The sequence below is a fragment of the Triturus cristatus genome, chromosome 4_1 (assembly GCF_964204655.1).
Source record: "Triturus cristatus chromosome 4_1, aTriCri1.1, whole genome shotgun sequence".
In the NCBI taxonomy this organism is placed as follows: domain Eukaryota; kingdom Metazoa; phylum Chordata; class Amphibia; order Caudata; family Salamandridae; genus Triturus; species Triturus cristatus.
In genome coordinates, this window is record NC_140585.1 from 1,054,396,445 (window position 1) to 1,054,540,623 (window position 144,179).

The following is a 144,179-nucleotide window of genomic DNA, read 5'->3' on the forward strand; positions in this document are numbered from 1 at the left end:
GGCAGCCAAAGTGACATGCGCACTTTGAAGCCTCCAGCCAGCCACTGCTCCTGTCCTCTGCTGCAAGACGACAGCAGAGGACACGTCTCTGGGCTTGGGGTCGGCCGGCTGTTGCAGTACGCACGCTGGAAAAATAAAATCTTTTCATTGCCATTTTATTTTTCCTTAAATGGAATTCACTTTTGTACATATTCTGAAAGCATTTGCTGATTTCTTCCTACCTTGGAAAGTGTCATTAATTTTCTCCTGTAAAGGACTGGAGGATATCTGTTTCCAGATTGTGGAGAACCTCTCAAAATTGTTGGTAGTGAATGGTAAGGGTTTTCTAGAAAGGGAGAACCATTTTCTTAGATTGGAAAAAAAATACAAAACATTTCTCAGATTTTATGCTTATTAAAATATGTCAATGAAAGTTTTCCCTCACAAAAGCTGTCACTGCTGCAGGGCTCCAAGCAAAACCTGTATGCTTTTTGTGAATTCCTGAAATGAACAAGTCTACATTCAGGCGCCGAAATATTTCTCCAGGACTAGATTTACTAATCTCCGTAAGAATGAGGCCCCCACGTGCCTATTTTGATCAGTCATGTACTTTCACAGAGCTCACCTGCCATTTTACGAAACATGCAGTTACAAAATGCAAAACCTCTCCTTGTCTGCAGTCCCAAAACTCTATTTAGTGCACTGTCAGCCAGAATATCATTCAAAGCAGGTAGGAGCATGCCCACAACGTCGCATAAATGAGGCATGACATATATATACTGTGCCCCTGAGAGAGCAGGTCACATTTATGAAGGTTGGTAAAGACTAGCACATTGGGGTTAATATAGGGGTAAATTCATGTCACTACCTTCCTCATTCAGGTACCCAGCCATCATTGCACTGCAATCCAAGGTTTGGAAACATGACTCCTCCGGGGCTGGGGATCTTAGGGCCTGATGTATTAAGAGAGGGAGGTCGCAAAAAGTAGCCTCACAGTTCACACGGACATTTGTGACCTGTCTCTGAATTTGCGATGTGATCTATTTACTAATAGGTTGTGCTCCAAAATCTCCAGCTGCATGGGGATTGTAGAACAACCTGCCTAATGATTACTAATTAGTTAGGTCGCTATTTGCGAAGCCCTATGAATGGCTACAAACAGGGGGATGAAGGCCAACAAGGAAAAGAAAACTACCACCCCTGTGTTTGCATTCCCAAATTCTTTTATAAGCAGCCCATATCTGGCCCTTTATTCTTCTGTGTTCCCCTGTACCCCTGTCAAACCTCGTTTTGTGGTAGGGCTGGGGCTGACCTGTCTTGAAACAAATGGAGGTCTATGGCTCTCTGGTATTATGGTGATGATTTGCTCCTCAGGTTTCGCAGGGTATGCCCTGGGGCCTTGTTGACGCAGGTGGTGGAGTGCCATGTAGCAGCAAATGAAATGTCTTTGCTGTTATGTTGCACTGCCTGGATGGATATAGGAAGGGCTCTGGAGGCGGTCTGTAGTATTGTGGCAGATTCTAGACCCTTGAAAGGTGTCTTGAGTCCTCCTCTGTCATCTGCACTTCTCTCCACTCGAAGGAAATCCATTCGGATGAATCAGAGCTTAATTTGTCAAATATTAAGTGCCAGGGCTGTGACCAGGAGGCCACTGCAGCTTGCATCACCCATTGCCCCTGTCATTGCTGTCAAAACAACAACTAACCATCTCTCTCGCATGTAAATGCAACAGTTGTGGAAATATGGATTTTTCTGGTCAGTTATGTCCCCTATCTTGGACCCCAACGGTTCTATGTGCATGTTACAAGTACATGTATGTTCCCTCCAGTTCCAGTTATGAAGACGCAAATACATGTGCGTCCACCGTTAACATGTCCTCTGTTGATCCGCCATGAATGGGCCGGATATTCCATTCCTAAGTACGAAAGGCCACCGCCTTTATATGGTTCACTTATGCCATTTTACAGTCCAGGCAAGTAGGCCCTGATTCTGTCATCAAGCTTTTCTTGCCTTCTGCCTCTGAAAGCTCCAGTCTGAGCCTGCACCTGTGACCATGAACTTTGTCTCATTCTCTGCGCGGCTCACGAAGCCTGACATCAGCCTGCTGCCTGCCAAAAACTGTATTTCACCTTCGAAAATTATCTGCTCCGCTCCCTGCCCAACGCATTCCTGTCTAGTAGCTTAAGTAAACATTCTGCCAGCTACCGAGCTAAGGCCCGGCTTCTCTGTCTTTATGCAAGTAATTCATAGCACTGTTACCATGGAAGATTCCGCCCTCGCATCTAGTATAGACACTTAGACGCTTGTACACGCACTAATAGTCAGTATAGTCAGTATAGAATAAGATTCCACTCGAAGAGACCTCTCTTTTGGATAACTTAGTTCTTTAAACATAGGATGTTAGATATGATTTGGGATTAGGTTGACTTGACCCTCCAGACTTCTGTCGCCACATGTAGAGCTAAATGTCAAGTCCCCTTCACCCCCTAGTTGCACGTCAATTACACGTCATGCTGCTGCGCGCGCATTTCTGCCAAGTATTTCTGCTGACATTGCGAAATTCTTTCATGTAACCACCCTCTTATGACATCACATCTGATGACGTTCTTTAAACACCCCCAGTTACGCCTATCTTTGCCACGTATGAATATATTATCTCCACTATCAATTGTTACGCCTCTTGTATTTGCTTCACTGTAATGCTTATTGTATAAAAGTAATTGATTGTCAATAACGTATGTACTTCACTTCCTGAACCTTCGTGGTGATGGAACCTGGAGCAACCGATTATAATCGACCTCTGGAATAAAGCCCATTCCGAACCTCTAATACCACGGATTCTGCCTCTTATTTACTGAGCTATTTCATTATGTTTCTGTATCAAATTAAGTCCCGGTAATTAAATTATTTACCACATAAATGGCGCCCGAACAGGGACTCTTTCTCATCTCACGCGCCGGCGGTGCGTTGCAGGCCCGGTCTCCTGCCACAGCTGGACGGACAACAACGCGTACCAGCAGGATTTCCTGTATCTCCCTCCGGTCAAGCGGGGGCGACTGAGGCTGCGATCAACACCCAGACGAGGCGGTGAGAAGTGCGAAGTATCCCGACCAGAGCCTAGCTGAGAGAGCAAGATCCGAGGTATACAGAGGCCCACCAGTTTCCGAAGTCCCAAGTCGAGTCCAGTGTCCGAAGTGTTCGAGTCGAGTCCAGTCCGGTTCAAGTTCAGTTCAGTTTCCGAGGCCTTCCGTTCCGAGCTACCCGGTGAGTACCATTACTGGGGAGGCGTTCTGGCGTGCACATAAGTTGTGCCGGTCCAGACGGGTTTGGGTACACAAATCCGGTCTGCACTGTTTCAGCAGTGTATCTGTACTGTTTAGCAGTATATCTAGTATATCAAGTATATAAATTCAGAATAAGTCAGTTAATGTCGAGTATTATGTTTTAGTGATTAAGTTTTTCTTAGATCATCGTCATCATCACCGCTGCTCATTTTAAATGTTAAATGTTAAATGTATTGATACGTCCTGCATATTGTGGTATGAATGACTGTTCATTATTGTGTTTTATTGTATTAAGTTTGTTCAAGATCAAGTAGCAGACCAGTTCTCAATATGCCGCTCTTTTCGAAACTAAGACAGATCACAACTAGAAAAGGGGTACTCGAAGAAGCTGTTCCCATTCCTCCTAGGGACACTCCAGGGTACTTCATGTATCATAAACATGGCCTAGACGCCATATTGTTTCTCGATTTATGGATAGACTACACTAAGGAATTACCAGAAAGTCAGAGGTGGCCCGCAGCTGGGACCTGGGATGCAGAGTGCATCGTGAAAGTAGAGGAAGAATTATGGAAAAAGAAAGCTAGACAATCACAGAAAGACGCCATTGAATTATGGCGTAAAGAATCACATAGACGAACAGAAAAAGCACGTAGACAGGAAGAGAAGAGTAAAGAGAATTCAAATGAAGTCCGAGATAATCTATTAATTAAAGAAGGTGCACGAGTGAAATCAGAACAAGTAGACAGACAAAGAAATGCCCTTATGAATGGTATGTATCCCCTTCTGGCTGAAGGATTACCTAAGGCTACTCCAGGGATACCAAAAGACTTGCCAACCCCATTATTTCCAATAAAGGTACATCCTAAGGGGCATCCTAGAACCGCAGAAGATGTTTTTCTTTCCTCATATTTAGATGACGCAGCTCCCGAGTATGCTAATCCCGCCCCACATAGACCGCCTGCCAGGGAGGTTCAACGCCAAGATCCAGTACCCGTATCCCTACAGCAACAAGTTCTGACTCAAGTTCCGGCAAGCACATCTGTTTCTGCATCTGTCCCTACAGCTACTTCTATAGCTGTATCCACACCTATAGTTGCTGTATCACGTTCAACGAATCCTTTCACACCCGATACCCCAGACGGGGCTACCGGAGGTGCTACCAATATCTTTTCTACGCCACCTAGAATAAATAAACTTACTTTTCAAGAGTCAGCACATCCACGTACCCCCAAACTCATAAATGCCCGCACGCTTAAGGAACTTCTAGTAGATTGTAGATATGACCCTGTGCCCGGCAAGGAGGACGAAATGATCCTGGCATCATTACGTATCAGACGAGCCGCGGTGTATTTAGGGAAGTTACCAGGAATGACTATGCATCTAGATAATATATATCATTATGTCCAAACAGGGCGAGATTCTGAATGTATTAACAGAGCTATGGAATACCAGAAAGTGGAAATACAGGGGGAACTGTTACGTTTCCTCATAAATTGCGTAATCAGAAATCAAGACCGACCGGGGGTAGATCCGGAAATAATGCAAACTCTTACCAGATGGAGCCAGAATATATCAGAAGGGAGACATGATAGGCAAAAATGTATAATAGCCATGTGCAGAAAGATCCGTAAAGAAATAGAACGCCTACACGAAGAAAGATTAACGGTAGACCAGTTTGAACAAAACGAGGAGGAAGAAGGATCAGGACTGCCCACAGGACAGTCAGAAACCATAGCCTATGTAGGTAGAGGAAAATCTTGTAATAGTACTAGATGTCTTACTGATCCGATACGTCCGATATGTCTAGAAAATAACAGGAATTTTCAAACACCAATAATAAATATAAGGTCTAACGAGCATTCATTCCAAGCCGCTGACAAATTACTGCGAGAACGAAGGGGTTATCATTTTCTTGATTCTATGGATGAACAAGAATTAGCTAGGTCAGCCGTTCATTGGATTGACAGTCCCGGAATGTATGGTGATAATACAGTAGCACACACATTTTTGAATCTCACCCCAGATGAACAGCGTTTAGCTGGGATTTATATGATTCAACAACTTCTTATACTATATAAAAGCCAACATTCAGATCCTGGTCCCTTACCTGATATATTGACTGAATTACTCACGAATAAATGGAGAGGTCAAGGTACTAAGCTAATTAAAGAAATACTACAGGTACTGCCACGTTTATTAACCACGAAAAAGGAAGACTGGGGTGCAATTTCAGCCTGTAAACAAAAGCAAGATGAAGACACTAGTGATTTCTATGCACGATTTGAAAAATGTTTTGGTATAAATAGTGGTATAAAAGCAAGTAGCGAGTCATACCCACATCTGTTTGTGACAAAATTAGTTGAAAATTCCTTGCCCCAAGTGAAGAATAGAGTATTAAAATTCGAGAGTACCTGGCAAGGTAACACTCCATCACAAATGTTACAAATGTTACAGTATCATCACAATAGAATTAGAGAGGAACAAGATCATGAACAAAGACGCATGAAAGACACGAAAATGAAAATGCTAGTCTCCCAGACAGTTCCAGCTGAAGGACATAAAAAGGGTACGACACATTCTGGCGATTTAGCAGGACCTGTAAAAGGGACATGCAACTATTGTAAACAACTAGGTCATCATGTACACGATTGTCCAGCCCTGAAGCGTAATATCGCCACGGGTATTACAAAAGAAAGACCACGGCCACCCAGACAGGATCAGAATGAACAAGGAGCCTTGCAGCATGCACAGTCCATGCCAGCTCCACCACAGACTATACAGTTTGTGCCAGCTGCACCAGCGCTGCCTGTTGCTGCCACGCAAACCACGACACGACAACTGTACCAGACCGCACAGTATGATTATCCTGATTATCAACGATATGCATGAACCAGCCTAGAGAGGGAAGTTGACTTACCCCTTATCGAGATCCCTGTAGATCAAGAAGGACCTTATGTTGATAGTGAATTATTAGGCCAAGACAGAAAATTTTTACTCGATACAGGGGCAAGTCGAACAACTATAAAACGTAGTGAAGTTCCAGGGGCACCCCTCTCAGGCTCACAGAATATTTCCCTTGGTTTTTCAGGAAAACCTATTGTTAATGAAGTGTCACAACCTCTTCCACTTACGATAGGACCTTTGACCCGAACTACAGATTTGTTGCTTACTAAATCATGTCCAGAAAACCTGTTAGGAATAAAGACATTGAAAGCTCTAGGAGCTATAATATGTTGTTCTCCGGAAGGAGTAAGATTGTTTTTACGTGATTTTAAAGGTCATTATGTATCTAGAGACATGGATCCCCGATTGCAGACTTTACCTACACATCTATGGGCACAAGGCCCTACTGATGTTGGTTGCATGAATATTACACCATATCGAGTTACACTAAAGGCAGGAGTGGTACTACCACGAATGCGACAATACAAGTTACCACCAGATGCTGTAGTGGCTTTACTACAAATCATTGACGAGCTCATTGCCCAAGGAGTGGTTGTAGAAACAGACTCCAATGTATGTAATTCACCGATAATTCCGATTCTCAAACGAACAGATCCGAAGGCCCCGCCAGTATATCGATTGATTATTGATCTGCGCGAATTAAACAAGTGTATTGTGCCACAATTCCCTGTGGTCCCCGATATCTCATCATTACTGACAGCTATTGATTCCGAAGCAACATTCTTTACTGTAATTGATCTCAAAAATGCCTTTTTCAGCGTCCCAATAGATCCGGAAAGCCAATATTTGTTCGGATTTAGTTTAAATGGACGTAGCTTCAAATTCTCACGCGCACCTCAAGGATTTACAGAAAGCCCCAGCATCTATAGCCAAGCACTGAAACGAGAACTCGACAGTATCCACATGCCAGTTAACACTGCTTTGCTTCAATATGTCGATGATCTGCTGATCACCGCCCGAAGCGAACCTGAATGTGAAAAAGCATCACTGACGGTTTTACAATTTCTAGCCGAAAAGGGGCACAAGGTGTCCCCTTCTAAGCTGCAATTCTGTGTCCAGCGAGTTATTTACCTTGGTCACTCGCTGTCCAAGGAGGGAAGGCAGCTTACACCCGACCGCATTCAGTTAATAGCTAACATGCCAATACCCAAGACACAAAAGGAGGTGCGGGCTTTCATAGGCCTCACTTCATATTGTAGGCAGTGGATCCCTCAGTATGCATTTCTAGCAAAACCACTCATTCAGTTGACAACACAGGAGGCAGCCACATCGACTGTTCTCCCTTGGACTCAGGAACATACACAAGCTTTTGAAAGCTTAAAGAAAGCTCTATGTCAAGCACCTGTTTTAGCAACACCATGTTACAGAAAACATTTTACACTCTTTGTTACAGAACGAGAAGGTACTGCCTTGTCAGTACTCACACAGGAACAAGCAGGAGCACACAAACCATGTGCTTATTTTTCTAGTACATTAGATCCCGTAGCTCAGGCTCTGCCTGCGTGCCTGAAATCAGTGGCAGCGACAGCTTTAGCAATCAGACAAAGCGATGCCATAGTGTTAGGACATCCATTGACAGTACAAGTACCACACGCCGTAGAGGTTCTTGTGAATCGAACGCAAACACAACACTTGACTATAGCACGACTTACAGGGTATGAACTAACATTGTTTCAGCCACATATAGAAATCAGACGTTGTAACACATTGAATCCTGCCACACTTTTACCTGTAAATGGAACAGACCCATTAGCCCACGATTGTATTGATGTTATTACAATCACGACGAAACCCAGACAAGACTTGACAGATGTTCCATTGTCAGATCCAGACCTGACGTTCTATGTAGATGGTTCATGTATGAGAACAAGTACAGGAGAGTTAGTGGCCGCTTACGCAGTCACAACAGACACTGAAATTATTGAAACCAAGTGTATAAATACCTTGTCCGCTCAAGCAGCAGAGCTTGTCGCTCTGACACAAGCCTGTATTCAAGCCACAAATAAAAAAGTCAACATATACACTGATTCACGTTATGCATTCGGAGTTGTACATGACTTCGGCGTGCTGTGGCGAGAGAGAGGTTATTTAACTTCTCACGGTGCCCACATTCAGCACGGACCCCTCATTCATGCCTTATTAGATGCAATACATTTGCCCATTGCAATATCGATTATGAAATGTAAAGCTCATACGAAAATCACTGATATCATTTCTCAAGGCAATGATCTAGCTGACAGAACAGCTAAACAGACTGCTCAAACTCAAACATCCGACATGACAAAGACAATAGTCCAGACACCACCACATTGTATGATGGTTAAGGATCCCGCTCTTGATGTAATTGACATACAGACATATGCTACACCAGACGAAATAAAGAAATGGACTGAATTAGGAGGGATCCAAACCGATCAAGGATGGATGATGAAGGAAAAATCTGTGTGGTTCCTTCCTGATTCAATGGTCCAAGTTATAATTAACACTGTACATAGTCCTGCACATCTAGGAGAAAAAGCTATGCTAGATAGCATTCAACACATTTGGTTTAATAAACATTTACGAGCTGCAGCCAAACAAAAAGTTCGTACCTGTCTGATCTGTTGCCAGTTCAACCCAGGAAAAAGCGTTCCCGTAGAACAGGGTGGATTTCATCCTCCTGATCATCCTTTTGAAGTCCTCCAGATGGATTATATCCAGATGGAACGATGTAGAGGATTCAAATATGTTCTCGTAGTTGTGTGTGCTCTTTCCCGTTGGACGGAGGCATACCCGGTTTCAGATTACACTGCCCCGACTACTGCCAAACAGTTGGTTCGAGAATTCTTCCCACGATACGGTTTACCACGTGTTGTTCACTCAGATAACAGCCAGCCGTTCTCATCCGAATTAATGAAACACGTTTCACTTTTGTTAGGCTATCAGTGGAAATTCCACTGTGTCCGACACCCCGAAGCAGCAGGTCTCGTAGAAAGACATAATCAGACTCTGAAAATAAGATTATCCAAAATATGCAGAGAGAAAGGTGTCGACTGGGTAGTAGCATTACCAGTTGCACTCTTTTACACAAGAATGGTAGCACACTCTCGAACAGGGCTATCCCCGTATGAAGTGATCTTCGGCAGACCACCAAATATGTGGGGGACGCCTATACCACGCAAAATAACTGATATTGACTGTAACATGCTGACAGATTACTTGGCTTCCTTGATGTCTGCACTACAATCTTGTCGTTCACAGGTAGCTGCAGCTTTTCCTGACAACACTGAGGTGAAACCCCATGACGTGGTTCCGGGAGACTTGGTCCTCGTGAGGAACTTTGATCGAAAGACTCAGCTGGAACCTAGGTGGAGGTCACCTCAGCTGGTGTTGCTCACCACAAGAACAGCCGTGAAGATCGAAGGCAGAAAGGGATGGATTCATTCAAGTCATATCAAGAAATTTCATGGACTAAAATCAGATGTGAATACCTCACCTAGTGTGTCTTCACCCATTGACTCAAAACTTCCTTTTGTGGAAAAAAGTGATTCTGAGCATTATAAATTAAAGCTCAGGCCCAATCAGTCGAGCAATTTGATTGTTTAAGTCCTCTCCAAGGTGAAGCGGTTGAATTGTCTCTGACATGTATCCCTTGGACCTGAATAGAGAAAGCACCCGAAAAATGTTGAAACGACAGGCGTACTGTAAATCACTGCGTAGTCATTGCATAGTGACGTTATTAATTTTATTTTTCTCAAGTCTTTTAATAATTACTGCAAGTATATTGTTGCACATATATTATCCTATTTCTAGACATGTTTACAATGTTACTGCTGAACATTCTTTTAGTAAATTACCTCCGCTTGAGTTGTCTTATAGATTTGCACTGCGCAATAACACGTTTATTAGTATGTTGCATCATTCCCATCAGGTTAGCAATGCTACAAATTGTTGGATATGTGGCCGACTCCCTCCCTATCAGAATTATAAAGGAATTCTACCTCTTTTTCCATACCCGTTCACACACAACGGCTCCTGTGGAGCATGGTTTAGTTTAATTAATTCCCAAGATTCGAACTCTGCAGTTTATCAAGACAATGGGGTATGGGGAAATCTGAACTTAGTTTTACTTAAGGTCTGCCACCCCAACAAGGAGGGACTTCCCAAAGGAACAGGAACTGATCTAGAAAATGAAGTATATGGATTAGGTAACTTTACGCTTAATCTCCTGATCTTGAATGTCGAATCCGAAGCTACTTTAATTTTGCCCGCTATGTCAATACTTCCAGTAAAAGGTGAATTATGTATAAGAAAGAATGGTTCCATACACATGGGCCATAGTAAATGCACCACTATAGTAGAATTTAGTGATCAAGGCAAGTCTACATTTAGAGCTTCCCGCCATTCCTATTTCATATGTGGTCAGACGGCATATGTACGTTTGCCTCTAGATTGGGATGGTACTTGCTACATTGGATTCCTTTTGCCACCTGTTTTTCTAGCTCCTCCTGATTATCACAGAAATATTCATTTCGTATATAATAGAGTAAGGAGAGATCTCCCAATAGTCGACTACACTGAAACAGCATGGGAAAAATACACAGATTTCAATAAAGGTCTCTTTCCCTATATAGGTACCGTTACGAATAGTAAGCTGATACGTAGATTAACTAGAACCCTTGAAGCAGTAGTGAACGAAACTATTTCCGCCTTAGGCAATTTAACAGAAGAGCAGTCTGCTATGCGGATTGTTGTGCTTCAAAATCGTCTTGTCCTTGACGTCATCCTGGCTGATAGGGGCGGAGCTTGTAGGGTCATCGGATCAAGCTGTTGCATTTTCATACCAGAAAATTCGCCATCTGTATATAAAGCCATAACTCGTCTCCATAAGATTGTAAGCCAGATACACCAGAATCCAGGCACCTGGACTTGGTCCGGTTGGTTTTGGAGTGTATTATCTACCTTTGGATGGAGAGTCCTATCCTTCCTAGGTATTGGCCTTCTCATACTATTCAGTTGCTGCTTATGTCTACAATGTGGACCAGCGATTTGTGGTCTGTGTGCCACATCGTGCATTCCACATCAAGATTTTCATTCAAGATCCCGGAAGAAGAAAGAAGAACAAATGATGCTATATGAACAGATCAATGGATTAATGAAGATTGATATCTCTTGACGGGCAAGTAGGGGACAAGGAGGGAATGTGGAAATATGGATTTTTCTGGTCAGTTATGTCCCCTATCTTGGACCCCAACGGTTCTATGTGCATGTTACAAGTACATGTATGTTCCCTCCAGTTCCAGTTATGAAGACGCAAATACATGTGCGTCCACCGTTAACATGTCCTCTGTTGATCCGCCATGAATGGGCCGGATATTCCATTCCTAAGTACGAAAGGCCACCGCCTTTATATGGTTCACTTATGCCATTTTACAGTCCAGGCAAGTAGGCCCTGATTCTGTCATCAAGCTTTTCTTGCCTTCTGCCTCTGAAAGCTCCAGTCTGAGCCTGCACCTGTGACCATGAACTTTGTCTCATTCTCTGCGCGGCTCACGAAGCCTGACATCAGCCTGCTGCCTGCCAAAAACTGTATTTCACCTTCGAAAATTATCTGCTCCGCTCCCTGCCCAACGCATTCCTGTCTAGTAGCTTAAGTAAACATTCTGCCAGCTACCGAGCAAAGGCCCGGCTTCTCTGTCTTTATGCAAGTAATTCATAGCACTGTTACCATGGAAGATTCCGCCCTCGCATCTAGTATAGACACTTAGACGCTTGTACACGCACTAATAGTCAGTATAGTCAGTATAGAATAAGATTCCACTCGAAGAGACCTCTCTTTTGGATAACTTAGTTCTTTAAACATAGGATGTTAGATATGATTTGGGATTAGGTTGACTTGACCCTCCAGACTTCTGTCGCCACATGTAGAGCTAAATGTCAAGTCCCCTTCACCCCCTAGTTGCACGTCAATTACACGTCATGCTGCTGCGCGCGCATTTCTGCCAAGTATTTCTGCTGACATTGCGAAATTCTTTCATGTAACCACCCTCTTATGACATCACATCTGATGACGTTCTTTAAACACCCCCAGTTACGCCTATCTTTGCCACGTATGAATATATTATCTCCACTATCAATTGTTACGCCTCTTGTATTTGCTTCACTGTAATGCTTATTGTATAAAAGTAATTGATTGTCAATAACGTATGTACTTCACTTCCTGAACCTTCGTGGTGATGGAACCTGGAGCAACCGATTATAATCGACCTCTGGAATAAAGCCCATTCCGAACCTCTAATACCACGGATTCTGCCTCTTATTTACTGAGCTATTTCATTATGTTTCTGTATCAAATTAAGTCCCGGTAATTAAATTATTTACCACACAGTAAAGAATATTCCAGGTCCCCAAAGCTAAAGGAATGGCTGGGGAGGCAGGTATTAGTAATTTTAATGTATATTGTATTCCTAAACAACGGTTGTTCTGCTCATCTCTAAATTAGATGAGCAGCGCCCCCATGTGGTAGACTGTTCTAAGTATGATGTTGACAATTAGGTAACTGTGCGGAAACCAATTAAGTGCGGTGCTGAGCACTGGAAAGCACCGGCTCAAATTAAGCACTGGGATGAATACAAGAAACACTTTTACTTACTATGTGGGAAGAACAGTTCAAAATTTTAGTTTTTTCACTTCTTGTTTTCTTCTATTTTCCAGGTTGTGACCCCCGTGCCAATGCAAATTGCTGCACTCGGAGCGTCACTGCTCATTTGCTCCTACTAGTTTTCAGCTCGCTCTGGAAGCTTTTATCTTTGCCAAGTTCTCTAGCTATTCACAGACCTAATGCTCTACTTCTCCTTAGGCCTGTTTGGACCCCAAGAGGCTTTTTGGTCTCCAGTTTTTAGACTCCCAGGTGGCTGGTCTTTTTCTAGTGTGCTTTGGCTTCCACCCTGCCAGAAATATGTCAAGGAAGTTGTAGGAATTTTCTACTTGTAAAGAAGCCTCACAAAAAAAAAGCCTTTAAACTTTGGGTGGAAAGCTGCGGGACAGATTTACAGACCTTTGTAAACCTGGCATTGCGTGAAATCCATGGGTGGATGCATGGGAACGCCCATGTTCCACTCATGGAACACATTACAGATGAGTCCACTGCGTAGCATAACATTTTTTTTTTTAGAAAGCCATGCAAGCCGGCAGGAATTGCCTCTTTTGTGGCTTTGTAAACATCTAGCAACATTTTGCGTGATGGATGCGCCACAGAAGAGGTGCAACCATGACGCAAAATGTTAGGAAATCTGTCCCGAGTGTCCATTTGAAACTGCTTTCCAAACCATCTTAGGAAGGCTAAGATCCGTCTAAAATTCAATAAACGTTTAAAAACTCATCTATTGATGCTATCAATGTGAAATAGAAGTAGCTCAACTCCAACGCTTGCAGGATCCGCTGATCTCCTTGAATTCAAGCGCTTTCATACTATTTCGCTTTAGGTTCTGTGGAAATGAAATGAAAAGTACATTTATTAAGGTTTTATGTAAAGTTGACAGTATGAATTAAAAGCAATCTGTTGTCCAAAGGTAAGGTAATACAATAATGTAATTCTTTATACAGTGCTTCAAATATTTGCACTCTAGTAAATAACAGCTTTTGCGATTACTTAGGGGCGTATTTATAAGAAACTAACGCAGCGCGGTGCCGCAAGTCATTTTGCTGCACCGTGCTTAGTTTTGAAGCACAGGGATGCGACATATTTACAACAGTATGTTGCATCTTTGTGCTTTTCCCAGCGCTGGCGCACAAACTGCTACCATACGCTGGCACAAATACATGCGTCGTTGGGAGATTGTTTTTGTACAGGAAGGAGCACATTCTTGCACAAAAACAATTAACTGAGGTGGTCTCCTCTCTCAATGCGTGCTGTAGAATGCAGCACGTTTTGAAGGAGGAAAAAAACAGGGAGAAATAACATTATTTCTCCTCGTTACACCTTGCTACGCCACCCCTGAGGTGGCGTAGCATTTTGATGCATTTCTAGGTTTGCAATTGCTCGTAAATCTGGAAATGCATCAGTGAACATGGGTGTTGCGTGGCAAAACCCGCAGCAACACCCATGTCACGCCCCTAACACGCAAGTTGTTGGATGAAAAGGGTCTATATTTAAATTGCACATGTTAAGCCATACAGGGTGGCTTTACATGTGCTTGTAAGTATCACATAGCAGGTTGCGCCGCCGGTGCGTCATGCAACCTGACGCAACGGCGGCACATGGGGCTTGTAAATAAGCCCCTTAATGACCTTGGAAGAATGAAAGGCTGAATTGAGTGAAAAGTAAATAAAATACCTCATAATAAAATCGTGATCAACGTTTTAAGAAAGTAGAAAGCAAAAGAAACTTAAAAGATGTCACACAGTAAAGGTCTCCCCAGTTAAAAACACTTTGGGATGCAAGGCTGCCGTTATTCTTTAATACTTTGATGAATCGGTCCTTATACAATTTGGGTGACCAGATAAGAATCAGCACGCGGTGAGAACCGGCATTGGATTCCAAACATTTCCTTGTGATATAAAGTATTCAACTTGTGAATTAAGTTTCCATGTCTTGCACTCCATGCCCTTCTATGGTATTTAATTACAGCACAAGTGCTGTACTGTTCCTTAGACCCCAAAGGAATGTGATGGTACTAACATGTGCTCTGGTGTTTAAAAGTTTCAGACGAACAATAAGTCATGGTGTCCCGAATGTTTCATGCACAGGGCAAAATTCAAAGCACTATATTAATCATCTAGCATGGAATTCTGTCAGGGTCTTTTAGATATTTCTTTGGTGCCTGGCCTTCTTAATCCACTTTTACAGTGACAGTGTTTAGTTTATTACAGCACATCATGTTGAAGCGAGCGCTCGGTGTCATTGAATTGTGGTCGTTAGGAGTTTTCCCACAACGGTATGACATTTTAATCTCTGTACAAAAGGTTGAGTCGGTCTGATCTTTTGTCATTTTGAACATTTGTTTGCCAGCTCTGTTCTACTGATAAGATTTTTCTACTCATCACTTTCAAAGAAATGCATGCATTAACCCATTTTGGAATCCTGTAAACTTTGGCAACTGACAACACGATCTCGTGGTGACAATTAACAAACTTGCGTTGTCAGTATTCTTATATCTTTCACGAAAAAGATTATAATATGTATAATTAAAATGGGGACTATCTGCCTCGGTCTTTCTATTCTTTCTCTATTCCTGTTTGCCTTTCTGTCGTTCGCTCTCTCTTACGCTCTCTCCATGCTCTATTTTCCCACTTTAGTTCTTTCTCTTTAGGGTTTTTTCTTTTTTACTTTCTTTCTTTTCTCTTCTCTTTTTCTCCCTCTTGCTTTCTTTCTCTCTTCATCATTATTTCCATTGCCTTCCCTTTCTTTTCACTATCTTTTACCCGTCCTTCTCTCTTCCTCTCTTTTTCTCTTATTATTTCTCTCTGGATGTTTATTTCTCTCACTTCTCTCATTTTGCTTTACTTTCTCTCTTTTGCGCTTTCATTCTCTCTTTCACATTTTCTCTCTCCATCTCCCATTGTTCAACCTTACTGCAGATCCTCCTCTCTATCCTGCTCTCTTTCTCAAGCGCAGTCTCGCTTTTACTCTTTTATTCTCTGTCCCTCTCGCTTAATCTCGCTTTCTTTCTCTCTCTTGCACTTTCCCCCTGCTCTATTTTGCTGCTTCTGTTCTTTCTCTCAGGATTTTTCTTTTTTTACTTTCTCTTCTTTTTTTCTCTCTCTTGCTTGCTTTCTCTCTTCATGATTCTTTCTCTCTCCTTCCACTTTTTACATTTCTTTTACCCCCTCCTCTACCTTCCCCCCTTCTCTCTGACTCTTTTTCTATGCATCTTTATTTCTTTTACTACTATTTTATATTTATTTTTCTCTTTTGCTGTTTCTTTCCCCTTTTCAAATTTTCTCTCTCTGCCTCTCATTCTGTCTCCTTACTGCGGCACCTCCTCTCTATCTTGCACTCTTTCTCTTGCTCTGTCTTGCATTCACTCTGTATTCTCTGTCCCGCTCTCTTTTTCTTCCTCTCCCTTTCTTCATCTTTCTTGTCAACTCTCTCTCTTCATAAACACAACATGAGGAAGAGACAGGTGTCTAAAAATACCACCCTTCTCTTCCAAAATGTGGAGTTGTTTAAAACTGCCCTTACACACTAAGGGGTCGATTCCGATACCGGGTCGGACAGCTCCCGAGAGCTGTTCGTAGCCTTACCGTAGCCGGTCCGTCCTGTAGAGGAAGTACGATGCGCATAACTGCCAAAAACACGACCGACACGTAGGCTGTGATTCAAGCTTCATTCTCCGTCCGAGCCGTAACTCCTAACACCGAAACGAGTCACCCGGAAGCAGTATCCATAAGCAGTTTCGGGCCTGACAAATACGATGCGTACTTCCTACGCGCCGAACAGATCGCCACGTACAGCACGTCACAGCATCTGGAAAACAAGCGTATCAGCTACGATTCGCGCCACAACTCAATCCACGGCTACGAGATGGACCTGCTTGCAGCGGGTACGAGACGGAGCAACAAGCAGCTTGTACGACACGAACACATCATGAATCCCATCGCGCAGGTCATACCAGTACTCTCCATCTATGACCGGATCAGGAACCGACGCCGACGGCGCAGGTGGAAAGTCAGACACCTACCACACAAACAAACGTCACGTATCCGCAAAATGGCACACACACACTCACACACACAGGGGATCCATATCCTGGCCACTAAAGACAGGCCACCATAGGGGTTGCATGGCCAGCACCACTACCACCCCCACCCATAGGGCTTATGTTACCCATCAACCCTGCCACCCCCACCCATAGGGGACCTGATGCCCATCACCCCTGCCACCCCCACTCATAGGGCTTATGTTGCCCATCACTACTGCCACCCCCACTCATAGGGGACCTGTTGCCCATCACTACTGCCACCCCCACTCATAGGGGACCTGCTGCTCATCACTACTGGCACCCCCACCCATAGGGCTTATGTTGCCCATCACCCCTGCCACCCCCACTCATAGGGGACCTGTTTCCCATCACTACTGCCACCCCCACTCATAGGGGACCTGTTGCCCATCACTACTGCCACCCCCAGCCATAGGGGACCTGTTGCCTATCACCCTTGCCACCCTCAGCCATAGGGCATATGTTGCCCATCACCCCTGCCACCCCCACTCATAGGGCTTATGTTGCACATCACCCCTGCCACCCCCAGTCATAGGGGACCTGTTGCCCATCACCCCTGCCACCCCCAGCCATAGGGCTTATGTTGCACATCACCCCTGCCACCCCCACCCTTAGGGGACCTGGTGCCCATCACCCCTGCCACCCCCACTCATAGGGCTCATGTTGCCCATCACTACTGCCACCCCCACTCATAGGGGACCTGTTGTCCATTACTACTGCCACCCCCACTCATAGGGGACCTGTTGCCCATCACTACTGCCACCCCCACTCATAGGGGACCTGTTGCCCATCACTACTGCCACCCCCAGCCATAGGGGACCTGTTGCCCATCACCCCTGCCACCCCCAGCCATAGGGCATATGTTGCCCATCACCCCTGCCACCCCCACTCATAGCGGACCTGTTGCCCATCACTACTGCCACCCCCAGCCATACGGGACCTGTTGCCCATCACCCCTGCCATCCCCAGCCATAGGGCATATGTTGCCCATCACCCCTGCCACCCCCACTCATAGGGGACCTGTTGCCCATCACCCCTGCCACCCCCACTCATAAGGGATCTGGTGGCCATCACTACTGCCACCCCACTCATAGGGGACCTGTTGCCCATCACTACTGCCACCCCCACTCATAGGGGATCTGTTGCCCATCACCCCTGCCACCCCCAGCCATAGGGCATATGTTGCCCATCACCCCTGCCACCCCCACTCATAGGGCTTATGTTGCACATCACCCCTGCCACCCCCAGCCATAGGTGACCTGTTGCCCATCACCCCTGCCACCCCAAGCCATAGGGACCCTGTTGCCCATCACACCTGCCACCCCCAGCCATAGGGCTTATGCTGCACATCACCCCTGCCACCCCCACCCATAGGGGACCTGGTGCCCATCACCCCTGCCACCCCCACTCATAGGGCTTATGTTGCCCATCACTACTGCCACCCCCACTCATAGGGGACCTGTTGCCCATCACTACTGCCACCCCCACCCATAGGGCTTATGTTGCCCATCACCCCTGCCACCCCCACTCATAGGGGACCTGTTGCCCATCAATCCTGCCCCCCCCCAGCCATAGGGCATATGTTGTCCATCACCCCTGCCACCCCCACTCATAGGGGACCTGGTGCCCATCACCCCTGCCACCCCCATTCATAGGGCTTATGTTGCCCATCACTACTGCCACCCCCACTCATAGGGGACCTGTTGCCCATCACTACCGCCACCCCCACTCATAGGATGGGTGATGTGCCACACATCCATCATACTCCAATATTAGGTATGTCAGCAACATACATCCCCCTAACATCATGACAACAGTTTGTAGTCTGTGACAAATGCCCACAACATTGATCATGACTTCGAACATACAATGTAACTAACAGCACATGTGTGACCAACAAATGAGTGTGCCCTACACAAGGCAAGCATCACCATAGCACTGTGTCAATGTAAATAGAACACCACTTCACTGTGTAGAACAAAAGTTAAGTGTGGGCTTCCAAACTGCAGCAGATGTTGAGCATTGTGATGATGGGGTCTAAACCCTCCCTCATCACAGTGACCAAAAGGTAAGTGACATCATGGTCAAAGCTGCAAATAAGAAACATCATGTATGATCCCTGCTCCCAACACATTAAACACTTCTGGGGCGAAGTATTGGTTCTGTCCCATTCCAACAGAGATGTGGTGAGGCTAACAGTGCTGTGAAAACATAACACACTCTCGGCCATGTGCAGACAGGCACCACACATGGGGGCTGACAATGCATACAGTGTACAATGACACAAGAGCAGAAGTGACCATCACAAAGCATACACACATCTCGAAAATAGACAAACTAATTAAAACAACCTGTGTAGACTGTAGGTGTCAGCTCACAAACTCCAATTCCATGCCAGCAATGGTACCTAACAATCAGGATGAATGTGCACAATGATGTGATATGGCTCACAGGGACAGCAGGGAAAATCACAGAAACAGCATCCAGACAATGGCCCACAACAGCAATACCAATGCACAATCGCCAACAGGCAGCCTCACACTGCACATCTGATACAACATGTGTGTGTGCGTCTCAGTATCCCCAGGCAACTACACAACACATGAGTGGGGTTGAACCACAGTGACACAGATGTGGACACAGTGCCATACAAAAGTAAACCATCATTGGGACACCCTTATTGGGCAATCAGGCATTGTGAGATGAGAGGGAGCACAACAGACACATGTGACACAAGCTGGAATGAACACCAACTAACACAGCAAGAGGCTGACACACAACAGTGGATATGCTATGAGGACCTGCACATCGTAAGGTAAGCGCTGTAATGCAATGGGTTATTATTGACCGTTGTATTGGGTGCTGGCAAATCACCACATACTCATCCACCAAGAGTAATAGTCATCTCAAAGAATACAGAATTCCCAAGATGTTACAATTTGTCAAAAGGCAATGCAGCACACCACAAAAGTAACATACACCCCAAAGCCAATCTTATTTCCGGGTGTAGTCCGTTAATTGTATTTACAATTAACGGACTACACCCGGAAATAAGATTGGCTTTGGGGTGTATGTTACTTTTGTGGTGTGCTGCATTGCCTTTTGACAAGCTGACACACAACAGCACCACCCCCAGTGACCGGACATTGGGGTGACACAAGCATGCATGACACCTCCACTGTGATGGCAAAGGTAGATGTCATACAAACTGGGAAACCCAGACATGTGTCCTGTTCCACAAATGTACATCACACATACACAAACACAAATCACTCAGCATGGCCCCTCATCCATGGGCAAATGGGAGCTAGGTGACCATCCATGCAAACATTTACATCAGTCCACCCTCAACACCACATACCCTGAACTGCAACAATGCGCATCTGTGAAGACCACATGGACAGGTGACATTGCACATGCACCCATGACGAACACAGGAATGTTGGGAGGAACTAAAGTGCACAGACTCATCACACAAGGACAGTTTACAACCCTGGGGAATAACAGACCTACTGCCCAGTATGCGGTACATGGCTATGACATCAAAGCTCACGTAACCTTTAGAATACCTGCCGCAGTCCCAGGACAATGCAGAAGCCAAGGAGAACCAGAAGACACACATGCTGACACCTGCCAACATTGCAGCCCTGAACCCGACAGGTGTGAACAGTCACACACACATACACATTTCTCAATCACTGAAAGGTACATCCTAGGGACAACTACATGACATTGTGAATAAACAAGTGCCTTGGGGAACCCTGATTGTGTCCCATCTGTGTCTGACAACATCATCACCACTCAGAACTGACAAATCCCAAAGATGATACACCAATTAACAGTAGTGTGTCATGCACCCACACATCTGGTAGCCCATGGCAAAGTAGTGGGATGAACACAGTACCACTCAGCAAGCATCAACAACAGGAACATATCAAGGGAACAATGCCTGTGTAAGAAGAGGGATGTGGACACACACACATGCTCACACAACACACACCATGGGCTCCGGCTAGGTCACAACACACTTACTTGAGGGGACCCAACTCCTGTGATAGCCCAGCTGTGCCAAACATATTCACAGCATGTCTCACTCATGTCAGCAGAACACTTGGTCAGTCAGCCATCAGTTACCACACAATAAAGGCTCTGGTCACAACAACCTGGGTACGTGAGTCTCCCCTAAGTCATCTGCACATACTCAATACATATGTACAGCAAGTTGCACAGAGGACCCAGTTGCTCCTATACCAATGATGCCCACACCTGCAGGTCCAGTGGTGATGCGCTCAATGTCTGTGAAATTGACAAATTGGACAATGGGAAGCACATCATATGTGCATGGGTGCAAGCCAGAGATGTGACCATGCAAATTAAATGTTCACAGAGATGTCCACAAATAGTTGTTCATGATACACCCAGGTAGCTGCAAAGGATGACATGGATACCCACCAGAATAGGATACATTTCTCATGGACCACATGGAGTACCTCATATCAACACATCAGTATTCTACGTTGGAAACCAAGCATTACAGGTGCAAGGGCATATTTAAACATCATCAACATTATGTACAGCTAAATCAAGTGCACAGGGATAAAGAAAAAAGCTTTATTCAGCATATTAAAAGTGAAACGTCCGTTCAAACAAAAGGCCAATGGCCAGTCCATGTCCAAATGCCAAGGAGTGAACTAGAGTGACTCAAATACAAATAGAGAGTTTCCCAGGTTTAGCCAGAAGGGACCGGGTACGTAACAACGTTCAAAATTAACAAATTTCCCTCATGGATTCACTCAATAGTCTCCAACTGTAAATTTCAGATCAATATATATTGAACCAAAGACAAGGAGTCCATAAGACTTAAACACAACAAAGATAGAGTATATTGTTATTTTATTTTATTTAAAACTTGTTCTATACCTCAGATTGTATTATAACGATATGTCCACAATTATCAAATACATTAGGGTAAGCATCTTCATAAACAACATACATGTGAAAGAATGATAATCAATAAAATAACTCTCAATAACAATTCAAATCAATATTTACACATAATTAAATCAAACAGATCAAACATTCAATATGAGAATCAAGGATATGTTTCATACATATAAAATTGGTTTAAAAACACAAATATGATTTTGTCTTCTTGTCGACGCGTTTCGGTGTAAAGTGTGATTTGTAACACCTTCTTCAGGACCAATACATTAAAAACAGCTCTCTCTATCAAGTATAATCAATCTATAAAGAGAGAATATATACAATTATAATACATACATGTACTCATAGTGTTCAACCCTATCTTTGGTTCGACATACTTGATTTTGGATGACTGAAAACATTAGAAAAGTTTTCTTGATTTATAAAATGCCAGTTATGAATTAGAAGGTACAGAAAACTGCACCTGAAACAATCAGAGCCTCGCTGTCATATGACCTACATCAGGCCTATCCTCTTGTGGCCCATCAGTCTATTGTCTCAATAGAATTAACTGAGCTTGAATATGAAAAGCTACTTATAACGCTGATGAGCGGTTTCAGAAGAGATACACGCTCAACTAGGGTGAGTGGTACCCACTAACTTTAAAACAATTGATATAACAATCTTGTTAGAGTAAATACCTATGAAGATAAGAGGTAAATAGACAAAATTGAAAAATTTTAAGTCTTGATACAATCTCCATACTATTTTATATTAGATTGGAGTACGATGTACTGAGTTAACACGCCACTCTGGTCACTTAAGGACTACGATTAAAGGTCCTATTCTCATGTGAGTATATGCCTAAAATTTAATATGGGCCAATTACAGTAATGACAGAAGTAACAGCAAAATACTCTTGGAAATAATCGTTGTTGGGGAGGACTTATTTAATGCATGCCTCTTTTAAAATGTAATGAATTTCATGAGGTCCTCAATTGAAGTAAGTAACATTATACCTTGGCGAGTAAATAGACTGATGGGCCACAAGAGGATAGGCCTGATGTAGGTCATATAACAGCGAGGCTCTGATTGTTTCAGGTGCAGTTTTCTGTACCTTTTAATTCATAACTGGCATTTTATAAATCAAGAAAACTTTTCTAATGTTTTCAGTCATCCAAAATCAAGTATGTCGAACCAAAGATAGGGTTGAACACTATGAGTACATGTATGTATTATAATTGTATATATTCTCTCTTTATAGATTGATTATACTTGATAGAGAGAGCTGTTTTTAATGTATTGGTCCTGAAGAAGGTGTTACAAATCACACTTTACACCGAAACGCGTCGACAAGAGGACAAAATCATATTTGTGTTTTTAAACCAATTTTATATGTATGAAATATATCCTTGATTCTCATATTGAATGTTTGATCTGTTTGATTTAATTATGTGTAAATATTGATTTGAATTGTTATTGAGAGTTATTTTATTGATTATCATTCTTTCACATGTATGTTGTTTATGAAGATGCTTACCCTAATGTATTTGATAATTGTGGACATATCGTTATAATACAATCTGAGGTATAGAACAAGTTTTAAATTAAATAAAATAACAATATACTCTATCTTTGTTGTGTTTAAGTCTTATGGACTCCTTGTCTTTGGTTCAATATATATTGATCTGAAATTTACAGTTGGAGTCTATTGAGTGAATCCATGAGGGAAATTTGTTAATTTTGAACGTTGTGAACTAGAGTGACAACTGTCACACGTTGCTTGCCTGTATTGCTAAGGACCGGGGTCATCCCCTCGGAGGGGCATACATGGGGGCAGGCCAGGCACCGCAGGGACAGGATCAGGGCGCAGCAGAAGGAGGCAGTGAAGAGGTGGTGGATGCAGGCGATAAACTTGCAACTGCAGTGGAGCTGACTGAAGTGGTGGGTGCAGTCACAACTGTGGGGCACAAGTCAGATGGGGTGGGTGCCGGCACAACTCCAGTGGGCAGGTCTGATGGAGTGGATTGGGTCCCCACTGCAGTGCCCAAGTCAGACGGGGTGGTTGTGGACTCCACTGCAGTGCCTACATCCATGTGAGCGGAATGTGACGCAGGTGAGGTGGGCCGCACAGGGGGGGGACATGGTCCCCACATCAGTGGCACTAACCGTCTGACCAGGTGTGGAGGAGCAAGTGGTAGGGGGTTGGGCCTTAACATTTTGGGGATGGTGTATCTGTGGGTGGGGGAACCCAGGCCAGGGAGCCAGGGAGTGGTGGGGGAACCTCTGGAGTGGTGGCCTGGGGGATGGAGGACGGAGACTTTGCCTTGGAGCTGCATGGTGGCGGGGGGTCTTGCTCTTCCGGCTCCGGGGGGACTTGTGGGTGGGGGTCTCAGTCAGACTGCACCTGGGGGAGGGTGTCTGGGTGTGAGGGGCACTCCCCTCTGTGTGTGGGGACTTCCTCTTCCCCTTGTAATCAGGATCCGCTGGGTCGGTGGGAAAGAGGCCAAGGTCACAGAGGAAGAGCTTCTGGGGAGATGGGGTTGCAGGTGAGGCAAGGGAAGGGGGCTGGGAGGGAGAGCTTTTGGAGGATTGCGGAGTGGTTGTGGATGACTGTGTGTGTGTCTGCAAACCAGCCCCTGTGAGTGAGGTATCAGTACCCTGCGCTTGCTTGTGTGCAAGACCTTGGTTTGGGTGTTTGTGTGCTGCCCGTGTCTGTGGCTCTGGGAGAATGTGCAGGTGTTTGTGTGCTTGGGACAGGTAGGCTGCTAGGAATCGTGGGTGGTGCAGGGGTAGGAGGGGTGCGGGACTGTTGGAGGAGGGATACTGCTGTCGTCAGGGAGGAGGCCATGGACTGATTGGTCCTCTGTAGGGCAGACATGCCCGATGAAATGCCCTCCATGAACGACACCAGTTGTGTCAACAGACTTGTGTGTGCATGGAGGACCTTCAGCATCGACGTCTGCCCTACATGGATCTGTCTAAGTAAGTCCACAGACTCCTCACTCCGGGCAGCAGGGGACACAGGGGCAGGGGGTGCAGTGCCTTGCCCAAAGGAGACAAGCTCACAAACACGGGAGCCTACAGGGACCTCTGGGATGGGAGCCGATGGGTAAGTGGTGATGGTGGTGGTGGCGGGGACAGCCTGAATAGCTGGGGTTTGGTGGCTGCTGACACCTCCCTCCACAAGGGAGTCATCCTCAGAGCAGCTGTGGCCCTCAGCTGGGGGGATGGTGCTGACGACTCCTCTGTGTGGCTCCACTCGCCCTCCGTGCCACTGAGTCCCCCCGACTCCTCTCCTTCTGTCCCTGTCAGGCTCTGTGGCTCCTCCTGGTCCGTGGAGCTGTCCCCTCCTGTGGCCGTGGATGTATCTGGATAGGAATAGGAAGGAAGAGAACAACATCAGTCACCTGCACCGACTGCACACACCACAGTGAGAACATCATATCACAGGGCAAGCCCTGGCATCATCAGCTGAACACAGCTCAAAGTGCCAACACTGTTTAGAATAAGCCAATTGTCATTCCCAACATCAACCATGGCACACATATCCCTCCTTGACTTGCACACATATGTCTGTTGCATGTTGGAAGCTAATACCCCAATGTGCCGACATGCACCACCCACACATTAGTTGGACATGCAAGTGAACATGTCACTATACACACAGCACATCTCTTGCTACTGACTCAGGACAGGTGTCCGGATGAAGGAATGTGCAGAGACTCATTTCACATGTTTGTGATGCATGCCAGCAACACACACTATGATGTTCTCATGTCCTGATGGGCAATGCTATAATGGGGTGCATGGTGCACACTTGAACACATTGCAGGATCACTCATAGCAAGTTAAATGCCATGGCACTGGGATGCCCTGAAAGTCAGTCAACACTGTCTCCTGTCACAGGGGCAGGGCATTCAGACAACAACAATATGCACTGACTCACAATCCTAGCTCAGGGGTAAAGCTAACTCTGCAGATGACCAGCGCACTTGCCCATCCCCTGCAAACAACATATCCAGGACCCAGAAGACCCCACATCATGCAAATCAGACATATGAGTCTCTGCTAACACAACTCCCTGTACATTAACACATCACAGTCTGCCATGCATGTAACCCAGCTGCATGAAGGGCACAGTTGCATACACCATTGTGTGCTGGCATATGATCAATTGGAACACATCTCATGGGCACACACAGATCACATGTCAGATCTCAGGCCTGGGCAAACAATTGACCCAACCATGAAACACACAACAGAGTCACGGGATCAGATGCTGTCCGGTAGATGAAGCATAGCTGACTGCAGGTTCACAGTGCCCTAGTGACACAAGCAACAGACTGTAGGGGCCACACCTGTGGAACAGATGAGGAGGGTGCATCACACAATTGAGGGACCTGAGTATTGGACTACAAGACCTATGTAAGTGGAAGTGTGACCAGGCCAAAAGACTGCAATTAGCATGTCAGACATAGTACACAGATTAGGCATGGACTTACCCCCTTCCTGCTGTCTGGCCTTCAGCTGCCTATCCCGGTCCGGGAAAACCACCGCCAGTATCCAGAGCATGTGGGGGTCAGGGTCCGGTGTCCGCCCCTCCTACGCGGAGGAGACAGCTTCAGCTGGACTCTAGCTATCCTCCGGGTCTAGCCCCGAAGGTCCTGCCACTTCTTCTGGTAGTTGCGGATCCAGCGCTTGTAGACCCCCACGGAACGAACAGCCTGGGCGATGGTCAGCCATATCTCCTGCTTCTGGTGGGCATCAACCTTTGAGGATGACAAAGTTAAAAGTACATTAACACACATGCCCCAGATTTGTGCTGCACACATTTGGATATACATGTCATCATCACAAAGGGAAATGAGTTACACAGGTAGTGCAACCATGGGGAAGGACAAATCACCTACAGATCTGACATGTTAACAATGCCTGGATAGTTTAAGCTTGCACTAATGCACTTTAGCAGCAGGACACCTGTTCATTACATGTACCTTCACACTTTGGGGGATGAAAGTAGCCAGTGAGAATGCTTTCCACTGGTGCACACACTGCTAGTACTGCTAGTCAGACAACATTTAGTAAGGCAGTGGACTGCACACTCACCTGCTCCCCTGGTTTAACATAGAGCTTGCTGTACTGTGGATGGAGCCCGTCCAGTAGGGCCTGGTTCTCCTCCTCAGTGAAGGCTGGGGCCCTCTCCAGAGTACGTGTCATAGCAGGAGCCAGAGTATGCAGAGACAGCAGCAGTGGTAGCAGGGATGTGGTCCAGTAGCATGTAGTGTAGGCAAGTGAGCTCCCTGGGGTCCAGCCAGCCTTACATCTGTGCTGCAGATGCAGAATCTCTGCCATGTGTCCCAAGTGATAGGTCCTACACGGTTGCATTCTATGAATCTGGCCAATCCATGGAATTGTATGACTCGTACACGCCTTCAAATCTTCACCTTCATGAAACACTTGAAATTGCAACATTGTTGTAGGCATCCAACTGAATTTCCAGTGCACAACTCGCACACGTTTTGAATCCGCATCCGTCTCCATGACAGTCCAGAGGCAATGGGTGCGCCCGGCTCAGTCAACTGACTGTACAATGCGTATTTTGAAAGTACACATGCATCCGTCTCCATACGATTCAATGGCCAAGGCATACACCTTTCTCGGACCATGCCTGCCCGACACGTATGCATGATAGTCATCCGCGTCGGACCTCATTGCATTCAATGGCAAAGCGTTCGCACGGCTCGATCCTGAACCGTGCAATGCATACATATTGTCACCCGCGTCGGACCTCATTGCATTCAATGGCAAAGCGTATGCACGGCTCGGTCCTGAACCGTGCAATGCGTACGCATTGTCAACCGCGTCGGATCTCATTGCATTCAATGGCAAAGCGTATGCACGGCTCGGTCCTGAACCGTGCAATGCGTACGCATTGTCACTTGCGTCGGATCTCATTGGTGTGACTATTCTACGGATTCAACACACAATTAGTAGCCAGGGACACCTGTGCACACCTACCACACTACAGCATTGGCCACACAGTGTCCCATGGCATGTAAGGCTGCATTCCCTGGGTGTTTGGGGGGGGCTACATTTGGTTTGTTGGGTGGCACTTTTGTGCAGCCACTCCCAGGCTGTGCACGTGTACATGGGGGCAGAATCCTTTGTGTGTCGTGCACATTACCACTGTGATGTGCAATTGTACAGTAATGGGCATGAGTCACGGACACAGTTTCATATTGGATATGTTTGGGGCATGTCACATTCACCCTGAGCCCAGGGGGTGATGGCATGTACGTCACAGTGAGACCTGTAGCCACAATACTGATGTGCACCCACAGTCTGTGTGCATGTTGTTTCTCAGATGGGTCTGATCAAATGTGCCCAATGGGTGAAAGTCTCCACATCCATGTGGTATATACATCAACCTTGATGGTGTGTGTGTGTCTAAGAGACGTACATGTAGGGCCTGCAGGAACAACAGTGGCCACTACCTGTGGGACTTACGCTTGCCTTGTGGTGTGTACGTGACACACTATGTCCATGCCAGTGTCGATGTGGCAATACAGGGACCCTGGGTTTCTGCATGGCAAATATCTATGATGCCTGGGAGACATCAGGCCTCACTTGTCACTGTGGTGTGTGTTTGTAACGTCACAGCAGTACATAAGTTGGGTGAAACAGCCAGATGATTGACCATTGCACTACATGGGACTCATGTGGACATGTGGAATTGAGATGTGAGGTGATGGTCATGTAGGTGACATATATGTCCATGCCCAACAGCACACACCTCAGTACATTGCGTAATGTCATGATCTATCATGTGATATTGAGCCTGGTCATGGCCACATGGATGGATGAGCTGACAATCTTCCTTTGTGCATCTCTGTGCTGCAGGGCACCAGCTGTCCGTAGACCATTCCCAGACCTTGCGACCATGCAGGAACGCGACTGCATCAGACGGTACCCTTTCACCAGGCCACTGATTGAGGAGTTGGCAGAGCAGTTGGCGCCACATCTGCTACCTGGCCGGACATACCCTACAGCACTGACCCCAGAGGTGACGGTGATGGCAGCCCTGCACATCTTTGCTACTGGTACCTACCAGTACACTCTGGATACTGCTGGTGGTATGTCACAAACAATGTTTAGTCGGGTGCTCCGCGATGTCTTAGAGGGGATGTTGCATTTTCCTAGACCTGTACATCAAGTTCCCTAGCCCAGCTGAACTCCCTGAAATAAAGGATGCCTTTTATACACTGGGGAGGATGCCGAACGTTATCGGATCTATTGATGGGACACATGTGGCCCTGATACCACCACAGGCACATGAGCAGGCATACCGTAACAGGAAGCACTACCACTCCATCAATGCTCTGGTGGTATGTCTTGCTGACATGTCTATCACACATGTGTGTGCAAGGTTCCCTGGTTCGGCGCACGATGCCTACATCATGAGGAGCATTGCAACGCTGATGTCACAGATGCCAGCTCAGCATGCCTGGCTTGTCGGTGTGTACTGACTGTTTCTCATTGTGTGTGTTTGTCAATGTTGTATTCCGCACTCCTACACAACTCAGCTGCTTGTTCATTTTTGTGCGTGTAGGTGGCTCCGGATACCCCAACATGTTGTGGATGCTGACACCCCTCCGGAACCCTGTGACACCAGCCGAGATGCGCTACAATGAGGCACATGGTCGGAGCAGGAGGGTGATTGAGCGGACATTCGGCCTCCTGAAAAGCCGCTTTTGCTGCCTGGACAAGACCGGAGGGTCCTACCAAATGAGCCTGCAAAGGTGTGCAAAAAAATCCTTGTATGCTGCATGCTACACAACATGGCAGTGCGGAAGCTGGTGCCTCTCATCCAGGATGACGATGACCAACCTCCGGCACCTGGGGAGAATCCCGGCCTGGGCCAAGATGCCAGTGATGATGAGGATGAGGGTGACGTCCGCTCACAGCCCATCAACAACTTCTTCACCTGAATGTGAGTTTCCAGGGTTATGTCAATATATGCAGGTAGCCTGGAATGTGTTGTGGCTGCTCTGTTGCTGTCTGACTGTGTCTTTGTGCCACTTGACTGGATGCGTGCAGTGATGTGTCCATTTAGGTGGTGTGTGCTCCACAATAGGGTAGTACTGCTAACTTGCTTTTGTGTAGGTTACTTGCGACATGTTTTGTGCATGTGTATTGCATTTCTCTCCTGTTCTGCTGTGCTTTTGACTGTGTCTTGTGTCTGTCCTTCCCAGGGTACTTTGCCTGTTGTTTGGTAAACACTGACCCCCAACACCCAGAATCCAACACCAGTGTGCAATTTGTCAATTCCCATCAACTGATGTACCACACATCCCTGGACTTCAATTCTCCAACACTTTGTGAGCGTGTGTCCACTGTTACGTAGAATTACCGTGCAACTATTGTGGAATAAACATGTTGCTGATGTGTGATGAACCTGTGCTACGCTTTGTTATGTGCGCTGTCTGTCTTCCCACATCCAACTGACATCTGCTTACCTCACCTGTGGACTTGTTACCACTGACTGGGGTTGGTGTTGTGTCTGTGCATGCCAATGTGTTTCAGGTCAACATCATTGTGTGGGATGAGTAACATGGCCATGGTAAGCGTTGTGGTGCCATAGTGGTGTGTCTCCCTCACATGTGTCACATCACCATGACTCACGTTACATTGGTCACATTGTTGCAGTATTTGGCATGCACTGTGTTGTGTAGCAGATCGACATCTCCATGACACATGACAAGTTGGAATCACAACAGAGGCAAGTATGGTGTACTGGGGAGTTTATTTTCAAACATGTGTGAGGAAAGTGCACAGGATGGTGGGTGCTGTACATTGATTTTGGAATACAAAGTTCACATTAGAGTTGGATGTGCTGGTAGATTAAATGTCCAGAGTAAAGTCCACAGTGATCTGCTACATTGGCCCAACATGAACCCTCCATGTCATGAGGGCGAGTTGTGTGCGATTGGACAAGGTGAACGGGTTTCGCACAAAGAACATTGTCCAGAACAGGTTTAGAGGCCTGGGACATCTGCCTCTCACATGTCCTTCTTCGGATGACCCCTCTTCTTCCTGGGGGGGGATCCTCAGGTGCAGGCCTCAGCGGTGCAGGGGACTCTCCGCCAGAGTCCTCCCCCCTCCCTGTGGCGCTGGTAGATGGTGTTGCGACAGATGTTGTGGCCACAGAGGGAGGTGTGGACAGGTTTGTGTTTATCTGGCGGAGGCATTGGAGTATGTCCCGATGCACCGAAGTAAGGGAATCCCACTTGGCCTCCATGCGGGCATGGCGGGCAGCCTGCTCCTGTTGCATGTCCTTGAGGATCCCCATTACCTGGCCAAATCCTCCGGTGCTATCATGGTACGCATCTATGATGCGTGCCAGGTGGGAGTCATCATGCAGTCCAGACCCCTCTGCAAGGCGCGCCCTCTGCCTCCCACCCCTCCCAGCACCCCTATCCACACGGGCGGGACCAGCAGCGGGACGCACAGGTGACACTGGGACCCCTTGGATGGTGTTGCAGGCGGTGTTTGCTGTAGCTTCTAGGGGGTCCTGTGTCCCTGTGCTGTGGGTGGTCAGTGGCCTTGGTCTGTCCGTGTTGGCGGGGGTGCCCTGTTGGTTTCCAGATGCTGGAGGCGTGGGTACAGGGGGTACAGATGTTGATGCTGCTGGTGCTGCGTGATGACTCACACCGGCCAGGTTGGTCGTCGTCATCCGAAGAGGACAGAGACAGAGTCAAACCAGAGAGCTCAGTGTCTGCCAGAGTCTGGGCCTGGGAATCCTCTTCATTTGGTGCTGGGTGCCCAGCACCACCTGTGTTTGGAAGAGACACACAATGTGAGTTAGGTTTCTACATGCATCAATGGTTCACAAACATGACATTTTCTAATGCACGAACAGATGTCTGCCTGCACATTGCTTTTTCGCAGCTTGTCACGGACAGAGTTTGATATTGCTGTTGCCCATTTCCCAGCATGGTTTTGTGCTCCCCACAACAGAGCCCAGTATCAGACATTCTGTCAGTCCCTTCCCACTCCCTGTGGGGCGAGTATGGTTCAGTTAGAACTTGCTGGGCCATGTGGGTGGGTGTTGATTGTCTGTGACTGCGACTCCCATCATAATCTTGGCTACACCCCCTTCTCAGCATGCCCATACTTCCTTACTCTTGACTCTGCTTCCCTGTAAGGGGATATGACACCAATGGCAAGATGGCTGACTGTGAAGTCCTGGTGTTTGTTGTAGCCCATTTCCCAGCAGGGCCTTGTGGTCCCCACAACAGAGCCCAGTGTCAGACATCTTGTCAGTCCCTTCTCACTCCCTGTGAGGGGAGCATGGTTCAGTGTATGCTTACTGGGCCATGTGGGTGGGTGTAGATTGTCTGTGACTGCGACTCCCATCATACTCTTGGCTACACCCCCCTTCCCAGCATGCCCATACTTCCTTCCTCTTGACTCTGCGTCCCTGTGACGGGGTGTGACAGCAATGGCAAGATGGCTGACTGTGAAATCCTGGTGTTTGTTTGGCTACAAGTCCAAAGAGAGCCCCTGTGCTTCACACAGCAGCAAGTATGGTGTATCTTTTGCTGACATTTCACAGAGGTGTGGGTCAATGCATTCTACCCGGTGAGTTGTGTGGAGTTTGTGTTGAGGGGTGTGTGTGTCTCCACATGCTGGTAAGTATGGTCAGAGCTGTCAGTCTTCATTCCCACCCGGCCAGACATCCCACCATGAAACGTGGTTCCAATGTGGGGCATGCAAGTTGTCTTTCAGGATGTCAGTCAGTGGTGTCCTGCTTCTGATTTGTGCACAAGCCCTAGCATGGCCTTGTGCTCCCCACAGCAGGACCCAGTGTCAGCCAACTTGTCAGTCATTTTCCACTCCCTGTGATGTGGGCATGTTTCAGAGAGGTCTTGATGGGCCAATCAGGAGGGGGAGCATTATCTGTGACTACAGGCCCCATCATGCTTTTAGATACACTCACTTCACCTGCATCCCCACTATTCCTTCCTGTCAGTCAGCTGCACTGTGAGGTAGTGTGTTTGTGGTGGCAAACAGTCTGGCATTGTCTATTTAGCTTTGTGCCACTGGCTTGCTCTATTTGTTTGTAGGTTGGTGCATGTCATGACACAGTTCCAAGTCACTATGAGATGGCAGATATTGTGTTTGTCTGACTGGCATACATATCTTGGTATGATTACCTATTAGTTAGTGTAGCTTTACTTGCGATGCATGGTTTCACTGTCCCCTTGCCACACAATCTGTGGTATGTTGTCTGTGTACTCACCAGGCTCTAGGATGTCTGTTAGCCCATGGACACTCTCTGGTGGTAGGATGTCCCACACCTTCTCCTCCCAGGTCCTGAAGTAGACTGGTTTGGCAGGAGGGCCACCGCCGGTGCACTGACTCAGGGCGTGGTCTTTTTTGATGAGTTTCTTGACCGTCCTGCACACGTCATACCACCTGTTCTGGATATCGTCCTTTGTGCGCCTTGCTGGTGCTTGAGCGTTCACCTTGTCCACAATCCTCGCCCACATCTTGGTTTTCTGTGACATGGGTTTCCTTTGAACCAATGTACCAAACAAATGTGGCTCTACTCTGATGATCTCGTCTACCAGCACTTCTAACTCACTATCTGTGAACTTTGGATTCTTCTTTGAGGGCATGGTGATGGGTGGTGGTGGTGAGGGATGTGTGTGTGAGGGTGCAAGTGAGGGTGGGTTGGTGTTGGTTTTGCTGGCTGTATGTATGTGTGCTTTTGGATGAGGTGCTGATGGTGTGTGGGTTGTGTGATGGGTGAGTTGTGAGTGTGTCTGTGGTTGCTGTGTAATGGTGTTTGCTGCTGGCTGTGTCTACTGTTTGCAAGGGATGATGGCAGTGATTGTAGTCCTTTATATAGTTGGAGTTGTGGGTGTGTCTTTGTCCCATTTTTTTTGGGATATTTATTGAGTTTGTCATTGCTTGTTTGGTCCTTTTTTTTGTCTTTTTTCCTTTGGGTTTTGTAGGCATGAAGGAGACGTTCATCTGACAGAAACGGACGCTGATGTTGTCTCGTGCAGGCTTCTCCGCCTAGTTCACGCTGCCTATCTTCAGTGTTTCATACGCGTCGGTCGCGAAGGTCTCTATTGCTTGTGGGCCCGGTTGTCTGTGCGTGTCGGTCGTGCGGCTTGGTCTCCGTGCGAGTCAGTCTAGTTTTGCACGCATTACATCGTACTGCGCGGATCGGACATCGTGGGTACGTGTTGGTCAGGTTCATTCAGGGTTTGTGTCGGTCGGTGAAATTTGCGTTGGTTTTCCGGCTGGATCACTATTTTCACGACGGCTCGGTCGTACGGCTTGTATTCCGTACGTGTCAGTTGTAATTCACACGCGTTGCATCGTACTGCACGGGTCGTACGGCGCTGGTTCGTGTCGGTCGGTATCCGGTCCGGGTCTGTGTCAGTCAGTTCATTTTGCGGCCAGAATCGGAATCGGCCCCTAAGTAGTGGCATGTTTCATCAGAGGGCTGCTACAACATCCCTGCACAGACCAATGCCTTGATTGGAGCAGAGGGAAGGGGAAGACAAAACAAACGTAAATGTGCTGGGATCCATGCAGTAAATGACATACAAACAGACAGTGATTATGTGAACATAAAACTAACTCAGAGATACCCTTCCACATTTTTATCCATGGGTTTCCTGAATAGGATACAAAATTTAAAAAACTGAGATTGTCTAGGGGAAGGATAGGACCCCTTATCGCTCCTATACTGCTTCTATGTCGACATGTTCAGGACCAGCAATCCCGTTTTTTGCCAATCCCCCTATCTGGACAATCTCCAAATATTCGAGGAGATACTTGTGTTTGAAAATAAGTGTTTCTATATACAACACTCTTGCTTGTCACTTTCTATGTAGAAACACTCATATATTTCAAGTTTCATCAATAAAGTTGCTCAAGCTGGCGGCTACATGGGGTGGCAAGAGGCACAAATGAGTGGCATCCAACCCTTGATGAAAGTGTGACTACAGGGGGATGCCCCTGCTTGTACTCCAGTTTGAACAACTTTATTGATGAAAATTGAAATTTATGATTGTTTCTACACAAAAAGTGACAAGCATGGTGCTATTTTTGAACACCTGTCTCTTCCTTCTTTTCCTCATTTTGTGTTTATGGTGCGTAATGACAGGGAGAATGGAAAAAGAGCAGTACCTCTCTCCCCTTTTTTTGTGTGTTGATGAACGTTCTCTCTTCCTCAGGATTTTGCTTAAATAGATTCAAACGGGAAATAATATTCAACCACAATCACAATAAATCGACTCAACATCTACTTACCTTGACTGTACGTTAGTATTTGATACTATGAACTCACTAGAAGCGCAGATTGATATTTAAATTTCGCTGTTGTGGTAGAACACCATTAGTGTGGGCTAGAAAGGAATTGCATTAGTTCCCTATTAGTTTTCATGGTCAGAATTTGTTTGTTTACTTATTTAATTGCAGTAAAAGGATTCAACTTGACCATAAAATCTGTAAAATGTACCATCTAGGGGTACACAGAGCACATGGAAAATCTTTGATCGTGAGGAATCCCAATGGAGAGTCAAATGTAGGGTTCAGAGCTTGTCCTAATCATATGGGGGCAGATTAACTTAGAATTCATGCAACGCAGTGCAACACGGCAAGTTGCTGAGCTGCGTTGCGTGAATTTGATTGTGCTGAAAAACACCATATTGACTAAGATTTAATACTGCTTAGCTCTCTACCTGTGCTGGTGCATTTGAGGCTGCCTAGCTCCAACTCAGGCACCTTTGCACCATAGTGCAAGTGTGCCCACATTACGGGAAGGATTGGTTTTGTGCAGAAAGGAATACCTTTATGCTAAAAAACAATCCTTAGAGGTGTACTCCTCTTTCCATGTCTACTGCAGAATGCTGACGACATAAAAAGAGGAAGTAACAAGGAAAAATAAACGTATTTTTACTCAATCCACCTCACTGGGGAAGTCGTACCATTTTGATGCATTCCCAGGTTCACTAGCTTTAGTAAATCTGAAAATGTGCCTCACTTCAGGGACTTGCATTACTTTGTATTAATTAACCATGCAAAGCCACACGAAGTGGCTTTGCGTGGCTTAGTATATGTAAAAAAAAAGAATTTGCATTGTGGCTGCACCACTAAAGTGACGCAACTCTGATGCAAAACCTTAGAAAATCTTCCCCTGGACCTGTAAATTAGGAAGACAGAACAGAGTTGCAGAGATAGAAAGGATGGATGCTATGCTGCACATGGGAGATGGGTACATCACCATTTGCACGCTGGGTAGAAGTCATGAGTCTTCAGTCCCAATCAAAAAAGACAGAAGTTATTCTTGCATTTCCCTTATGCTGGCTTGGTTTCCAAATGGGTAGAACATTGAACATTTAGGGATGTTCCTGAACTTATCTGTAGCTGGCTTTGTGATTGAGAATTTATTCAAGGTGAATTATTGGGCTGTAAATTATTGGAGAGGTATTTAGAAGAGGATCCACACAGTGACCTGGAAAGTAATCTGGCAGACAATGGTATGCAGTCACTATGTGTCAAAATGAACTACTAAATGGGCTGTATGATTCTAGGTTCATGCAGTTTAACCAAGTTCCTTTTTGGTAACCTTATGTAGTGTGGTGCTACAGTTTAGCCGAGGGAAGGCCTACAGTGAAAACAAGGGTGGTTTTCATTAAAGATGCAAGAGAGGGCACATCACTGGTGAGGTTCAACATGTCTAAGTCCAGTTTGTGGTTGTTTGTACTCACATTCAAAGGTGGCATTATCTCGCAATTCTAGCCGGCCTTTTCCTATTGGAGAAGGACCAAGGCTAATATGCATATGCTTGCTCACTGTTTTATTGGCTTAGTGAGCAAAACATGATGGACAGGAATGTAGCCCAGGGCAATTGCCAACGGTTGACATTAATTGAAGCATTCCACCCATTCTGTGATTTTAGAGGGGTTTGCAAAGAGGGGATGGGAGGCACATTAAAAATGGAAGAATTGTTACAGTGCATTCTAGGTATTTGTCATTACATGAATAGTGAAAGAGATGTTGGACAACAGGCCCTGACTGCAAACCTTTGTTCTAGTATCTGGTGTCCAGCTGAACTAATTCAGCAACATTTTGTCAATTTAAAAGAGCCTATGGTCACAGATTCCACCTTCCAACTGGTAATGTAGAGAAAGAGGTGGTTATTTACTCCTTGAAAGGAGGTGGGACAGGAATATCCCCTCAATACTGTATGAGTGTGCCCATCTGCCCTGAGTACTGCATTGCATATGTATCTGGTATCCTAACTTTTATTTTGCCCCTAGTGTCATGCTAATCTAAGCGTGCTCACAGAGGCCTAGGCCTGTCCCTAACTATGTGATATCTTGGACATGCCTTCAGCCCAGCAGGGTACATCGAGAACACCTTCACAATGGACTGAGGATTACAGTCCCTCTCCTCAGTACAGTAAAAGAAGCAGTGGTGACAGAATACTCTATTTTCTGAATTGATAGTGGACCAGATGTTTTTATCTGTGTCACTGTGAGTGCCTCTTATAGGCCCCATTTGTTTAAAGTTTTGCCATTATATGAAGCACTCCAAGCTAGTTTTGGAAGTTGAGACAGTGGATTCACAGCCCCTGTCTAGAAAATGTGTATAAAAGTGGGGCCCTACCCAGCTTCTTTTAGTTCCATATCCTTCATGATGGTGATAGTTTTGATGCTGGTGGTGACTGTGATGACTTGGTTAAAGCATGCAGCTGCTTTGGCACTGACTGACGCCGGCCCAGTAGCTTGGTCAGTGTCAGGCAACACTAACACAATGATAATAGCTAGAGGATAGGGATTTGGGAGAAGGCACACGAGACAACGTTGGTTTGCAGTCACACAGCTCATCTGATGAAGGTTCTCATTGATTTTCTGCTATCTCTCATGAGTGATGAAATTTTTAAACTGAACTCAGCACAAGGCTACTGTTACTCTCTGCGCTTACATCAACTAAAACTCAAGGTCACTTACAGAGATTTTGCATGAATTGTCACTTTCTACTGAAAATAAACAAGATTTACTTTTGTAACAGATGCCCTATAGTCAGTGTTCAACATATCAGTAGCGCAGTAACTTTATCTTGAGACTGGTCTTGATCCTATGCTCTATAGCAGTTGCTATTGCTCAACAACACAATAAACTAATCAAAACCAAAGGTTCACACAGAACCTACATGTAACACTGCTGATGCCCTAGAGACAGTTGTCAAAGCATAACTTTAAGTTGTGACTGAATCTCAGTTCATAAGTGCAGGGGTCAGTACAAGGGCCAAACAGCAATCCTACAACCCCAGCAAGTAATCACTCTCTATATCCCTACCTGAGGCCACCAAAGATAGCACTGGGAGGCTTTGAATAAGTCTAAGGATGCAAGGAAAGTCTTTGATGTGAGGCTACGTCGTTCATAGATAGATGCAGGCATGGGAAGCCTAATAATTGTGTTTTTTGTAATGTTTCCATCATAATAAGCCACACTGCTTTGGGATAGAGGAAATATACATCGCTCGGGTGAAGGATCAGTGTGTAGTCAGGCTACAGAAGGAACTTCATAAAGCATCACAAACAGAAAACGTCTGGAAAGATGTTCTTGATGTGTAACCTGAAGATAATCTTGACTGGAGAGCCAGGAACACAGGTGAAGAGCGGAGCTTAAGTCAGAGGAACACAGGTGAAGAGCAGGAAAGTAAAGCACCTGACTACAGTCAGGCTGTGGCTTTTATAGACCATGGCTTCCTCAAATCTTGCAGTAAATCATTGAATCCTAAAATCTTTGAATCCTGTGATGTAGTATCGAATCCTGCAGTAACCTACCACTCAAATGGGGCATACAGCCATGGTTTTTGTTGGAACTGAATGGGGACTGTATTGGCTTTGCTGGTGATCGGGGATCACAACCCGGCAGTGCACATGTTGCAGCCGCTATTTCAGGCCTCATGACTCCTTTCGTATTAGCGCAGATGATCTCCTGGGTGTCAATGCTCTGAGTAAATGGTCAAAGATGCAACCATTACCCCATTATTGACCAGGACCAGAGTTGGATGGCAGTCGGGAAGGACACTTGTACCAAGCCATGACAGTTGAGGTTAGCTCCATTTCTATGGCCAGATTAGCCATAGCAGCTGGGCCTGCACCTGCACTCAAGCCCCGGGCCACCATTAAACTGTGCCATTTTCCCCAAGACAGAGACCACACCCAGACTCCTCAGAAGCCCATAAGTCTGCATTTCATTGACATGGGTCTCCAAAAGCATGAGCATAACGAGGATGCTGGATACACAATAGTTGAGTATAAGAGACTAACTAATAAGGGTTAGAATTGATATTATGTAGATAGAAAGACAGCAGCCTCTTGAAATTCAATGTAAAATATAGAGCCTACATTTAGAATGCATGGGGATATAAAATGAGGCCATAAACTTGAAATCGAATGCCCTGTTTCATAATATATAAAGTGGCTCAGAGGGAGGTTTGAAGACAAGAGGTTGACAATCAAACACAATAAAGTCTTTGGGCTGATTACACACATCATGATTCATAGCCTTGCAAAACAGAACTTAATCAATAAGTGTTTGTTAAGAGAGACTACTCACCCATGAGGGCCTCATGGAGCTAGGGGGAGAAGCTGCAAGTCCTGATGGGCACTGAGGTTCAGTCGAAGAGCCAGATCTTGATATCCTTCCTGAATTGGGTCAGCGACGAGGATAGCCTGAGGTGGAGAGGCAGGGTGTTCCAGGTTTTGGCAGCGAGGTAGGAGAAGGATCTTCCTCTGTTCCTAGTCATGCGAATCTGAGGGACGGTGTCAAGGGCCAGTCCGGCGGAACAGAGGTGTCTGGTGGGTATGCGGACTGATAGACTATGGTTCAGGTATGCTGGTCTGGCGTCATGGAGGAAATTGTAGGCATGTGTGAGGGGCTTGAACATGACTCCTTTGTTGACTGGAAGCCAGTGGAGTTCTCGCAGTCGTTCGGATATGTGGCTGTGTCGTGGGATCTTGAGGACCAGTCTGGCTGCGGCGTGAGGAGTTTCTGGGTGACGCCTGTGAGGAGTGCTTTGCCGTAGTCGAGTCTTCTGCTGATGAGTGCGTGGGTGACCGTCTTTCAATCCTCAGTGGGGATCCATCTGAAGGTCTTTTAAAGCAGACGTAGAGTGTGGAAGCATGATGAGGAGACAGTGTTGATCTGGTGGTTCATTGTGAGCGAGGAGTCCGGTATGATGCCAAGGTTTTGTTAGTGGTCCGTCTGTGAGGGGGGGTTCCTAATGAAGCAGGCCACCAGATGTCTTCCCAAGCAGAGGTCATGGGCCTCTTATCTAGGTAACAACGGCCTTCTTCCTGTCATGGAAGTTGTTTCTGGCGATTGTGGGCTCATTGGTGACAGAGAGGATCAGCTGAGTGTCGTCGACATAAGAGAATATATTGAGTCCGAGGTTCCTATCTATGGTTGTGAGCGGGGCCATGTAGATGTTGAAGAGGCTGGGGCTCAGGGAGGAGCACTGGGGAACACTGCAACTGATCTCTGTGAGTTCTGAGAGGAAGAGTGGTAGTCTGACTAGCTGTGTTCTACAGGTGAGGAAGGAACGGATCCAGTCCAGTGCTTTGTTGCGGATGCCGACGTTGTGGATTCTCATACTTAGGGTGCGGTGGGAGATGGTGTCAAAGGCGGCCGAGAGGTCCAGAAGGATGAGGGCTGCAGTTTCTCCCTGGTCGAGGAGGGGAGCAGATGGCATTGGTGGCAACAAGGAGGGTGGTCTCTTGCTGTCGTTGCTTGGGAAGACAGATTGAGAGGAGTCCAAGATGTTGTTGGCTTCGATGAACTCAGAGAGTTGGACGCTGATGACCTTCTTGATGACCTCTGCTGGGAAGGGGAGCAGGGAGATGGGTCTGAAATTCTTGAGGTATGTTGGGTCAGCGTACGGTTTCTTTAGCAGGGGGTTAATATTGGTGTATTTCCAGGCATTGGGAAAGGTGACGGTCTCGATGGAGCAGTTGATGGTGCGGCATAATTCGGGGGCAATTGAGTTGGCGGCTCTGTGGAAGATGTGGTGTGGGCAGGTGTCCGAGGGTGCTCCGGAGTGAATGCTCTTCATGGTCTTGAGAGTGTTGTTTCTGTGAACTGAGCCTTACAAAAGAAAGGAGCAACACAGTGCAAAATAGTACATCATTGCAATTCGTTATTTCTAGTTAAATTTTGCCAAGTGCAAAATTAGCACCACTTGGGTAGCCAGTGTAAGCCTTCCTATAGGATTTAAGGAGAAATGATGCTATTAGTACATTTCTACATAACTTAGTTATTACACAACCCTTTCCAGCACAAATAGTATCATAATATAAATAGGAAACAAGGACTCCGACATGTTTTAGGTTGTCTGTGATGGGTTATGATTGCAACCTAATTTGTTTAAAGATATTCAGTGAAATGTCTTTCTATAAATGTTGATTTGACTTCTGAACATATAATCACTGTACAACCCCATTACATGATTAGCTGCATTGAAACAATTGTCCTTAGCGTATACTTTCGAAGCATAATTCAACACATTTATGCTATTGTTTAAATAAGGTGTCAGCATTATACATATTGATTATGGTATTTTTTATTGCTCCTTTTTCAACAGATATGTTCTCTCAAGATGCCCTTCTCCGTTTCCTTGTTCGTGCTGTTTTTTTCCTTTTAGAACCTTTCTCTTACTCTCTTTTTCTAGTACACTTGTTCAAGCACTTCTTAGTTTTATCCGAGTTTTTTGCCTTTTCTGCCCTTTCCCTGCCAACTCCGGTGCTTTCGTATCCTCTCTCTACCATGCCCCTGCAGGTCCCTTCTGATGTGCCCGCTGCACTTACGGCTTCTTCTTTAAATATCCCTTGTTGGCCTAAAAATGTCCTAATTTGTGTCAGAGCTTTTAATTTGATTCCAGGCACAGATTTGTCACTTCATTTTATCTTCTTTGGATTGTTCCCATGGTCAGCTCACAGCGTTTTTCTCACGCTTCTCTTCCTGGCACCAGTTCAACTCCAGGCAGTTTGATAGTGCAGCACACTTACTCACTCCTCAAGGCCCCTACTTCACTGCGAGCCGCCCCTATCCTCGGCGCAATCGTCTACTCCAATCGCCTGAATCAGCGGCACATTCCTTCAGTCAGTGGAGTAATACAATATTATAGTGCCAACCCCTGCAGAAGGTGACCAAGGCCCTCCACCACTCTCACATCAGACCATAGGCTTTAGAATGCATAGGGGCACCCTGAAAGATACCCCCCTGTCCCCCATAAGTCTCAGTGGGTGCAGTGGCATGCATTACGCCCGTACCTACAAAACAGCAGCCCTTCTACTGCAACGTCTTTTAAAGTGACCACTCGGCCGCAGTTGGCTTGCACCCTCTGTACCTCCACACATCCTCTGTATGTCTGCCCTTTCCACCCCGTCATCCCACGACTGCCCCTAGCAGTCACCCCTCCCGATGAGGCCCGATGCAAAGGTCTTTTTACTACCACTACACTATCTCCACATTATACAGGTAGCACCTCGTCCTTACAGACTATAGAAAAATCAGATGTTGGTTATGAAGTGGTGCACACAGAATTAAGCTATCATTGATTTCCACAATTATCAAAGTGAAACCTGAAGTCAGCATGCTGTCTTTTCTATTAAGCCATGCAGAAAATTCATTCAAAAGCAATTCTGTTTATTTCTTTTTGAATTAGCTGAGTAATTCGTAGTCCGTCTTCATTGCTCATAGTTAGTGTTTGCATTTTCATACATACTCTTTGTCAAACCGCCTAATGTTGCTCATAAGGAATATCACTTATCATTCATAATAGCAAACAATCACCTGCTGTGCTAATGAAGGTCTCTGTGTTGCCTCAGTCCATGTTCAAAATGTAATAGTATAGTGTGCTTAGCAACTGAAAACAAAAGGGAAGGACAATACTTGTGCAATTACAACAATTTGGAATAAGCAATCAAGCTGTTTAAGAAAATATTTAGTAAAAAGCCATTCTAGAAATTTTGACCAGAATTTTGAACAAATAATTACGACCTGTTGAAATTTACATTACGCAGGCATAATTTGTTTAGTTTTAGATAATTTCACATTATGCTTGCAAATGGCACTTGTGTTTTTCTTATTATTTGAGTGCGAATTAAAAGTTGACACGAGGATGCTATAGCTCTAAATCGCAAATTCATTCATTTAATTAAGCAAAATAAAATTACAAATTTCTCTCATCCCTTCATAAAACCAATGCGAAGTCCACATGTATGAATATTGGCTGCATTAAAACACTGGTTTCTAGAATAAGTGATGAAAGCTCCATTTGGCAAGTGTCACCATTTTAAAAAGTTGTTTTAGTCAATGCCTTCTCTCAGGCTGCTTGTGCCTTTTATCATTTGAGCTGTTTTCCCCCTCTTGGGGCTTTTCCCCTCGTAGCCTTCTTTTCCCAACGCTTCCTTCTTTTTTTCGCAGGCTTTTTGTCTTTTCTACGCGTTCCCTGCGTACTGTGATGCTTTGCTTCCCACACTGCTTCCTTCCTGTTCAGGTCAATTCTGTTGTGTCTACAGAAAGTAGGCCACTTGCTTTACTCGTTCCTCATTCCCCGTAGCATAGTGGGTGATAACTTTTCCTACTCAAGGGAGCTTGAAATTCGCTCCCTGTAGATGAAACTGAAATGAGAATGCTCTACCATCATTTCAGTCTAGTTTGTAGTGGGGTTGTGGCAGTAAAACAGAAAACACACAGGGATCGGTATGTTTAGGCATTTTCCTTGAAGGAAGAAAGACTCGCTAGTAAAATAGGAGGCTGTATTTCTAAACAATAGGACTTACAATGCATTTGCTATTCCATGGTCAGCCAATGAAAACATGGATATTATGGTGCAGGACAAGTCAGGAAAGGTTATTGTTAGACCTGTCATCATCCTTAGGGCGGTCTTCTCCCAAAGGTTTTGCCTGTTTACCACCTGTTTTTGCTGATTCTTTTTGTTGACTTTAGGACTCTGTATGTTACCACTGCTGGTCAGAGCTAAAGTGCATTTGCTTCTCTCCAAATCATGATAATATTGGTGTATACACAATTGCCATATTTAATTTACTTGTAAGTACCTTCCAAATTGGTATACCATATACCCAGGGTCTGTAAATTAAATGCTACTAATGGCTCTGTAGCGCTGATTTTGTCACCCACACAAGTAGCCTTTCAAGCCTGCTTCAGGCCTGTCACTGCAGGGCCTGTGTGTGCAGTTTACTGCCACTTTTACTTTGGTATTAGAACCCTTTGCCAAGCCTTAAACTCCCCTTTTAGAACACATAATTCACTCCTAAGGCAGGCCCTAGGTAGCCCATAGGGCAGGGTGCTGTGTAAGTAAAAGGTAAGGGTGGGCGTAGTGGGCGTAGTGGGGCTACGTGAAGCAGCACGTAGTGTGCCCAAATCTACGCACACTACGCGCTTCGCGTAGCCCCACTACGCGCCACCCGCCACCCACCCACCCTACTTTTAAAAGATAAAATGAATTTGTAATAAAGCAAATTAAAGGCACTTACCTGACGCGCGGCGTCTCCCGGGGCTCCCGCTTCCTGTTTTTCAATTTTCCTGACAAATGCGCATGCGCGGACGCCCGCGCATGCGCATTTCTTGCAAGAAATGCGCATGCGCGGGCGTCCGCGCATGCGCATTTGTCAGGAAAATTGAAAAACAGGAAGAGGGAGCCCCGGGAGACGCCGCGCGTCAGGTAAGTGCCTAATTTGCTTTTTTACAAATTTATTTGAGCTTTTAAAAGTACGGCGGGCGGGAGGCGGGTGGTGGGCGGCAGGCAGCTACGCTTTGCCCACGTAGTGTACGTAGGCGCTGCCTGCTTCGCCTACTTCGAAAACTGCGAAGCAGGCAGCGCTACGTACACTACGTGGGCGAAGCGTAGTGTCGCGCCCAGGGTTAGTAAAAGGTACCACATGTACTTTGAAGTTTTGAATGTCTTGGTAGTGACAAACATCAAGTTTGTTTTCTCTACTGTGAGGCCTACTCCTCTAATATGTTAACATTGGGAATTCCTTAATACACCTTTAAGCTGCAATTCCTGATTAGAAAGGAGTAGCTGTTATATAATTGAAATGGTAGCAATAACTCCTCTTTACTGGTACAGTTGGATTTAACATTACTATTTTAGAAAAGCCACTTTTCGAAAATTTGCATTTCTCTGCTTTTACTGCTCCGTATGCCTGCAGCCTGTCTCCAATACACATATGGGGTGGATGACAGCTTCAATTTTTGTACTCCCTCTACACCGCCACAAACACAGGAAGTTTAGGCATATCTGAGGAATATGCCTATTTTTCCCGCATACCATTACCCCGCATGTTGTTACAACGCGGTTGTTACAATGACCGCATTGTAACAACGCATACCATTACCCCGCAAGTCGTTGTTATGATGGGGGCGCTGGATGTTGGAATAGTAAAATTTACTATTCCAACTCCAGTCTGTGCTGACTGAAGAGAAGGTGTTGGATTTAAAATCCAACACCTTCTCCCCCCTCCGCAATTCGTTGTAACGACTTGCGGGGTTATGGTATGCGTTGTCACAACGCGGTCGTTGTTACAACCGCACTGTAATAACATACGGGGTTACAGATGCGGGGTGACGGTTGTTTACCATGTCTGAACACTCATCTGCATTCTTATGGCCCTTACTGGGCAGGAAGGGAGGTAGGAGCTAACACTTGCAACTGATTAGGTAGTGCCCTGTCCCCACACAAAGGGCTGATTGCCTCCTACTGATAGTCTGGAGCCAGGGCTTGGAGGAAGGGACCTATGTGGACTTTAAAGACCCTTGTTTGAGGTCACCCCCACTTCAAAGGCATAACTGGGTATGAGTACTGGGTCTCTAACCCCACCAAATCAGACACTTCTGGACCTACAACTGGACTCTGTCAGGCGGACTGCTATGCTGTATCAAGAACTGACACTGATGGACTGCTGACCTTAAAGACTTGCCTTTCTGCTGTGCTGTCCTGCTGACTGCTGCACTTTGACTCTGCTGAGGAGAGCTGGACTCTGCCCTTCAACTGAAGTGATCTCCAAGGGTTTGTTGGCTTGCCTCTTGTTGCTTGAGACTCAGGGCTATCAAAGTCTATACCCCTGCTCCTGTGCCTGGTCCACTGGAAGTGTACCCAGGTATTTGCACAAGAGAAAATGATGCATCTCCAGTCTGTGTGTAGCGGAACTGGTGCATCGACCCTGTTACGGGAGTTGAATGGGCGCATTATACTCAGAACCGCTGCATCGAGTCAGGATCCACCACTTCGGAACCAACGTATCGCCGCCACTGTGTGGAGATCGATGCATCGTCCCTCGACCATGGATTAACCCAGCTCATCATCTTTGGAACCACCGCACTGGGAACCAGTGCTTCACTCAACGGACCCAACACATTTCCACGACTGCATGAAGACAATCGATGCATCAACTCAACTGTGGGTTCGACATAGATGCATCGCTCCTCCGCACTATGCATCTCGCTGTTGCAACCAGTATTAAGGTACTCTATTCACCGGGCCTGCGTGGCCTTTGTCCATGGCTTGCCCTCCATCATGGTCAGCTTAAACCGTTGACTTTGCCCCTGTCCAGAGTGACAACATAATATCCTTAGGGGCTTGTTGCTTCTAAGTGCTAGAACTCTTTTTATTCTTTCAAATTCATAACCTAATTTCTATTCAATGGATTTTTGTCATTACGGTCTTGATTTATTTATAAAATCATTGTCTATTTTTCTAAACCATTGTGAAGTTTTTTGTGATGCTTTAATTGTGTTATTGTATTTGTGTGTTGCACAAATACTTTCCACATTGCCTAACCCTGACTGCTCTGTGCCAAGCTATCAGAGGGTGAGTACAGGTTATATTTTAGTGTGTATCTTACTTACCCTCACTAGGATTGCTGTCCCTGCTTGGACAGGGTGCATACATCTGCCAAACAGAAACCCAATATCTAACCTTTATGATAATAAAAAAGCACAGTTTGTGAGAGATGGCAGAGAATCAGTACTAATATAAGCAAAACATATTTGATCAACAAGTAGGAAGAAGGTGTTTCTTTGTGCCACTTTTGTACAGTTTGACAGAGGGTAGTCACACCCACCTTAGTTTGGATGAAGTTCCAGATTTTGGGGACATTTCCTGAGAAAGCACATTTACCAAGTCAGCTGCCACTATCAGCCTTCCATCCTGACCTACTCAGTTGATAACCTGATTATGCGGTGATGCAGATTCCGCACATATATAGGGTGCCAGTTAGAGCATAGAGTTAAGTCAAATACCAGGATGAATTATGAGCGAAGACGAAGAATCAGAGGCATCTGTCAATACAGGGACTGATTCACAAAAGGTCTCTGCACTCATTGAGGAGACTCTGTAGTCATGGGGGAGCCTCTGCACTCGGTGCAAAATCTCCGCAATGAGAACTCTCATTGAGGAGATTATGCCAGAGTGCGGAGACTCCCCCACGACTGCGGGCCTCCGCCACGAGTGTAGAGGACTTTTGTGAAACAGGCCCTGAGAGTAGACATTTTGTACACTCCATCGCTGAAGTCTAGTTTTACAGAATGTTGGCACCAAAATGAACTGAACATTCAAAATAAATGTAATTTTCTCATCCACTAATAAAATGGCTAAGTGGGTTCAATGCTTGACACTTACATCTAGTGCTTTGTTGGAAACTTGTTTTATTCCTTACTTTCAACCTTCTCCAGTTTGTATATTGGAGACAATTACTTGGCTCATAGTAATTCATGATATTTACAGTGCACAAGAATGGAAGACTAGTGTTAAAATGCTACCTAAAGAGTTGGCAGTTATTATTATTATTATCATTATTGTTGTTGTTATTATTATTATTATTATTATTAATAATAATATTGTTATTATTATTATTACGTATACATATTAATACATATTATTTCTATGTACGTTCTCTTATGCTCATGTAGACATTCCATTGAAGCATATTTGCATTCACCTAATTTGAATTACTTGAATAATGTGTAGTTATTAGTGGTCACACCATAAAAGATATGATTAAAAACAGCACAAAGTAAAGCCATCGCATAACGTTCACTGGGCTGAAAATAAAAGTCACATGCTATGCTAATTGAGCTGTCTCATTGTCTTTGACTATTTTTGCGAAATTCCAAATACCATTGGAAAGTACAGTGCGCTTGTTCCAAGAAAACAAATCAGAAGACCAATGTTTGAGCAATCACATTCATTTTAAAACATGTTAGCTGCTTACAAATCTTTAATAAAATGAAATAGAAAACATTTCGGACTGATTTGTGAATATATATTTATGGTTTCAAATTGTTGACGTAAGCTAGGTGTAGGAGAAGCAAAGAATACACATGGTGTTGTCTGTGAGTACTGGAGTTATTTTTAGGGTTTCATTCCACGCGACCCTCTAAATTATGCCCCTTCTTTCGAAAAGCGATACAGATTTGCCATTGCTGTGTTATGCTGTATCTTAGTCGCTATGCCTATGGTGCCAAACCAATGATCATGGCTGAAGGCTGACCTGTTTATTATGTAATGCTATGAGAAAGGCATTAGGTGTGACATATTTATTGTGAAAAGGATATGTTGTCTTTAATCATTTAAGTAATGAAATGAAATGAAATGAAAAAGAGATTTCTAAAGCGCATGGCTGCCATTGAGCGTCCCAGCGCTAAACAATACACAAAGCCACTACCCCGGAACACCAAGAGGAGCCTACCGAGGGAAAAGATAAGTCTTCAATAATTTACGGAATTTTGCCAAATTAGGTTCTTTACGCAGGGCCATAGGTAAGGCATTCCATGATTGACCCGCATTAATAGAAAACCGACGTCCACCTGTTTTCACCTTTTTTGCTCTGGGTATCACTACCAGATTCCCATCTTCAGGTCGAAGGTTTATAGAAGCGGACCAAATCTCTTAGAATGGGAGGACCCAATCCTTGTAAAGCTTTGAACACTATACAGAGAGATTTGAATTTAATGCGCGCTCGAATTGGTAGCCAATGCAAGGCCTTCAAGGCAGGCCGGGCCGAAGAGCTTTTGGCAGTACCAGTGAGCATACGTGCAGCTGCATTCTGGGCTCTTTGGAGTACATTCAGTGTGGAATCAGGTGCCGCCAGGAAGAGGGCATTACTATAGTCGAGCCTCGAGAGCACCAATCCCTGCACCAATAGTCTCCTGGAATTATCAGGGAGAAGCGACAAGATTTTTCGAGCTGACCGAAGCAGCCCGTAGCACGTCCCCGCCACTTGTTTGGCTTGAGTAATCATAGACAGCTCAGGTTCCAGCCATACCCCAAGACTTTTTATGGTCCCCTTGGGGGCTGGGGGGACACCCAGACTGGCCGGCCACATACATTTGGGCAGTGACGTGCACAGATTGCCAAGGAGCATCAGCTCCGTTATCGTCCCATTCAGTTTTAGCCGGGAATCCGACATCCATGCCATGATGTTGGTAAGGCAAGCAGCAAACTTCACCCCTTGCCTTTCCGACAGGGACAGAGAAACAATCAATTGAGTGTCGTCTGCATAGGTTGCCATTGTCACCCCAAAGGGTGCAACCACCTCCTCCAGTGGGGTCATGTAGACGTTAAAAAGCGTAGGGCTCAATGAAGAGCCCTGCGGGACTCCACACTGGAGGGGGGTAGACAAAGATCTAAAATCGCCATCGCAGACCTGATAGGAACGACCACTCAAATATGACTTACGCCACTGGAGGGCCGACCCTCCTACTCCAATCTTTCCCAAACGGTGGATCAGAATATTATGGTCCACCGTGTCGAAAGCAGCGCTTAGATCCAGGAGGACAATCGCAGCGGATCCTCCCGAATCTAAGATGCATCTGCCTTCCTCAACCATCGCTATCAAAGCCGAGTCGGTTCCCTGACCTGGGCGGAAGCCAGTCTGCGTCCGACCTAGTAAGTTATTAGCTTCCAAGAAGCATGAGAGCTGGCGATTGACAAACTTCTCAGCGATCTTATTCAGGCCAGGCAGAAGCGAGATGGGACGGTAATTTGCCAGATCAGTAGGGTCAAGGTCAGGCTTTTTCAAAAGTGCCCTGACAATGGCCTGCTTCCAGCTGGGTGGAACTATGCCATGGGTGAAGGAGGCATTCAAAAGGTCAGTAGCAGGACCGGCAATGAGATCCACAAATTGTTTGAGGATCCGGATGGGCATGGGGTCCAACGGGGAACCACTCTTCAGAGCCGAGAGCTCTTCACAGAAATCCTCCCTTGAAATGGGAGAGATTATGTCTAATCCCTTCACAACTGAGACCACCTCAGGGGCTGTTATGCCCATATTTCCTGAGCTAGGGGGAAGGCTGGCTAAGATGTTCCGTATTTTGGTATCAAAAAACTGAGCCAGCTGATTGCATTTGTTGGAATTCACCACCTGAGAGGTCGGGGGAGTGGGAACCGTGAGGAGCTCTTTGAGAATCTTATAGGTTTCCCTTGAAGAATTACCTGCCTTGTTTATTCTATCCTCAAAATGGGCTGCCTTAGTAGATTTACGTGCCGCCTTGTAGGATCTCAAGGCTTCACGGTAATTGTCTTTGCTGTTAACGGCCCAGTCCTTCCGCCATTCCCGTTCAAGCCTTTTGCAGTGCTTTCTCATCCTCCCCAGTTCTGGGGTATACCAAGACGACTTGTGGTTGGTGCTTTTATTTGTGAACTTTTTGACAGGCAGAACTACATCTAAGGCTTGGCGAAGCCAGTCATGGAAAGCAATATCAGCTTCCACAGGACCACAACCAGGAGAGGGAGTAGACTCAGCAAGGGTACGTGAGAGGCTGTCAGTAGAGAGTTGGGACCAAATTCTCTTATAAATGGGGGGTGTCTTCTGATGCCAAGAGAGAAAAGGATCCAAATGGACATTAAGCTCCCCTGACACCAGGAAATGATCCGACCAGGGCAGGGGAAAGGGGGACCTTATTTGAAGGTGCGCAATGTTTGAAAATACACAATCCAACAAGTGGCCCTTCACATGCGTAGGTTCCCGATTGTGTAAATTGAGATTAGCTGTTCTGAGTTCAGATCTGAGATCATTAGCATTTTTATCTTCCTGCAGGTCAAAATGAAGATTAAAGTCCCCCAATAGCACAACGTTAGGGGAAGATGCCGCTAGGGCGGGGACATGGTCCAAAATAGAGCTGGAAAACTGTTTAATCGTCCCAGGGGGGCGATAAACTAAAAGTCCAGCTAGAGAGTAATTAGGAGAAAGCTGTATATGAAAGTGACCACTTTCAGCGTCCAAAATAGGGCCCCTGACTACTCTGCAAGAAAACTTGTCCCTGTAAATGATGGCTAAACCACCTCCTTTTCCTTGCGGTCTATGGAGGCAGTGAATCAAATAGCCGGGAGTAAGAGTATTGACTAGGTCAAAGTCTGAGGAGGCTGTTGTCCAGGTTTCGGTCAGATATAGAATATCCAAGCTAGTATCTTGAATCAGCTCAGAGATTTGTATGGAATGCTTCGGTAGGGACCTGCAATTAAGTAGTCCTAGTTTGAAGGGGTCCTTAATAAGGATTTTTTTTACCACTAGCCTGGTACCTGAAGGGGCAGAACTCACAGGGTATAAAAAGAACATCAGTTCTGGCTCCATGTAGGCAGTGACGTGAGTCAGAAGGCTTCAACCGGAGTAAGTCTTCTTTTGAATATTTAGTAAGATTACCTTCAGAAACCGGCAGGGTCCCTGGTCCTAGGTCCGTCCTGGCCCGGACGGGCCCAGACGGGCTTGCCTCTGGCGTGCCTCCGGCGCGCCATCGGCGCGCCCGCTGCGCCCGCCTGCTGCGCGGATGGAGATTCGCCGCCATTTATGAAGCGCGAGGGGCAGGAAACGCCCTCGCACTAGACCGCCAACCGAGCAACCGCCTCACCAAAGATGGCGGATGCGTCCGGTCACGCTAGTCGGCAGCCGAGCACAACCCCAGAGCCCTAAAACGGCTCAAAGATGCCCCCAAGTCCCTTCAAACATTAATAGCAGCAACACAGTGGAAAAATACAATTTTAAAAGTAAAAAACGAGTTTGTTAAAAAACGATCCCAAATATTTTTAAAGTAGGGACTGATATTGTTCTAAATTAGATCCTAAGATAAGTATTTTGTTACATGGTATGTCACACATTACCATAGTAGGCAATAGTTTTGATGTTGGTTACTGTGTGTGACAAACCATGCATATATGTGATTACAACTTATGAGAGATAATTTGCTTGGTCAGCATTAGTTTTGTATACCTTTCTAATTTCATAACTGTGTGTTTTAGGATTATCTTGTGGACAAGCTTGACTCCAGGCCTAAATTTGTTATTGTGACAAGCTATAGACATGATTGGTGTGCTAGGAAACCATATGTCCAGTGTGATAGTCCTGGTTCACTTATTATGAAACATTATGACAACAGCAGTTGGTCTAGCTCAGTGATACGCAAAGTACGGCCTGGAGGCTGCTTTAATATGCAGACCCCAGGTCAATAGCAGCACTGTGCTGCTGTTTACTCAACTCAGCACTATCATTACAAAAATATTAAATATGCCGGCAAGCCTTGTTTTAAAGGTTAATTAAAGTTAAAAAAAGGAAGAAACTATGTTGTCCACCCTGCACTGCTTAACTCTGGGACCTTCATTTTAAAAAACATCTTGCAGCAAAAGTGTAAAATATAATAAACTCTCTTCAAAATCCGAAGAGTGTATTTCACTAACATGCAGAACCGTTTCACCTAAGTACATCGTAATGTATCAGTAACATTCAGAAGTGTTTTTCTCCAAGTGATAGAAATATGCATTCTTCCTCCCACCCTGATAACACTGCATAGTGAACTAAGAGGCAAGTCAGTTGTTATGTGCCCTCGTTGGGTGGCCTGGGTTCCTATTATAAATGAACAACATTATATTTTGTTAAATATTATTTTATGTTATGAAGATTTATACAGCGCACAGCTACTCACAAGAAAGTTCCGGCGCTAAAGGCAAGACGGCTCCTACATATGAGACTTATACAGATTGTGTAACAAGCCAAGTTTTCAGTTTCGTTTTGAAGACAAGAAGGTCCAGTGTTAGATGCAATTCCCTAGGGAGCATGTTCCAGTTAAGCGGCTCTAGATATGAGAAAGATCTGCCCCTTTTGTGAGCTGGCAAATGCGTGGGACTTTAGCCAGATGTTCAGAAGAGGAGTCCAAGGTGCTAGCAGGAATGTAATCATGGCTCCTCTCTCTCAGATAGCCGGCCCCTGAGCCGTGCAGGTCTTTATACATTAGAATCATGGCCTTTAATCATATCATTTTTCTAACTGAGAGCCAATGAGGAGCCACCAAATGAGCCTTCATGTGTGATCTAGGGGGAAGGTTAAGTAACAGCCAAGCGGACGAGTTCCGAACCACCTGAAGTCTGTGCAGATGGTATTCTGGTTTGCCAAGATAAAGGGCCTTACCATAGTCCTTTCTTGAGGTTATCAGCGCTTCAATAACCATTTTCCTAGCCGATTGAGACAATAGGGGCAGACATTTTTTGAGCATCTGACACGTTTAAAAGCAAGCACCAGTCAGAGCCTGAATCTGTGGTTGAAAGGAGAGGGCATTCTCAAATGTAATACCGAGATTCCTTACAGAACTCTGTTGGGGGTTCCTTTGGCCAACAAGATCTTCAAAGGTTAGGGGAAGATGCACAGAAGATTATGATCTCAGTCTTGGCGGATTGCATTTTAATTGGTTCCTAGCCAGCCATTGAAACACCTTGGAGAGGCTGTTTGTGATAGCCTCCCCATCTAGCTCCTTTCCTTTTCCACAGCAGAAGAGAAGCTTGGTGTCACCTGCATAAGAGATTAGTTTTGCGCCCAGTGACACTGTCAGTGCCGCCAGTGGTGTAAGATAGACATTAAACAGGGTTGGGTTCAACGCTGAGCCATGAGTAATGCCTACCATCAGTGTGCGGGCTTTGGACGAAAAAGGATGCATCCAGACTTCTTGTCTCCTGTTGTCCAATAAAGAGGAAAGCTACTCCAGGCAGTTTTCCTAATCCCTATTGCCTGAAGATGTTCGAGCAACCTTAGATGCACAACAGTTTTAAAGGCCACGGACAAATTCAGCATAATCATTATGGTCTTGCCTCCCTTCTTCAGGGTGCCTCTAACATATTCAGCTACTTCCAACAGCACTGTTTCTGTACTGAAATGCGGCCTAAAGCATGATTGACTAGAATGTAAATGCTTGTTCTACTCAAACACAGAAAAAGGTTTTGTATGGTGCAGAACCTGAACTCATGTATTTCGTGGTTCTCTTATATGTGATAATGAAGAAAAAGGAGGGAAAGTGAAATAAAACTATTACATAGGATCACACAATTTGGTAACGTGGGGAAGCTAGGATTTATCGTGGGTTTTCTGGTTTCACATTGTGCAATTCAGCTACTAAATGTATATGCTACACTTCCCCTACACCAACATTACTGCCATCTCCCCCTCCCAAAACCCCACCCCTCCTGATCGCCACCCTGCTGGCATCAAAGCTTCGCTTAGGTACATCACGGACCAAACTTTTTTGCCCCAGGGAAAATATTTCCGACTACCAATGGTCCAGCTTTTTGTGAAAAGCATTTGCTAAAGCCAGTGAGCCTTTAACAGTTGGTTGTTATCACATTGTGATACTGGCTATAGACAGGTATTTTGTTACATTTAATCTCATAAATTACTGTAGTAGGCAAGGGTCTTTGGCATTGGCCACCATCTCTCACACACTCTTGTAGTTTTCACTGTGAGGATTCTTGTTAGACCCTATAACGAAGAGTTGTATATTGTTTTACAAGCTGCAGTTTTCTACATATTTCAAATGTTATAACTGTATGAATGATGGCTTTCAGTTTAAGTGCACTTTAATTGGCGGGTGCTAGGTACAGTGTAAGGCCACTGTTAAAGGATAATAGTTTCTTAGGATCATTGGGAAAAGTCAAGCTGTTTTCATAGGTTTGATCTGTCCATTGTGAACCATTGTGATAAAGCTAGTAGGCCTGGCCTACTTATTGTGAAATCATGTGTTAAAGACATCAGGATGGATTGGTATTACGAGCAAAAGCCTATCATCAGGTATTTTCTTAAATGGTGTTTATGAAATGACTGTAGTAGGCAAGGATTTTGATGATGCGTACCCCCTCTGACAAACTGTGGGTATTGAATATTTACATTGTCAGAACCCCTGTTAGGACCTGTAAGGGGGGAGTTCTTTTGCTTTGCAATCTGTAATTTTGTATACTAAGTAATGTTATGACTGTATGCTTGATGGTTGCCATGTGGGAAAGCTGAACTTCAATACAGGAGGCTTCAATTGGCTATGGTGACAAGCCAGTTATAAGAGTTAAAGCCCTGATTGATTCACAAGGAAAACATTTGCTGATTTTTAAAAAAATGGGACCCAAGGGGTCATTCTGGGTCCCATCCCAACCATGCCCCCTTATATTGTTTTTATTTTTTTTACAAGTTTAGGTCAGGGGACAAAGTTCCAGAGTCTTGTAATGGCTGCCAGCAACATTTTTCCCACATTTTTCACATGTTGCTGGCAGTAGCTCAGAGTGCTCGCTCGTACAGAAGTCTGACTCCAGTGTAAAAAAGATTGGCCAAGGGAAAAGAGCTCCCTGGGACAATCAGAATGCTCTATTTTTTAAAATTGGGTCCCTGGAAGCCAACAATCCAAGTAGGTAAATATTTTTGGACCTTCATTTCCCAAAAAAAGTGTGGTGTAATTCCATTTAGCAGTTTTTGCTGTAGCACTGCGGAAAGAAGTCTATGGAAAATGCATGAGAATTTTGTGTTTTGGACCCCCCATTTTTCTCAGCCACCGCTTGATGCTCTCCCGAAAAAGAGCAAAAAGGTAAAAAAGAGCACTTTTCAAAAAGTTCTGTGTTGAATCATCAAACAGTGCCAAAGTTATTAACAACACCAAAAAACTGAATTCCTATGGAAAGGCTGACGTAACTGTAACTATCCAATGACTACTGATATTTTCCCCAAAAAGTGTCAAGGTAGGTTCTAGTTGTCATGGAAAGTCTAGGGGTGATCCGAGCATTGGGGACAAAGAATTTGGGGAATGAAATAAGGGTGAGTTTGTAATGTTAATTCCAAAAGGAAATTTTAGCCACAACTACAGCCCGAACTGCTGAACGGACTTACACCAAATTTGGCAGGGAGGTAGATGTTGATTCAAGGCAGTGCCTTTTGCTTATTTGGTGTAAATCTGTTCAGTAGCTCTTGTGAAATTTAAGCTGAAAATTATAGTGATCTCTCAGGTCGCGGATATTTTGTGGTGGTTTCGCGATTCATCACGAATGCACGTGCCAATGGGAATGCTCTTATTGGCTGGACAGAACCTGTACAGAGAGATTCAGCAGCCGTTTTATTTAGTGGGAAGGGTTCTGGATCTGGGGCTGAGGCGTTGGGGACCCAAGGCGGCCACAAACACATTTATTTTGGGATTCATTCGGCAGTTACCCAGCCCTCTCCCCCCTATTCCAGGCACATCAGCATGCATTGAAGCATGACATGGCTTCGCAGTCGGTACTCACTGAAGAAATGCAAGCTGGGATTTGCAGTCATTTACATCGGACCGCCGCTGCAAGCAATTAACAAGCCGAGCCTGTCACACTCCCGCCAATGGGAGCACAGTGATTGTTTAAAGGAGGGAGCGAATGTAACCCAGTGCAAAAAGGCATCCGAAGAAGGCAGACGCCGAAATGCATTATGCCTTGCATCTGTGAATAAAAGGTCGCTGTGAAAATTTCCCCACTGTGTCCTTTGGTCTCTTCGTTGGAGTGATCTGTTTTGCATATATATATATATATATATTCACTGAAAAAAACATAGGTTTCAGGCATGTTATAGTTAGGAATTAGCATTTAAAAAACCTTAGAAATTCACTGAAAAAACCATAGGTTTCAGGGGCGTTATAGTTAGCTGTACTTTTCACTCGTACAAAACCATTGAAATTCCCGCGTTATAGTTAGTTCAGCTAACTATAACTCGCGCGCCCGCAATGCACTGCTGATGACGTCACATATTACATCACTCATGACATGATCAGTGACATCACTCATGACATCACTGATGACATCTCAAATGACATCACTGATTACATCACTGATGACATCATCCAGTGAATGTGTGTTTTTCTGAAAATTACATATGTTTTATATATGTATATCTCAAGGTTGATGGAAGAATACATGGGTATATAAGTGTCTAAATGGATGATTTGTTTTTTAAAAATTGATTGTATAACTGACTAAGTGTATCTTAGTGAATACATGGCTTAGTGAATAATGTTTAAATATGTAAATATCTGTATCAGTCTCTCACTTTGTGTATAAGTGGCTGCATGGGTTGGTGAGTAGCTACATGAGTGTCTATATAGGTTATTAGTTGGTTTTTTGAGTATCAGTATGAGTGTCTGAGTGTCTGTATGGTTCGGTGGGGGGTATTACGTAGTGCATAGGTGCATGAATGAGTGACTCACTGTTTGTATGTGTTGAAGACAGCATGTGTGCAGGACTGTATGGGTGGATGAGTGTGTGCATGGGTGTGTTAGTGAGTGAACAACTGTCTCAATAGTGTCTTTATGAGTAACTAAATACGTTTTAAACTAGTATATGTGACTATTGGTGTATATAAGTGAGTATATGTGAGAGTGAGAGATTGAAAGAGTTCCTGTATGAATAAGTATGTGTTTCTATAAGTGATTGTTTAAAAGACTAAGTATGTGTAAGTTTCTGTAGAAGTAAGTGTGGTGGTGTGTGTATAACTGTATATGCAAGTAAATGGATGTTTGATTCTTTATTAGCATGAGTGACTATGTGTGTGAGTAACTCTGTGGATGAGTGGCGTTGTGTAACAGGATGTATAGGTGTATGAGTACATATGATGAGTGAGTACATGTATGAGTGACTGTATAGGACTGTTGGTGAATGAGTGGATGTGTATGTGGATCTTCGAATTACTGAATAGGTTGTTGTAACTGATATTGGTATGTCCATTGTGTTGAAAATTTTAGTTTCTATTTTTTGAATGTGTGTATCAACAGTTATATTAGGGGGAGAGGAGGTCTGCCACTCTATCACAAGGATGATGTCATCAGTGATGTCATTTAAGATGTCATCAGTGATGTCATGAGTGATGTTACTGATCATGTCATGAGTGATGTAATATGTGACGTCATCAGCAGTGCATTGCGGGCGCGCGAGTTATAGTTAGCTGAACTAACTATAACGGGGGAATTTCAATGGTTTTGTACGAGTGAAAAGTCCAGCTAACTATAACGCCCCTGAAACCTATGGTTTTTTCAGTGAATTTCTAAGGTTTTTTAAATGCTAATTCCTAACTATAACATGCCTGAAACCTATGGTTTTTTCAGTGAATTTCAAAGGTTTTTTAAATGCTAATTTCTAACTATGCCTACAGAGATAGGACATGTGAAGAAAGAAGAAAAAACGCACAGAAAGAAAAAAAAGAAATGCAGAAAGAAGCAACAGAAGTCCTCAAAGACGAAGAAAAGTGCAGGAAGAAGGATAACGCGCAGAAAGAACAAACAGAAGAGCAGAAAGAAGCCTTGTTGCAAAATCATCCTGTACCCTCAACTTTTTCAGATGGATACTGGTGGTAACTGAGTCTGACTAACCAGTCCTAGAGCCAGTGCTATGTTAAAAGACACTCAGAATACAGTGAAAACACCTACATACACTAGGGAACACTATGCGTTGGGGTCCCCTTGTGATCAGCATGACCTTCTCTGTAAGCCCCAAGTATATAATAGGGCAGTGGATTAAAACTACCTCTTAAAACGCGCCACAGGGCGTGTTTGCACACGTCACCTCAGGCCCCGTCCCCTCACTTCCCACTGTGTAAACACGCCCTGTGGCCGTTTTAAGTTGGGAGATTAAGTCCCCTTGAATCCTGAGGGTCCCTAGGGTCCAACTAGACCACTAGGTACCTCCAGTAAGCGCCACAGAGCTGCGTTGCAGAGAGATGTAGAAAGGGGCACGGCCTAGACCACCTCTCTGCAACGCAGCGCAGTGGCGCTTACTGGAAGCACCTGGTGGGCTAGTTGGCCCCCAGGGTCCCTCAGGATTGAAGGGGAATTATTTCTCCAACTTAAAACGCGTCACAAGGCTTGTTTGCACATGTTAACTCAGGCCCCGTCCCCTCCCTTCACCACTGTGTAAACACGCCCTGTGTCCGTTTTTAGTTGGGAGATTAAGTTCATTTGAATCCTGAGGGTCCCTAGGGTCCAACTAGCCCACTAGGTACCTCCAGTAAGCACCACAGAGCTGCGTTGCAGAGAGGTGTAAAAAGTGGCACGGCCTGGACCACCTCTCTGCAACGCAGCTCAGTGGCGCTTACTGGAAGCACCTGGTGGGCTAGTTTGCCCCCAGGGGCCCTCAGGATTGAAGGGGAATTATTTCCCCAACTTAAAACGCGCCATAGGGCGTGTTTGCACACGTCACCTCAGACCCCGTCCCCTCCCTTCCCCACTATGTAAACATGCCCTGTGGCCGTTTTTAAGTTGGGAGATTAAGTCCCCTTGAAGCCTGAGGATCCCTAGTGGCAAAATAGCCCACTAGGTACGTCCAGTAAGCGCCATTGCAGAGAGGTGGAAAAAGGGGCACGGCCTGCACCACCTCTCTGCAACGCAGAGCAGTGGCACTTACTGGAAGCACCTGGTGGGCTAGTTGGCCCCCAGGGTCCCTCAGGATTGAAAGGGAATTATTTCCCCAACTTAAAACACGCCACAGGGCCTGTTTGCACACGTCACCTCAGGCCCCATCCCCTCCCTTTACTGTGGCAGTTCTAAGTTGAGGGATTAAGTCCCCTTGAATCCTAAGGGTCCCTAGGGTCAAACTAGCCCACTAGCTACCTCCAGTAAGCGCCACAGAGCTGCGTTGCATAGAGGTGTAAAAAGGGGCGTGGCCTCAGAACACCTGTCTGCAACGCAGCTCCCTGGCGCATACTGGAGATACCTGTTGGGCTAGTTGGCCCTCAGGGACCCTCAGTATTGAAGGGGAATTAATTCCCCAACTTACAACTGGCCAGGGGGCCCGTTTGCAGAGTGCTGCAAGGAGGGGGCATGGGCTCCGGCGCGATGTCGGTCTTTTATTTATTTTATTTTTTTAAGAAGGAGGGCTGTGTGGCCCCCCTTCTTTTTCTAATTTACTGGCCCTGGGGACCCCATCCCCCAGGGCCTGCACCCCAATTTTTTTTGTTGAAAAAAATTAATTTGGCCCTCTCAAGGCCTTAATCGGCCCCGGGGACCCCAACCCCCGGGTTATGACCTTTTTTAAAAAAAATCTTTAGGAGGGGGCTGCGTTGCCCCCCTCCTCAGGCCACTTATGGCCCCGGGGACCCCATCCCCCGGCGCCGGCCTTTGTTTTTTATTATTTAAAAAAAATATATATTTATAGAAACACCTAGGACATGCTGGACAAACCGTATGTACCTATCACCATGACGATTTGCGTGATATTCATTAAAAGGCGACTATGCATAGAATGAATCCACATGGAATGTATTTACACCGCTAGTGAAGCTCTGACGTGTCTGACACCCTACCGTGCCTAATCTCGGCACCCCCACCGGTGGGTACTCTCCAAGTAGACACCCTTGTCGTTTATTTATACAAACATGGGTAGCTATTGACAGTCACATTTAATATACACGCACACCAAGCCATTCAAAGGGGAATCGACAAAAATTCGACCAAACTATGCAAGAAATCCCCCTCACAGTTAATAAAACACACATCCACCGCCGGATGTGTAATACTTTTTATTTTACTCTCTGGAAAGGAGACAAACCTCACTTGAGAGTCACAGCGTGCTCCTGGCTGAGCCCAATGCTATGTTACACCCACCAGTGCCCACCGAGTGCCTCACACCTCTGTGTTGTATTCCACCAGCTAGTGCGTATGCTATGACACTCTCTAGCCCATGTGCACTGTAACACCACCCCGTGAATATGTCATGCCACACTTGCCTTCGCATGGATTCTATTGCCCCATCTAACGTGCCTTCCTCGATGCCTATGTTATAACGCACAGCGCAATGCCATACATATTACAATATGGGATCCATATCTTTGACACAGTGCATATGCAACGTTACACTCCCCAGCACATATTTTATATTACAACTTTAGAGACTAGTTAGGTTACACAACACTGCCCTGTGTATATTACACTCCAAGGCGCATATCGCATAGCACGCGCTAGTGCCTGTGCTATCTCGCGCTCTCCAATGAATCTGTCATTGCGCACAATGTATTGCATATTATATTTCACGCCCCGGTTCATCTTATGTCACACTTTTTGGTGGATAGTTTATACCATATACTATATCTAGTTTTCATTGTCAATCGTGCTCTCAGGACTATGTCCTATATAACACTGCGTCCACCTACCCTTTTCACGGGCATTATATTTTGCGATGGGGGTGGAGGGTCAGGGGGTGTTTCTGCCAAGTGAGCCCGGAGTCACAGTCACAAACGTCCTCTTCTTCCTGAATAAAAGTTAGATTATGCTGCATACTTGTTCATATTTTAAGTAGTTTGCACAGACACACATTTTAAAAACAATAAAGTTCCTAATACCCACCTTCTCTGAAGAGTTAGCTTGCTGACCCATCCACCCCCTCCCTATCCTCTGTTGTCTGAATCCATGGACTAGCCTCCTCCCTCCTGACATGCATGGTCTGATGTGCTGCTGCTGGAGCGGGTTATGCAAAATTTTTGTATACCCATCCCATTTTGCATGTCATTTTATTAATTAGATTAATTAATTAATCATAATCGTACTAATGGTTTGGAGTGATGTGGAAATAACTAATCAACCTTATTAATGACCGAAATACACGTGGGATTTGCATCTGCATGGCCTAATTAATGACGTGAACTAAATTTCGTACAGATATTAATGATAGATAATTAGAACATTGCATGATATATGTCGCTTTGGTGATGAAATTGTGATTCGTGCTTTATTTAGTAAGTATAAACCGCATTGAGTGTTGCTTTTGGCTAGATAAATACACACACATATGGGTATTAGCGAGGGAATAACATTTAATTAGTCATTTCTATGTATTAATTACGTTTTTGTGTTTCTTTGCTTAAGTTGACTATTCTGGTCTATCAAATGATGGCTGCTTTTGGTGCCTAACCCAACTGCCGACGCTGAACCAGGCTTGGGTGAAGTGCGCCTGCGCTAAAAGATGAGCAACAATGGCCCTGTCTTGACCCCAGGCAAGCTGTACTTATCAAGACCACTGGGAAAGGTGCCAGCGCTACAGACAACAGGCTTTATTAAAGAACCGGAACCAGCAAGTATGCTGACAACATGGACTAAACCTTCTGGGAACGGAGAGGTTGACCCCTGATCAGCCAATCAGAACAGTTTAAAACTCAATATTGTTACATTTTGCTATTGAAATTATTATAAAACCCATAGAATAGAGAGGTTGGAGGGTCGCTCCTTCGATTTCCTGATGATATGCTGACGAAGAGGACGGTGACACTGCAGGACAGCTGTTAGCCTGAATCTTTGACGGACTGAATTAATGCCCAAAATCCTGATGAACTTAACCTGCTAAATTGATGGGCATAGATTTGCGAGATTGCCAGATTTGACATAGAGGACGACTTTAGCCAGAATAGGTAAATATGAATGGCAACTTGATCAAATGAATGATTTAATCTGCAATATTAATATAAATTTGGATTTGAACATCTACAGAAATGAGTTGGGTTGTTTATTCATTGAAATGTGTTAATGAAAAGGTTAATTAGAGTATTAGAAATTCACTTAAATCTACAACTAACAGATCCATCCCGGTCATGAGGGGAATACCAAATGTAGAATCTAGGGCCTAATGAGTATAAGAAGGGTTTGTAGGTTTGTTGCTCATTAGGGTAAAGTGGTATCTTCCTTCCTCATTATCCAGCACTTGGAAGGATAATCGCCTCTCGTACGGACTGATGGTGAGTGTGTGTTGGTGTTATGGGCCCCACCAGCGAATGTATGGTTAGTGTGCGTGTGTGAGATCTTTTGGTCCGCAATGGTAGGGAGGGATTTTGCACTCCGCGCTGGAGCACTGCCACTGCCCTCCATTTAGCATGATGTACCAGTCCACTCCTCCTGCCCTCCATTGCCCAATTCTATGGCCCATCATTGACCTCCTGATTAGCCTCTGTGCTTAGCTTGCTGCCCCTATTCTCCTTCCCCCTGCCCTCCGATGTCTTTGTGCATGCCCCTGCTCCATCCTTTTTGCCCACCATGTTCCATGAACCTGTCACTCCTATCTACTCTGAGTGTTCTGTTGAGCTGCCACTCCCCTCCCACCTGCCTAGCATTGTCAGATGACTGTAACCTGTCCCTGCCACCTCCACCCTGCCTGTCCACATGCCATGCCCCTATCCCCTTCCTCCTATCCTCTATGGTCCATTTTACTGCCACACCCTTCTGCCCTCCCTGGTCTGTTGTGCTGCAACTGCTCCTCCTGCCTGCCCAGCCGGTCTGTTGTGAGGCCCCTTCCCCTGAACTCTCTTGTCTGTGCCCAGGTCCTGACCCTCCCTTCTATCCTCCATGGTCCTTTGTGCATGCCCCTGCACCCTCCTTCTTGCCCATCATAGCCATTGTGCTGCCACTAACCCTTCCGCTTGCCATGCATGGTCTTCTGTGCTGCCATGGCCCCTCCCACCTTCCCTGTGTGGTCAGCTAGCTGCCCCTGACCCCCTCCCACCTTCCCTCCATGGTCTGTGTATGCCATCATAGTCTCATTGTTGCTCTCCATGGTGTGTCTTGTTTCTAGTGCCCAACCTGCCTGACCTCCATGGTCATCTTGCTGCTCCTGCCCTGCCCCCTTGCCCCCAGCCCTCTGTTTCCATGTGCAGACCCCTATTCCCTCCCTCCTGGCTTGTCTGTTCCATTGTAATGCCCCTGATCCGTCTCTCCTGCCCTTTATGGTCTGTTATGCTGCAGCTTTCTCTCCTGTCTGCCCATTATGGTCAGCTAGCTACCATTGCCTCTTTCCCCTCTGTTCTCTGTTGTCCATGTGCATGGTCCTGTCCCCTCCCTATTGCTTTCTATGGATTGTTGTGCTGCACTCCTGTCCCGCATGCGCTGTGTGGTGTATTGTGCTGCTGCAAACCCTGATGCCTGCCCTGAAGGGTCAGTTTGGTGCACCTCTCCATGTCCCTCCTGTCCTCTGTTATCCGAGTCCATGTCCCTACCCCAATTCCTCCTGCCTACCACGATCCAATATACCATACTTGCGAACATTTTGAACTTGGTAAGAGGGAGATTTTGAAAAAAAACTGGGGTATTGAATTTCCCCTTTGAGTTACATTGAAAAAGAGGAGATTGTAGACAGGAGACAGATCAAATAAAGCCCATTTGAGCTTAAAAACATTGGACGTTTCCTGGCTGAAACGGGTCTGTTGACATGTATGGTTGTACTACCACTGCCTCTTCCTTCTGCCCACAATGGTCTATTATATTGCCACAGCCTCTCTTGCCAGTCCTGTATTGTTGGTTTGTTGCCCCTGCCCCCCTTTCCACTGCCCTCCATAGTCTGTTGTGCTGCCACTGCCCTTCCTGCCTGCCCAGTGTGGTCAAATTGTTGCCTCTGCACTCTCCTACCTGCCTTCAATTTTCAGAGTCCGTGCCCCTGGCCTCTGCCTCTCAACAGTATCCCAATGAACAACTAGATTGCTAACATTCTATATTTATTACAAAAGTGTGGAACGCCTGACGTCATCTTGATGTAATCAAAACTGTAAAACCTAGAGTATGTCCTTTAGAAATTACATATATGAGAGGGTCTTATTTGCGTCAAAATTATGGTTAGTGCCCTAAAAAACTAAACTGAGGACATATTTTCTGAGTTTTCAAATAGCGACAAAGAACTTTTACATTATTTGTATTCTTTATGTTTTTTTATCCAGTTGACCACTTGATTAAATGTTGCACCTAGGGGAGAGGATGTGGTGTTACTTCCAGAGCTGCAGACTTTGCAACTGGGGAACCAGGTTGGAGTTTCTGCTTCAGCTCAACATTCTGTGATTCTGGTCAAATCGCCCCAAGTCTACAACCAAAATGAATTTGGTCTTGTGTGATGTAACCAATGCTCATGTAAAGCACTCCAATACCTGACACGTCTGCACTATATAAAACTGCAAATACTCAAAAAATAAGTGTTTTGCACGCTTCTGTCATTGGGCTACATGTGGGCTACATCTGGGTGATATTTGTGCTGCATTTGGGCTCTTTTGTCTCTGGTGGCCATCTTGGGAGATTTATTTGTTATGAAGTTTCCTAATTTCCTCATTTACTGCAGTCTCCTCAGTAGGAAATGCTTTCAGTTTTTTACTTTGATTCCATAAAGAAGGTGTTCAGATATGTCACACATTTGCCATAAATTCTGAATGTTAGCACTCTAGTTGCTCATTAGATCACTGTAGTAAAGCTACTGCTCACCACGGAATTCTGCTGCTGGTATTAAAAGTGCATGTTTCAGTCTGCATATCCGAAGTTTTTAATGAAATAGAAGAGGGTTTGAGAAGTCACTCAAAATGTGCCCTAATTTTTCTTTTTTCAGCACTAATCATAATTTTTATGGCAAAATGAACCCCCTCATTGTGTTCCTTTTTAAATTAAATGTTTTAAGTGTTACCAGTTTTTTTCCAATCAAGATGGCTTCAGGTGTGCCATACTTTTGTCATAAGTAAGACAGTAAGCGCTCTAGTTGTTCTTAAGAACACTCTGGGACATTCTGTCATTGGGCTATACTTGGGCTACATCTGGGTGATATTTGGGCTACATTTGGGCTCTTTTGTCTCTGGTGGCCATCTTGGGAGATTTATTTGTTATGAAGTTTCCCAATTTCCTCATTTACTGCAGTCTCCTCAGTGGGAATACTTTCAGTTTTTAATTTTGGTTCAATCAAGAAGGCATTCAGATGTGTCACACATTTGCCATAAATTCTGAATGTTAGCACTCTAGTTGCTCATTAGATCACTGTAGTAAAACTACTGCTCACCAGGGAAGTCTGCTGCTGGTATTCAAAGGGCATGTTTAAGTCTGCATGTCAGAATTTTTGTATGAAATAGAAGAGGAATTGAGAAGTCAAAATGTGCCCTAATTTTTCTTTCTGCAGAACTAATCATAATTTCTATGGCAAAATGAACTCCCTCATTTTGTTCCTTTGTAAATTAAATGTTTTAGGTGTTACCACTTTATTCCAATCAAGATGGCTTCAGGTGTGCCATACTTTTGTCATAAGTAAGACTGTTAGCGCTCTAGTTGTTCGTTAGAACACTCTGGGACATTCTGTCATTGGGCTATACTTGGGCTACATCTGGGTGATATTTGGGCTACATTTGGGCTCTTTTGTCTCTGGTGGCCATCTTGGGAGATTTATTTGTTATGAAGTTTCCTAATTTCTTCAGTCTCCTCAGTAGGAAATACTTTCAGTTTTTTACTTTGATTCCATCAAGAAGGCATTCAGATGTGTCACTGTAGTAAATCTACTGCTCACCAGGGAAGTCTGCTGCTGGTATTCAAAGTGCATGTTTCAGTCTGCATGTCAGAATATTTTTATGCAATAGAAGAGGATTTGAGAAGTCAAAATGTGCCCTAATTTTTCTTTCTACAGCACTAATCATAATTTCTATGGCAAAATGAACCCCCTCATTTTGTTCCTTTGTAAATTAAATGTTTTAAGTGTTACCACTTTATTCCAATCAAGATGGCTTCAGGTGTGCCATACTTTTGTCATAAGTAAGACTGTTAGCGCTCTAGTTGTTCGTTAGAACACTCTGGGACATTCTGTCATTGGGCTATACTTGGGCTACATCTGGGTGATATTTGGGCTACATTTGGGCTCTTTTGTCTCTGGTGGCCATTTTTTGAGACTTATTTATTATGATGTTTCCTAATTTCCTCATTTACTACAGTCTCCTCAGTAGGAAATACTTTCAGTTTTTTACTTTGATTCCATCAAGAAGGCATTCAGATGTGTCACACATTTGCCATAAATTCAGAATGTTAGCACTCTAGTTGCTCATTAGATCACTGTAGTAAAGCTACTGCTCACCTGGGAACTCTGCTGCTGGTATTGAAAGTGCATGTTTCAGTCTGCATGTCAGAATTTTGTAATGCAATAGAAGAGGATTTGAGAAGTCACTCAAAATGTGCCCTAATTTTTCTTTCTGCAGCACTAATCATACCTTCTATGGCAAAATGAACCACCTCATTTTGTTCCTTTTTAAATTAAATGTTTTAAGAGTTACCACTTTATTCCAATCAAGATGGCTTCAGGTGTGCAATACGTTTGTCATAAGTAGGACTGTTAGCGCTCTAGTTTTTCTTTAGAACACTCTGGGAAGCTGCAGTAGAACACAAAGGAATCAACTGACAGTCTCTCCCCTTGTTGGATGTACATGTTTTACTGAGAATGTCAGACTTCATTCTCACATGACTGAGAAAGATAATGTGAATTTACAGAAAATATGCTCTCAGTTTAGCTTATAGATCACCTTCCAAACCTCTGTGGGCAAAGCATGAGAAAATAGTTTTCTCCCAAACATGATTCATGATATCACAGCAGAAGGCTTTTTCACATGGTAAAATCACCTTAGAACACACCACAATTCCTAAAATGAGTATGGTACCATCAACAACTGATTTATAACGTAACTAAAGTCTTAAAACCTTCTATTAACTGCAAAGCTTTTTAATGAGGTGCTATCATGTATATTGGTCCCAAGATGGCTGCCAACACTTCTTAGATGAAGTGCTGACAGCGTATCAGATCTCACGATGAGATGTGTGGTTAGGCTCTGCCCAGATATATATGTGATTTTACTTTTGATTTTCTCAGGAACTACTGAACGGATTTACACCATATATGCAAAAGGCACATGCCTGACCTGAGGACTACCTCTTTGCCAAATTTCAAGTAATTCTGTTCAGCCGTTCGGGCTGTACCTTCGACTAAAGGTCCTATGGGAAAATGCATGGGGAAAACGCGTTTTGGGACCCCCCTTTTTTCTCGGCCCCCGCTTGACGAATTACCCCGAGACTTTCAGGGTAGGAGCTGAGCGGAGCGCCCCATTAGTTTTGAAAATTCCACGAAGATAAGTCAACCGACGCCAAAGTTATTCAAAATAGAATTTTCAGATTTCCTATGGGAACTCGGTCCTAACTATAACTATCTACTGGCGACCGCCAGTATATAATATGTAAATATATATATAACCTAATGGCAGTTGCCAGTAGTTAGTAATAGTTAGGACCTAGTTACCATAGGAAAAGCATTTTTTTGTTGACACTAGCTTTATCGCTGTTTGATGAATCTTCATGAAATTTTCAAAACTAGTATGACAGTAGATTCAGCTCGAATTTTTTAAGTTTCAGGGTTACTTGTGAAGTGGAGGCCGAAAAAAGGGGGTTCCAAAAACGTAATATTCCCATGAAATTTTCCATAAAGATTTTAGACACGACTACATCCTGAACTGATGAACGAAATTACACCAAATGTTGACAGAAAGGTAGCTTTTGGTCCAGAAAGTCACCTTTATGTAAACTGGTGTGAATATGTTCAGTAGTTTTTAAGATATTAAGAGAAAAAGATTTATATATGTAGGGACGGGAAGGCTCCACAAACCCTCCCAATCTCATGCTGAGATATGAATGGCTGCCAACATTGCAATCAGAAGGTTTTGGCAGCCATCTTGGGACTCAGCTTGAGAACAAACATTACAATAAAAGGAAAAGGGGCAGAATAAGAATAGCCTGAACCCCTAGATCTAGTCGTGGGGTCCCAAAAAGCATTTTTTAAAATTTTTGCCAGCAAAAAAAAACAAGTTTTGAAATGAGCCCTTTGGTGAGCCAGGTCCCAGGGGCATTTGTTAAAAAAGTAAGGGGAGTCCACAGGCCCCCCTCCTAGGGCTTTTCGAACCCCTGGGACTACCACCAATTTACACATTGGAGCAGTACTGGAAGGACTCCCCGCGAACACCACCACCCCACGGTTTTTGGTAAAATAGTGGAGGGGCAGCACAGACCCCCCCTTCATGAGCTCTTTGAAGCCCCGGGGACCACCACCTCCCTGGTGCTTTACAGAAAAAAAGAGCGGGGGATCCCTGTATCCTGATGGGCTAGCACCTCCCATGGGCCAGCTAGCCAGAAGCCTCCCCCCTTTCTCCACCACTCTGCAAACATGCCTCCTGGTGCACGACTGTGTGGGGGATGAAGTTCCCTTGGATGCTGAGAGTCCTTGGGGGCCAAGAGCCCGGCCTGTTACCACCAGTAAGTCCCACACAGTAGGATTGCTGACAGCTGGTCGGAGGGCATGCCCTCTTTCTCCACCACTCCGCAAATGTGCCTCCTTGTACACTACTGGTTGGGGGATGAAGACCCCTTGGATGCTGAGCGTCTTTGAGGGCTAGGAAACTCTCAGGTTGCCACAAGTAAGTCCCTCTGAGAGCAGGATCGCTGAGAGGTCATCTGAATTCCAGACCCTTTATCCAGCACACTGTAAACATGGCTCTTGATGCATTACTGGTTGGGGGATGAAGTCCTCTTGGATGCTGAGGATCACTGGGGCCAAGAACCCCTCCTATAACCCCCAGTAAGTCCCACACAATGAGATTGCTGAGGGGTGGTCGGAGGCCCATTCCTTTTGTCCAGCACTCTGCAAACGCACCTCCTGGTGCACTGCTGGTTGGGGGATGAAGTACTCTTGGATGCTGAGGATCGCTGGGGTCAAGGACCGCTCTTGTTACAACTAGTAAGTGCCACACAGCGGGATTGCTGAGAGGTCATCAAAGGCCTTGACACCTTTATTCAACCACTGTACAGACCCATACAGCCATTCACACTCTCACTCACAGACCAATAAAGCCACCCACAAACCCACTCACACAGCTTCTCATACACCCACTCAGAGACCCATACAGTCACTCACACACCCACCCAAAAACCCATATAACCACTCACAAACCCACACACACACACAGCTACTCACACACCTACTCAGAAACCCACATAACCATTCACACGCCCAGCCACAGACCCATACAGCCACACGCAGTCATAGACCCACATAGGCCCTCACACACCCATTCACAGACCCATACAGCCACTCATACATCCACTCACAGAGCAATATGGACACTCATAAACCCCCTCACAGACCCATATACCCAGTCACACACCCACTCACAGATCCATACAACCACTCACACACTCACTCAGAGACCCATACAGCCACTTACACACTCAGGCAGCTACCCATACAGCCACTCACATACCCACTCTCTAAAGCAACAGGTTACAGATAGAAAATAACATTTGTAAAAACCTTACAATTTTACTGAAAAAAACTAAAGGTTACAGGGACATTATATTTAGAAATACAATTTAAAAAAACCCATACAAATTCACTGAAAAATACAAAGGTTACAGGGACATTATAGTTAGGCTCAGACTTCACTCATACAGAAGCAAAGAAATCCAGCAGTTATAGTTACCTGAACTAACTATAGCTTACTCCTCCACAATTCACTACACATTGCTCTTTAAACTGGTATTCCATTAGAGCTATTAAAGTAAGTACAAAATAGCTCAGAATAATATGAAGCATCTTTACTGCTATCAAGCATAGAACGCCCATAGGTAAAGCAAGCTTGTATTATCTGCAACGTTGACCCTATACCATATACTTCATGGGTAACCGAGTTCATGTTGAATGAACCACAGATAAAAGGGTAACCTATCCTGCACAGGGTTTTCAATTTGTATACAACTGTTCAGGACAAATCAACTTCCTCTAGATACTGAAGCCCTATTACATAATTAATGCCCTAATATGTACAACCCCTGACAGTGGCTGAACTTACATTGAGAAATGAAGTGAAAATTGGGTACTGTTAACAGTGTTTACTCTTTAGAGAGAGTTTACTGTGTACCACACTGTATGTAGACAGTGAAACTCACATGAGAAATATACCACAGAGTATTAAAAGGTATCTACTAAGCACAGTGTACACTCTATGCAACACTTGTCTAAAGAGGGACTATTCACTTAAAATAACTAAGGCCTGAAAGTGCAAAAAATCATAGTACCCGCATCCTTCATACTGTGGTGAAAACATTACACATAGCTCATCTTCTGAAGCAAATCAAGCACATGTACATAGTTTACTATTTGGCAAACACAGTCTTTTATTTGAAGTAGAAATTGTCATGCTGAGACGATTCTGTCTAATAATTCAACTGCTTAGAATACTTACTTTTGAACCTGTTACAACACTTTTGCGCCACCCTTGCATCACATTGATGTTGACGCAGTGGCGGTGTAAGCAATGCGCCATGTTGCACCATATTTACAAAGTGATGCATTTATGCATCACTTTGTAAACCCATGCGCTACATTGTACCTGCTTCAGGTATAATGTAGGCTGGGTGAGCGTTCCTCTGCAAGAAAGCCTTGCAGAAGTGGCAAGCAAAATCTATCCTATTTCACTGCGCCACTTATAGGATGCCACTGCGTCGAAACCTTATGCCTGCCTCAAAGCAGGTGTAAGGGTGACGCAGTGCTATAGGGATAGGCCTCCCCCATGGATTGCTGGAGTTGCGTCATGCTTGCAAAACAACAACTCCAATAATACTTGACTTTTGCGCCGACAGATATGTCATGATTCCTGACGTATCAGTCACTCCTTGTAACATGGAACGCCATACAGTAAATACGGCGCATCCATACTGCGCAAGGAGAGTGCAGTGAAAAGCGTTGCATCGCTGTTTTATCACAGAGATGCGACACCTTTAAAAAATGAAGCCATAGTATAAAGTACATAGAATCCTTGCCCTGCTGGAAACGTTTTCTGCAGTACCAAAAAACTTGTATGTAATTTAATATAACAGAAGTCAACTGTCACCTGCACACAGAGTTACTCTTCAGTACAAAGATATATAGCATGTTCAATTCGTCTACACACCTGTGGGGCATTAGGAGCGCATGTGTTTTGTAAACATTTATACCAATTTGCTGGACACAGGCTGTACACAATTATTTAGAAAACTAATATAGTAGTTACCCTGCCACCATGTAAACTACAAAACAAACTAACACATATTGGATGATATCATCAGTGATGTAATTTGAGATGTCATCCGTGTTGTCATAAATGATGTTATAGAACATGTAATGAGTGATGTCATATATGAGGTCATGAGTGCATGTCAGGGCACAAGTTATAGTTAGTTCTGCTTACTATTACAGGTGAATTTCTGTGTTTGTACGGCATGGTGAATCTTGGCACTGTGTCCGAGCTGCACCTACTGCATCCTCAACCTGGGATGCATTTCCAACACGGGAGGTCTTTTCCAAATGATGCATACTTTGTTGGAATGTTTGAATCAGCTGGCTCCGGTCGAGGAAGAGGTCCACCGCGGAAAGGCGGATTGAGAGACCGCGATCACGTGGGACTCAGCGACGAGATGGGTTTCCAGTTGATTAATGGCAACAGTAATGGCACTGGGACAGCGTGGACAGTGTTGCCAAACCCACTTGGGATTTTATTGACATTATTACGGGGAACAACGTGAAGCCCAGAGAGGTTATACTCAACTGCAGAACTACAGATAACAGAATGCCTTGAGGCCATTTGGGCGGGGCTAAAAGTTTAATAAAATGGTGACTGCAGTTCACGTTGTTTTCCTGTCATTTGCCGATGAACAAGGGCATCCGGCCTGAAACGCGTACGGCATGGTGAATCTTGGCACTGTGTCTGAGCTGCACCTACTGCATCCTCAACCTGGGATGTATTTCCAACACGGGAGGCCTTTTCCAAATGGTGCATACTTTGTTGGAATGAAAAAAATAAATAAATATATATATATATATATATATCAAAGCTACCAGGTGTGGAGCACTCTCGGGACAAAGGATTTTATTTCAACAAGCAAATGCATTTCGGCATTTTCGCCTTCTTCAGTGCTTTTCTTAATGGCATGCAAATACAGCGCTTCATTTAAAATATGTCCAAGTTGATTTGATTGGACCACCACAGTGACGTAGTAAGTGACGAAGGACTGCAACACTCCTTGATCCAAATACCAAATACGCTGGCTGCCATGTCTGTGTATGTTGATTACAGTTTGAACCTTGGGGCACATTTCGTTTTTCTTAGATTTACTACATTTTTTACAGTCTCTCATAGACAATCTGTAGATTTATCTTATATAGAGGAAAAACGAAAGTGCAAGATGTCCCTTTTATCATGGCTCGATATTTGCAGTCTCAAGTCAATTGCATGGCCTCTGTGTCTCCCAGCACAGCGCGATGATAGCCACTTCTCTGTCCCTCGCCCAACCGTTGTGTAGAATTCAAATTAGCCCACAAGTAAAAGTCTGTATGACTCCATACCTCCAATTCAATAATTGACGGCCTCCTGGCCGATAGGGAAACATTCAGCTACACAACGGTAGCTTTGATGTTTTACGTGATCTCACCTTCACGCTAGTGGATTATTGCACCCGCCCTGGAGTTCGGCAGCGTTGGTGAGACTTGGAAGCTGTGAACCGCCGTTGTGTAGCTGAATGTTTCCCTATCGGCCAGGAGGCCGTCAATTATTGAATTGGAGGTATGGAGTCATACAGACTTTTACTTGTGGGCTAATTTGAATTCTACACAACGGTTGGGCGAGGGACAGAGAAGTGGCTATCATCGCGCTGTGCTGGGAGACACAGAGGCCATGCAATTGACTTGAGACTGCTAATATCGAGCCATGATAAAAGGGACATCTTGCACTTTCGTTTTTCCTCTATATAAGATAAATCTACAGATTGTCTATGAGAGACTGTAAAAAATGTAGTAAATCTAAGAAAAACGAAATGTGCCTCAAGGTTCAAACTGTAATCAACATACACAGACATGGCAGCCAGCGTATTTGGTATTTGGATCAAGGAGTGTTGCAGTCCTTCGTCACTTACTACGTCACTGTGGTGGTCCAATCAAATCAACTTGGACATATTTTAAATGAAGCGCTGTATTTGCATGCCATTAAGAAAAGCACTGAAGAAGGCGAAAATGCCGAAATGCATTTGCTTGTTGAAATAAAATCCTTTGTCCCGAGAGTGCTCCACACCTGGTAGCTTTGATGTTTTACGTGATCTCACCTTCACGCTAGTGGATTATTGCACCCGCCCTGGAGTTCGGCAGCGTTGGTGAGACTTGGAAGCTGTGATATATATATATATATATATATATATATATATATATATATATATATATATATATATATATATATATATATATATATATACACATATACATATATATGTATATATAAATATTCACTGAAAAAACCATAGGTTTTACAGACATTATAGTTAGACATTTGCATTTAAAATACCTTAGACATTCACTGAAAAAACGAACCCTGGGTGTAGTTTGCAAAGTAGCGCTACGCATAGCTACGTGAAGTGCTCTTCGCACTACGCGAGCTATGCGTAGCTTCGCAAACTGCGTAGTGCACTGTGCAAGATGCTGTTCGCACTGATTGCACAGTGCAGGATGCTTGTCCACACTGTGCAATCAGTGCAAACTGCATCTTGCACAGTGCAAGCAGTCGTTTTCTGCCGCTCAAGTAGATTTCTACTAGAGCGGCAGCTTTCTCAACGCAGACTGGAAGTTTCTCATCACGAGCGGTCACGAGCATACGCGACCACTCGCAATGAGAAACCTGACCTCCCCACATTGAGAAGCTCGCCGGGAGGTTTATTTTCCACGCTCGCGAACGGCAACTAGATGTTTCTGATCGCGAACGAGGAAAAAGTCTCGCCAGGATGTCATTTTGCTTGCTCGCGGTCACCAACTTGACATTGAGGACCTCGAGCAAGCAAAAAATTACCGCTGCCCTATGGTACGCTACGCTGCACGTGTTTGCACTGTGCTACGTGCAATTCGCGTAGTGCGAAGTAGCGCAAACTTTGCAAACTACGCGAGCGAAGCGTAGTGCTTGGCCCAGGCTTAGAAAAAACCATAGGTTTCAGTGATGTTATAGTTAGAAATTAGCATTTAAAAAACCTTAGAAATTCTCTGAAAAAAACATAGGTTTCAGAGACGTTATAGTTAGTTGGACATTTGACTCATATAAAACCAGAGAAATTTGCCTGTTATAGTTAGTTGAGCTAAGTATAACTCGCGCGCTCGCAATGCACTGCTGATGACGTCACATATTACATCACTCATGACATGGTCAGTGACATCACTTCTTTTGAATGCAAAGGACATATTGTATAATGTACATAAATCTCTTCAGTCCTTGATTTTTCCACTTTCTCTATTTGACCACTTGAAATTTGAAAATCATCTTCTAAACGTATTACCTGTTCATCCACATTTACATTTTTGTAATAAATATTGTTCTCTATAAGATATAAGGTAGCCTTTTCAACTTTATTAACATCCACAAATTCTTGCCATATTTTCTGACTCTTTGTGGGTACACCATTTACTAAAATAACTACTGCCTCATCTTCCTCTTTCTCTCCAGAAATAGTTTCAATGTTTTTCTTAAAATCCAAAGGTAAGTACAACACTCTTCCTTTCAGCCCTCTTTGCAAGTCTGTTGGTGGCAGTTTACATGTTTTAGGCTCCATCCGAATTATAGTTTGAAAAGGATGAACAGATTGAATTAGAACTGACTCATATGTACTCAATTTGGCCAGCTCCTGTGGAATAGCTACTAACTCCAACTTATTATGCACTGCTCTAGCAGGCATTTTGTTCTCTTCTAATTTGTTGTAACAATATTTACATGTACGTTGATCACTACCTAACTCAAATCGACCTTCAACAAACAAGTAAGTTGCAAATTCTTCCCACTTACCATTGTTCTCCTTTTCACTTTTCAAATACAAATCAACATTCCTACTTTGACTTTTATAATGAGTACGTCAACAACAAACACAAACATAGTTTGGTATTTCAGAGCACACTACATTAAACTTTCCAATTTCTTCTTCAAACTGATCAGTGCTAATCACTTTCTCATCTCCTCCACCATCTGTAATTATCAAACTTTCACTTTCTATGAACTGCTCTTCTGAACCAAACTATCGCATTTCAATATCATCACACTTTTTTTGAACATCTGATAAAGAACCATATAAAAGACTTCCATTCAGTTCATTTAAACTTAATGCAGGACTTTTTACATAGTACAGTTTCTTTACAAAGTTCCACATTTCTGAATGGTGTACTGCTAACATCCTCAAATGATGAAAAACACTTTTACAAACTTTTCTTGAAAGACAAGCCAGAGAATGCCCATCCTTCTCAGTATATTTTCTTACATTACATGGATCTAGTTCTTGTAACAACTTAATCTTCTGTTTTATACTTTTCTGAGTATATTCTCGTAGCAAATTTTGCATTATATCAATGGATTTCTGTCGAATACTACAAATGCTACTACAACTCCACTTATACACAGGAGCTCGTGGACGTTTCCCTTGCACTTCTTCAGCTATCAACTCTTCTGCACTTTTACCAACCATTTCCTCCTTTGGAAGAGGAATACCATCCTGCACTTCGTAGCAACGACCTCCAGTATCAACTGCAAATGATAAACTATTTTCCTGGAAGTAACTTTCCTCATTAAAAAAAGGCTCAGTACTAGAAGTATGTCTTCAATGTCCACTAAAGATTTTTAAAAAGTTGGTTCTGTTCACAAGTCTTTTTTTTCTACTTTTGTCTTTCAATACTTTGACTATTTTATCCAATACAATCATTCTCTTTAAAATCAAAATGAACAACTTCTGTTTCAAATTGAAAGCAGTATCCACTATACTTTCAATACGCTGCTTCTCTTTGAATTAAAACATTCTTCTTTTATATTTGCAGCATATTTTCAATAAATTCTGAATCACTCTAGATCGAAAAAGTCTCTGACGAATTTCTAGAAATTGTTTTTGTCTCCGAGTACCAGATAATATTTCTTTATAATCTTTCCTTTTCCTCGTATTTGAAATTGAACTCTTCTTCGCCTTACTTGAAAAATCCTTCCTTTTGCTTTGTGTGATGTTCGTGATATTTTTTTCAAAAATTGTCTGTTGCTTTTACTCAAACAAACAGTTTCTCTACTAGTCACATTTTTTTCTACTTCAAGATCTTTCCTTTTCGTCAAATATATATTTTTCTTCTCTTTTCTTTTTTTTCACTTCTTCTAGGCATTTCCAAATTTCAATCCAATCGAAATAATTTTCTGAAAAACAAAAAATAGATTCAATTATTTTTCACATTTCTTCACTATGTTAAAATACTAACATACAATTTCAAAACTTCCACTAACAACTTCCAGATCCAGTGCTGCAACGTGATGGAGCATGACAGATGAGCACTAGGATGACAAGTAGTGCCATAGAACATACAGCAAGTATTTATTTAATTATTTACATACTCCTTTACAATTTATATATAACTGCACTACCTCATACTTTTCACCTCTCCGCCACACCCCACCACCCCACACCACTTTCTCTGCAACCCACCACACACAACTTTATAAATAGTATTTCTAAAACTTTTAATCTATGTACTTAGAATGATATTATCAACGAAACAGCACACATCCAAATTTCCATTATTACCAAACAATTTTATCAACATGGATGAGTATAATACGTCGTATTTAAGATCGAGGGCGAATAATGCACGGAAATAAGAATGTATAGTTGAATAAAGGGTGAGTGGATGCATGGCCAGATGCATCAATGCATAGATACATAGATACATAGATCAATGTATCAATGTACGGATGGATGGAAGGATGAATGAATGCAAAGACCAGTTCTTATGATAGACGGGTGGGCTGAAAAAAAGCTTAGGATTGATTCTGGGACAGATATATCTATGCATATATAGGCGTATCGCAGCATGAATGGCACAGTGCTTACTATAGGCGAGTGTGCTCATAGATGCTTAAGATAAACGGACAAACAGATTTATGTATATATATAAGTAGGAATATATGCATCAATTATAAGATGGTTGAATGGCGCAGTGCTTAGGATGCATGGATACTGTGCTTTAATTGGGCCGGGTCTGGGGACCGGAACTTTTTTTCAGGCAGCCTCCAAACGAATCTCTACCAGGCTCTATTTTCGGCCCTCTCAAAGATATTTCTTTTTTTTATTACACTGCAGTGACAGCATGCACATCGATGTACACATGCTTATTTTGCTCACTACTGAGAAATGGAGACATCACGCTAGGTTACCCACGTTGTAGAAGAAAGGGAAATCCTTTAAAAAATGTTTTTTTCCGAACCTACGATAATTGGAGAGGATTTTCTAAAGCACACAATGATACTTATCTTGATTTAGACCACGCCCCAACTTGCATTGCCCACACCCCTTTAAGAGCTTTACTCCCCCTTTCAGAGCACCCCCACTTTTTTTCTCCCACTTAGCACCCTAGCTACACCATACTAACAAACAAACAGTGTAACCTTCCATTAAAATCTGAAATGGTACCAAGTTTCATAATTTTCCATTAAATGCTATCAGCCTTCTACCACATTACAAGAGTGTCTATCAGCACGAAGATGTCTTATCCACAGAAATGTTGTGTAATTTCTATACCTGTCTGCTGGAACACTCCTCACCAAAATGTATTAAAACTGGGAATTTGCCAGAAAAACATATACCATACCATAAACTGATTTATAAATGGGCACACTGCCACTGCACCACCCTCTTCCCCATCCTTCCTTAACTTCACAAAATTAAAGAAAGAGCCACACCAAACCTAGTAAACACACTATACCAATGCAAGAACTTAATTTCAACAACTGTCTACCGGAACGCTCATGAGCAAAGCGTATTAAAACATACAAATTTGCGGGTAAAACATATACCATGCCATAGGGCACTTTATAAGTGCTCCCAGTGGTAGCTCGACATCTGGACGTTACTAAATTCTGTGTTTTAATCAGAAACATACCCACCTCCCCCACACCCACCCCGCCCTTCCTTAACCGTACGAAATCAAACAGACACCCCCACCATTCCTAGTAGCGCCACTATACCCATACACAGGCTTAGTTTTAACAGGTGGGTGCCGGAACACTTATCAACAAAAAGCATTCAAACATGCAAATTTGCGGGAAAAACATAAGCAATACCGTAGCACGGTTAATAAATAGGCCCACTCAAACTACATTACCTTTACTAACTACACATGCCCACGTTACAAATGTCCGTCTTATAATCAGCAACATACGCACATCCCCCACCCCCACCCATACCCATGCTTAACCTTACAAAATCAAACAACGAGCCCCTGCACTCCCGTTACCGCCACTATAGCCATAGATAGACTTAATGTCAACAGGTGTCTGCCGGAACGCTCATCAGCAAAAGCTATTAAAACTTACAATTTTGCAACTCAAACATACACCATACCACAAGATGGTTTATAAATAGTCACAGTAACACTACACCACCTCAACACCCGCCCTTGCTTAACTTTACGCAATAAAAGAAAGAGCCCAAGCAAACGAAGAAGCGCCACTATAGCCATACACAGCCTTAACTTCAACAGATGTCTCCTGAAAAGCTCATCAGCAAACCATATTAATACATGCAAATTTGCGGGTAAAACATATACCATGCCATAGGGCGCTTTATAAGTGCTAAGTGCTCCCAGTGATACTACATCACCTTTAGTAGCTCCACATTTCCACGTTACTATATTCTGTATTTCTAACAGCAACATAACTACCTCCCCCACACCCAACCCCGCCCTTGGTTAACAGTACGAAATCAAACAGAAACCCCCATTTCCTAGTAGCGGCACTATACCCATACACAGGCTTAATTTTAACATGTGTCTACCGGAACACTTATCAGCAAAAACTATTCAAACATGCAAATTGGCGGGTAAAACATAAACCATTCCATAGCACTGTTTATAAATGGGCCCAGTGAAACTACATTACCGTTAGTAACTACACATGCCCACGTTACAAATATCCGTCTTATAATCAGCAACATACGCACCTCCCCCACCCATCCCTTGCTTAACCTTACGAAATCAAACAACGAACCCCTACACTCCCGTTACCGCCACTATAGCCATACATAGACTTAATGTCAACAGGTGTCTGCTGGAACGCTCATCAGCAAAACCTATTAAAACCTGCAATTTTGCAACTCAAACATACACCATACCATAAGACGGTTTATAAATAGTTACAGTACCACTACACCCCCTCAACACCTGCCCTTGCTTAACTTTACGCAATAAAAGAGAGAGCCCCAGCAAATGTAGAAGCGCCACTATAGCCAAACAGAGGCTTAATTTCAACAGATGTCTCCCAAAACGCTCATCAGCAAAACGTATTAAAATATGCAAATCTGCGACTAAAACATATCCGATGCCATAGGGCGCTTTATAAGTGCTCCCAGTGGTACTAGATCACCTTTAGTAGCTCAACATCTGCACGTTACTATATTCTGTGTTTCAATCAGCAACATAACCACTTGCCCACACCCACCCCCACCCTTGCTTAACCGTCCGAAATCAAACAGAAACCCCCACCATTCTCAGTAGCGCCACTATACCCATATACAACGTTAATTTTAACAAGTGTCTAACGGAACACTTATCAGCAAAAAGTATTCAAACATGCAAATTGGCGGGTAAAACATAAACCATCCCATAGCACGGTTTATAAATGGGCCCAGTCGAACTACACCACCTTTACTAGCTAGACACCTATATGTTACGAAAGTCGTTTAAACACTCTGTAGAGTGTAGAGCAGGGCATGGGGAGAGTAAACAAATTTCTAATTCCCAAACTTTTGGTATACAGTCCCTTTACTGTATCTATATTAAAGATTTTAAATGGAGTGAATTAATTGATGAGTGTCTCAAAAGGGATAGTGAAGCTCACCATCAGTAAAACACGAACCACTTCAAGACCTACATATATCCGCCACAGCGACACAGCCTGACAAATAGTATCACTTATAATCACATGTAGTTCTCTAATGTCAACAAAGTCATACAGAAAATATACCGCACATTTACATTTTTTTTTATCTCTCACACATTTATAAAACATCTCTTCTAAAGAAGCACTCCCCAACTACTTCTATTCCATAAGAACAGACAATAATTAATACGTTTACTACCATATATTTTAGCAAATCTACCTTTTCTTTATTCTCTAATCAGAAACTACAAAAACTATTCACTATACCCAAATGCAAACCAGAAACCATATTCATATTTATCTCAACTTAGGATCACATGATTCAAACTATGCGTACATATAAAAGGAACGTATCACTTTTCCTATCTCCATCTCCTCTCCATGTAATCTCCAAACACTGTACACGGCCCCACTGTACAACAAGCTACCCTGACTTATATTCAAACCTACCTCTCAGTGTCAAAAATAAGACCACAATCTGCCCACATAACATTTCTGCATTTCATTTTATCGCTTTTAACTTAATAACACATAAGCCTCCTACCACCACCACCCCACCCCACTATTTCCACAAAAAGTATCATTTGCAAATGTGAGACATTTTCTTTATCTCCCCAAATTCATTACAAACTCAAATTAACGCTGTACCTAATTTTCAAAACAATACAGTCCTATAAAGATGACAAACTACACTTCTTCTCTGTGAAAAATTCCTAAACATATATAAAATACTTATATAACAACAGCTCAAATTCTATGCATCTTTCATAACCAATATCAAACACCACACTTTACTAACACTATATTACTTTGAAATAAAAAATACTTTCAAACTTAAAAACATCAACTTAAGTACTTAATCAATACTATAAAACACATAGATTTCAAATGACACACGCATACAATTCTCTCTTTCTCACATAGTACATGTAAAGCTCCGACTTCATCAAGAATGAGACCAGGAATGGCACAATTTATCTGTCGCTCCGCACATAAATACATGTAAAGAACAAATCAGAATACTTAATTCCTTCAACGACATTCCAAAACTTACCTCCATTGGTTAATTTTGAATTTTCCTTCCGAAAAGCTACTTATTATTCCGCGCCAGATACAGGTCACAAGTTCAACCTATTTTATCACCACACTTTCTGGAACCTTCTGCGACACCTGCAGGTTAAAAGTTAATCTTTTTTTTTTAACCTAACGATATACTTTTGCAACATTTTATCGAACATTTAACGGCATGTGCACGTTTAAAGTTCACAATAGGGGTCAGTAGTTCATCAGCTTTATTCCCAACTCCAGCAGCACCCCACCTTACGCCCCCAGCGCCATCAGACCCGTAGGAGTCAGTGCTTTCCACTTTCCAAATACCAAATTCATTTCATACACACAAATTTACCTTTGCACTCCCTATATAACACCCCCTTAGCACCATACACAAGTTACAATGTTCAAAACAAAAGTTCCTTCAAGTAGCTATAATTACATGCTGACACTATCTGCACAGAGGTGGCACAGCGGCCAGAGCACATGACTTCACAGAATATGACACACAGTTTGGGCTCACGCTTTCATCCCCGAGTCCGGCAGCAGCTCAGCTTAGCAGCATGAGACTCTACACACTACCTCACATATTTTCCGTACCCCAGAACTTTCAGACCAGTACGGGTCAGTAGTTCGTCCTAGTAGTTATAAACACATGCTGAGACTACTTCCACAGCTGTACTGCAGCGGCCACGGCACATGACTTCACAGTATAAGACACACAATTTAGACTCACGCTCTAATACCCGAGTCCCACACCACCTCACCTTAGCAGCATCACACTCTAGGCAATACCTCACTTAATTTTCGTAGCCTTGCACTTTCACACCGGTAGGTATGATTAGTTCACTTCGCACCCCCTCTATAGCACACCCTAAACACCCCACAGAGGTTACAGTGCTCCTACACTCCTATTTCCCACTTTTTTTGCCCTTTTTTCCCCTTACTCGCTTCAACGGAATAACAAAATGGCAGCCAACACTTCCTCTTTCCATGAGACTCTAGACAATACCTCACATATTTTTCGTACCCAGGACTTTCACACCACTACAGGTTAGTAGTTCATCCTAGTAGGTATAAACACATGCTGACACTACTTCCACAACTGTACTGCAGCGGCCTGGGCACGTGACTTCACAGCATAAGACACACAGTGTGGGCTCACGCTTTAATCCTCGAGTCACGCACAAGTTCACCTTAGCAGCATCACACTCTAGCCAATACCTCACTTAATTTTCATAGCCTAGAACTTTCACACCGGTAGGTATGATTAGTTCACTTCGCACCCCTCTATAGCACACAATAAACACCCCACAAAAGTTACAGTGCTCCTACCCTCCTCTTTCCCACATTTTTCGCCCTTTTTCCCCCTTACTCACTTCAACGGAATCACAAAATGGCACGTCTTAGTTGCAAACGCACACACCGCTCGCAGCCAGTAAGCAGCAAGCTCGTGCTCGTAACGCCTCTGCCAATCAGATGGCAGAATTCCCAAATATCGATATCTGTAAATTTCGATATGTCTCAAAAACTACTGAATGGATTCACACCAAATAAACAAAAGTGTGCTTTCTAGAACAAGACCCTTCTCTCTGCCAAATATGGGGTAATTCCGTTCACCCATTCGACCTGTAGCCTTGTCTAAAGCTTCCTATGGAAATTAACATTGAAAAAACACGTTTTGGGACCCCCCTTTTTTCTCGCCCCCCTCTTGATGAATCACCTCCAAACTTTCAACATAGGAGCTGATCTCAACAAAGAATTAGTTTTGAAAATTTCACAAAGATTCATCAATCGGCGCCAAAGTTATTGTGAATAGAATGTTGCCATTTTCCTATAGTAACTAGGTCCTAACTATAACTTCTTACTGGCGACCGCCAGTAGGTAATATATATATTTATATTCACTGAAAAAACCATAGGTTTTAGGGAAAGTTATAGGGGCCTATTTACAACAGACGGCGATAAATATCGCAAAGCGCGCTTAGCGCTTTTATATTTATCGCCGTCTATCGCTGAAATTTATCGCCATGCTTGCGCTGTATTTACAACGCATTGCGCAATGGCGATATAAACTCCAGCGATAGCGGGGTAATCGCCGTTTTGCAGGGAACATCACTGGTTTTCCAGCGATGTTCCCTGCAAAACGGCGATATGCTTGCTGATACAACCATGTGGTCGTAACACAAGAATCCACCCCCCATGTTAGATGTGGGTTAGTCATGATTTTAGCAGACGTTAGTTTTTGGTGAAAACAGCGGTTTTCACCCAAAACTAATGTATGCTAAAATGCATGGGCCACCTTGTAAATATCGCGATGTGCACATCAGCGATATTTACAAGGTTGTACTGCCCAGTGACGCCTACTTTGCATCTCATTAGAGATGGAAAGGGAGGCGTTGGAAAATGGTGCTAACATGTGCTAATGCATGTTAGCACCCTCTTGTAAATAGGGCGATATTTTTATCTCCACTTTTTTGGCTTTAAAAGACAAAAAAGTGGAGATATGGCCCTTGTAAATATGCCCCACAGTTAGCTGGACATTTCACTCGTACAAAACCAGAGAAATTCCCCCATTATAGTTAGTTCAGTTAACTATAATTCGCGCCCCCGCAATGCACTGCTGATGACATCACATAATACATCACTTATGACATGGTCAGTGACATCACTGATGACATCTCAAATGACATCACTGATGACATCACTGATGACATCATCCAGTGACTGTGTGTTTCTGTAAAGTTTAAATATGTTTAATATATATAGGGAAAGACATATTGAAGAATGAGTGGGTTTATAAGTGTCTGAATGGATGATTTAGTAGGTGCATGACTGACTCTATAAGTGAGTGATTAAACGTATCTTACTGAATGCATGGGTTAGTGACTAAACTGTGTGAATGTCTGTATCTGTCTGTCTGTTGGTGTGTAAGCGGCTGCATGGGTTTGTAAATAGCTACATGAGTGTCTATATGGGTTATTGATTGGTTGTCTGAGTATCTGTATGGGTGCCTGAATGTTTGTGTGAGTAGGGTGTGTGTGACTCTGTGCATAGATGTGTGAGTGGGTGATTCACTGGGTACATGGTTTCAAGAGTGCATCTCTGATGGACTGTATGGGTGGGTGAGTGTGTGTATGGGTGTGCTAGTGAGTGAATGTATATCTCAGTGGTACATGTGTGAGTAACTACATATGTGAAAGGCAGTATATATGTGTGTTGGAGTATATAAATGGCTATAAGTGAGAGTTTGTGATTGTGAGAGTGGCTGTATGGATGAGTGTGTGCTTGTATCAGTGATTGTGATGAGTGTAAGAATGTGCTAGTATTTGTATGCGTAAGTGAGCTGGTGTGTGTATAACTGTATTGGTGAGCAAATGGCAGTGTGATTAATTATTTGCATGACTGACTAGGTATGTGAGTACCTCTATGGATGAGTGGCCGTGTGTGAGTGTCTATATAGGAGTATAAGTGCATATGATAGTCCTGTACTGAGTGACCATAAGTATGAGTGACTGTATGGGTGAGTGGATGTGTGTGTAAACCTAAGAATCAGTAAGTGGGTATGTAATTATTGGTGTTGGAGTGTCTATGCTTTTGAGAATGGCAGTCTGTTTTTTAGAGTGGGTGTATCAAAGGTTATATTAGGGTGTGAGAAGATGCATCAAATTATCACATGGATGATGTCATGAGTGATGTCATGAGTGATGTCACTGACCATGTCAAGAGTGATGTAATATGTGACATCATCAGCAGTGCATTGCGGGGGTGCGCGTTATAGTTAGCTGAACTAACTATAACGGGGGAATTTCTCTGGTTTGTACGAATGAAATGTCCAACTAACTATAACTTGCCCTAAAACCTATGATTTTTTTAGTGAATTTCAAAGGTTTTTTCATTGCTAATTTCTAACTATACAGTGCCGGAAACCTATGGTTTTTAAGTGAATTTCTAACTATGCCTACAGAGGTAGGACATGTGAAGAAAGAAGAAAAAACGCACAGAAAGAAGCAAAAGAAATGCAGAAAGAAGAAACAGAAGTCCACAAAGACGAAGAAAAGTGCAGGAAGAAGCAAGACATGTGCAGAAAGAACCAACAGAGGAGCAGAAAGAGGCCTTGTTGCAAAATCATCCTGTGCCCACAACTTTTTCAGACGGGTACTGGTGGTAACTGACTCTGACTAACCAGGCCTAGAGCAAGTGCTATGCTAAAAGACACTTAGAATACAGTGAAAACACCTACATACACTAGGGAACACTATGCGTTGGGGTACCCCTGTGATTAGCATGACCTCCTCTCTAAGACCCTAGTACATAAAGGGCAGGGGGATTAAACTACTTCTAAGTCAGAGGTGCAGAAATACGCTACTTTAAATAGTAGTCACGATTGCAGAGTGGTGGAGAAAGGGTGCTGGGCGTCCAACTAATGCTCAGGAATTCCGCTGCGTAGGACTTACAGGAGGTACCAGGAGGGATTCTTGGCCCCCAAACTCCCTCAGCACTAAATTGGACTTCATCCTCCATCCCGTAGTCTTCCACGAGGCACGTTTTCAGAGTGGTAGAGAAAGGGGGCCATGGCCTCCGAAGACGTCTTAGCAATCCCACTGTGTGGGACTTACTGGGGGTAACAAGAGGGGAAGTTGGCCAAACTATTACCTCCAGTCAGTCCCACACAGAAGCACTGGTAAGTACTCCTACCAGGCCACGCCCACTTTGCCCACCACTCTACAATCGCGCTCCCTGGCGCGCTCTTGGATGGGGATTGAAGTCCCCGTCACTACTGTGGGTCCTTTAGGGGCCAACTAGCCTACCTTTTACCTCCAGTAAGCCCCACGCAGTGGGATTGGTGAGAGGTAGACAAAGGCCGTGCCCCCTTTCTCCACCACTCTGCAAACGCACCCCGTTGCGCATTTTAAGTTGGGGGATAAAGTCCCTTTGAATCCTGAGGGTCCCTGGGGTCCAACTAGTCCACCAGGTACCTCCAGTATGCGCCACAGAGCTGCATTGCACGGAAGTGTAAAAAGGGGCATGGGCTGGACCACCTCTCTGAAACACAGTGCAGTGGCGCCTACTGGAGGTACATGGTGGGCCAGTTGGGCCCCAGGGACCCTCAGGATTGAAGAGGAATTAATTCCCCAATTCAAAGCATGCCACAGGGCGCGTTTGCACCGTGTTGCTGGGAGGGGGTGGGGCCTCGTCTTTTTAAAAAATGTTTTTTTAAGAAGGGGAGCTGTGTGGCCCCCCTTCCTTTACTATTTTATGGGCCCTGGGGGCCCCATCCCTCAGGGCCTAACCCCTATTTTTAAATTTTTTTCAAAAATGGAAGGGGGCCGCGTGGCCCCCCTACCGAGGCCATATTAGGCCCCGGGGACCCCATCCCCCGGGGCAAGGTCAGTGTTTATTTATTGTTTTAAGTATATTTGTTATGGGGAGGGGGCTGTGTGGCCCCCCTCCCGGGCCACTCCTATCCCCCGGGGCCTTGCATCTCGTTGGGGACTGTGGGGGGAGCCCCAATACCCCCACGGTCCCAGCCGGTTCCCTGCCTCCTGCGGGAGCCGGCATTGCTTTTCCACACGGGGAGATGCTGACATGTAGCCCCCGTGTGGAAAAGCAATCTGGTTAGGATTTTGGAAGAGATAGCAGGTTTCCTGCTCTCTCTTCCAAAATCCAAACCACAGTGTGCTATGGCAGGGTGGGAGCCGTGAGGCTCCCACCCTGCCATAGCAAACAGCAGTGTCCCGGGGTGGGCACCCCGGGACACTGCAGGAGCCGGCCCTGGGGGTGGCAGTCCCCAGGGCCATCATGGGCTCCAGGAGGGGGGGTCGCACGGCCCCCCTCCCATCCAATGCACAGCCCCGGGGAGGTGGCGGTCCCCAGGCTTGGGGGGCCTTGGAGGCCCCCAATCATTAAAAAACAAGCCCCGGGGGTGGCGGTCCCCAGGGCTGCGGGGGCCATGTGCCCCCGCAAATATTTAAGAAAAGCCCCGGTGTGGCTGCGGGGGTCCCCCTGGGCCCCCACAATCACTTTTCATCATGACCCCGGAACTTGGCCCACCCAGGGGCTAAATAATAACGAAGCACGGAAGCTATAAAGAAAAATGCTTTTTTGGGCCCTAAGGGTCCTTGTGGGACCCCCTGAGCAGGCCTTGGGGGTGGGGGTGTTTCTACCCGGCCCCCTTTTCTTGTTTTTCACGTTTGTGTTTCTCTTTTCCTGTGACTCGGGTCTACTGAGTCACAAGATGGCTGCCAACACTTCCTGGTTTGCAGTGTTGACAGCCAATTAGAATAAAGCTTGTGGTCGGGAGGGTTGCGGATCCACCACGACCATAGATATCGAAACTTTTATTTTTTTATTCTCTCAGCAACTACTGAACGGATTTACACCATTTAACAAAAAGAGTTCTTTCTCAAACAAGGACTACCTTTTTGGCAAATTTTGGTGTAAATCCGTTCAGCAGTTCGAGCTGTAGCCGTGTCTAAAGATTCCTATGGGATATTCATTTTCCAACCTCTTTTTTTTTAAATTCTCAGGAACTACTGAACGGATTTACACCATTTAACAAAGAGTTCTTTCTGAAACATGGGCTAACCTTTTGCCAAATTTGGTGTAATTCCGTTCAGCAGTTCGGCTGTAGCCGTGTCTAAAATTTCCTGGATAACATGGAGAAAACACGTTTTGGGACCCCCATTTTTTCTCGCCCTGACTTGCTGAATCACCCTGAAACTTTCAAGATAGGAGCTGACTAGAGCACCCCACGAGTTTTGAAAATTTCACGAAGATTTGTCAACTGGCGCCAAAGTTATTGGGAAAAGAAAAAACGCTTTTCCTATGCAAACTAGGTCCTAACTATAACTACCTACCGGCGACCGCCAGTAGGTAATATATATACATATATATATGTATTTATGTGTGTATATATTTGCATATGTGTGTGTTTGTGTATTATCAACATGTGGATAGCATTTTAGCACATTTTAACACATCAGGGTATAGATTAAAGTATACAGCAGACAAATACCCTTATACCTTTCTTGGCAACAGACACATACACACAAACACACACACATGCAAGTGACAAAAGTAAAAATTTGTATTCCTGCTGTCCATCATATGTACACCTACCTGCCTTTATCAGGCAAGCCAGTGGATGCTGGATTTCTAAATCAAAATATAAGAATCAATGTGTTGTTTCTCACTGTAGGCCTTTCCAGGATTCACCTCCCTTTCTTCTGTAGTTTCTACATATAAATACCTACTTTTCAGCACCTAAAGATTTAAAAATGACAGTTGTGCCTGGAGACCAACAATTAGCAACATATCGAACAATTCGAACACTGATAAGCTGTTAGTACACATTAACAAACTTGCCTGAACAGACTGAAATATGGCAGTTTTAATATAGCTTGAAATCGTTGGCAAACCGGCAACCTAAAACGACTAAACTTGAAAGAACTTGAAACAAATTTGTATTCCTTCTCTATTTTGTTGTTTCTGCAAAAAAACTTAGGAAGATCTGATGTATAAAAAAACGACTAAACTAATCAGCCATAATTTTGCTGTTCAGTCTGATGAATTTCCAGATGTACTGGGAAAAACCCTGTGCCGTTGCAAGTAGATGCGAACGTTGATTGTATATAAATGAAATTGATTTTTTGGCTCAGGAGCACTGTAGATCTGGCTTGAAACCATATTCACAGGAATTATTCCACGATGTAAATTAGAGTGCCAGTCTCTCACATTTGCAATATGAGCATCAACGACAAGTGGTATATCTTTGGGCAAGATATACATATATCACATACTGACATCCTTAGCATACCATTACCAACCCCATTCTCATTGACATACCATCATATCAACACACCTTGAAATTAATGTAGTATCACTCTATCCTACTTCCACACTGTAGAAAAAAAAAGATAAACTTGCAAATGTAACCCTAATTATGACCCTAATTCTAGCCATGTCCCTAAACGTTACCCACTGAAATATCACATTTAAATAATTCAAGTATTTGAAATTAAATAGCTCTTAATTATGGACTAAACAGGAGCCCAGGCTACAACAGTTGAAAATTATAATGTATTTGTAAAAGTATTCATATTAAGTATATTTTACAGTTAGGTGTTGCTTCAAAAGTTATACCTAACTTTTTCGGAAATTTTTACAAATGGATTTTGTTATTGTTTTAAATTAAGAAGGTATCCTTCCACTGGCGGAAACCTCATACAAAACATTCACAAATGGGGCGAATTACTTACCAGCTGTGTTTATTTGTCATTGTAGGGTTGTAACGGAGGCCCTTCCCATCCCCTGCAGAGCGCCCCCCCAGGGTTCCTTGTTTAGAGGGGTCCCCCTCAGTCCTTAGGCCATGCCTTTGCATGCCCAGCAAAATGTGTGCAAGGGCATGGATTGAGGAAAAATTCAATGCTCGGGTAAGCCACTCTGCTATCCTGAGCAGAAAGAAACTGAATTTCAACCCTATTACTTATTGATTGCTGGTAGACAGAGGCCTAGCGGAAAGGTACCCCTTGTCTCTGTCGATATCAAGGGCATAACACAGTCCCTTGCGGCACAGTGGGGCACCCAGCCCATTAGGCTCGGGGCCACAACCCTTCACGGGGCCCACATTGGCCCAAAGCAATGAATATCTGGGCAATCTGTGTGAGTTCTTCTGGGCCCCTCTTCACATTCTGCATGGGGGCCCCCATCATTCTGTGAAACGTTACTGGGTGTGCCAATACAGGGTTTATCACGGACATGGTGTCTTCAATAATATATTTCAAACTGCCACTTTTCCTACTCCCTGGAAAAAGGCCTCAGTACTTCCTCTTTTAAAGAAACAATCTCTGGACCCTAAAGATCCCTCTAACTATCGCCCCATTTCCAGACTTCCTTTACCAGCCAAAATGCTTGAAAGAGCTATGAACAGGCAACTCAGTGATTTTCTTCAGCTGAATGACTCTTTGGATCACTCACAATTTGGTTTTAGACAATATCACAGCACTGAGCTGGCACTTATTAAATCGACAGAGGAGATCAGAGAAACCATGGACAAAGGAGGAAGTGCTATGCTTGTCCTTTTAGATTTATCCGCGGCCTTTGACACCGTGCATCACAAAATTCTGCTAAATCGGTTGTCAAAGATCGGGATAACAGGACAAGCTTGGAGGCTCCTTGAGTCCTTCCTAAAAGACAGACTTCAAACAGTGGAATTAAACAACACTACATCTGAAGCCTTCTCTCTGCCTTGTGGGGTGCCGCAAGGCTCTTCACTTAGCCCCACTCTTTTCAATGTTTATGTGGCCCCCCTGGCTGGTATTATCAGGTCATTTGGCTTCCAGCTTACCTCCTACGCCGACGACACGCAAATTGTACTGTCGGTCAGGGAGGGAGCTGAGAACGAAACAGGCAATCGCTTTTCGAATTGCATGCTAGCCATTTCCAGGTGGATGTCAGCTAATTGCCTTAAGCTGAACTCGGCCAAAACAGAAGTGGTGAGGTTTGGAAATAACCCTCGGATGTGGACTCCTGCTTGGTGGCCTGACTCATTGGGGCCTTGCCCCACTCCCTGTGGGAAGGCAAAAAACCTGGGAGTGGTGGTTGACGAAAAACTCAGCATGGGGGACCAGGTGAGTGGGGTCACTTCAGGCTGTTCCTTGGTACTCAGGATGATTAGGAAAATTAGGTCCTATCTTACTGAGGGATGTCTCCGCACTGTAGTGACCGCACTTATACTATCCCGACTCAACTATTGCAACAGTCTTTATATTAATATGCAGTCACAACATCAATACAGGCTGCAGGTCATCCAAAATGCTGCTGCCAGACTCCTGACTCGGACTCCTAGATGGGTATCAGTTAAAGATGAGTTGAAGAGACTGCACTGGCTTCCTATCCACCTGAGAGCCAGGTTCAAGGCTTCGTGTATTGTGTTCAGAGCCTTGAACGGGACAGCTCCCGAATTTCTCAAAAATAAGTTTTCTTGGTACACTCCATGCAGAATGCTCAGATCTTCCGGAGCCAAGCTGGTGAAAATTCCTTGCATAAAAAAGGTAAACTGGGGAGGAAGGAGCTTTACCTACGGGGCCGCTAAAGTCTGGAATGAACTTCCGTTCACGCTGAGAAATACATCAGATCTCATCTCCTTTAGGAAGAACCTTAAAACTTGGTTTTTCTCTCAGTTCTAATCCTCCACTACAGCATAGGCTATCAGTGTTTAGCGCCAGGACACCGGAAGGTAATCGTGCGCTCTATAAACTTTAATAACATAACATAACATATTTCATAAATGTAATGTTGATGACGCAATAGAGCATATAAAAAAAATAGGGCATGTTAAAGAATACGGCTTGTGCCTCTATTAATCTCTTACGCTGCTTGGTAGTAAGTATATTATAAAAGATATGGAGACTTCCAAGACTAGTCGAAGGTGATTTAAGCCAGTCCAGAGAAGGGCATGAAAAACTGCACTTTCTGTTCTGAGAGTCTCAAGGATTCCAATGTTTCTGATTGCAAATAAAGAGGATTTCACTAGCAACTGGTTTCTTCTTTTTTCTATTCTCACCCAAAAAACAAAAAGCTTCAGTTCACGCTGAATACTAATGATCAATGATAAAATAATTAATCCTGTACACAAAGTCACAAATTGAGAAAAGAAATTGGAGCAACAGAAACGGACTACAGCCTACTGAAGAAAGGAAAAAGTAACTCGCTAGTAGGTAGTGACGACTCGCAGAGGGAGTGCTGCGGGGCGGTGGGGCTGGACGGGGGAGGGGTAGGGTAGGGTGTAGTGAGTCGGACATACGACGGCAAGGAGTAAAGTAAGTAAATAAATAAATAGAACAATTTACTTTGCGCTCGCTGCATCGCCAACTCGGCGATGCAGCGAGAGCAACGGTAATCGATTTGCAACTTCTTGCATTAAGCAGCACACATAGAAGTTTCAACCTTCCTGCACATAAACAATCTTTCCCTAAAATGCAGGCACCCTTGCACTATGTTGCAAGGGTGTTTACATTGGTACCAGGCAGCTATAATTAGCGCTAGCACAGGGGAAAAGGCAGAGCTGCACAGTATCCTTGTAAATATGTTGCCGCCCTGCATTTTGGAAGTGGCAGAATGCAGCGTTAAGCCAAGGAGGCCAACGCCGCATTTCCTAGTAAAATAATTCTGATGAGGTCAATTTATTAAAGCCAAAATATCTTTGCCGTTTTTAAGTCGAGCATGGGCAGAGCATGCGCTTCTCTGCGAGGCATGCTGTATTGGAGTATGCACTTGAAGCCCCACCCACTCTCCGCCCATATTTGTCATTGGCTTTTGTTATTGTCCTTCGCAAATGCTGGCTTCTGATTCGTAAACAAGCTTGTTAGTCCCTCCTTAGTACCTCCTTGTCTTCATTTGTATTCTCCCATCGGTTGTTACACAGTACATGTGATTTAGTCTGTAAGCACTATTTTCGTTAATGAGTTTCTCTTACTGCAGGCACGACATGCATTCCTGCAACAATCAGCGTGCCATTCACGATTTCACAGGCGCTTTTACAAAAAAAGCATTTGTTTGTCAACATGACAAACAAATGCTTTTTTGAGTAAAAGAGGCCCATACAGCACTTTCACTATAATAGTGGCCTCAGACCCTTCTTTAGATGCCGCTCGTCTAAAGAAAGTGGTGTGACTTCTTTTAAATGAAAACGCAGCAGGGGGGCTTGTAAACAACAAGCATTTGCAATGCAATTGGGCTCGCATATTAGAAACATTCATCTATTGGTATTGTAAATGACAATGTATTTTATTATTGCAGGTTTTTTAAATACATCAATAAATGACATTGTCATGTACAATGCCAATAGGTCAAAATCTTGCAATTGAGAAAGCTATTACATTGCAAATGCTTGTTTTTAGGTAACCCCTAATTTGCGGGAATTTAAAAAAAAAATGTTTTAGGTAGGCTAAAGTCTTGCTGGAGAATATTAAATGGATTTAGAAGTAGTCCCTTAGACAGCACATGTTTCTTGTCTCTTTAATTACAGCACGCTCAATATTTCAGGAATGACTTGATTGCCACGAGTATATTTATTATGCTCTGCCAGACACAATATTGCCTCATGTTTTGCCATATCCAGTGCATACAGTGGATTTTTTTTGTTATTATATTTTTATTTTACCGTAAAGAACAGTACAGCTGAAGAAATAAATCATGGTGCTTATAATACAATAAATATGAATCGGTATATAACAGATAAAAAACATTATCAGCTAAAACCAGATACCAAAAACTAGAGACTTTGAGGTAATGAGCACTATATACAGGCAATAAATAAATTCAGAGGTTAAACCAGTTACATTTATCTCTTCAAGTAAAAACAAGCTATATACAATAGAAGGATAAAAGGCAAAAGATACAACAGCATTTCATCACATAGCCCTTATACTAGACAGTTCAATCAATCAGGGAATTGTAAGCGCGCTACTCACCCGTGAGGGTCTCAAGGCGCTGAGGGGCGTGGTCTCCAGATGTGTATAGCCAAAGAGCCAGGTTCAAGGGTCTTCCTGAAGGTGTTCAGGGAGGGGGAGCGTCTGATGGCAGCTCGTTCCAGGTCTTGGCCACAATGCGGCCACGAGCTCTGGCTCTGTGGATGCGTGGGGTTTCGGCCAGTGCGAGGTTGGAAGATCGGAGGTTTCTTTTGGGTACGTGAAAGTTGATTCTGTTTTTGAGGTATTTGGGTCCGTTGTTGTGTAGGCATGATTTGTAGGCGTGAGTGAGGATTTTGAAAGTGACTCTTTTCTCCACGGAGAGCCAGTGGAGACTTCTCAGGTGTTTACTGATGTGTTCGTGTCGGGGGATGCCGAGGACGAGTCTGGCGGCGGTGTTCTGTATTGTCTGGAGTTTGCGGAGTAGGGACCTCTTGATGCTGGCGTAGAGTGTGTTTCCATAGTCCTGTCTGCTGGTAATGAGTGCGTGGGTGACTGTCTTCCCTGATTCAGGGGGGATCCACATGAAGGTCTTGCGGAGGATGTGGAGGGTGGTGAAGCAGCTGGAGTGATGAGTCGAGTACGATAACGAGGTTCTTGGTGTGGTCTGAGGGGGTAGGTGGGCTTCCGTTTGCCATCGGCCACCAGGTGCTGTCCCATGCAGAAGGGGTGGTACAGAGGACGAGGACTTCTGTCTTCTCGGCATTGAGCATCAGGCAGCTGTTGGTCATCCAGACTGTGACGTGTTTCATTCCTATCTGGAAGTTGAGTTTGGCAGTGGTGGGGTCTTTGGTGAGGGAGAGGATGAGCTGGGTGTCATCGGCGTCGGATGCGATGTTGAGGCCGTGTTGTTGGACGATGGCTGCAAGGGGAGCCATGTAGATGTTGAAGAGGGTGGGGCTCAGGGATGAACCCTGTGGGACTCCGCAGGGGATTTTCGTGGGGTCGGAGAGGAAGGGTGGGAGTCTGATCCTTTGACTTCCTACAGTGAGGAATGATCGGATCCAGTCCAGGGCTGTTCCTTGTATGCCTGCATCCTGCAGTCTAGCGACTAGTGTGCGGTGGGAGACGTTGTCGAAGGCCACTGATAGGTCGAGTAGGATGAGGGCTACGGAGTGGCCTTGGTCCAGGAGGGTGCGGATGTCATCTGTGGCGGCGAGTAGGGTGTTCTCGTTGCTGTGGTTGTTTCGGAATCCGGATTGGGACGGGTCGAGGACTGCGTTCTCTTCAATGAATCGTGTCAGTTTCCTGTTGACTGTTTTCTCTGCAACTTTGGCTGCGAAGGGGAGGAGAGAGATGGGCCGATAGTTCTTGAGGTTGGTGGGGTCATCTGTGGGCTTCTTGAGCAGAGGTCAGAATTCTGCGTTCTTCCAGTCATCTAGGAAGGTACTGTTTTGAATGTGGTGTTGATGGTGCATTGTAGTTCGGGTGCGATGGGGACGTGGCTCTGTGGTAGATGTGAGGGGGGCAGGGGTCGGTGGAGGCCTCCGAGTGGATGCTTTTCATGGTCGAGGCCGTGTCTTCGGCTGTGATCGGTGTCCAATTGGAGATCATGGGCTGGCTGATGTGTCTGGGGGCCATGTGCCATCTGTGGTGCCTGGTGGATGGTCAATGAAGTTGTCGTAGAGGTTTTTGATCTTGAGGTGGAAATAGGTTCCAAGCTTGTCGCAGAGGTCTTGGGATGGGGTGATGTTTGTGGCTTCGCTGCGTGGGTTGGTGAATTCTTGATTGACACTGAAAAGTTCCTTGGAGTTGGTGGAGTTGGCCAGGATTTTGTTGTGGATGAAGTTCCTCTTAGTAGCTCTGATCTGGTTGTGGTAGTCCGTCATGGCGTCCTTGTAGGTAGTGTAGTTTTCGGTTATCTGCTGTTTCTCCAGTTCTTCTCCAGGCGTCGGCAGGTGCGTCTGGCTTCTTGGAGAGCAGTGGAGAACCAGGTGGCTTTCCTGGGGTGTTGTCTGTTGGGGTTACGTAACGTGACAAGCTCATCTGTGCAGTCAGAGATCCAGGTGTGGAGTTCTCTAGCTGCATTGTTTGCGTTGGGTGCCCAGGTGTGGTTGTCTCGAGTGAGGGTGGAGTGCTCCAGTTCCTTCGTGGTGGGCATGGGGCTGTTTTGGGTGCCTTGGGTTTGTTGATGGCGAAGTGTACGTATTGGTGGTCGGTCCATGGAGGCTGCGTTGTGTGGCTGAATTGGATGCTGTTTCCTGTTGGGGTCGAGGGTGTGTCCTGCTCTGTGGGTCGGTGTGTTGACGAGTTGTTTAAGTCCGACGCTGGCGAGTTTGCCAATAAGGATAGTGGAGTTGGGGTCGCTGGGGTTGTCAAGGTGGAAGTTCAGGTTTCCAATGAGTATGTCGTTTGTTGAGGCAATGGCATGGGGTGCGATGAAATTGATGATGGTGGTGGCGAAGGGTGTTCGGGGGCCGGGGGTCTGTAGATGAGGGTTCCTCGGAGTGTGGCTTTGGGGGTGGTCTGGATCTGGAAGTGCAGGTGTTCGGCGGAGGGGAAGGTTTCGCTTGAGGTTGTGAGGTGGAGGGTGCTCTTGTTACCATACATTTCATTCTGCCTGTGTGAATGGAGTAACCCAAGTTGTAAACAGGCCCCAGATCTTTTTCCCTTTTGCCCTACCCTTTCTACCTCTTCACTCAGTGCTTTTTCTAGATTATAAATGTGCAAAAATCGGCCTTTCCACTGATGAAAAGTCGGGGGTTGCGGATCTAGCCATGCAGAGGCAACACACAGTCTAAAAACTGCCATTGCAATAAAAATAAGCATTTCTCCCTTTTTCCCTATTAATTCATTGACCCCCAATAACATAAGATGAGGTGACAGAGGAACATCCTCTTTTAAAACGAACTGTAAAAAAACAGATATTTCTCAACCAAATGACTCGATGCAGAGGCAGGTGGAAAAATGTGTATTATATCCGCAGCATGTGCCTTACACCTAAAACATTGGATTCCCTCCACTCCTCCCCATTTCTCAATTTTCACAGGCGTGATGTAAAGGTCAAACAGGGTCTTAAAATGTTGTGATTGCAGATTAGCCGAGCACAGCACGGAATTCCCCAATGCGACTGACTTAAGGAAACAAGAAACCAAAACCCCCAGTTTTATCCTGCCATCTTTGCCTGTGCTTATCTAGATCGTCTGGCAGACCTTCCAGCCGGTGAACTAAAAAGTTGTGAGATTGAGGAACCCGACCTGCAAATAAGCAATTCGATTATTGCCACCTGCCCAAATCCTGCAGCACCGCCAGCTTTTTAAAGAAGGAAAACCCTTAACTGTAAGAATTTTAAAAAATCCCGGGGGCCTATCCTAAATCTTTACCGGATTATATCAAAGGGAGCTATGTGACCTCCTGCCAGGAGATCCCCGATCCTATATAAGCCACCTCTTCCACACCTTGCCAAACACTCATCCTGTAGAACCATCGGGAGCTGATAATTCCCAATCAAGGGAGTATACCTGTTAAACCTGCCAACTCCAAATTTTTTCCTAACGCCAGCCCAGTTACAAAAGGCAGTAACTAAAACCTTGGACTGAGTTTTTTTAAAGTAACTGGCTTCATAAAATTTTCAGAGACATCCGTTATCCTGTGTTTCGATCAAGATTTCAAATATTGAGGGGACGTAGCTAGGGTCGTTTCCCTCCCTAACCTTGAAACCAAGGAGAGGCCCATAATATTGCAAGACTGCAGCTAAGTAATATAACTTAAAATGTGTGAGTTCCCAACCCCCTCTCTCCCTTGGGAGGGATAGAAATGTGTTAGCTCTCCTTGTTTTCCCATAAGACCAGAAAAATCTCGCTACCGCTCTCTCGATTTGACAAAACCAGAAATTGTGTATTTCTAGAGGGATTGTGTCAAAGATATAAAGCAATTTAGGCAAAATCATCATTTTGATGATATTGCACCTTCCCATTATTGACAACTTCAGATTGTCCCATCGCAGGAGGCCATTTTTCATTTTCCCCATTATGGGAGCCATATTTAGCTCTACGATATCCTCAACCTTAGCTGTTATGCATACCCCTGGATAAACCGCTTTCTCAACAATCCGAGTATCCGAGGCCGTAACAAATCTATTTATCAAAATCTGGGGCATATTCACAAGAAACTATCGCCGAACTAACATCACTTTATCGCAGCCAAAGTCGTGATAAAAGTACCTCCCCATTCACAAACCTGTGTAAACAGGCCACAGCACCAGTTAGATAGCAGCCTAAAAAAACATAGCCACAGAGGCCCACCGCAACTATCGCTAATGAGATGCAGAGTGGGTGTTCCCGTGCCAAAAGCCGCGACAACATCACACCTCAACATTCTCAACGACCAGACAGAACTGCGATTAAAACAAAAAACAGGCGATAAGGCGCCTTAGCACCAGGAAATCTACACCTGCTCTGACCTGGTGTAAAGTCGGACGGCAGCCTGCACCACAAAAGGGAGACCAGCCCAGGGCCACATCGTGAGGGCAACAGATGCCATGGAGCCACCCATCATGTGGTCGGGACACCCAAGAGAGCCACAACACCCACACACACCACCCCAGGACCACAACCCACACCCGGAACACCCCCCCCGGACCACCCCAGAGGCAGCATAGACAAAGACAGCGGACCCCCAGGAAGCGTACCAGCCTCACAGATCCAACCCCTGACAATGTCTCCATCAACCACAGGCTGAAAGGGACAACCATCCCACGCATCCTGACCATCATCACCCAACAGGCCGACGGCACCAACACAGCAGAAAACCAACATCCCACCCCACACCAGGCTGCTGGCTTGGCTGCACCTGTTGGCCCCAGGCACCCCCCAACCAACACCCACCAGAGTCAGAGGAGTCTCACTGCCAGCCACATCCAAGTCCCTCACACCTGTCCTGGACATCACCATCACCCTGGTACCCAAGTCCCCATACATCCAACACAATGCGCAGGTCACGCTGGAGACCAAGCAAGGATTATACGCCATAGCAGGATGCACGCACATGTTGGGGGCAATCCACACCACACATGTCCCACCTGTGCCCCTTGGTAACACAGCACACAATCACCGCAACAGAAAGCATGCGTCCCACCCCAATGTGCAGGCAACAACAGAACACCGTGGAACCTCCAACAATGTCGCCTACAAATACACAGCCAGTGTGCATGATACCTTCATCCTCCGACCGTCCATCACCAACCAGCGTATCCAGGATGGCAACAAGGGAAATGCACAGCCCCTTGGCAAGTTCCAAATGAGCAACCCATTCACCTCAACTCCACAACCATGCAAATCACAACTCTGGCAATGCACACATCACAAAATCACAACCTACATGCACAACAACATGCCCACCCACCAGACAAAACAGAACAACTCACACTGGTTACCTGGCCAAGCCGTGAACATGAGCCGTCAATGGCATTGCACCTCAGCCACACAACAGCTGAATAAGGGGAGAGGTGGCAAACAGGCATGTGTGAAGGATGCAGTAGTACCATGATTAGGAAAGTACACAATGCCAAGAGTGGCGGAGATGTGCTGTACAGACCACAGTATGTAGCACACACCCATATCCATGGCGACGTACACCTCAGGTGTATAGAGTGTAGTGGACAGTGGACGCAACCATGTCATCACAGCCAGTGGGGGACCTCGAGGAAATCTTGCCTGTTACCCACCCCCAAGCGTGATCGGAGTGGGATTTCCCAGCGTATGCCATGCCAGCATAGGGGTGTGAATAAGAAGCACATAGCCCTGGGAGTGGTCCTCTTCCGGAAAGCCCATTGTCTCTGCCAGGGCTGCGCCTCTCACCCCGCTACGAGGCTGATGCCGTCCTCTAGAGCAGAGTTGCCTGCGACGCTGTGGGCCTGTAGGACAACGAACCTGTCAGGCCCGTGCCTGCGCAGCCAGGCCTCACTGATCACCTGCCGACACCGGTGTGTGTCAAGGAGGGCCCACCATGTTCCGGCGCAAGCTCCAGACCTGAGTCCCGCGACCTTGGCGGCCTCCTCAGACCATCACGGCCTCCATGACACGGGCCCGCTTTAGTCCTTTCTCGTTGACGTACTCTACTGCCGCCTCAGGCCTACTCCTCGACCCAGTAGGTCCCATGTGTGAAACTGTGTCCTGAGTCATGAATGGCAGTGACCCCAAATCCGGGCCACCAGCAACAGCACCAGACTCCCTTTGATCAGTCAGGCATAGTTCCATATGGGCTTCTTGCGACACATGGTGCCACTAACCCTGTTCAACACCAGCCTGCGACATGTGGTGCCACTAACCCTGCTCAACACCAGCCTGCGCCACGTGGTGCCACTAACCCTGTTCAACACCAGCCGGCGACACGTGGTGCCACTAACCCTGTTCAGCACCATCCGGCGACACATGATGCACTAACCCTGTTCAACGCCAGACGGCAAAGCGTGGATGAGGGACCAGGACTACTCTGCGGACCAGTAGGTCCCACATCCAGCACCTAGGCGCATATCACGAATGGCAGAGTCCACACTAGTGGTCGCACGGAGAGGAGTAAGAGGAAGATGCGGCTCAGTCTGGATGAAACACCGGTCACATACACGGAGATGTCCCAACACGTGGTGCCACTGAACCTGAACTACGCAGACAGGTGGGGCCATCCAACCTATGCCGGCAACACTCAGTGAATGGCCCGTGCTGATACCTGCCTCAGGCCTACACCACGGTCAGGTAGGTCACACATTTGGAACTGAGTCTTGATTACACCATGGCAGTGAACACCATTTAAGGCATAGGACAAGTCACTATACCCCCTTCGATGTGGTGCCAACAAGTCTGTGCATGGCATCACAGCCACACATGTCTGTGGGCCTACGTGTACTACTGCCCTCAGCCTGCGCTGTGCATGAGTGGGTCACAGATTTGGAACTGATCATCGGTTATTCAAAAGGCAGAATACATGTCATCGCACGCACGGAGAGGCATAAGAGGATGACACGTACCAGTCCAGAGGGAACAAGATCATCGTTAGGAGGTGATCAAACACTACCGACAACTGCCCTTGTGTAAACTCTGTGCCTCGCCAGCCAACGACACATGGCTGTGGGACACTGCTGACTGCTGCCTCCGGCCTACACTGCGGTCCAGTAGGTCACAGAGTCTACATTTTGCAATGGCTGAGTTCATATCAGCATACCGGCATCATCGCAGACAGCATCCCCTCTCAGCCCCGGTGCCACTAAGTCTGTTCCCCGACAATCATGGACACTCTCTAGTCGAACTTTGGTGGCTTGTGAGTCTATGGACTAGGGGGCAGTTTTCCTCCTCATGTAGCTGATACCGAATTGGTGGTGGCAACAAGGCTGTCGCATTCCACTCCTCCATTTGCTGCTTCCGGATAAAATCAAACCTTTCGGCGTCATGCCCTGGAGGACACCTTCCACTGTCCCCTGATACCCTCCGCAACATACACCTCAGACATTGATGGTGACCCGCTCAGGTCGCAAGGCCCATCTGACTGCAACGCAAGTCACTGTCCCGTGGCTGGGTGCCTGTGCCGGCTGCTGTGTAAATCCGGGGCCACGAATTCTGTGCTGGTCAGGTCCGGGACCCCTTCGTCTGAGATATTGGATGGCCCTTGGGGTCATCAATGCCATGTGTCTATGGCCCTGCACTGTCCGCAGCCTGCGGTCTCAACTGCGGGCCACCAGGGCACACACATAGATTCGGGTCCTGACCGGCCTGGACGTCGCATCACCACAGGAGGCCCACGCCACCACCGCAAGGACCACCTCCAAACACCATCTGCCAGAGTTGATACAATGGTCCTGACAGACCTACGGAGTTGCTCAGATCTGTCGTGGATGCCATCATCGACCTGATACCCTGCTCAGCACTCCAGGTGCCAGTGACTCAGTGCACTGCAAGCCATTGTCTGTTAGTGATTGATTTTTGTGCTGTGTATATGTTGTGCAGCTATGTCACCTCATGCAGTGTGAAAGACTTGGGAATATGATGGGGAAGATGTGTCAAGTGTGCGTATGGGAGATGGCACAGAGAATGGGATGGCAGGAGGCAGCATCCCCCAATGCAGGAATGCAGACTGGAGGTGTGAGTCGAGCCACACACCCAGAACCATTACTGGGTATTGCGCTGTGGACTGCGGACACAACAGTCACCTCAGGCAGTGTGGGAGACCGGGGACATTGATGAGGAAATTGATGCAGGTGTAACACACCCCACTGCATCTGCGTAAGGACTAACCCAAAGGGACACAATCCCAGCAATTCCTTCACATGAGGGTGCTCATCTCTAGTGCCCCTACCTCAGTGCACTGCAACTCATGGCATCTCCTGACTGAATATTGGGGAACCTCTGTCCTTACTCCGGCTGCCACCATGTTGCTGTGCAGTTGACTCTGTTATGCATATGTTTTCTGTTTCTGTTGCACTGGTGTCCAATGTTCAAGTTGTTGCCAGCACCAAGCATTCCGTGTGGACTGGCTTACACTCACCCCACACACATTCAGCACAGACATCACTGTACATGTAGCCCTGCCAATAAAGGGGCCGGGCGCACATGCCCGTAGCCAGTTCGACATGATATCTACGTGTGTCCCTGTGGTCTTGTATGCATGAGGGCCCTGGGGCCTAGGACATTACGCTGTGCTGTGTACATCGGATGCAGACATGTCACCACAGGCAGCGGGTTGGAGCTTGGACATGTAGCATTGTTGTCACCCACTCAGGGCCATCGTACGCAGAGCCAACATGGGTATGTGACTGCAATTTGAGCGCCCCTGCCCATGGTTCTGTACTGTGAATGTGCAGTTGCATATGTCTGTATGGCAGTGTGGTTCTCCTTAGTGGGATGTTGGTGGCCCCTGAAGACACCTACGTATGTGTCCTGGTTCGCATTCCTTGGGTTCAGCCCCCACCCACACCTGTTGGGCCACCTCCTTTCTGGCATGCAGGAACATGGCATTGGGGAGCGATGTGTGGGTGGGTGAAGTGTCGTGGGCCAGCTGTGCTTGCGGGTGCTTCCTGCTGTGTGGTCTGTTGCAGGTTCAGTGTTCTCCTCTGAGTAGCTTGGCTGTCCGGGTCCTGGTGGGGGGTTGCTTGGGATATCCATGTGCTGTTGTAGGGTGTCGGTGTCGACGGTGTGGTGGTCCTCTCCGGCATCACTGATGTGTTGTATTCTGTGCTCTGCTGAAGGTGTTGTGTGCCCCACTTCGATGTGAAGGGGAGGTGCGTATTGACTTTGTGTTGACATGTATGTTGGCGCATTGTGCAGGTTTGCATGCAGACTGTATGGCAATGTACATTGTGACTGTTTGGGGGGTGCTGGATTCTTCTACGGGACAATGTACATTTGGTCTACATGACGGATGTGATGTCGTACACGTACATTTCCATTTCACAGTTTTTGGCTCTGTCAGATGTAGTAGGCATGTTTCTGTGAATGTGCGGAGCCAGTTGTGTCCTCTGTTCTGCAGTGTCGGCTATGCATGTTGCTCCTCGTTGTCGTCAATGTGGGTGTGCTGTTCGTGCTATGTGTGTGTGCTGCAGTGTGCCAAGGGGATCGGGCCCATGGACCTGGGTGATTGTGGGTGTGCAGTGCACTACACCTCGTTGTCATGTATGCCATTGTGCCCACTCCCCCCGTTCCCCCCAGTCCCTGTTCGTTGCACTCCCTGTTGATGTTGTGTCAGGTCCTCTCGAGCTGTGTCCGTACTCCCTACTCCTTACACCGTCTCCTCACTGATGGCTGTGGCCTGGGTGGCGCTGGACTGCCACCTCATGTCGCAGTTGCTGTCTTTCTGTTGGCAGCGGGTTTGTGCCTGGTTTAGGTAGTCACGTCATGCCGGCGCCTATTGGCCTCATGGATTGGCCTCCTCAGCACTCTGACTGCAATCCAGGTGGTCTGCTAGTGGGTCAGTTGCTGGTAGTGTTCTGTCACCTCCGTGACCTGGTCTTGTTTACCTGCGGTCTGCACCCCGTCTTCCTCTCCCTCTTCTCCTTGACCTTCCCCGACCCCGTTGTTCCTTGCTGGTAGTCTGTGCGGGTTGTGGGGATCGAGTTGGCCCCTACGCTGTGTCAGGGTCCATCCATGTTGCTACACGCTTTGGATTGTTTTGGGTGTGTTGTTTTCTGTGGTTTTTATGGTGCATTGTTCCGCCAGATGCGTGGAATTTGCAGGCCTGTGGCAGGTTTTCGCTACTTTTTGGGCCGCGATTGGCCTCATCGCATGTTTTTTTGCATTCGCGTATCGTATTTATGCGGCATGGCGTTGATTTTCATGCGGAGATTTGACGGGTTATCTGGTGACTATCGCATGCTACCGCCTTGTTGTTAATTCCACGTTGGCACAGGGTTATTTTCCCGCGATAGGCTGCAATATTGAAAGTTGTGTTATGCTGTTGCGGTAGTTATCACACGTTCTTGTGAATATACCCCTCTTTGTTTTAGCTCTATTCACCGGAAAGCCCGAGTGAGTCCTGAAGTCTTCTGCAATTCTTTTCACGGCGCGCTTCACTCCATCGGGGTCAGAAGTAATTATGGCCACATCGTCGGCATACGCCAGGAGCGTTGTATCCCAACCTTGTAGACTTACAGGAATAATATCTGCCGAGGCCTCCAGTCGTCTAAGAAAGGGGAATATATATAGTGCGAATAACAAGGGGGAGGACGGGCAGCCCTGCCTAGTACCCTTGCCGATTGAAAAAGCCTCCCATTCCTCCCCCATTATTCTCAGTTGTGCAATAGGGTTGCGCATTCACAAATGAATCCCCAAGCCGTTAGCCTCCTAAACGTTTAATAGATAGTTCCATGTCATACGATCGAATGCCTTCTCGGCATTCAAGAAGGCGTCCCCATAGGATTTGTAAGGACTTCGGTAGCATTAAAGATTGAAATTAACCTTCTGACGTGGTCTGCCGTCCCCCTCCCCTGTATAAAACCATGCTGCCATACTGAGACTAGTTGATGCCTCACAGAATTCAGCCGAGTGGCAAAAATCTTTGAGTATAGTTTAGCATCACTGTTGAGCAGCGTAATGGGTCTATATGAATCCAAACTAATAGGATCTTTGCCCTTCTTTAAGAAGACAACAATATTTGCAGTGCCCCAAGAGCCAGGTGGTAGAGCTCCTTCCCTGACCTCCTTAAATAAGCATAGCAGAGCCTGGCAAGTCTCCCTAAAAAAATCTTATAAAACTCTATAGGGATACCATCAGTACCCATTGCCTTACCTGCAGGTAGGGCTTGAAGTGCACAATTTACCTCCTCCTGTGAGATATCCAACCCCAATTGTAAACACTCCTCCTGGGAGACCTTTCCTCTCGGGATAAATTCCCCCAGTTTATCATCCTCTCAAGTATTTCCCTGCTGTCCTTTCAGCATTAAAGTCAGACAGAGATGCTTTAGTGATCATGATAGAATTCATGGTTGCGGAGAGGTCCACTCCCCTAGCCACCTTGCATATCAATTCTGTTTCCAGATGGGCAAGCTTCTGATAAAACAATTTAATATGCGCAGCCCCTTTTTTCTGTTTGGTCAAGCTATACTGCAATGTCTCCCGTCTAACTGCGGCCTTGAATGCATCCCACATCATTCCAGGAGGAGCGCTACCAATATTATTATTGTCAAAACATTCTCTGATCCAGCCCTTTATATATTTAACATATTCATTGTCTGATAGGAGTGCCCTCTCAAACGTCCAGCCCGTATACTCATTACATATTCCACTAAGTGGAAGTTCCAGGACAATAGGTTTGTGATCAGACATTACTCTGGGAAAGAGCTCCACCCTAGCCTTCTGAAGAAGAAGTGGGGAAATTAAAAAATAATCAAGCCAAGCGAATTCACCATGAGGGGCCGAATGATAAGTATAGCCAGGATCGTCGGCTTTCAATTTAGCCCACACATCGACCAGGCCGATATCTTTTATACGCCCTTTACTAGATACGCCAGTATCGCCTGATGTTCCTCTTGAACAATTAAGATTTAAATCTCCCCAGACCACGTAAGGTGTCGACCAAGAAGGCAGTTCATTAGGTAGAAAATTCAGTAAGCCCGGGTCATCTAGCACTGATGCATATACTGAGCACAATGTGAAAAAACCAGCACTACCTTTACATTCCATTATAACCTACCTACCATTCCTGTCCACCACCTTTTTCCCCGGGTGATGGCGCTAACTTTCGTGAGAATGGCAACACCCTTAGTCCTAACATCCTGCGTTTTATACGCTATGACCTTCAGCCCTAAAGATTTAAGCAAATCACAATCTTTCTGTGCGATATGGGTTTCCTGAAGACAGCACAGATCGGCCTTTAGGACTTTGAGATCTTCTTGAACTTTTCTCCTTTTAGCACTGTCATTTAACCCACAGATATTAATAGTGGCAATTCTTAATTTAGCCATTATACCAATTAAGAATATTTATCAGGCTTTAAGACCACACCACTTTTATCTCAAACATTATATTGCCCACCAGATCCTGTAAACCAGATTTCATTCCAGAATATTCTCTTGTCTTTAATACACTCCAAAAGACACAAAAATTCCCCAAACTACAATTCAGCTGCCTTACACGCTTCACCATTTTAACCTGTGCCCCCCTTTCATCCTCCAACCCCGCCACTCCCTCCACCCAACTCCCTCCCCACCCAACCCACCCTCCCTTTGGAAACAGCCGGACCCATAGGGTCCTAGTGATGGAGGTAGCAAAGAACACCGCAGTCCCCCAGCCCTCTGTGCACCTTTCAAACCCTCAAACCATCCGATTGGCTCTTAAGAGCCCTTAAGAGCCAATAAAGGTAATTGGACCAAAGCTTCCCCCAGGGGTCATTTAGTGGGGTTGATAAATAAAGCTGTTGAGCTAATTTAAGGCCTAATCTAATTTTTATCTCCCACAAACTTGTTCCAGATACTCTCTCGCATGGATTTCAGAGGTAAAGAATTTAAAAGAACCTCTTACAACTGTCTTCAGCCTAGCCGGGGCCAGCAAGTATGCCTCAAAACCTGCATCTTGGTAAGGTTTGATTAGTTGCCATAGTCACCATCTGCACTCCACAGTAATGTGGCAGATATAGAGGCGAACAAAAATAGAAGAATCTTTATACTGTCTTCTGGCCTTAGGACGTGCTCTCTCAAAAATAGCCTGTCTGAGCAGGTATTTGCCAAAAAAAGCTAAAATGGCCCTCGGTGGGTTGGTATCTCTGCCAGATGTCTTGCGGAGGACAGCTGGGAACCAGTGTACCCGCTGGATTTCTTGGTCCCAATCCCAACCCCACTAACTCCGGGAAAGCTTCTTTGAGTAAACCTAATATAAAAGCGTGAATATCCTCCCCCTCCAGCCCTTCCTTGATCCCATGAAAGCGGAGGTTATTCCTCCTCTGGCGATTCTCCATATCTTCTAGTTTCCACATCGCATCCTTTAGTTGTGCTTCATGGGATGTAGTTCCTTCCCTCACAGCAGACAGTTCTCTATCGACAACTACAGTTCTCTCTTCGATGGCATTCATTAGCTCCCCTATCTCTGTGCACGCTTTACCAACTTTCCAGACAGCGCCTTCCAGCTTCTTTGTAGCAGTGTATTGTTTTAAATGTAACTTTGTTATAATTCTGAACGCATCCATCTTTGAGAACGTACAGTATCATAGAGTTGTCTCATATCCTGTCTAGTATTATTTGATTATAGTGAATTGATAAGAATCTGATTTAGATGGAGATTGAGCATCTAGAAGTCTCTCATGAGTGTATGCATTTGTGGAAAGGCAACTCAGGGAGAGCAGGTCGGTCTGGGCCACGTGTGCTCGCCAAACAGTGTCTCAGTTGACGATAACGCCAAAACTGCGACAAGTGAATTCTGTACACATAGTTTCAAAGGACATACACAAAACCATTATAAATGGTAACCTATCTTATTGATTCCCGCCTGCGTCCACTGTGGCCAATTTATCAAGGTACGTCCAATCTGGAGTTCTGCATTCAACCATATCGGGGCTGTTCGGTGAAGGAATCCATTCATACCTCGAAGTTAATGAGCATCCCTCCAAACATACCACATCGTTGTCAGTGTGGGGGCAGTTCTTTGCAAAGGAAAAAAGCTTGAGCACTTTCTAGTGTGCCTAGTCCAGGAGGGGCTTTAGCCTCAGCTCATTCTACTGACACACACGGGGGGTACATGGAATCTTATTGGACAGCACATTCACTGGCTCCTGAGGTCTATATGTTACAAACCCCCATTGAGAGGATAGAAACACGTGAATCCTGGCATTTTCTGGTAGCATTACACTCTGGATAGAATTAAAATATTGATCCATAAGGGAACTCTATAATGCTACATGTCTGTTTTATTTGCCTTACCACAAAGGGTGAGGGATTATTTCCCAATAAAGGAAAGAAATTAACCTTTAAAGAGCATGTCTCCCTCATATAATTCCCCCCACGTATGCTGTGGAGGAGAGCTACGGATAGAACGAATATATGGGCATTTGAAATTCATTGCTTACACATCTAGGTTTCCCACATTCCTCACCGTGATTATCTTTTTTTACCCTGTAGAACTTGTGAGGCAGTGGCCCTCTCTGTTTGGATACAATTTAGTGTCAATACGTTTTTTGCCCATGCGTCCATTCCTAAGTGGGTAGGCATAGAAGTGATTGGCTTTACATATTCCTTTACCGTTTTAAAGACACATTTAAATTTAGGGTGTAAACGATGAACACAAGCCACTGCATGGATTAAATATTTTCACAGTGTCACCACTCAAATGGTGAAAGCTCTCCTCTTTTGGTGGCAGCTCTGTGGAGTGAAAAGGTATACCCTTTTGGTGAAAGATTTTTCAGGATTGTGTTTTTTCTTTTTGAGACTAGCTATTTTAAGAATCTTGTATGTATGGTTTAGCAGGATGGTATGTTATGTATCTGCGGATTGTGGATACAAGTAGAGGTCCTGAAAATGTGGCTTTCCTGAGGAAGGTGGTTCATATCAAAACGCGCGTTGAAAATCCAACATTGTAGCCACAAATTTGAGTTAACAAAATTAATGACTTGTAAACAATATAATCATGTACAGACAAATCTAAATATATAATTCTGAATTTGAAGTCAAGCTGACAAATGTTTTATTAGAATATTAGCAAGACCTATGTTGTCATCGAAAATAATGTTTTAACAATTTTATGTATGTATTAGTTGACTGTAGAGTAAATGTTTGTGAATGAGAATATGAGGTATGTCATTAAATGCATTTCTAGTATTTTTACATTGTAACCTGTATGAAAAACATGTGTTAAAAACAATGACGATGTATTGTTCAGTTAAAAAAATAAAAAATAACCATTGTTTACCAAAGAAAGATGATATTTAAAGGAATAGATTGTGGTATAGCAAAATAAATAATTGAAAGAAGTTTTACAATCCTCTGAGCCATACATGTTTTGGTATATTTGTGAGATGCTTCTAATAAATTAACGTTGAAAGGTTGACAACATTTATAGTTTCTATTGAGAATATTTTCCCATGCCCCAGTAACCTCATTGTAGTAGGGGGCCTGCGTGTTTTTTTAACACAATCCCACAGGACGACATCGACATGTGTGCACATGGAAACAGATATCCTCCATTGGGTGGACATACTGGACTTGCATTAAACATGCTGTTCAGCCCCACAAGCAGGGGGCAAACCAGTATCACATGTCTTGTCATTTGCTTGGCAGAGAGCACATGGAAAGCTTGGTGTAATGGGCATGCAGCATTTAGGTGCTCCTGACTGGAAGAACAGGGAAGTTCTGATTGGTAGGAGAGGCCTGCATTGGATGATGTGGGTAGAAAAGGGCATCCTGAAGATAGATGATCTGCTATCTGAGGTTTCGATTAAACCGTTTGTCCCTCGAAATCTGAACTTTGGCCTTCTTCATGCCCAATATGCCAGTGTAGCTCTCCGAGGTGGGGCATGATGTGTGCACTGCGGGGATGTTGAGGATGAGTTTGGCAGTGGCAATCTGGGTGGTCTGGAGACTTTGTATGCGTTGATTTGTAATGCTGGCATAGAGTGCTTTGCTGTAGTCTAGTCTATTGGTGATGTGGGCCTGAAAGACTGTGCATCTGGTGTCAGTGACTGAGCACAATGTTAACCCCTTCGATGCGAGTGAGGGAGCAGTTCCGTCATGCGCGTCGGTTGCGCTGTGTGCATGACGGAACCGCTCCGTCATGGCCCCGACCGCACATGGAACCTTCAGCACGGCGCGGTAATCCGCACCGCGCTGAAGGGGTTAAAGAGCAAAAGAGCCAACACATCCCAAAGCAAGTAGACAAGCAGACAAACATGCAGCCAGTAACAGTGATCACACCATATAAACATTTGTATGTAATGCATTTAATGCCACTCGACCAAAGTTATGAGATAAGACAAGAGTACATGTATGCTACCAAGCAACTAAAATAAAAAAGAGAAAAGAAAACAAATGTGCATCATATTGCACATCCAAACCCAAATTGCTGGACATATGCTCCCATTTCTGCTGCTCTGCTTAAGGAGTTTTTTTAATACCACTATGTGCGCTGCCCCTTACACTTGGAGTTTTATAGCTGCATCTACAAACCAGCAGTGTTTGTCATCTATTTCCCTGTGTTCCTCTAGCACTACAGCTCATATTGCACATCTTCATTGAGCCCTCCATCTTAAAAACAGATAATCATACTTTTCACGGACAACCTCTGCAACTTATTGCATTCAGAGTATTGCTACCAGCACGGCACTGAAATAACTCTTACCCATGTCTCCAAATTTCCTTACAGAAGACAAGCATAACAATCTTTCCCCATACCCCTTCCACATTTTGCCTTGGGTGCCTTCAATATGGTATGTTACTCTTTAATAACAACAGTACTGTCCTCCCTGGACATCTCTGACCCCACTTGATTGGCTCACTTTCTACTTTTATGGCCAGATTTAATTCAGTCTTTTGAGCTGAACAAACCTCTTTTCTCTCCCTGAATGGTTTCTGGAAGATTCTCTCTTTAGCCCCTTGTTCTTCCAAATTGAGACCACAAGCTTCATTGTATTCCTTTGGGTCTCTTCCACCTATTTGCAGAGAGCACACATATTCTGGCTCTTATCGACATTTACCCCTTTCTAACTGTGAGCACCAATAGTCTCTTACTTTCTCTCCACTGAATGGTAGTTAACTGCCTCATACTAAACTTTGAAAAAACTAAAATGATGTACATTCCATTCTATATCATATAGACCACCGGTCTCACTACTATTTCTTTCCACTTGACAGTATTGTCACCTTCTCAAACAAAAAACTCGGATATTTTGAAAAGTAAACAATAAGATGGCTTCATCACCCCCACATCCACACTTCTAATTTATCACCATCTTAACTTACACTAAATCCCCACCACAACTCATCCACCTGATGGAGATGCTACAACAACCAATCATTGTAAAACATAAGCACAGGTGCACCACACATTGAGAAATCGGGAAGGACAATAATATAATTCATTCCCCACGTCAAGATTATTCAAAAAAGTTAATTTTTATTCAAAAGGTTTATAATAGTTGTCTCATTTTAAAACACAAAATTGTGAGTACAGTCTGTTCTTGACAACACAGCCGACGCGTTTCGTCCTTGAAGCGGACTTCTTCAGGGCTGTTTGAACACAAACACATAAATATACATTAAGTGTCATTTTTTGTAAGTTTCTGTGAATTTTCTTACATCAATGTCATCTTATTACCGGCTACATAACTTATTCCTGAAACACTAAGTATTTTCATTCCATGTGGTTCTTCATATCTACTTCCAACATATACAGCGCTGTATTGTTGTTCTTAACAATAATTGATATCTAAATTTTAAAGCAAGTCAAAAGAAACAATTGATGTGTAAACTGAGCAAAGGGGTGAGGAAAGAGAGCCATGTACAACATAACCCCAAGTAAAAACGAGAGGACAGAGGCAGGGAAGGTAACAGAACTATGAATATACTGTTAATAGTCATACAAAAGAAACTCAACCACATTTATATGGTCTCAGGCATTCATAAGAGCTCATCTTTTTTAAAGATACATAAGCGTTCAATGATACCCACCATGTAATAAGGTGCACGGATTATTCAATTCTATTCTGCATGGATAGACACAGTGCCAGACCAGAAATATCCGTAGGGAAATTCCCCGGTTTCTTATGTATGCTGAGATTATCTACAAGTCAAAAGACAGCAAGGGTAATCAGCATTTAGAAACACTAAGTAGGGATGCTGCACTGTATTATTTAAATACCAGCCCTCAGATCATATACTTACATTTGAGCGTAGTATTCTATAAGATCACCATAAATTTTAAAAGGATGACCAAGTCACGTCATTTCAAATGTTTTCAAGTATTTTCTTGTTGTATGAAACGAATGATAACAATCTTCACAGTCTATGACAGAAGATAAGTGGTTTATAAAACAGATCCTATGGTAATATAACATAAACATCTAGCTGTACCAATAAGTCACCACCTACTAATTCTTTATATGAGCCACCTCATAACCGCTAGTACCCAAACAAACACGACCTCCACTATAGTAAGTGGGAGTCTAAATAGTGAGCCACCGAGGTGTCTGGCTCGTATTTTACATTGTAGACCCCCAATCGGGTAAAAAGAAGAGAACACAGGTACTGCGCTTCAAGTATCACGTATTTAAACTATCATGGCAATTAAAAACATACTCCAAACGACGTGAATAAAATAGTGAATTCCGTGTTACTAACAGATATACCCCTAAATTCTTAGGGGAGCTGGGATTGAGAGGAGGTGCAACTCCTGGCCCCTTTTATCTGGCTTACAGAATAAGAATATATAATCCTTTCAGCAAGTGACCCATTATATCGAGCATCGAGCAGTCCCTCACGCCAGGCATATTCCAGCCTACAAAATAGTGTCATATTCTTGTTTATTAGATACACCCCGTAATGCACACACGAGAAAATCAAGCAGGGGGGCAAGTCCCAAACCCTCTACTACCACACCTAGGAACTTTAGTTAAGTTCTTTTTCAAAGGCTTGTCCCATAGTAAAACCTACCAATATGCGGCTGTGACGAGCTCCCGATGGATCCGAAAATAACGGCTGGCGGGCAGCAAGAAGGGTAGAAAGCAAGTGAAAAACCAAATGGGATTCCTATGTTTAAATATACGTGGTAATTAGCGACTATGGATAACACCTGTAATGAATCATGGCCAGCACCGTGAACGTCCCCGAATCTTATATGAGAGGCGTTCTCCAACATAGCGGCCATTTTTAAGCGGTGTGTTAACGCGGTAACACAATTGTAAATAGTTTATCGATTGGCCTGACTATGGCATCAAAAGATGAAATGTAAGCCAAAAGTAATTTATATTTCTATATTTAGCTTTCTACTTTAAAAAAGTGAAACTAAAAAACCGGTCGCTATCCACGGGAAGGATGGCATATATGGCAGCCATCTTAGAACAGGCAGGACTAAGCCAGAACGGTCGTTTTTCTAAGTCATGCCGATTTAGGCTGCTAACCAATGCACGTCATATAACGCCAATAAATATAATTTGCGGACAATTTTACTCTTGAAGACAATAAATAAACATTATAAAGTGTGCTATATCCATATGTGTAAATATATGTAGCCCTAAGTCGATTTTAGGCGTGTGTGCCATATTTATACTGATGAAAACCAAATGGCAAAAAGGACATCCTAAATACCAATATTATTACTGATTGGGCATTTAAGGATGCCATATGGGCACACATGCCCATAGTATGGCGGAGCCTGTGACAAGATAATGCATATGAGTCCAAGCCAGGGGATTAGTTAGGATAGAGTTTCCAGAGAGGACTTGATATAACAAAGAGAGAGAGAGAATAAAGGAGAAACATTAAGAGGAAAGAGGAAAAGAGGGGCCAAGGTCCCAAATTTGTTACCCAGAGTATCAAAGGTAAACAAATATATACAATCCACATTGATCATTTTCAGCAGGAACCTTAGCAAAACATATATCAGTGATAAATAAATATATACAGTCCACATTATTCATTTTCAGCAAGAGCCTCAGTGAACCAATGTTTATTAAAAGTAGGTACAGAAATCACATAATCATAGCTGAGACCAACACAATGGCTAAAGAAAGTAATGCATCTCGTCATCGCTGTTATGTCCCAGTTCTACACACTTGAGTCTACATATCCATGCAGATATGAAGAACCACATGGAATGAAAATACTTAGTGTTTCAGGAATAAGTTATGTAGCCGGTAATAAGATGACATTGATGTAAGAAAATTCACAGAAACTTACAAAAAATGACACTTAAGTAGTTTGTAGCACATAATGGCTTGGATTGTATATGTGTTTTTATATGTATTTTTATGTGTATTTTTATGTATATTTATGTGTTTGTGTTCAAACAGCCCTGAAGAAGTCCGCTTCAAGGACGAAACGCGTCGGCTGCGTTGTCAAGAACAGACTGTACTCACAATTTTGTGTTTTAAAATGAGACAACTATTATAAACCTTTTGAATAAAAATGAATTTTTTTGAATAATCTTGACGTGGGGAATGAATTATATTATTGTCCTTCCCGATTTCTCAATGTGTGGTGCACCTGTGCTTATGTTTTGAAATTATTAGGTCCGTTTGGACTTGCATTGTATCAGTGGGTGCGATCCAGTGTGCACACTTACCCCTCGTAACTACATAGGGACATAAATATAGAAGGGATAGCAGCTTAGGTGCTGGTCAATAGAGGGCTCCACTGATTTGGGTGTGTTTCATACCTTTTTTTGAATAACAACCAATCATTGTGCCTGCCACAACACTAACTCTTCCCTCTTGACTGAGTGCTGACCTTCACCATGAGGGTTCTAGTCAACCCAGTCCACTCGTGTCCTTCCAGTTCAAACTGGAATTTCAGTGACATGACTATTATCGGTTCTGATGCCAAGTGTATAACAGCAATGTTAAGTCAGTTTTGGCGGAAGTTGTGTTAGTCAAATGTTCTTCTTGTACTACAATAGGTGTTAACTACTCATCTGGGGCCTCATTTCTGAGACTCCTTGCGCCTCTGGGATGTTACTTTTTGTGACGTTCCATGGCGCAGAAGCATGCGTGATATTTATCAGGCGGCACTCAGCCAATTTTTTGGCTTAATGCTGCCTGATAAATATCAGTCCCTTTAACGCAGTGTTCTGTGTTAAAGGGGTGTGCAATGGGTGTTGCTGGGGGCGTTCCTAGGAACATCCATGGCTTTTTGACACTGCCCCAGAATTATGAGAAATCGTAAATCTGAGGCAGCGCCAAAAGCTTACGCCTCCCCAGGAGAAGCGTAAGGGAGGCACAATGAGGAGAAATATCTTTATTTCTCCTCGTTTTTCCTTTTTCTTTGTGTGCTGCATTCTGAAGCACACATAGAAAGAGGAAAAAGCGTCTTGTGATTATTGTTGTACAGAAAGGGTTCCCGTCCTGTACAAAAATAATCATCCACGCAACGCAGGCACCCGTGCCTGCGTTGGCGCACGGCAGCCCATTGTGCACCGGCACAGGGGAAAAGGACAGGAATGCGCCGTATCTTATAGATATGGCACATGTTTGCCATTTTCTTTTTCCTGTAGGGAAGCACAGCAGGAAGGCCTGCTGCGCTGCCCTTCGGCAAAACCTCATAAATGAGGCCCCCCGCTGTTTTCCACTTAATTATTCACCACTGAAGGAATTTAAGTTATAAACAGGCGGGGCCTCATTTATGAGAACTGGTGCATCCCTGTGTGAAAGCAGGTATACAACACTACTCAGTGTGCTCTCCACGCGACACCAATGTAGCATCATATTTACAGGGTGACGCATCATGTCGCAAGGATTGACAGATATGTCAGTATTACTGACATATTTGTCGGTGCAAAAGTGGTGCATTGCTGGAGTTGTGTCGGAAGTGTGACGCAGCTCCAGTAATGTTCCTTTCACATGGGGCAAGTCCCATGTGAACAGGTCCTGCGTCACCCGTACGCCTCCCTTGAGGCAGGCATAAGGTTTTGACACATTGGCGTCCTAGAAGTGGCGCAGCAAAATCTAATAGATTTTGCTGCGCCACTCCTACGACCCTTTCTTGCGGGGCAACAACCACCCTGCATACATTATACCTGAGGCAGGTGTAATGTAAAGCAAGGGTTTACAGAGTGATGCATCTGCCTAGATGCGTCACTTCGTGAATATGGCGCAACATGGCGCAATATTTACGCGTTGGCTGCAGCACTAAAAGTGTTGCAAAAGTGACGCAGGCCTTCATAGATAAAGCCCACATTGTTTAACAGTACAAAGAGAAATGGTTACACATATTTGAGATTTGATTGTATGACTTTTTTTAAATTATGATATAGTGTACTGTACTATCTTTATACGTATTCACTCAGTGTGTATCTTTTATGCTGGGTCATTAATGTTTACTTGAGTAGGGTTATGTGGGGAAAGAATTAGGGCTTTGTTATAAGATACCTTTTAATTTTGATGAAACCGGTAACAGCAATTAAAATCTCCACCCAAATTATAAAATCCAAAGGAACACAGCAGATCTAGTTATTTTTACTCCGGGTGACAATCTGGGGCAAAATGAGGAAATAGTGTGGGGAATCTGAACCAGAAATTCTAATTCTCTAGGTCATTGTTTCCCAAACTTATTAAACCATGACACCATTATTAGAACAACAAACTTAGCTTTAGTTGACAATGAGGCAGGGACGATGTTGTACTTTAAAGAAACTAGTCTGCTGCCTGCAATAATATCCCCTTCTGGCTGGTTTCTGAGGTGGCTGTGTGCATTGTCAAGGAGTTGCACTGAGGCACGATCATGAACAGTCTGATAGAACATATATTTAAAACCCACGAACTTTCTGTGGCTTGTGTTACAGACATCACAATACCCACAGATGTTTTTGTCAAAAACTCGGAGATGTGAAGATGTGGAAACATGTCAGTGGCTAATCAGGTGTACCATGATTTAGATAGGAAAATGCCAAGAACACATACAACACTGGGAACATGGATGAGGATATCCACTGGTATCATGTTGCATTCACTTTGTAAACAAAGTATTTTGACCATTAGCACTGGGGAGGATTGAGTTACAAATCAAGCACAAGCTTTAAATGGGAAATGTCTCTGACTCTCCCCTACTGGCCTTCCAGCAGGACTGGCCTGCAAGTAAGTACATTAAATTGTCTACATAGCCTAGTCCCCCTCAGTCACCGAACAGATGTGTGTGCAGCAGATAAGACCAAGTCACTGGAGTCTGCAGCCCAAAACTCAGGCCGAGGATATTGAGCAGCAAAAACAACAGAAAAGCAGATGCTGCAAATTTGTAAAGGCCAGAAATACTTGTGAGCCATCTCTCGAAGAATCTCGATATCAGCTTCTGCACAAACAGGGATTTCAGAAACAAGCTATACCCATATTTTATTTCCCATAAGGTTAACTTAAAAAAGTCTCTGGGGTTCAAACATCTGATGACTTACATATACCAGGTCATTCGTGACCCACCAAAATACATCTCCCAACCCAGTAGTGTGGTTTGTGACTCAGTTTTGTGAAGGCAATTCTTCATTTTATAGGTGACTTAGAGGATTCAGCCTGGAATACTTATCAATTCTTCACCCCCCGAGTTAACTGTGCTCCCGCTATTGTTAACTCCATTGCGATGGAATTGACACCCTTGCATCCAACACACTTGTAACAAGGTCAAAACTGGGTATGTGTTAAAAATTGTGTATGCAGTGAGTGAAATATTGCAATTCAGGGGTGCTTGAGGAAAAATAAAATTCTAGATATAACTCTAGCAAGGACAGAGCCGCATGGTTTCAATGGAAAAGAAAATCATAAAATGATCTGTAAAAACTATTTTACACTCAATGAAGAAATCAAAAATGTAAATTCCCTTTATAAGGATGTCCTTTTCTGAAGACTATTTTGGATTTTAGCTGTTTCTTTACAGCTAATGCTCATTAAATAGAATTTACAACATACAAAGCAAGTGAGGGGAGTGTCCACTAAAGGTGAGGGAAGTGTCCAATAAATTCTATTAGCTACTTTAGTTTAATTCTAAGTAGTTATTTCAATCAATTCCTACATGTTTATGTCATCTACTAGCCTGAAGGACACTGAGTTGCTTGTTACTAGAAAGAGTGGCGATGGGCATGGTGTGGCTTTGAATTTAAAGAAAAAGCAACAACAAAAACGTAGTGGCAAGAGTGAGATTGGAATTATAACTATTTTAGATGTTATGAACAAGAAGCCACGTTATTTTCCTTTTATTAAATGCGGATAAAAGGAGTGCACATCATTGAAAGCATTCCGGTGGAACAAGGAGCCCACATTAGTGAGGCAGACAGGTATTTGTATTCAGTACATTATCGAGAAACATGCACATATGTGGGTTTAATGTGAAATCAAGACCTTACAAGATGCTTTAGCTGCAGCCAGGCGAGTGAATCTCTGCTTGTCATTAGTGACTATTGCCCACTTGAGGGCACTGCCTCGGGGACAGGCCTCGAGGTGGATTAAAATGCATAATGGCCCAATTTACACTCTGGAAGCTTTCCAGGAGCTGCTGTGCGGAATCAATAGACACTAACAGTGCTAGTAGGGGAAATGATCAGTTCTAGCGACTATTTTCAGAACACTTACTGAGTTTGGCGCTCGGATCACTGAATCCTTCGTAATTAGTGTATTCAGATTATTATAATATTATAATTGCAAGCTGTGGTTTTAGAAGAAGAGCTATTTGGGCGGATTGAAGACACAGACTGTATGGAAGAGCAGTCAGTCTTGCAGGAGACTGGTTTAAAGGAATAACGGGGAAGAAGGCCCCTGAGATGTGGTTACAAATATTGCCCAAAGGGAGACCACATCATTTTGGTAGTTAATGACCAATAGGGAGAGATAACTGCCTGGGGGGGATTCCAAAGGCAGAAATAGTAACCAGCTGCTCATTAGCAAACCCAGAATGACTGACAGGTGTTCCACATCTTCAATAGTTCTGCACCTCAGTGACATAAAGCCTCAAAACATATTTTGGTTTAATGTATAGCACGAAATCTCCCTTATTTAGAGCATGTAATCAACAATTTAATGTGTATATGAGCAGTGAAATGTTACGTCATCACCCGACGTCACGTCCTAGATGTGCATGCTTCTATCTGAGTCCTCGTGACTCTTGCTCGCGCTTAACTGTCACTCCATACATTTCTTAACGTTCATGGGAGAGAATCCGCTCCATTAGGACAGCTCTATAGCCGCAGCAATAGTACCTAATCATGAAAATAAACGATGTGCACTTGAGTGCTTTGGGGCAGATTTACAATAACTGGCGCATCCCTGCACATCAGCAGGGATGCGCCAGTTATTGTGCGTCACGGCTCCGCCACCGTGGATGTGCCGCATTTACAATGCGGCGCACCATGGGGCAAAAACAGACAGATGCGTGACGCATCTGTGCCGTAAAGGCGGCGCATTGCTGGAGTTGCGTCGCAAGCGCGACGCAGCTCCAGCAAGGCTCTGGGGTGCCCTAATGTTACAATGCTGCATCAATCCTTACGCCTGCTTCAAGCAGGCGTAGGGTTTTGACGCAGCATGGGCTCAAAAGTGACTGAGTGAAATCTTGTAGAGTTCACTCAGCCACTTTTAGGAGGCGTTCCTGCGACGGAACGCCCCCCCCCTGTGCAGGAACGCCTACTTCTGGCGCAGGGCTTTACAACGTGACGCATCTACCAGATGCGTCATGTTGTAAATACCCCACAGCATGGCGCTGGTTTTGCACCGCCGCTGCGTCACAAAAGTGACACAACGGCGGCGTAAATGAGGCGCAAGGGGCTTGTAAATCTGCCCCTTTGTATTTAACTACAGCACGATGCTACTGAAAGCGAGAGAAATATTTTACTAAGATCACAAGTCAAGTGTCGGGAAAGAAAGGGAATCCTGAACGTCAGGAAAGTGCTAGGTAACGCATGGCAAACTCAACAGACATTAGAAAGATCCATAAAGCACACTGCACTGGGATGACGTAAAAACAGGGAATGCTCAACAAACACAAATGCTTTGTTTACACCAAACTAAAATATACATTGGTTTAAAAATATTGGAGCTTTATTATTGTGATTGTGATTACGAATAAACATTATTGTTATTATTATTATTATTATTATTATTATTATCGGTAGTAGTAGTGTTAATGGTAGTAGTATTAGCAGTAGTAGTGGTAGATGTAGTAGCTCTATTATTGGTTGCATTATTAATATAAGTAGTATTTTTAGTATTATTATCGGTAATAATATTACAAATATTGTTATTGCTACTGCTGCTACTACTGTCACTGTTAGTGTTTACAAATGTTAGCACTCTGAATTGTGTTACTGTTCACACCACTGATACCATACGCACTTGTGACAATGTGTTCAGAAGGACGTTCTCCGCTCACACTGTACTATTACTGTCCATATGGGAATGTCACTGAAGTTGCAACACACAAAAAGTTATTTCAAAACACAACTGTTCACACTTGCTCTTAAAGAACATATTGTTTCATGACTGTACATATGGTTATGTTACTGACCAAAAATCATGCAACAATAAGCAAAAGCGAGTAAACACCATATTCGTATTGAACTTATAATTGTGCATGTACAAAAAAATCTGTGAGTTAACATTTCCATAAAAACACAATCTTATGTTCCAACAGAAGCTTTGTGCCATACCCATATCAGATGCAATGATATTCAATTATAAAGTACAAATATTCAATGCACTGGTAGACAATAATTCACCAACATAAGTGTGCAGAAAAACATATCTAATGATATTCTATTTTAATTAACGGAAAGTGAGTGCACAGTCAAAAGACAGACTGCTTTTGTCATCAAACATCCAGTTCAGAGAACTCATTTATGCAGTCGCTTTTACAAAAAGCTGCAGAAGTTACAGGACCTTGAAACCCTGGGGTCTTTACTACAGAAAATCTTGCCCAAACTCTATCATTGCCAGTCTTCCCTGTAGTTTGGCAAGTTTCTAACATATCCAAATGTTCCCCAGATTTGTAGCTAGAAAGTTTACTACTTTCAAAGATGTTTGACTTCATCACCCAACACTTCAACTGGTATTTTACTTTGAAAGACCTTTACTTCCACATGGCTTATTTACTATTATAACTAAAGCCCTAAGCAATAATGGAATAAGAGTGACATTAATGTAAAGGCCAATCGAAGTAAAGATCACTATGTAATGGTAGTCAAAGGAAGGGTTTTATTTAAAATAAACTAACTAATGAGGGTGTACCTCTTCACCAGCTGTAGGCCATTACCCTCAGGCTAGTCAAACATAGAGTAATGTATCATAGGAAATTACAATATAAATATTTATCACATATTTTGAGTGACACTTAGGAAATGGTCAAAATAACAATATCTAAGCATTTAAATTCTATAGCTGAAAGGTTTGTTTTGAAGAATAATGTTTACTGCTTCGTTCTTAGTGCTATCTTAGTTGTTGCAACTGAACTGAATAAAATGTCTGTCAAAAGACTGAAAGCCTTTTTCTTTTTTCCAATATATGAACACAAAATAAAATCTTTCCAACATAAAAATAGAAGGTGGTCCATCTATCAGTATGAATACTGTGTGTCAGGTTTTGCTGCATGACGTAATGTAAGAATGCCAATTCCTCTTCTGGGTCTGGTTTCTCAGTGGTTGATGGAACGCTCATTCTTCTTTGAAATTTATCTCAACGCATTGCTATTACACAACATATAATACATATATTAATAAAACAATTGTCCTGTGGATCTTACTTAAATTGAGTACCTCGTGTATTTATTGGACAGAATCCTGAATTATTTAAATGCATTTCCTAAAGTCAAATTTAATTACCAAAAACAGCAAATCACAGGATATGTTTAGTTTCTATTAGAAATACATTGATTACAGTCATATTTAACAAACACCAAAATGAGTGGTCATAGTATAGATGATGCAGTGCTCCAACAGTGAATATATTTCCAACATACATCTACAAATAAACTGTACAAATCCCAATGGTTGTGTACAGTAATTGACAAGCAACATGACAAAGTTACATGAATCAATATACCATCCTTTGGGGATCATTTCCAAAAGTAATCAAAAAGGAGGGTTCATCATTGTTTCAACTGCGAATGAATGGTAGTGGGTCATCAGTACATAGTCGTCCGACCAACAAACATGTACATGAGAAAGGACAACAAACAAAAAAAGTTCCTGAGTAGTGTGCTTGAGCCAAATTATGTATCTCAAATGACCAATCATTGAATTTCTCACCACCAGAATAGTGTGATGAATTGCTTGCCAAAAATCCAATGGCCTTTCAACCTATCTAGAGTTAGAAGGAAAAATAGAGAGAGCATTCACCCATCTCTGTAAAAACTCACAGACTGCTTAAATATCTATCAGTGAAGGTGCATCATGACCCACTACACCACCAGTGTGCATGCCAGGAGTGAAGGTGAGCAAGGTTAGTCAGTGGACCCTCATGCAAATGTAGGCATTACCTTTGCATATGTGTTATGAGAAAATGTCAACTATTTGTGTAAAACTTGATGCTTGTGAATCAAGAAGTAACTATTTATAACCATAGCAGCTGTGACGCTTAACAATATAACTTTTATAAGGAAATTGAGACTAACACCAGGTAATGTTCACCATGTCAGACTAAGCAGAAGTAGAAATTGAGGCCGTGAACCTGAACTACAACTAGTGATCAAGTCAATCAAACATAATACCTTGCGTGGCCCACTAATCTCATTCCAGGTACATACAGAATGACAAGTGACAATCCAGAAGGCTGCAAAACTCAGACACATACCTCTGAACTGTTCAGGACCCATTCTAGGGTAAATAAGCCATAAGGCAAATCTATTTTGCCATCCAAAAACAACAAGCTAAAGAAGACAGTTTGAAGGCAAAAAGCTTGCCAACTGACGCCTCTGCAGTCAAACTAATCCATCTCACTATATCGCATTCACGTAAGAGGAGGCTAATCAACTCACCCCCTGCGGTGGGACTAATCCATCTCGCCGTCTCAAATTCCCAAGTGCGGAGACCGAGGGAAAATGCAGCAGTCATAGCTGGGTTATCTGCCCTGATGTCCCTGAAACTCTTGACACTAACTAAGGCCTACCATCTTGGATGGATCAAATCTTGCATTCAAAAGAACAACACAAGAGCACACCTACATTAAGGTACTCTACAAAATCATTACAGCTCACTGACAACTGAAATGTTGGCATCATAATAGACATCAAAATGCGATAATATATACTGACAGATACACATGCATAATTAGGGAGCCAAGAATGAGTGTGGTATTGCAAACATCATTAAAAACTAGAAGAGAAGATGCAAATCATAAATAAGGAAAGGAAGTCATCCCCCTTCCTGTGGTTAACGGAGTCTGTTCAGTGCAGGAGGTGGCATATGCATTCAACATTTAACAGCTAGTTTCCGCATGTCATTTATGTAATTCAGACCACTCTTAGTGGTGTCTAAAACATCAATCCACTTGCATTTTTTCCAATCCAGTAGTGCTGAAATGTCACCTCCTCTGCTGTCAAGGATTAGGACCTCCAACACCTGCCAGTAAATGTGATCTTCAGGTTGCCGACATTCTGCATAATGTTGTACTAATGATGCTCCTTCCACTTTGCATCTGATGAAGCTCCTGTGTTTTGGTGATGCACTGTTTGTCCATTTGGAATGTTTGTCACACATAAATGTTCATACAAGGACACATAATAACATACACCACATTACGGGTACTACAATTGGAAAAGAATCATAAGTTAAAAGCTCTGTAATTAAAAACAAAAGTTTTAGTATTGGAGGGGAATTTGCAGGTCGTGAAACCTCCACATCTCTAATGATCTAGAAAATCATACAAGCCCCATAACACTCTAATGTCACTTTCACCATAGTTGGTCTATGGGCCCTCACAACATAATCTTTTCCATTTTTATTGTGCTTAAAGTCAAATAATGTAAATTCTACACACGTATTTCGAATATGGAACCAGTGTTTCAAAGTGAGGCTTTTGACTGCAGTACTCATATATATCTTAACAACAAATTTGTATCCGTGGGTTTCCTGCACAATTTTATGTAAAGAGTGCCATTTCTTTGTCTATTCATGAAATCCAGATAGTTGATATCCGTAGTGCTATAATTAGCAGTGAACTGTAGATCTTGGCTTTGACTATTCTGCCACGTAATGAAGTCCTTCAAGTCATTCACGTCCCCATGCCAGAGAAGAAAAACGTCATAAATATAACGTTTTTAAACACCAGTATGCATGAGATAGGGGTTGTTCATGCTGTAAATCATTTATCTTCAGATTCTCCTACATACAAATTAGCCACATTTGGAGAAAAGCGGGCCTCCATAGCTACACCTTTGATCTGTAGGTAGTGATTGTTTTGAACATAAAAATAGTTTCTCTTAAAGACTAATCCAGCTAGCTCAGTGACATTCACACAATGCATTATCTCTACACTCTTTAGATACACATCTCCTGATGACATCGATAGCCTCATCTTATGGGATGCTTGTGCACAATGAATCCACATCTAGAGTTACAGAATGTAACGTCAAAAATTGGCCCTCTATGTCATTAATAAACTGCATGCTAGCTGCGACATGTGATTCCGATCTAGGAACCTCATCCTTAATGATCAATACACCTGCAGATAGATTTTAAAACAGAACCACAATAGGATGGCCTGGAGGTTTAGATAATTGTTTTTGTATTTTCAACAGAGTGTAGATTACAGGTGTCCTTATTGGGATTTATTGCGGAAGGCATATTCCTTTTCACTAATTTTACCTTGTCTAAGAGCTTTATAGGTGACCCTGATTTCTTCCTGAATTTTCCTCAGTTAGTCCGCGGTTAGCTTCAGATAGTGTCTGGAATCTGAAAGTTGTCTACATCTATCTTTGTCATAGTTCTGAGTGTCTTGGATTATGATGGCACTGCATTATCAGCTGGTTTGATTGGTATGCATCTATTGTGTGCTAGGCTATAGGGTACTTCTTTTTCACTTTTATAAATATAGAGAATACATCTTTTCTTTTCTCCAATTCTTTCACTTCTTGGAGAACAATGTTTTCAAAAGCTAAATGTTCCACACTCATAAGGTGGCTGGTGGGGGAATCAAATTGGAATGGCAATTATAACCATTCAGATTTGTACAGTATTTTTGTTGATGTATGTTGTAAATATATTCATTATTGGAGCACTGCTTCATATGCACCATGATCACTCATTTTGGATGTTTGTTAAATATGACTATAATCAATGTATTTCAAATGGAAGCTTAGGGCCCAATTATGATGTCGGTCGGAGTTGCCTCTGACTGACACCGTTTTGTTTTAGGAACTGCCGACCATAGGTCGGTGGTTCCACACACTGAATTTCGATCAAACTGCATATAGTGTGGTAAGAAACACCTAATTCTGCTAGGGGCCCCTAGTGTCGCTTTCCGTCAGCCTTTCCATGTCGGAAAGGCAGACATGGAAAGGTCGACATGGAAAGGCTATCGGAAATGGACATCATAATCCCGATGGCAGAAATGCCGTCTTTAAAGGATTACGAGAAGTTTCTGACCGACCGACAGGCTCCTTGAGCTCATCGGAAAGTGCCGGTCAGTCCCTCTGACAGCTGCCTCTGACCGCATGCATAGTAATGCGTCGGCAGTTCGGACCGCAACTGACAAGCTGTCGGTTGCGGTCTGAATCGCATCATAATCAGGACCTAAATGTGTCCAGTGATTTGTTGTTTTTCATAATCATATTCGACTTTAGGAAATACATTTAAGTAATTCAGGGTTCTCTCCAATACACACATGAGGTACCCATGTTAAATGAGTCTCACAGGACAATTGTTTTATTAATACATATAATCCTGGTCTACATGGGCTGATAGGGTTGTCCTTGTTGCTTACACACAACATATAAAACAGGCAAGATTAATGTAAACATGCATTTATTTTCTATTCACAGAGCACAGCATGGCTAACTGCAAGTGGAAATGCAGACAGGGAACTTGAATTATGGGTGAACAAAATTGACAAAGAGCCACTGCTTTTTCAGTCTCAAGCCCATTGCAACTCCATTTTGGCTAAAAATGACATTTAGATAACAACGTAAGATGAACATTTAGTGCAAGATCAATGCCATTCAATTTGAGAAATAATTTTCACATTATATAAATACAATGGTTCTGTCGGGGAAGTTTCAATTGCTTTAGGGTGTTCACAGTATAAATACATTACATGTAACACAAATCCATAAGTAAATATAACAAAACACACCCAAGCTGAATTTTTCAATCGGTATTATTTGACCGGTTTCTGACATTTCAGCCGTCTTCAGCCAGGCTTGCTTGAATGAAGCAAGCCTGGCTGAAGGCGGCTGAAATGCCAGAAACCGGTCAAATACATTTACAACGCATGCCTTTACCACGCAGTTTTTACATCGCAACATCCTTTACAGTGCATACATTTACATCGCATACCACTGTAACACATTTTTTAAAACTACATTTACAACGCATTCCATTACATCGCATTATACCTTTACAACGCATACCATTACAACGCATACCATTAAATTGCATTTAAGGTAATTGTTGGATAATGTAGGGAGGATATTACTATTCTAACTCCAGGGGGTGCAACTGTAGGGTAAGTGTTGGCTAGTGTAGGGGTAAAAATTATATTCTAACTCCAGTGGGTGCAACAGTAGAGTAAGTGTTGGATAGTGTAGGGGTAAAAATGACTATTCTACATGCAGTGGGTGCAAAAGTAGGGTAAGTGTTGGATAGTGTAGGGGTACTATGTGTTGTAATGGTATGCGTTGTAATGACATGCGATGTAATGCCTGCATTGTAGTGACATGCGATGTAGTGTCATGCGTTGTAGTGACATGCAACATAATGGATGCTTGTAGTGAAATGCGTTGTAAAGGATGATGCAATGTAATGACTGCGTTGTAAATGTAGTGCGATGTAATGACTGCATTGTAAAGGTTGTTTCCCCTTTACAGGCTGCCTGCTACGTGGTCCATAGCCTTCGAAATACATTATGAAATGATGGGATTATAAACTCATCAAGAAGGCTAAAGGGACAAAATATTCTATTCAGTACTGTATTTCTACTTGATGTTGCTTTCTTATTTACACAATGATGATCCCATTGTTTTGATCTAGCAGCCCTCTCTACTTTGAAAGAGCATGATGATACATTGATGACTTGAAGAGTAGATAATTAATGGAAAATAGTAACATCTGGATATGCCTGACCATATACCCAGATATAAAAAAATTGATTTTGAGCAAACTAACCAGATTTTCGTGATAAGGTCAGCACCAACTTTTTCATGTTAATACACTGGTTGGTAAAAGCCTACATCTGTCTCCAACAAAACATTCAAATTAATCTCTGGGTTACCGTTAACTTAAGCTTGTGTGGGCAGAACAGTGCTATGAAATGTACATCGTGGTTCTAGATTTTAAATGGCCAGAGGTCTGATATACACAGGAATTGTGAGGAAGCAAGACTTTTGAGTCACAAATCACAAGGTTTGAAACTATACCACAAAAAATGACCAAAATACACGTTATGAGCTGGAAAAAAGTTTGCAACTTGTTGAATGCTCTTTTCAACCCTTTCTGAATCACAAGAAAAGGCATGAAAGGGGTGTCCCCCTCGTTTCCGCGAGTCACGGTGGGGTACATCATTGATTTGTGATGGTAATTGCAATCAAATACCACTGGTCACTAGCTGGCTCCTTAGCTGGGATGGTAACTTATTTACAGAGGATAGCTTCCTCATTGGTAACTGTGTTGGGCAGACACAGGAAAATGGAAGTGGTGCAGGTGACCACTGCATGATCACCATGACAGATTCCTAGCAGGTCAACATTTTTATATTGTACAAGCAGCAGCTGTTCCCTTAATGATAATGTGCTTTTTAATGTTGATGTTCTGGGAATGCAAATGCAGGGAGGAACATTTGCTGCCACTCTCAGGCCTCCATCCCTGAATACAGAACAATTAGGAGGGCTGAGAAGTGCCTCATTAAAATGAATGAGGCAGTAGGTTTTTTGACCCTATATGAATAAACATTTTGCGATGTGCCTGATTAGTGCATCATTCGCATTGCAAAATGCTGGGAAGGTTGCAAAACTTTGCACTCCTTAATTGCACCTGGCCAATGTTAAAGCATGCCCCAGACGTTTAGTAGCATCGAGGCACTGCACTTTGGAGGTGTTGTTGTGTGGAGGCAGATAATATCTTTAGTGAACGAACACTCCTAGGTGAATGGCAAACGTTTTCTGTGAAAATGCAGAGGATCAGTTTAAAATATAACTGACACCTGCTGAGAAATGACACCATCAAAAGCCTACCACATCTTCCCTAGAAGATGCAAACCAACACCACTGATCGGTATAGAATGTAGTGGAGCAGATTTATCAAGACTTTGCACCACTGCATGGTCATGCAAAATGATGCAAAGCAGTGTAAAATATTGATATGGTATTTATTTTTCAGTGCAAAACTTATTTTGCCCTGGATAAAGGCACCTTATTTTACTGGAAACAGCACTTTGCACTATTTTGCAGTACTTTGCATCAATGGTGCATACCGTGGGTGGTACTTGAGCACACAACTTCTCATGCTTTTTGACAGCCGCGGTCGGTAGTAGGAGTAACTGCAGGGCGGTGACGTGGGGAGAGGGAGGGGCAGGGTGGGGGGTAGTAAACTATGGATTACGGAGGTTTACAGTTAAGTTAACATATAAATTAATAAAACAAATTTTGTTGCTTGTACTGCATCGCATTTGGGGATGCAGTGCACGCAACGTTACAGTAAGGGAACCATTACGCATAAAAAGCAGAAGTCAACGAGCAGACCCTGTGTGGGATGACCCGCATCACTCTAAAAGCAGTGTGCACATGGGGATTATTTATTTAAAGTCTCAGAAAGTGAAAGCACCCATGCGTTTATGGTAGTGCAAGATTTGTGAACTGGGGCACGAGAACCCCTGAAGATTTAAAGACTTAGGTGTTGATACCAGGGGGTGGTTAGAACAGTGAGTAGTTTGAGCAGTGGTTTTATGAGGTGCGAGGAAGTTTGGCAGATTTGATCACTGCATAAGCTTGGTGCGTGAATTTAAGGCAATGTGTGCAAGAGTAGCAGAGTGCAGACAACGAGTTGTTGGGACTTAAAAGGAAGGGACAATTAAGTGTGCAAGAGTAGCAGAGTGCAGACAACAAGTTGTCGGGACTTAAAAGGAAGGGACAAATAAGTTAGTTGTGTATCTTGTTTGCAAATTTGTGGTTATTTTGGGTGGAAAAGCAGGATGCAAAGTCTGAGGCAATAGAATTATAGTTGTTCGAGGGGCAGCAAGAAGATTCCTAGCCGTTTGTGCCACACATTACAAGTGTGACGAGGGTTAGCAGTATGTAGCGTTTCACACAGTATTTTCCGTGGGTTATTTGTATGAGCATACATCTCTTATGGTTTTGTTGTGCTACTTATTAGGCAATTTGAATATCATGCTTTGTGAGAGTGTATGTGAGTGTCATCTAAGGTTGTGCTTTGAAGGCTTTTGTCGAGAACGCAGAGGCTCGTGAGACACACACACATGCTTTGATATCTTCAAATGGTTCTACATTATCGCCCATGGCAGGTATAAAAAATACTGCTAGATGCTGCTAATGTGCACAGAAGTGCTATTCAATGCGATATTACAGCAGAAGAGAGTGCTCTTTTGATCCATCTTCATTCTTGATTTCTTGTGCGAAAAATCATTGTTCCAATTTTGGCTGAAGGAAAATACATGAACAAGGCTTTTGTCTGATGCCAGAAAAGAACTTGAGTAAAATAGCATGCTCGTCTATCAGAGAGAAACTCTGGGGCATATTATCAATACAGGCGATAAATGTATCGCCGCTTTAGCGGCAGAAAACTGCTGCTAAAACGGCGATAATGGGCTTGATAATATGCTCTATGGAATTCAAATTGAAGCCCATGTTAGATGTCCTAAAAATCGAAGGGGCATATTATCAAGAAACGGCGATAATGGGCTTGACAATATGCCGCAGAGAATTCCCATAGAAGCCCATGTTCTGATGTCAACATGGGCTTCTATGGGAATTCTCTGGGAAAAGGAAAAGGTCATTAAAACTGAATTGATAAATCCAAGAGGAGTGCGGCGTATTTTTCTTCGGGTATTTGATAAAATTGCGAGGTTGTCCTTACCTCGCCGTCGGCACCAGCTACTAAGAGCTCCTCCCGCAAGGACGATTTGCTGTATTCATATATATATATATATATATATATATATATATATATATATATATATATATATATATTAATCTCAAAATAATGATAGCGCGGCACTCCTCTTGGCAACAAAGTTGTTTTATTTCAAGTCGTAATCCTTACGACTTGAAATAAAACAACTTTGTTGCCAAGAGGAGTGCCGCGCTATCATTATTTTGAGATTAATATAACTACGAGATTTGTCCTGATCTCGACGTGAGCACCGACTGTGAGAAGTGCTCCCTCTGTGGCGGAACGTTTGAGGAAAGATATCTATCTATATATATATATATATATATATATTCCACACTCATTGCTTGTGTATTACCACTGCTTCTCCAGATCAGAGGGCGCGTCGCCTCAAGGGACCACCCAAGCACGGTCCAAATTAATTCTCCACAATCCCTCGTTACCAAGGGTGACGACGCTGTGTCTTAAAGAAAATACTCATTTATTGTCGGCTGACAATAAATGAGTATTTTCTTTAAGACACGGCGTCGTCATCCTTGGTAACGAGGGATCGTGGGAAAAAAATAAAATTATATATATATATATATATATATATATATATATATATATATATATATATATATATATATATATATATATATGCTCGCTCACTCCTTTATCCTTGCTGGTATAAGGAAAGCACACACAGGGGGTTTTCTTTCAAATTTCTTTTAGTTCATCCGCTCTGAAACATGACGGGTTTCGGCTACCGCCTTAGTCTAATGTTTTAAAGTTTCGCGCCAGAAAACGGCTCACATTTAAAATTACGACAATGGTCACATGATGTGTTTTACATGGAAATCAAAAGGAGACCACTGAACTCACATAGGCAGGCGCCATGTTGGAGAGTATAATCCCCCAATAAGCCCGATGTGTAGGACAAACATTACTGAATTATTTTCAGCGTAAAACAAAAAATGCGAAATCACATTATTGTAGGAAAATATATCTTACATACAATTAAATCCTGTTTGTCCAAAACAAATCAAATCAATCACGCCGTGTATCGGCCAAATTCAGAGTTCAGTTCACTCGTATACTGCCGTGTATCGGCTTAAACACTGCATTCCCATGTTGCATTGTATACCATCCCGTAAGTCAAATTATCAAGAGTACATAAATCTAACCATACAGCTATGAAGATATCAATCAATCATAAAATTCATCAATACAGAGATTAATCACCCAAATGCACTGCCAGTTCCCCCCCCACGTTCATTCCCTTTGGCATCTTTGTGCTCAGATCAATAATAAACCTAGATTCCAGTCTGCGTAATTGTTTGATCCTGTCACCTCCCCTGATGTTTATGGGGACCTGGTCTAGCCCATAAAAACGCAACAGCTCCCTGTTGTTTCCATGTTTCTCACCAAAATGTCTAGCCACTGAATAGGTTGCATCATTCTTGGCTATTGCTCTCATGTGTTCTAAGATTCTTATTTTTACTGGATGGATAGTACTGCCAATATAACGCAGTCCACATGGGCATTCAAGACAATAAACCACATAGGCACTGTTACATGTGAGAAACTTATTTATAAATTTGGGCTTCTTAAGACCAATTACCTGATATGTGAGAGTCCTTCTACTATTCACACAGGCCTTACATTAGCCACAAGGGTAAAAGCCTTTAAGCTCCCTTAAGGTTCCCCCTGTGTTAGGTTTAGAGTACAGGTGACTTTGAACAAGGCTGTCTTTTAATGATCTGGCCTTTCTAAAGGTTAACAGGGGAGTAGGTGGAATATCTGACCCTATGACACTATCCGTTTTCAAGATATGCCAATTTTTTCTCATGATAGTTCTTAGTTCATTGGCATCGCTTGAAAAGGTGGTTATCATCCTGAATTTATTAGTTCCCAATTCATCTTTTTTCTTCTTCCTCTTACCTTCGGCAAGGAGATCTTCCCTGGACATATTTCTAACCTTGTTAAGGGTTATGTCCAGAAGTTCCCTACTGTAACCTCTGATAAGAAATCTAGTAGCACTGGCTTGTGCTACTTTTTCAAAATCCACTTCCCTAGTGCTATTACGTTTCAGTCTTAAAAATTCCCCATAGGGGATACTCTTAATTAATCCTGATGGATGGTTACTTGCCGCGTGTAATAACGAGTTTCCGGCTGTAGGTTTACGATACAGTGACACATATATTTTGTTGTTATCAATACTAATATTAAGATCCAAGAAATTCACTGACTCTGAGCTAATTTCTCCACTAAACTCTAAATTTACTGTATTCCTGTTCAAATCCATGATAAATTCTCTGGCTGATTGTTCTGATCCATCCCAGATTATACAGAGATCATCAATATAACGATACCAGGAAATCACCCTACCCATATTGGTATCGGTGGACGTTCTGGACACCTGCTCCTCCCACCAGCCCACCAATAAATTCGCGTAGCTGGGGGCGAAGCAGGTGCCCATCGCCGTGCCAGAGGTCTGGCGATAAAAATCCTCACCAAAAACAAAGATATTATTTTTCAAACAGAATTCTGTAAACTGAAGAATCATTGCATTATGTTCAGTGAATTTTAATGGTTTCTTTTTTAGGAAATGTGCCACTGCTTCCAGGCCATGTTCATGTTGGATCCGAGTGTACAGACTAGTTATATCTAATACAATCAGTTTGTATTCTGGATTCCACTGCTGTTTCTCAATTTGCATGAGGAAATCCCGTGAATCTTTGATATACGCAGGTAATGTCTTTACCAGAGGAAAGAGAAAAAAATCAATGAAGGTTGACAAATGTTCCGTGAGTCCTCCCTGTGAAGAGACAATAGGTCTCCCTGGTGGTTTAGTGCTATTCTTGTGTATCTTGGGAATATGATAGAAAGTGGGCACCAATGGATTTAAACAACGGAGAAATAGGTACTCTTCCATGTCAAGCATAGACTAATCCAACCACAGTTTAATCATCTCATGATATCTTTGTATGCTTCCCAGATATACATCTTTGGAGATCTTCTGATAACAGCTGGTGTTCGACAATTGCCTAAGTGCTTCCATTTTATAGTTTTCTCTAGTTTGTAAAACTATATTCCCACCTTTGTCAGAGGGCTTGCAGATGACCATGCTGTCCTTACTAAGGCTTTCGATAGCCTCCCGTTGTTCTTTTGTTATATTTTGAGTTTTATTCAAATCCGATTGTTTACTTCGCAGTCTTATGAGATCTTTATTGACTGCTTCAGCAAAGACATCAATTGCATCCGGGGGTAACTGAGGCAGAAATTGTGACGTAGGTTTGAAATCACTTATATCTTTTTCTTGGTCAAATCCTAGTTGTAATGTTCTCTGTAATTGATCCCCTTTACCTTGAACATCAACAACTTGGTTGTCTACTCTTAGTGACTCCATAACTTCTAAGGCTGCCAGATCCTCACCAGTTAATGCATCCGTTGTTCGAGGTTTGTTGAGTTGTTTCCTTTGCTTGAGAAAGTTAGGTTTGGACTTAAAGTACTTATGAAGTTTTAACTTACGAGTGAGTTTAAAGAGGTCGATACGGGTTTGAGTATATTCCAGTTTGTTGGAGGGGCAAAAAGTAAGACCCAATCTTAATACTTGTTCTTCCGTATTAGTGAGGGTTTTAGACATTAGATTGATGATGGTCAGATTATCTACATCCATTTCTTCCCCTTCCTGTTGCGGGTTGATCTGGTTGGAGCATTTGAGCCTCCTGCTCCAGCCACCCCTCCTTGTTTGTCTTTTTCTGCCTCTGGCGGTCTGCTTTCGCCCCCTCTCAGCCATGTTTGCCTCATAATGCGAAATTCCTCTTGAAAAGGGGTCTTTGCCATCATCTGATTATTTCCACCATCATCTGAGGATTCACCACCTGTAACCTCCGATTCCGAGGTATCAATTCTTACTGCTGTAGATGTATTTGCATTTGCTTTCAATTCTTTGCGAGGACCTTCAAACTTTTTCGCAAATGTGAGTACTCTTCCCTGAGCGTGATCACGCTCATCCCGTTCAAACTTCTCTTGTTTCCTTTGTTTAATTTTGGCCTCATACTTTGTAAGTCTTCTCTTCATCTGTTCCTTTAGTTCCTCGATTTTCTTCTTATCCTCCTCTTTCTCAATTTCTGTCTCTATCTTCTCAATTTCCAATAGCGCTTTGTCTCTATCACTCCAAGCAAATTTTACTAGTATGAGCAACATCCCCTTACTTGACTCAGCTGTGTGGGCTGCCCATTCATCCAGAAGTCTGGGGTCCGGGTTTTCATAGGCCGGGATGGTGTAAATACGCAAACCTCTAGGTATCCGATTAACATCGATGTAGCTTTGTAAAGAGGTTGCCTCCCACCACTTTCTATGTTCTCGCTCATACAGTCTTTCCAAAGCTGTGAATTTCGATGTTAAATTCACATTCGCCGATGTCCTTGTACCACCATCTTGCTGTAGGTTAATTGATGTACTCTTTTTAAAAACATCCCTTCCGCCGCTTCGTGGCGCTCCGATACATTAAACATGATTCAAAAGCGGAATTTCATTTATGTCTGACAATAGAGCCCCTTCGTCCTGCCAAGATAGTGTAATGAAACTGCGAGTTAAACAATTGAACCCGCTTACCGATCCTCGTCGCTTCGTCGGGCATCCTCCGACACTCCGATGCTGCCACTTCTCCGGATTCGGCGTTTCCACAGGCGGTGTCGCTGGCAATAACAATAATCGCTCCAACTGCACCTCAGGCCAGCGCACTCACGGACGGGTGCTTCGTACGCGGAGGTGCATCCGCGTTAACAATGCTCGCTCACTCCTTTATCCTTGCTGGTATAAGGAAAGCACTCACAGGGGGTTTTCTTTCAAATTTCTTTTCATTCATCCGCTCTGAAACATGACGCCTTTCGGCTACCGCCTTAGTCTAATGTTTTAAAGTTTCGCGCCAGAAAACGGCTCACATTTAAAATTACGACAATGGTCACATGATGTGTTTTACATGGAAATCAAAAGGAGACCACTGAACTCACATAGGCAGGCGCCATGTTGGAGAGTATAATCCCCCAATAAGCCCGATGTGTAGGACAAACATTACTGAATTATTATAAGACATAAATGAAATTTCGCTTTTGAATCATGTTTAATGTATCGGAGCGCCGCGAAGCGGCGGACGGGATGTTTAAAAAGAGTACATCAATTAACCTACAGCAAGATGGTGGTACAAGGACATCGGCGAATGTGAATTTAACATCGAAATTCACAGCATTGGAAAGACTGTATGAGCGAGAACATAGAAAGTGGTGGGAGGCAACCTCTTTACAAAGCTACATCGACGTTAATCGGATACCTAGAGGTTTGCGTATTTACACCATCCCGGCCTATGAAAACCCGGACCCCAGACTTCTGGATGAATGGGCAGCCCACACAGCTGAGTCAAGTAAGGGGATGTTGCTCATACTAGTAAAATGTGCTTGGAGTGATAGAGACAAAGCGCTATTGGAAATTGAGAAGATAGAGACAGAAATTGAGAAAGAGGAGGATAAGAAGAAAATCGAGGAACTAAAGGAACAGATGAAGAAAAGACTTACAAAGTATGAGGCCAAAATTAAACAAAGGAAACAAAAGAAGTTTGAACGGGATGAGCGTGATTACGCTCAGGGAAGAGTACTCACATTTGCGAAAAAGTTTGAAGGTCCTCGTAAAGAATTGAAAGCAAATGCAAATACATCTACAGCAGTAAGAATTGATACCTCGGAATCGGAGGTTACAGGTGGTGAATCCTCAGATGATGGTGGAAATAATCAGATGATGGCAAAGACCCCTTTTCAAGAGGAATTTCGCATTATGAGGCAAACATGGCTGAGAGGGGGCAAAAGCAGACCGCCAGAGGCAGAAAAAGACAAACAAGGAGGGGTGGCTGGAGCAGGAGGCTCAAATGCTCCAACCAGATCAACCCGCAACAGGAAGGGGAAGAAATGGATGTAGATAATCTGACCATCATCAATCTAACGTCTAAAACCCTCACTAATACGGAAGAACAAGTATTAAGATTGGGTCTTACTTTTTGCCCCTCCAACAAACTGGAATATACTCAAACCCGTATCGACCTCTTTAAACTCACTTGTAAGTTAAAACTTCATAAGTACTTTAAGTCCAAACCTAACTTTCTCAAGCAAAGGAAACAACTCAACAAACCACGAACAACGGATGCATTAACTGGTGAGGATCTGGCAGCCTTAGAAGGTATGGAGTCACTAAGAGTGGACAACCAAGTTGTTGATGTTCAAGGTAAAGGGGATCAATTACAGAGAACATTACAACTAGGATTTGACCAAGAAAAAGATATAAGTGATTTCAAACCTATGTCACAATTTCTGCCTCAGTTACCCCCGGATGCAATTGATGTCTTTGCTGAAGCAGTCAATAAAGATCTCATAAGACTGCGAAGTAAACAATCGGATTTGAATAAAACTCAAAATATAACAAAAGAAGAACGGGAGGCTATCGAAAGCCTTAGTAAGGACAGCATGGTCATCTGCAAGCCCTCCGACAAAGGTGGGAATATAGTTTTACAAACTAGAGAAAACTATAAAATGGAAGCACTTAGGCAATTGTCGGACACCAGCTGTTATCAGAAGATCTCCAAAGATGTATATCTGGGAAGCATACAAAGATATCATGAGATGATTAAACTGTGGTTGGATAAGTCCATGCTTGACATGGAAGAGTATCTATTTCTCCGTTGTTTAAATCCAGTGGTGCCCACTTTCTATCATATTCCCAAGATACACAAGAATAGCACTAAACCACCAGGGAGACCTATTGTCTCTTCACAGGGAGGACTCACGGAGCATTTGTCAACCTTCATTGATTTTTTTCTCTTTCCTCTGGTAAAGACATTACCTGCGTATATCAAAGATTCACGGGATTTCCTCATGCAAATTGAGAAACAGCAGTGGAATCCAGAATACAAACTGATTGTATTAGATATAACTAGTCTGTACACTCGGATCCAACATGAACATGGCCTGGAAGCAGTGGCACATTTCCTAAAAAAGAAACCATTAAAATTCACTGAACATAATGCAATGATTCTTCAGTTTACAGAATTCTGTTTGAAAAATAATATCTTTGTTTTTGGTGAGGATTTTTATCGCCAGACCTCTGGCACGGCGATGGGCACCTGCTTCGCCCCCAGCTACGCGAATTTATTGGTGGGCTGGTGGGAGGAGCAGGTGTCCAGAACGTCCACCGATACCAATATGGGTAGGGTGATTTCCTGGTATCGTTATATAGATGATCTCTGTATAATCTGGGATGGATCAGAACAATCAGCCAGAGAATTTATCATGGATTTGAACAGGAATACAGTAAATTTAGAGTTTAGTGGAGGAATTAGCTCAGAGTCAGTGAATTTCTTGGATCTTAATATTAGAATTGATAACAACAAAATATATGTGTCACTGTATCGTAAACCTACGGCCGGAAACTCGTTATTACACGTGACAAGTAACCATCCATCAGGATTAATTAAGAGTATCCCCTATGGGGAATTTTTAAGACTGAAACGTAATAGCACTAGGGAAGTGGATTTTGAAAAAGCAGCACAAGCCAGTGCTACTAGATTTCTTATCAGAGGTTACAGTAGGGAACTTCTGGACATAACCCTTAACAAGGTTAGAAATATGTCCAGGGAAGATCTCCTTGCCGAAGGTAAGAGGAAGAAGAAAAAAGATGAATTGAGAACTAATAAATTGAGGATGATAACCACCTTTTCAAGCAATGCCAATGAACTAAGAACTATCATGAGAAAAAATTGGCATATCTTGAAAACGGATAGTGTCATAGGGTCAGATATTCCACCTACTCCCCTGTTAACCTTTAGAAAGGCCAGATCATTAAAAGACAGCCTTGTTCAAAGTCACCTGTACTCTAAACCTAACACAGGGGGAATCTTAAGGGAGCTTAAAGGCTTTTACCCTTGTGGCAAATGTAAGGCCTGTGTGAATAGTAGAAGGACTCTCACATATCAGGTAATTGGTCTTAAGAAGCCCAAATGTATAAATAAGTTTCTCACATGTAACAGCGCCTATGTGGTTTATTGTCTTGAATGCCCATGTGGACTGCGTTATATTGGCAGTCCTATCCATCCAGTAAAAATAAGAATCTTAGCACACATGAGAGCAATAGCCAAGAATGATGCAACCTATTCAGTGGCTAGACATTTTGGTGAGAAACATGGAAACAACAGGGAGCTGTTGCGTTTTTATGGGCTAGACCAGGTCCCCATGAACATCAGGGGAGGTGACAGGATCAAACAATTACGCAGACTGGAATCTAGGTTTATTATTGATCTGAGCACAAAGATGCCAAAGGGAATGAACGTGGGGGAGGAACTGGCAGTGCATTTGGGTGATTAATCTCTGTATTGATGAGTTTTATGATTGATTGATATCTTCATAGCTGTATGGTTAGATTTATGTACTCTTGATGATTTGACTTACGGGATGGTATACAATGCAACATGGGAATGCAGTGTTTAAGCCGATACACGGCAGTATACAAGTGAACTGAACTCTGAATTTGGCCGATACACGGCGTGATTGATTTGATTTTTTTGGACAAACAGGATTTAATTGTATGTAAGATATATTTTCCTACAATAATGTGATTTCGCATTTTTTGTTTTACGCTGAAAATAATTCAGTAATGTTTGTCCTACACATTGGGCTTATTGGGGGATTTACTCTCCAACATGGCGCCTGCCTATATGAGTTCAGTGGTCTCCTTTTGATTTCCATGTAAAACACATCATGTGACCATTGTCGTAATTTTAAATGTGAGCCGTTTTCTGGCGCGAAACTTTAAAACATTAGACTAAGGCGGTAGCCGAAACTCGTCATGTTTCAGAGCGGATGAATTAAAAGAAATTTGAAAGAAAACCCCCTGTGAGTGCTTTCCTTATACCAGCAAGGATAAAGGAGTGAGCGAGCATTGTTAACGCGGATGCACCTCCGCGTACGAAGCACCCGTCCGTGAGTGCGCTGGCCTGAGGTGCAGTTGGAGCGATTATATATATATATATACATATATATATATATTACCTACTGGCGGTCGCCAGTAGGTAGTTATAGTTAGGACCACGTTTCCATAGGAAATCCGCAACATTCTATTTTGAATAACTTTGGCGCCGGTCAACGAATCCTCACAAATTTTTCAAAATAGGTGGGGCGCTACGCTCCGCTCCTACCCTGAAAGTCTCGGGGGGATTCGTCAAGCGGAGACTGAGATAAAAGGGGGGTCCCAAAACGCGTTGTTCCCATGCATTTTTCCATAGGACCTTTAGACACAGCTACAGCCCGAACGGCTGAACAGAATTACTAGAAATTTGGCAGAGAGGTAGTCCTCAGGTCAAGGAAGTGCCTTTTGTAGGTTTGGTGTAAATCTGTTCAGTAGATTCTGAGAAAATAGCATTTAAATCAATATATATATCTGTGACAGCTTACGGTGCGCTTACGGTGCGCTTACCGTACGCATACGGTGGCGTGCGCGAGCGCGATTCTGATTGTCTGTTAGATCTTAGTAAACATTCGAATCGGTCGAAACCAGGAAGCGGCGGCCGCCATTTTGTGTGTTTAACACAGAAAAAAAAGGGTGATCATTTGAAAAGGGGGCAAGGAGGAGAGTTACAGACCCCCTAACATTTGAAAGGGGGTCAAAGAAGGACAGAAAAGTACAAAAAAAACATTTATTGATTTTAAAAAAAAATCGCGGGGTACGCGTACGGTAAGCTTACGGTGAGCTTACCGTACGCGTACGGTAGAAAAAAAAAATAAAAAAAGAAATAAAATTCAGATTTAAGTGTTTAGATATTAGGGGGCTCTAAAAAGAGCCGTTGTGTTTATGAAGTGATTTTTTAGTGGTACCTACAAGTAAGTACCGATGCAGAGTCTAAGGTTCAAGAGGAAGACTCTGTTCCCTTCATCATTGAAGTGCACACCATCTCCTCTATAAATGTCTTGCATGTCGTAACGCAAGTTGTTGTGGTAAATGGATCCCATACCATAGTCTCGGAGGAAAGCAGAAACAGATTTGTTGACGTGTTTTCTTGCTTTGTCAATCTGTGGACAGAAATGATTGGACCAGTTCCATTTTTGCCTTTGGCATATGTTAGAAAACACAAAGGCAGTTTTAGGGAAAAGTGAAAACAGTTGTGCAAAGGTCTCCTTCATAAGCATTTCCAGACCTACCCCAGTCAAAGTGCCTAGGTCATTGCCACCACAGTGCACTATTATGAGGTCAGGGTGTTGGTTTTGCATGAAGGATTTCACCAATGGCATCAATTGGTGCCACTTTAACCCTCTCTGACCAATCCATTTAATGTCTACATTTGGCAAAGCAAGGTCTCTCACCATATCTGTTTTCTCTGCATACTTTTCACTCCAGAAGACATAGCTGTGCCCTACAATCCACACTGTGAACATCTTCAAAGGAGAACTGGATGCACTCAGGAGGTGTAATTCAGTAGAATGGAAAAAAGAAATGAAAGACAGTTTGGAAATGGAGGCAAACATATATATATATTTTTTTTAAACTGATTGGCTGTTTCATACCATTCTAGAATAAAAACTAGGCTGTATGTGTAAATTTATAGAAGCATGTTTTGTATTGGTACAGAAAAATGTGTTACCAAAGAACAGTACTATGGATTTGCTGTTCGGTTTGAAAAGTCAAGCACTCCTGCTCTTTGGAAATGAAACATTGTTTGGTGAACTTCTGACCTGACTCTACACAGCAGTGTTCCATGAGCTGTTGCTATGGTAGCAGGCAGAAGTCAAGTTGGGGGAAGGGTACTAGGCAGAAGTCAAGTTGGGGGAAGGGTACTTTTGGAAAAGGGTTGGTTTTTAACCAATAGAAATGTGTGATTACATTTGCAAAAAATGGGGAAGCACTGAGATTTGAAACTTACATGTATATGTGTGGAAAAATAGAGGGAAACTTTGCCATTATCTGGTTCTGCTGAGAGGAGAGAGGTGTAGAGAACAGAGATCCTGGCTCTGATAATCTGCTGTTTGAGTGCCACATTTCTTTCACAACTAACTAATTTTAAAGGTGAGTTTAGAGTTTGAGAGGGGATGTATATGGTAAATTAAGAAATGAATAATAGAATTGGAATTCCTTTTGTTGAAGTTGTGTTTATTATTTTCTGTTTTGGGAGAAATTTAAATGTGAGGAACATGTAAAATAATATGGACTATGTTTTCACGATAAATTAAGGTGTACTGGTAAAAATAAGGAATACTTTAAGGGTTTGAGGTTGCAGTCAGTAATGCAAATACATTCAGCATCACTAAGGCTGGTTGCCCTTGCTGGAGTGTAGTCAGTCACCCAGGTTACACATGGTGCTGGTCTGAAAAAGCAGTTTGGACATGTGCTTTTATCAGAATCTGAAAAGTGGATTCATAATGTGTCAGTCTGTAAAAGTGTTTATCACTTGCCAAAAAAAAGAGTAGTAAGTGTGCTTTCAAATTGGCAAAGAAATTTCGTATTGTGGCTAATATGAAAACATGACTCTGTGTGTAAATAGGAATTACAGGCAGAGATTTATTGCGTATTGCTCTGGTGATTTTACATTTGCATTAGATGTAAAGGGGGAGCCATTTTTTTGTATGCAGAAGCAGACTCTTAGCACACAGCCAGCTGCTTATCCTGTGGAATCATGCACAGTATTCACAACCGAGTGGGGTTTGAGGTTTCAGTCAGTAATGCAAATACATTCAGCATCACTAAGGCTGGTTGCCCTTGCTGGAGTGTAGTCAGTCACCCAGGTTACACATGGTGCTGGTCTGAAAAAGCAGTTTGGACATGTGCTTTTATCAGAATCTGAAAAGTGGATTCATAATGTGTCAGTCTGTAAAAGTGTTTATCACTTGCCAAAAAAAAGAGTAGTAAGTGTGCTTTCAAATTGGCAAAGAAATTTCGTTTTGTGACTAATGTGGAGTTATTTGAGATATATTATTTTTGTAATTATGCTTCTGTTACAAAATTGTCTGACGGTATGTTAAAGAAATAGTTATTGTTATTAGATGATATTTTTTTAGAATATTATGCATTTCTATAATGTTATGTTTAAGTTAAAAGAGATTCTGGGCTTTTTTTATACAATCTTTGAGATTGTTATTTTTTTTTTGCCCGCTGTTAAATGATGAATGCAATTGCTTTCACAATTTATAGTCAAATGCAATATATTCTGAAAACAGCAAAAAAAAGGCAAAACATTTTTGGGGGAAAATATGTAAATACGTGTACTGTGTAATATATTGATTTATTAAATATTAATACTTTTTTCTTTTTTTTCAGATTGTGAAAGAAAATTAAAAAAAAAAAAAAAACATTTTTTCAAGTAATTTCAATTACATTTTAATTAAAAATTAAATTGTTTGGTGGGTCAGGTAAGTGAGAAATTAGATGGTCCTTTTCATCCTCTTTATCTCAAAAAGATTTTTAGTATTTAGTTATTAATTCCTCAAGGATCTTGAGATGTGGTAATTGATTTTTAGTGTTTTTAAAAAAAAAAAAAAAAATACGCTTACCGTACGCGTACGGTAAAAAAAAAAAAAAGTTTTAAAGAAAAAATAAAAAAAAGTTGAGAGGTAAGGTTGGCTCTTAAAAGAGCCGTTGTGTTCATGCAGGGACAGAGGAAAGGAAGTATGGGAACATTAGCTGGTTGGACATTTGTGCTGATCTATTCTGTTGTTAATGAGGGAAACACTGGTCTCCCTATGAACAATTAGATCATGGCAAAATGAACACCGCATAGTAAACCTACCAAACCGAGGGTTAATTTCCAGAGGTTCAGAAAAAGGTGAATGTGCCCCCACAGATGAAGGGCTCTGCTGAGCTTCCGAAGAAGGACTCGGCTGAGCTGCTGTGGATGTGCTTGGTTGACTTACTGAAGGGTTGCCCCTAGTATGTCTAGCATGTGTCCTGGGATGTACATCCTCAAGGTGTCTCAACATAGTGTGATTCCCGAAGGAATACTTCTTGTTGGGATTACCTCGCGAAAGTAGACCCTTGCACAGCTTGCAAGTCACCAAGGCAGCATTGACTTTTTTCTCACCCTCAGGAAAAGTAAAATACTCCCATATGAAAGAGCCCTTCTGTTTCCTCCTTCTCTGCCTGATGGTGGTGCTGCTAGCCTCACTCTCAGCAGAAGAGTGCTGTTCTGCCATCGTATCACAAAGACAAGTCAGCTCCTTCTCCTAAGGGATCACAAGCAGAAATGAGGGGAATGGGTGTGGTGCAGGAGAGTTCTAGAACTGAAAGTAGTTTCAACCAATCAAAAGTTGTGTTTCATGAT